Source organism: Hippocampus zosterae, chromosome 11 (assembly GCF_025434085.1).
Source record: "Hippocampus zosterae strain Florida chromosome 11, ASM2543408v3, whole genome shotgun sequence".
In the NCBI taxonomy this organism is placed as follows: domain Eukaryota; kingdom Metazoa; phylum Chordata; class Actinopteri; order Syngnathiformes; family Syngnathidae; genus Hippocampus; species Hippocampus zosterae.
This window is the reverse complement of record NC_067461.1, coordinates 7,940,725-8,084,903: the sequence shown is the minus strand read 5'-3', so window position 1 is coordinate 8,084,903 and position 144,179 is coordinate 7,940,725. Positions and strand designations below refer to the sequence as shown.

The window sequence follows — 144,179 nt, the reverse complement described above, 5'->3', positions numbered from 1 at the left end:
TGTTTCTTAGCCTTCGAGGTATCTCACATGAGCAGACGCAGGCTGGTGCTGTCAACACTTTTGAATAAGTAGCAAGCCAGGCTGGCATCACTTTGCTCTCCTTGACAACGAATTACAGCTTCGGCCCTGTTTTATGCCAGCGCCAAACAAAATCTCCCTCCAATAATTCCTGACTACGAGGGCTCACTCTGACAGATTTGATCAAATTATAGATGTGTGCGCCGTCGTTATGCATGCACTGTTCACCTCGCGCCGCCGACTGATTGTTGCTACATTATGCATTCACACACAGCAGTGCTGTTGCGCTGTGGGGACCTGTCAGGAACATCAGTCAGTCATTAGAACAGCTCCTAAATGATCACAATGTTGCGCCTTGCTTAATATTGTAGAAGTTTTGTCGCTTCACTTCTGATTCTGGAGAAAGCTCTGTGGGAGTGTCATCCGGCAAAAATCAACGGGCATATGTTTAGTTCCACGGAAGACATGTTTCCAAGATGTGAACATCGTATTGTCATCATATTTATTCTCCAGACGTTTTAGCAACATTATACATTTTCATAGAAAGGAGGATAGAGTGGTAGTCTGACTTACTCATGTTTATTTTTATTTTTTTATGAATTGTTGTTTTGTCACTTCTGTCAGTGTTCCATTTCAAGTAGGAAAAACAAAGGCAAGCCATAGCCACCATTAGCCCTTTATTACAAACAGTCAAAAACACAAATTTAAAATGACAACACTCACAAAGAGCTACAATCAACAAAAACCGCACCAAGAAGCTCACAAATAAAAGCAGATGTTCCTAAAGCTAGACCCACTTAAAGGCGCATACAGAGCTCACATGCACAGTTGACTTCTGGCTTGAACAATCAACCTACCATGTATGAATTTGGACTGTGGGAGGAAACCGGAGTACCCGGAGAAAAGCAACGCAGGTACGAGGAGAACATGAAAACAAAAGGCCAGACAGGTGTTTCATTTGTGTAAGACGCGCTTGCATACATACAATCAACGGAAAGTACGCCTGGTCACCCTCTGCAAAAGTCAACGTTGACATTCACACCTGCCACCCTCGAGGCCACAGCACAGCAGAGCACTTCGGCCCAAGTGTCACTTTTCCGAGGGAGAATAATAGAGGCGTCTCGTCCGCCCTTTCCAGGGTGATTATTCATACTTTTACTGACTCGTTCGTTAGCTGTCTAGCCGTGGGGAGTTTCAGCTAAACACTCTTAACTTGCTGCCTCTGCACAACTTGCACCACATAGTTTGTTGGCCACCATCTGCGACTGGTAAAGAAGAAGCAATGTCAAGTTTAGCATCACAAAAAAGCGTGAAAGGGCTTTACAGGCCAACATTTCGGAAATTCTAAAAATAAATAAAGGAATTCATTTAAAAAAAAAGTCTTTTGGCGTTAAATCGGAATTGGAAATTGAGCCCATATGTGGCTAACTCTTACAGCAGACTACACAAACTGGGCAGCACAAAATGTTTCATTATTAATTTATTATTTTATTGTTTGTTGTATGAATTATTTTTGGTCCACGTACAGTACTTTCCATGCAGTGGTTGCTGTTTAGAAATAAATACAGCCGATTTGAGTTTTTGAAAGCTGCCCATGGTATTACCTGTACCAGAAGTATATTATGGTTGCTTGATGATAAGCTAATGAAACATACTGTACGTCAGACTTAAAAGCACAGCTACACCAGAGCGCACAACTTAAAATAAATTTCTCTGTATATTTTCTTTCAGATTCTAGCTCGCTAACATGCTTTAGATTTTAGTAATAACAGCCCTCTCGACTGTCTGCCTTTTGTGTTTGACATTTTTATGAAGCGCCGCTGTGCCTCAGTGCTGGCTTTCATGTCGAGATTGTTGTCAGCGTATTGTTGTTATCATTGTATATATGATCCCTAGTAGCAACGGAAAGAGTAGAAGAGGAAGGCGGAGGGGAAAAAAGTAGCCATGGTGGACTCATATTGTATGAGATGTGATGAGAAAAGAACAAGACAAAGCTATTTCCAGTTTATCCCAACCTGTCATGCCCTCGCTGACAGAAAGCAGCACATTAAGAGGCCAGTACTGGATGAAAAAAAATACAAATTCAGTACTATGAGAAATAAGAATAATCTTCACTAGACCGCAAATCATGTATATCTGGTCATTTTAATTAAAAACAAAAATGAATTATGATGTACTGTATCGTTACTGTTACCACTCCAGTCCTATAGGGGGCAGTAGTGTATAACATGGTTCCTGCAGCACAAAAAAAGCTTCTTTTTAATGCAACTGGATCAGCAGAATCTGTCCAACTTGCCTCCACTGCAAGTGGACTGTAACATCTAACGTGATCATTTATTCTTTTTTGTTTTTCATGTATCTAAGGTGACAAAAATATCAGACCTCTCAGTGTGATGTATTGTGAGACTGCAACTGAATTCAACTGCAAAAGTACACGTATTGTTGAACGACATTATGAATAAAATCAAAGGGGTGGTACGTAGGCCATGGGAGAAGTCATTCAGCTGGACTAATAATCCCCGTTACACGATTAACCTGCTGAGTGACACAATAAGCATTAAGTGGCACTCTGACTTCGGTTTCCATAAAGCCTTAATTGTACCACTGCCGTTGGCTGACTTTTCAGGAACCATTAGGGCAACACCACTGATTGGCAATTATGTAACTGCGTGTGTTTTTCCACTTGGGACTGAGTGGAACAGTGAAATCGCTCCGCCTTTCTCAAATGATAGGTAAGGTTTCTTAATGGGTGGTGCCTGAAAGTATATGTGACGTCATGATGAAAAGGTCCACTGATGCCGCCTTAAATAATGACAATACAGCTAAAATCGCTCGCTATTGTAGTTGTGTTGATTTTGTACCATCCAACATGGGTGCCGAGGAGCACGTTGGAGGAGGTCTGCAGCGAGAAAAAGCAGAAGTCATTTAACCCAGATACAGTTAACTGCTGAAGGTTCATTTTGAAAAGGTAGTGAGTCTCTCTCTCTCTCTCTCTCTCTCTCTCTCTCTCTCTCTCTCTCCCGCTCTCTCCCGCTCTCTCCCGCCACACCGTCGTGACGGTTACAGAGGGAAGTAATTAACAGATATACAGAGGGAATTGGACTATATTAGATCCAGGCTGAGTGGTCCTCTGGGAACGTTTGTTCTCGTTCTTTCACTGCTTTCTTATCGGCTTTCCTGCGACTGATTTCTCAGTTTCCTTCTCACTTCTGCCGCCTCTATTTGGCCGTCACCCCCCCCCCCCCCTCCCACCACCGCCTCCAGCCACGATGATGACTTCATTCTTTATTAGCTAGTCTTGACTCCGTCTGGAAGGATGGTTTCTATTCTCAGTGTGATGCTCCTCTTTGGCCGATTGCTGACCATTCCCACGTTCTTAACTGGTGATCCTTGACTGGAATATTCAATATGGCAACTATGTGCCAAGAAGGCGGCCAGCTCAGGGACCAACTGGTCTCCCCTGGCGCTTCCCATCATCCTCCCTGCAATCCGGCCCACATTTATTATCCGTCCACAGTCAGCCACGCAAGGCCAACGTCTGAGTATTAGCCTTCGAGTCCAGCCCTGCCAGATATGAAAGGCTGCAGACAGGATTTGACTGGCTTTTGCTGCCGTGCGATATTATAAACTTTAGAAGCAGAGCGGTGACATTATTCCTAGTGATTTATATTTTGTAGTTTTGATACAATATGCTGAGTTGTTGAATTTGATTATTATTATTTACGGTAGGCACTGCAGTATTTTACAGTAAATAAATACAATCATTTGAAGTCACATTTATTAAAACTGTCGGGATGATCTGACGGTGTCAGGGAAATGATCTGTTGAAATTTAAAAAAAAAAATCTGGCTACAAAGAGCGTCTCTAATTCGATTTTCAAGAAAACAGTCACATTGAGACAAAATGTATAGTATGAGATGACGCGCAGCAATGGTTCTCAAATGGTGGTACGCATACCCCTGGAGGTAAATGAAGGCACTTCAGGCGGTATGTAAGATTTTTGAATCTATTTAAAATGCCCCCCCCCCAAAAAAAAGAGCATGATCATAGCAGTTGCCTCCCCGCCACCAAGAATGACAAAGATCCACAGCGAAGCACAAGCCCAAGGGTCTCATAAAATGTCTCTCAACTAAAAAAAAAAAAAAAAAATTAAAAAAAAAAATGCTTTGTTCGGTGCAATAATGCAGTTATCAGTGTTGACAGTTGCTAATATTATCAGTCCTCTTTTTGATAATGAAATATATATCTTAAGATGACAAATATATATATTTTTTTAATTCATTTGAGCATTTTCTGCTTTTGTCTAAAATTAAGTTAATGACGTCTTTTTGAGAACAGATCGAGAGTATACTATGAACCCAAAGGAGGAAGGACACTCGATTTTTTGGCACAATATTTAATACAAATTTTATATATATATATATATATATATATATATATATATATATATATATATATATATATATATATATATATATATATTTATATATATATATATATATTTATATTTATTTATATAATAGCTTTTTTTCACCAAATAGTTCTAGAGATCCCACTAAAAACTGAGTTTAATAAATCAGAGACTGATGGCACAGCAGAGTGCTGTGCCATCAGTTGACTCTTTTGTTTTCGTCTCGAAAAATACTTAGCGCTGGCTGATTAGAGGGTCCTTGGCTGAATTAAAAAAAGTGTTGAGAACCACTGATTTAAAGTATTCTTTTGTCTAGTGTGGTCTGATGCATAATAAATCATGAAGAACGGTAAGACATGAAAACAGTTTGTATGAACAATGTGCTATTAGATTAATTTGCATAGTATGGCATGTCGTGTCGTATGGCATGCTGGATGTAAAGTTTGAGCTGATGAATAGGAAGACATTTTTTCTTTTGTTTTTTACTCCACTGCAACACTCCGTATTGTGACTGTTCTATAGGCTGACGACTGACAAATATAAAAGCAAAACATATGAAAAAATGTAGCTGTGGACATTATTAAGGGAGATAACCATGTCTGGATAAAGCTGGAAGTCCAGTGCGATGCTACACAGGAAATAATATAACAAACTCAGGCCACTGAGACGTCGACTGAACATGACACCACGGTTAAAGGGGATTGGTTTACCCCAGACATCAAAATTTTACGATGGCTCCTCAAGGGACACTCAAACTCACAATGCTTTTCGATGCGAGGATTGCGACCACTTCAAAGAAAGTGTGTATCTGCTATTTGATCAAAACAAATTGTATTCTATAGCCGAGTACAAAAAGAAGCTCGTCTTCTTCCCTGCTGCAGTTATTAATTTTTTATCGTTCCTTTTTTTTTATTTATCCTCATACAAAAAACAAACAAAACAATATTCCAGCTAACTCACTGAGTTATGAAATCTGTACAAACTCACAGCCAGCCAGCCTCCTACGTTCTCAAGATTGATTTCCTTTATTGTTTTGACGAAATACGCCACATTTGCTTTAGCTTTGTGATTACAATGTTCTTTTATTGAGTTTGAATCATCGACCCTGCTCGACTGTTTGATTTCATCTTGTTTCAATAAAAGATACACCTTGCTCGCAAGAACCAGGTGGTAGTAAATGGTAAATATTACGCCCAGTGTAAAAAAGAGAGAAGAAAAATGCGACAGCAAAGGTCAGAAAAGGAGAACTATGCATGAATGAGTGTCGAAAACGGTTCTTTTCAAGTGCCATCTTGTGAGGAAAAAAAAAAAGACGACGTGGTACTTGACAGAGCAGTGACAGAGGATGTTTCACCCTTTTGCCTCTGGTTTCTGAAATCCCATCTACACCAAAAAGATATTTAAACTTTGACTGCCCTTTTCATGGCTTCTATTTCGTCAAATGATCACGGACGATTGCAAGCTCGTTCCTCTGATGTGGCAACTTCAGAACTATTTGCTGCGCATTTATGTCGCCATTACAGTACTGTACTGCCACACGATACTAAAAGCACTTTGCAATTGTAATTATAGCCACGAGCATGAATGAACAGGCTCTAGTCCCCACGTTTTCATGGCGGATTCTCCAAACCAACGCTTTAAGTGGGCCGCAACGCAGCGCTACAGAGTATCAGCACTTCTCAATATTAGCCTCGAGCGTACCAGGACTTTTTAAGGCATAGCGGGACTTCACATAAGCCCACAGTACCCTCTATTGTTCTATTTTTCTCTTTCACTTTGTGATACTCATACAACTCCTTCGGTAATTCGGGTGAATGATGGCGGATGGTTTTTCTGCCTCCGATCAACGTTTATAATGTCACGAGCGCCATCATTTAGACATCTAAAGGAATGCGCAAAGATACTCACATGCCAAAACGCAAAGGATGATTTCAAAATAAAAGCTGAGGTAATGGTACATTGTCTGCACTGCAATAACCATCTTTTGAGGTGGGCAACGTGCTGGTATGACCGCTAAATTGACTTTGGCATTTTGGCTTGCCTTATCACAGTTTTTTTTTTGGTTTTGTTTTGGGGTTTTTTTGTCATTAAATAGTTGCCTCCAAAATCAACACAGCACCATCATAAAATAATTGTAATCGCTGATTTAGGAAGCTAAGAAACCACAACTGGACCGTCATTGTATGTCCCAGCACAAATTTCTATAATTATTTGTTTTTTTCTTTTTTTTTTATTCATCATACATATATTTTTTTGATGAATTAACCTAATGATCTAATGTTACCCACTGCCTAATTTACCGGGCAGGAGTACCGTCATTTCACTGAACTTTGAGGCAATGCTCCGTGCATTTTAGGTTTTTCTCAAATTTTCATGTTGCAATGTAAATCCAGACAAAACCTAACAATAATATAAGGCTCATGACTTTATAAAAACACCGTTCCTTTAAAACTTGTTAGGTCTGTGTTCACGATGACAATCGTAAAAAAATGTTATCAAGACGTGAAGCGTGTTCAGTAGCATACCATTTTGAAGCATCATGTTTAATTGCATGTTTACTATATAATGTTTTATAGTATAAGGTTTAGGAGCATAATATTTAGTGGCACAATGTTTAGTATCAAAATGTTTAGTTACATTATGTTTAACAGCATGACCTTTAGTAGCATAACGTTTAGTAGACAAGCTTTAGGCTCCAAAAAAGGTTGAGTAGAATAATGTCTACTAGCATAACAATCAGTGTGGTATCATTAAGTAACCCAACTCTTAATAGTATAATATAATACTACTCTTAGTTGTCTAAACTTTTAGTAGAGTAACATTTAGCAGCATGATATTTAGCAGCTCCAGGTTAAGTAGCACAAAGGTTAAGTAGAATGAGGTTTAGTAGCATAACATTGAGTAGCCTGATGTTTAACCATATAAGATTTAAATAGTAAGAGATTTAGTAGCGCAGCGTTTAGTAGCATGAGTTTTTGTAGCATAACAATTAGGAGCCTGATGTTTAGCCACATAACATTTAAGTAGCATAATGGTTAATACGCGTCTTAACATTTAGCAGTTAGAGATTTAGTAGCATAAGGTCTAGTAGCATGAGGTTTAGTAACACATCATTTCGTAGCACAACATTTAGCAGGAAACATGTGTAATCTTTTGTAGTCTTCCATAACGTTTTGCAGCATAATCTTTCGAGACCTAAAGATTACGGACATTACGTTTAATGGAATTAACGTTTAGGGGGTGTAATGTTAAGCAGTATAATGTTGACTAGCATGATATTTAGCAACATAATATTATTAACAGCATTTTTCCAGATTCAAATGACAACCAACCACATATTTATTAAGCATGCATGTATAAACAAGAGCGTAGACTATCCAGCCAGACATCTCTCAGCTCCCAAGTGGGCACTTTTGGATGGTGTTTCGGGACTGCTATGACAACATCTCAGATTTAGCTGGGTGAATCCGTCGAAACACGTTAATCTGTTATCGCAGTCCAATAAATCTTGTGATTAAACTTTACTACTTTGCTTTAACGTGAATTTCCTCCAGCCTGACACTGATAAAGGATTAGTTCATCTTATCTTAATTACTTAATTAATCAATCTGTGGCCGGACTACTAGCCACCCTCTTTCCCCCCACCGACGACTTAAATCTTAATGGTTCATCTTATCGGGACAAGTTTATGCTTCTAACTTTATAGATACAATTTTCAGGTGTTCCTGCTGGTATGACATGACCTACAGAATGATGGCAAGATGCACCCTTTCCGATTAATATATCGAAGTGTATTCTGCATAGTAAAATGTGATATGTCAACAAGTCAAGTCAAGTCAACAGTATTTATAGACTTTCAAACAGCCATCGCTGCATACAAAGTGATGTACATGGAGCAATTTAACATACACAATAAACAGAAAGACAAATCGGTAATAAAGGCGGTAGAAAGCACCAAACAGTAAAATCAAGAACAAATCTAAGTCATGCTGAGTCGAATGCCAAAGAATACAAGTGAGTTTTGAGGAGGGCTTTGAAGGTGGGCAGCGAGGAGGCTTGCCGAATGTTATGTTGTGTGTTAATTTGTCTAGTCTGACTTGACGTGCAGTGTGGGGACACTTGCAGTGTGGGGACACTTTGATTAGTAGCAAAGAGGTGAATGCTTCGAGGAGGCTCGGGATATCATGAAGTATCAAGTGCAACGTTATTGTCAAATGTGTTGTATGTTAAACATACAGCACAGATGAAATTTCCTCCCTCTTAAACAGTCACAGATTCTATTAGCTCTCAGTCTGGATCCATGCACACACACACACACACACGCGCGCACACACACATCAGTCATTCTCACTTTGTTGGCTTTCATATTTCACTCATCCAGCCTCATCATCAGGCGATAAAACAAACACCAGCGATATTAAATTACACCTGTGGCTTTGTCTGAAGCTGTGGAGGGGTGATAAAATGCACTAGCCGCCACCCGCAATGTGGCGCGTGTGTGTGTATATGCGTGGGTGGAAGCCGTTAGGTAATGAGCCGTGAGCACAGACAGAGACTAAGCGCAAAGGACAATTAAGCATCAGATTCATCCAGGACTTTTATTGTCGATAGGTGTGAGCTAACCGCTCAAGTTGGTCAGACTCCATGTCACCTCAGATGCGATGAACTGCTTTTCGGAATCAACACCTATTGACTAGTTCATAATGTTGTAGACAATATGCGCCAGGGTACTTCTGGATGACAGAAAGTGACTGACTATTGACGATAAACTATTGCAATTGCACACCCAGATAAGGTTTACCTAAAAGTTTTAGGGTTTTTTTTTTACCAATTGCCTTAAAAAAATAAAATAAAAATCAGTGGATGTCGTATATAGTTGTACAGAGAAGATAGCAACACTGCCTGCATGGTGGTGGCAGTGTGATGGTCTGTGGCTGCTTTGCTAACTCAGGACCAGGACAACATGCTGTGATTGATGCGACAATGAATCCTGCTGTCTACCAGAAAACGTCCGATCCGAAACACACCAGCAAGTTCACTTCTGGATAGCCAAAAAATAATAATAATAATAAAATAACGATTTTGGAGCAGCCAAGTCAAAGAGCATTCACACTTGGAACCAATTGAGATGCGATGGTTTGAACTTAAACGGGCAGTTCATGCTAGAAAACCCTCCAATATGGCAGAGTTGAAGCAATTCTGCAAAGAAGAGTGGGTGAAAATTCCTCCACAGCAATGCGAAAGACTCATCACGAATTATCGCAAACGCTTGATTTCAGTTATTGCTGCCTAGGGTGGCACAACCTCCTTAGGTGTTAGGTTCAGGGGGCAATTACTTTTTCACATCAGGACAGGCAGGTTTGGATTTGTGTGTGTGTGTGCGTGTGTGTGTGCGCGCGATAAATTAAATCTGCATTTGGAAACTGCATTTTGTATTTCCTTGGGTTGTCTCTGTGGGATATTAAAATGGGTCTGTTGGACCAAAAATGTGTGACAAAATCTACAAAGAACAGAAATCAGAAAGGGGGCAAAATCGTTTCCCTGGCACTGTATATGAATGCCCCTGGCTATCGGGCCGTTGTTAATTTTAATGCAAGACCTTCCATTGACTGCAGTTAACCATAATCCCACCGATCAGTGTTGCTAAATGATATCGCCCTAATTCATCTTAATTCTCGTTCTCAGACTCAAAAACAATTAGAAGCATTTTATTTGATCCAATTACACGTATTGTTGTGTCTTCTATCAGAAGATGATAAAACAAAAGCTCGGGAGATTTGGAATGAGAATCACCTATCTCGTATCGGGATCAGGGATTAAAAGATTAAAACCAACATTTCTGATCTAATCAGAAGGTGTCGTATAAATGGAGCACAGCGGGTCAACTTCTTTATTCTGCCAAGCTCAAGCCGAGTTTTATTTTTTTTCTTTTGCCCTTTTGGATTCACGGCATGTTCGAATCCAAACCAAACATTTAGACAATTTAATTATTGCAGTGGGGCCATTTCGTGCGTCATAGAAATAAATGTAATCAGTCAAAATAATACACAGAGTCACAAAATTCCATTGCACCATCAAATAAGTAATGTGGATGCTCCTCTCACCAATTCACGATGATAACCGCCAACGAAGCACAGTAGAAATAAACAGAACGACTTGAAAGAAGCCTTAGTCAGCAAGACTTGAAAAGTCAACCTCGAGATGAAGCTTTTTTAGAGACCTTTGGCATAATTCTCTCTCTCTCTCTCTCTTACGCTCTGTCTCCACAAGTAATGACATGTTGACACTGAAGACTAATTGGCTACGCTAACATATCGGTGATGCTTGGCTGCTTTGCGTTGGTTTGGATGGATATGCAGTCAGCGGTGAAAACCAACAGAATGCCCAATTGTGGCTTTGAAGGGGAAATGAGACATGTAATTCAATCCATAATGGCCTTTTTTGTATAAATATACAAAATCGCTGCTTTTAGGTCTTTTCCGCCCTTCTAGCCTGTCATTGTCTCGGAGAGTGGAGGAGAAAATACACCAAAGTGCCCCCTCCCAAAAAAAAAAAAGAAAAGTTGGACTAAAAGCCTCAGTGACATCTTACTGAATGAAAACACACACGCACATACGCATGCACGCACAGATATATATATATATATATATATATATATATATATATATAGTGTTACTACTTTATTACACTTTGTCGGTTATTTTGTTTCATAGCAGTTTAAGTATTTTGTTGATTGTTTAGTTAAGTGTTTGTGTTAAATAGTAGTTTGACTGTTGTTTTTTTAAATTGATCGAGGTTATTAGTTATTTTCCAGCAGCAGCACGTTCTGTGTGTGTGTGTGTGTGTGTGTGTGTGTGTGTGTGTGTGTGTGTGTGTGTGTGTGTGTGTGTGTGTGTGTGTGTGCCTATGAGGTCCATCCATCACGCTAAGAGGCCATTTCCATGGATGTAGCCCGGCCGTGGCACCGCATCTAACCCTAATCACCCTCCGTCTCTGTCCGTCTGCCACTGTCGGCTGGCCTCCATCGCCAATAATGGCAGAAGTCTGGTCCGGGCACTCATCTTTTCCTCAACTTGATGAGCCAAACAATCATTAAGATAAGTGCGTTGCAGTCATATTAATATCTATTGCGATTTAAAGGGCTTTCAATGGGAAAAGTACAACTTCAACTCAACCTCAAATAGTCATTTTGCTCAGTGACTGGGTGATATGGGCTACATTTGCATTTACGCGCTAAGTGACTGGTTTTTATCATGTGAAAATGGCATGTCAGTTATTCATGATGAAGTCCAACTGCCGTACAACAGAAATAAGCACCACACTTTGAAATTATCCAAAGACAAAAAAAGGTGTCCAAGTCACACCTCAAGTAGACAAATGCTCAAATGCACTGCATTCATCACATTGCTACTATCACTCCTCTTGCCACTTACTCAGAAGCAACAATTCACACAACACAAACTAAGATAACGACTAGGAATAATTACAAGAGTAACACTTTGCTTTGTAGAAATAATCAGAACATTTAGAAATAATCCGAGTATTCTAGAATACAGAGAAGCAAATGCATAATGTCGATCGTATGATTAATGTGATTGCTCCTCTCGCCAGTTATTAATGATGATAAACACCCCCTTCTCATAATAGTAATAAACAAAATTACAGGAATTAACCCATGGAGTAAAAACAAATCCATATTATGTGCGGGCATATCCAAAAGTGGCGGCCCGGTAGTCCAGTAGTTGTTAGCACGTCGGCTTCACAGTGCAGAGGTACCGGGTTCGATTCCAGCTCCGGCCTCCCTGTGTGGAGTTTGCATGTTCTCCCCGGGCCTGCGTGGGTTTTCTCCGGGTCCTCCGGTTTCCTCCCACATTCCAAAAATATGCATGGCAGGCTGATTGAACACTCTAAATTGTCCCTAGGTGTGAGTGTGAGCGTGAATGGTTGGTCGTCTATGTGTGCCCTGCGATTGGCTGGCAACCGATTCAGGGTGTCCCCCGCCTACCGCCCGGAGACGGCTGGGATGGGCTCCAGCACCCCCCCGCGACCCTGGTGAGGATCAAGCGGTACGGAAGATGAATGAATGAATGAATGAATGAATGAATATCCAAAAGTGCAATGTACTCAATATTCAATATTCATCATTTGATTAATGTGAACAAATGGATATTAAACAAAATCATAACACACAGTCAAAAAAATGCAAGTGCAATCTAATGTAATCTAATGTATTCATGCGATTCATGTTAACTGCCACCTTGCACGTTAGCAACCAACACCGTGGCTGGTAAAAGAAAGCACAAATTCAAGAAGTCTTCAACATAAACGACTCGCGATCCGAAAGGAAGCACGACTGTTTAATTTGAGTGATTTTAGAGGCTCATAACAATGGTGATTTGCGAAGGCGAGCGTTGACCCCCTCGTGGCCCGGTACAGAAACGCAAGTGCGCCGCTGTCTTAATTCCGCCAAAGAGCATTAAAGTAGTATTTATATGTAGTGCTACATGTCTTGATACTTTTGAACCCGCTGGCATCACATCAATAAAACTTATTTAACTTGCTTGTCTTGTGGAATTTGGTAGAGAAAAAAATATCCTCCCACTACCGCCCCCCCCCCCCCCCCCCACACACACACAGACAAACTCCTCCTCTACAGATATGCTGCGTTCAAGGTCCACCTCCGCTCTCCGAGGCGTCCGAGATGGATATGACACGGCATGTTTGGAGGGTGGCGGTACAGTGGTGGGGTCAAGGCTTGCCGGCCTGTGTCTGCAGATAACAGAGACATCGCTTTCATTCTAGAATGCCAGCTACTCAATTTGATTTGATGTGGCATGCAGATTTTTTTTTTTTTTTTAAATTCCCGGTCTCATATTGTTTTGCCTCAGACCCACAGCATACGGCGGCAAGAAATGTTTATGTGCTTGTTAGCGGTTGAACGGTACATACTGTATTTTTTACTAGATTTTTTTTTTTTTTTTACGGATGGAGCATATTGAGTGTGAGAGTGTAAAAGAGAAAGCGCTTTTGGTGGTAGGTCAAACTTTTTGGGTCACGACCCAAATCAAATTCAGTCCTGCGGCCTATTTTTCACTTTTGGATTTTTTTGAAAAGGTCTATTGGTCGGCACCTATCTTTTAATTAACTGCATGGAAATATATATACTGTATATATATATATACAATTTTTTTTCTTTCTGACATGAGAAGTATGGGGCAGCACTGTGATTGACTGGTTAGCACGCCCACCTCACAGTGCAGAAGTGCAGGGTTCGATTACAGCTCTGGTCTTCCTGTGTGGGCTTTGCATGTTCTCCCCTTGACTGTGTTCATTTTCTCCGGGTACTCCGGTTTCCTCCTACATTCCAAAAACATGCATAGACAGCGAATGGAACATACAAAATTGTCCTCAGGTATGATTATGATGAGCACGAATGGGTTTTCATCTCAGCGATTGCCTGGCGATCAGTTCAAGGTGTCCCCTCCTACTACCCGAAGACAGCACCAGCACGCCCTGCAACCCTCGTGAGGATAAACGAGTTAGAAAATGAATGGATGGATGAGAAGTTCGTCCCAAAAATATCTAATGAGCTCTCTCTGATGGTAACGCCGCAGCATGTCAGCGATATTAAATGATTCAGTGACCCTTAATGTTCCACACGTGTCTTGACATTGCCTTTAAATGTTTCAAAGTCTCTCCCAACAGATCATCTTGAGAAAGAATTTCACCTATATCTTCCAAGATGAAAGAACTGATAATGAAGCCGATTTATTGCATTGCTTTCAAGAGAAAAAGGTCAAAAGTTGACGTTTACTTGGAATTTTTTTTTCCTTTTTGCAGATCTGCGAGATGTCGCACACATTTGTAACTGTCCCACCTAATTGGACTTTTACCATTGAGGCTATCTGGGGAGGGAAATTTAAGAGTGCCTAAACCTTTATGGAAAATTGATACTAAGGAATACTTCTTCTTCTTTCACACATGAAGAGACTAGATATTTTTTGATCAGTCAGGCGATACTTTTATCATCCACAAGGACAATTCACTTCAAGTCATTCATTCTAACTGTTGTGTTTGTTGAAGATGTTTTTTGGGTTGTCATTTTCTCGGGCTCAGGCTGGTTTGAAACCCAAATTGATGTTTCAAGTCTGGGTTCGTGTTTCAAGTTAGGATTTAAAGCCAAGTTTTACAATTGAAGGGCTGGTCTACGACCAGGTTTTAGGTTTCTAAGTATTAGGGTCATGGTTACAAGTTACGATGGCAAGGAAGGGTTTGTGCATATTTATTTTATATTTACCGGTAGTTGATACACTGGCAAATATATTTGTCATATCAAATGTTCATAATTGCACATTTACATATATATCTGGACCATATTTGTATAATTTGAAATATGTACATTTGATATATTAGGTGTATGAAACGTTAAATGTGAAAAATATGGCACATTCTGTGCATTGAAATTCAATATTATGTTAGTGTGGCACATTAGACAATGAAATATGAGAAGTTACAATATTAACTATGACATGAATTATAGAACATGAGCCATGGTGAAAATTAGGTAACTTGGAGGTGTATACAACGTAATTATAATGGAGGTACATACGTTAAGAATGACATGAACGTTAACTTTAAATCTAGATATATGAATGAAAAATAATGGTCCAACAACGGGGTATACCGTAGTTCTCAATATGAATAAATGTGCTCTGTAAATATGCTACATCTGAAGCATGGTTTCTGTAGCATTTGGCATCTATACGCGAGTCTTCTATGTGCATTGTTGTTTGTGTGGGTGATAAATCAGCACGTGTGAATAATTTACCAGCGTGATCGAGGCTCAGCGGAGAGAAAGTGATGAGAAATTTAAAGGTACCCTGGTGAGAATGGAAAGATGCCGGTTGTTTGTATCGCCGTCTCTATGCTAACACTTTCTCTCTCCACATGTCGAAAGGCTTTTCATGCTGCTGTTGTTGTTTTTCTTAAAGTGGCTGACTGACATTTAAAGTCCTGAAGCTCTTGTGTCAAGGCAAATTTAAGTTTCAAGTGCAACTTTTTCACTGCTTTAATTATATCTTAAATTGATGCCACATTTCTAAGCTCTCTTATTGGTTAGCTTGTTGGTTCACTCACAAATCACGGGGTGACTTGTCAACTTGTTTGTTAAATGTCTGGCTCAATTGTTAGCATCACTGCTTGATCACATGCTGGCTGCTTTGATTAACTCAAATGTTAGCTTACATGTTTGATCATGGATCAGATGGACTGTTACTGTGTACTATTTGTTTTATGTAAAAACGTGTTGAACCAATTTTTAGTTGTCCAAATTGCCTGCTCACTCAGACACTCAATGTCAATTCAAAGATTGGTTCGCTTGCCAGCTCCTGTGTTTAACAGGTTGAGTTCTCTTTGCTAACGCACATACTGGCTCATTTGTAAGCTACCCGACCGCACACATTCGCCACCAAGTAATCAAGCATAAACTTCAATAAGGACTTTACAAGGCAGATTTTGAACTCGCTTTCCCAGCCTCTCTGGTGTATTTATGTACGTGAGTGGTTCTGTGGGGGGGTCTTCACGGCCGAATTGCCGGGCGAGAAAGAACAGAAAATGAACACTGGGACATTTATTAACTGTCACACTAGGACATCCACTTTCACTTTTTCATCTTTTCTTCAGGGTCACTCAGGCCTTCGAGCCCTCCCTCGGGAATGATCATCATCCCCCCACCCTCCCTCGAACTCCCTCCTTTCACACACACACGCACGCACAAATCCTAAATGTGCTCTGGTTCTCATGGGAGTAAGGCAGATAGTGTGGGATTAAAGAATGTTTCAGGTCGGGTATGTGTCTAAATATACCCAAACTAAATTGCTTTTTTGCTTGTCACAACACAATTTGCAATGCATTACTGTGGATGCTGTACAACACGAACAGTGTCAAAAATATAAATGATGCACCGGGTATAAATTCAATGCAATGTGGATGCAGTGTTTGAAACAAGCCTCAATGTTTCAAGACAGGTTTTGGGTTGAAAAATAAGGTGTCAAGTTAAGGTTTTGAGGCTGGACTCAGGTCGAGTACCTACTTGTTTGGGTATTTAGCTAGGTAAGAGGCGCAAAATCTATGAAACGGCCGTCAATGTGATACACAATTTGTTTCTTCTGTCTGTGTGTTTATGTGTGTGTGTGTGGTACAAAAGAAGCAAAAGAGAGCAATGTGGAGTGAATGAGTGTGAAGATAAAGAGTAGCCGAAAAAAGAAGGAGGAATTAGCAGAACACAGCTAAGATGATAATTGCTACCATGACGTGTGTGCGTACGTGCGTGCCTAAGTACAGTACGTGTGCGAGTAACAGCAGAGATTAGCATGTCAAATCACATGCACACTGTGAGCAAAGACGAGAATAATCACATTCCATCAATGCTGTGCTGATTGCTGCCGGCTCCCTTAAAAGTGTGCCAAACACTGACAGCCGGCATCGTCTTCATCGAGCTCAGCTCGATAGTGTGTCGTAATACTGGTTGTGTATTTTTATTGGCTCAGACAACCGTTACACCAGCTGGAATAAAATATCCCAAATATTATTCTCACATCCTGAATTGGGAGGACTATTCGTGAAGCGACCTAAATACAAGCACTGTATTTTCCTCACTATAAGGCGCACCTAAAAACATTGAATGTTCTCAAAAGCCGACAGTGCGCCCAATAATCCGATGCGCCTTATACATGGAGTTACATTCTGTTTATATTCCCCATTGAGTTGTTCCCCTGTTCGTGTTCGTATGCCGTCTAGTGGTGATTGTAAGCATGAACAAATTGTAAGCCCAAAGGATTCTGCTCATCACTAATTGACATGCGCAGACGCCAACACACACTCAAACTGCCAACTACTTTGTGAGCTCTGCGCAGCCATTATGAAACGAAGATAATACCAAAAGCATAGTTAACGAGTGACTAAACGAAGGAAGAAGGAGACAAGCAAGACATCTAAGGATATTTAGCGCCGAAGATAGCAATGCTAATTGCTATTTTCATCAACCAGTTGCTGAATTTTGTGTTTTAAGAAGACAGTGATGTCTGTGGAACTGTGACGAACGAAGAGGATGTACCATCGTACAGTAAAGCTGCTTGTCTCCTCCTCCGTCTTTATGCTACATCATCACCTCTAAATATGGGCACAGTGGCCAGCGGCACGACCGTTTCACATTAAGCGAATGCAGTTTGAAAAGGGCTTTAAAGTCCAGCGATGTCAGCAAATGGGCAGTCCTCAGTAAATTGGCTGATTCGAAGACAGGATGCCAAAAACGTGTGATTAGTGACGAGTTGACTTCCAGCATTCAATGTCGATGCAGGGTTATAATGGCAACCTGTTGACTCGCCGACGAATCGGGTCAACCCCGATTTAAGATAAAAATGGTCGCGAATAGTAGATGTTTGCTTTTTAATCCCAAAATTTGCCGATTAGTACTTGAAAATACATTTGCTCTATTCTCTTAAACATTTATTAAGACTTAATCTTTTTTTTCCCTAATCTTATCCATTTATTTATTTAAACTGGAATCTGAATATATTTTCAAAAGACCTGTAATTCATGAGTGGATATTGACAATTATTACAAGGACACGCTTTGCCCCAGTCAAAATTGCTAATTGATTAAAAACAGCATGTAAAAGTAAAAAATATATGTATGCTATTTTTAAAACAATTGTGATGCTCTGATGTAAAACGGTACTCCACTTCTTTTCAGTTGAGAGCGAAACATTGGGATTTCCCAGTTGTGCCCATGTGTGTGTTGGCACTTTAATGTATGAGAAGCCGGGCATTATTAAAACATGGAGATTACACATCCTGAATGGGCCCCTCAACGAGCACCATTAAAAATGGATGCAGAGCAGAGCACAAGAGCGAGAGGAGGAGATGGCAGTTGGAGTGCGGGTGAGGGAGGTAAGGCCCCAAGATGTCAGAGGGAAGCGCGAGCAACACGTTCAAGCTTTCATTAGAAGAAGAAAAGAAGAGGAGGACAACCGAGGAGGAGGAGGAGGACAGTTTGTGCTCGTGACCTTCTTGTGCTTCGCTGTCAGACGATCACACTGGCATCACACGTTCTATTTAACACCGTGACACATCATTCCGTCCAGTCACATGTCAGGAACAGAGCTTCAAAATAGTGTTTCAGACAAGGGGTGAGATTTTGAAGCCAAGGTTGGGTTTTAACACAGGATTAGGGTTGAATAAAGTGTAGGTGCTGAGGAATTGCAAGCCATGGTTTGGGTTTTGAAAAAAAGTTGGTGTTTAAAAGTATGGCTTCAAGCAAGGGTTAGGGTCTTAAGTGAAGGGTTTCCAGCCTGCGTTAGGGTTTCAACAAATTCAAGTTTGAAGCTAGGTTTGGGTTTTAAAGTAGGGTTTCAGATTTAGATTTAAAAAAAAAACAGTCTCCAGCATGGAGGCCTAAAAAGTTCTAAAGTTGAGATTGGTCAAAGTAGGGTTTCAAAAAAAAAAGGGAGTACAATACAATACAATACATGCTGATTTATATAGCGCTTTCACAACAGCGGCAGCTGTAACAAAGCGCTTTACAAAACAGTTAACATAAGGTAAAATAATAAACACAACACATAACATAAAACACAGACTGTCGTGCAGTCCTAACCACTTTTCCGTCACACGCTTTGTTGTTTGAAGCGGTTTGAGATGAAAGAGGAGAGAATCAAAGTGTCCTTTAACCAGTGGATCAGAGACGTCATGCTCAAAATGTGCACACGTCGGCTACAAGCTAAGTTTCAAAGTCAACAAGAAGCTGTAGCATCCATTGACGAAAAAAGAGATTGGTTAACTTCTCCTGTCCCAATGAAATCCATTTCAATTCCAAGCGGCGACTCACGGTTCCAAATATGCATCGGCGCTCTTCGCCAACGCTCCTCTCTCCTCATCCTCAACTTCAGCGGCCATCCATCCAGCCGCACCAACGCCAACTGTCCAACAGCGCTGACATAGCCACTGAACAAATCGGGGTTGTGAAAAATGCTGCCCATTACTGGCGCAAAAAACACAAGCGCCCCAGGTCTGTCCAGCACCGACAGTCAATGGCGCCGACATTCCTCCCAATCAAAATCTGTGCTGGTACAGGCGTGCTGCCGAGAAGGCGCAACCACCAAGCACAGATACTGCTCCTTTGACGAATGTCGTGGCCAAAAAGCGCTGAAAACAGTCCATATCAGGTCCACACAATGAAACAACAAACAACATGTGACAAAACAAAAGACAAAAACAGCAAAAAAGAACAAAAAAGCAAGGCTCTTGAAGAGCACTTGCCGAAGGCTGCCTACTCGGGCATTCAAGTTTTAAACTTAGGTTCGTGGTTCAAACTGGGAATAGCGTTTTGAGTCAGAGTTTCAAATCAGGATTAATTTTTCACTGGCTGTTTCGAAAACAGAGTTTTGAATGCTAACCTTTGTTTTAGACAAGTTAGCCGTCATCTGAATGCATACCTGTATTTGTTGGAATTGAATTTGTGTGTGTGTGCGCGCGTGTGTGTGTGTGTGCATGTGTGTGTCGGATGAAGTTAATGTTTTGAATCCACTTTAAAGGACCTCGGCGGGGCATGACTAATACCTGGCACAGTACTGGACATGCTGGTCACACACGTAATTAAGTGCAACGTCTGTGTCCTGTTAAGAGTGGTAGCGATAAATCTGATGTAAAGATTCCCAGGAAGCTGCTGGTGTTTGATGATCTGTTCCGCCCTGATTTACCCATCCGCTCGGCGCGCTACAGAAGCCCTTTAAAGAAGACATGCTACGTAGTACCAAGGCTTAAAAAGTAGTTAGTTCACTGTCATATTATTGCAGTCAAAGCAATCGAAATGCTAGCGAATGGAGTACCATGCAAGCGTTCCACAGATGAGATGACTGTTCCCGATTGTTTCTTGGTCATTTGCCAAATACGCAACCATTTACTGTCAGGTTAGTACATTATCATATTCGAGCTGTCCTAATAGAGAAGCCTAATGAAGTCATGAAGCTCTCACAGCATCCGAGTCACATTTATGCCAAAGTGGCACAAAAAAAGAAAAACAAAAAAAAACAAAAAACTGATTTTCCATCCCTGCAAAATGGCCTATAAACTTTCAGAATATGATATCATTTGTTTTTTATGATATTGGAGATTGTACCGTTTGACACCGTAGCTCATTTCACCAAAGTGGAAATAGAAAGTACCAACAACTGCGCAGAAAAATGGTCACGCTAAAGCCCCATCCCCTCCCCGCCATCCCCTCTGGCTTGAGGTACCAAACGTAATGCAACACATTTACTGCACCCTACCTAAATCGCGTTTATTGTTAGAAAGTATCATATCATATACAATATTATATTGAATCAAGTCTGTCTGACATATCACATTCAAGCCATATTAAATGTTGAAATATTTACACCATATGTTGTGATTTAAAGTTTACACCCTATTTAAAATTCTAATGTAGCGTTGTTAGATATTTAACTTTTGCAAGGCACAATATTTGCATATTATTTACTGTAACATCATGAACAGGCACATGTTTATACTTGACAGACGGCACTCACTTTTTTTTTTTTTACATATTTTGACCAGATCATTGTTCTGAGTCACATTTTAAAATTAATGTATGATCATCTGCTGTAATTATTAATAAAAAAACATTTATAAGTGACTTCTGAGGGATGATCTCCATGTTTACATTATATGTACAGGTATATATATTAGAACATTATATTAACATGTTTAATTTTTTATACACTTTTAAGGATGTAATGTTTAATCCCCATCATATGTGTACATATATCACCCATGCAGAAATAATATCTCATATTTACAAACCATTATCTAAACATGAGTCAGGTACCAAAATTAGACAGGTCCGGCTTTACTAGTTTCACATCTCTTGCAATTATCAGTCCATGGTGCTGCAACACCGAGCGTTAATGTAACAAGCGGCCACTTACAGCAAAGCTACATGGTGCCTTTTTCAAGATATCAGCATTAGCGGTTTGGCCCGGATGCTTCCAGTGGAGTGCGCCTATTAAAATCTCAGCAGGCGTAATAGGTCCACTCGGCTCCGGTGATGGCATAATGGGCCGCACTAGAACAATCGTTTGTAGTGTTGTGTTGCTGTGCGTTCGCTCCCTGCAGAAGGTAACACCTGGATTTCAAAATGTGTAAAAGAGCAAAGTGGGCTAAGCTGTGTATTGCAGTAATTAAGCACTCAGCAGTTACGGAATGCGAGTGAATCTTGCATGGTGGTTCAAGTCAGACATTGATACAAAGCCTTTACAATAGAAACAAGATAAAACGTTGCCAGTTAAGTTTGGTTATCAATAATGTGGATTGGTTAATCCTGATTGGGCATGTTCCTACCTATATAAGTAGCATAACTACAAAGTGATTTGGTTTCACCAAAAACACTGTTTATACCATATCAATGCATACTTGTCCAACTTCCAGCGTGCTGACATTTCTCTCCCTCATAATGGACGTGACAAGCCGAGATTTACCCCGCCATCTTTATTTTCGACTCAAAAGCTGTTCTGATCTCAAATGCAGAGTGATGCAACACATTTTCATCAGTTCAGTCATTTAAAAACCTGAATTTCACAGACAAGCTCAATAAGTTCGTCGGTAGCAGGAAATGGTGGGATTTTAGTCGAATGTAAACATTCATGGCAGTGAATGAGTCAATACCAAAACAGTCAGAAAAGCTGAGGATCATTTTTACCCCAAAGGGAGGAGTTTTGTATCAAAAATTCTGATATTAATATTTCATATGGCAGCAATACCACCATGGGAGCAGTACTTTTTGGTCAATTTTCAAATTTTCAATGTGGGCAGGTATATTATACACACACACACACATATATACATATATATATATATATATATATATATATATATATATATATATATATATACATACATAGATACATACATACATATATATATATACTGTATATATACATATTCTGCTGCTGCACTGTTAAACTTCCTTGAAATCAAATATCACACACACACGCACACACACACACACACACACACACACACACACTGTATATATATAAAATATATACATACACACACACACAATATAACTCACATCAGAGTGCATTTCCATCTGGCATTGCCCACTTCAGAAAGTGAAAGCCTTCACATGAGCGAGAGGATGAGGAGGGAGAGGAGGCATTGGATAAGATGAAGTAACACATTGATGGAAAAGTGAATGTTCCTCTGGTCCTCTGGTAGACGTCTTCAGATTACACACCCGCTGAGTGTGTATCAGCCCCATGGCTCTTTTGCACACTGAATCTTGTATGTAGGGTATGTATACACTTGTGTATTTCCACTACAACACAGCCACCACTTGCACACGTCAAAACGTGCATCAAGTTGGCATCCATCAATGTCAGCAAAACACGGATGCTTCTTCCTGAACTTCTCCTCGGAGAGGGTCTGACTGACAGTGTAAAATCATCACGTGTAAACCAAAAGGACGACTAGATTTTCACCTAGAATCTAAAATATGCCCTCCCCTCCGGTGCCATTTAGTACATGGAAGCAGAGATTGAAATCCCACTAGAAACATCCCACCCAGTATGGGAATGTCAGATGTTGTTCTTAGTACTTGCTAGAGCTAACTAGCTAGATAGCCAGTTAGCTAGCGAGCAGCTAGATAGCCAATAGCTAGCTAGTTAGCTCGCTAGATAGCTACCTATGCAATATACAGGACCGTATTATAACTATTGAACAACATAAAGATGACAAAATTGTCAAAAAAGCGTATGGCCACAAAGAGAAGAAACGGGCAACAACAAAGAGAAAATGTATTTTGAGAAACTGTTGGCAATGATTGACTACATTTGGGAGGCAAAGACTAGACATGGTCTGCTTTCTGGCCACGAGTACATATGAAATTTAAAATAATTCAGCATTGTTGTGAAAAAGGTGTATATATTTTTTTTAAATATATTTTGTGTGTGTGAAAGCGGTTGACCATTTTTCATTGGCTGTTACATCTGCAGAATTGCAACACCAAGCATTGGAGTTTAAAATTGTGAATTGCAGTAGATGGACGTCACTCATGAAGACGAGTTGACGTATGACTCGGTGATCGGCAGGTTTTAAAGGGAAAATAACAGAAAAATAACTATAGCCACAGGCCAAGCTGTACTGTGCTTGTTTACACAAGAGCCATATGGCTACATTTCGAGGCAGTTACAATTCCCAGCCCTTAACTAATCTATTCCGTGCTGAGTGGATCATGTCATAAAATCTGACTGTAAATTTCAGTGGTCTCGCAATAAAGACACTGCAGGGTTGATAAAATAAAATAACAAACTAACTGACAAGAGCTGCATTTAGAGCAGATGCAGCAATATGTCAGCTCCACATAGCTGCATAACAAAAAGCTGAGAGGGAGAATAGCGCAACGATAAAACCAGGAAATAAGATCACTCGGGCCATCGAGATGTTGTCACCAGCAAGAAAACAGGATAAAAAGGGAGGTGTCTTTTCCAGATAACAGCCCCCACGTGTTGAATCACACGTTGCGCCAATGAAATGGCCACATAAAAAGGTTTGAAGAAGGGGGGAAAAAAAAAAACAATCGCCACTGGGCATTATGTTCTTCTTAATTGAAATGGTGAGTCATCAGAGCGATCACTCACGCGTCAGCGCATCACCAATAAGCAGAAGAACAAAAAAACAGCTGAAACATTTGCTTGCGGAATAAATGGTCCCTTTTTAAACGGCGTTTAATTACAATAGATCATTTATATTCAGTGGTGGTGTATGTATTATTCATACTCTTAATATCACCACAAAGGTGATTAATTTAATTAAAACTATTTGCAAATATGGAATTAGGCTGCGGGTGTCCCAAACATGCACATTGATTAAACTTTTTTTTCTTTCTTTTAAATTTGTACACTATGTATAATTACTTAAGATAATTAATTTTGATATTTTATGATTATGTTTTTTCCGTCCTACCACATTTTTGACTGTAGGTTAAATATTTGCTCATGTGATTTTCATTTATTCTTAGACAATTATGATGGTTATATCACATTGCAGTGATGCCTCTGTGTTTGCATGTCAAATGAATTTTTAGTGCTCTATAGTTATGACGCGTGTAATGACAACAACATTTCATTCCATTCCGAGTTCCATCCCTGAAGTGAATAATGCAACTTTGTCGAGACGCCTAGGCATAAAAACATCAGCTCCGCTTCATTTCAAGAGCACAAGAATGAACTGTAAAACAATAAATCTCAAATAAATAAGATCAGCAGGTACAGTGCACTCCGCTTAATAGAACACCGGTTAATAGAGTAATCCGCTTAATAGAGCAAAAGGCTCTGGAACGGATTTGCCTAATGCAATTTCCTATAAAGATACTCCGCTTAGTAGAACAGATCTCCGCTTAATAGAACAGGCCGTAAGCAATGAACATTGTAAACTAGTGGTTTTCGAAGTGTAGCTATCGCGATACTGTACCACTATCGCGAGAAAACGCGGTAGTTCTAGCCGTATACAGTAACAGGTAGCATGCGTCACTCCACACATAGACACACGCACGTCACAATGGCTTCAACTTCATTCAAGAGACGAGAGAGAGAGACGAAGTGTAGCTATCGCGATACTGTACCACTATCGCGAGAAAACGCGGTAGTTCTAGCCGTATACAGTTACAGGTAGCACGCGTCACTCCACACATAGACACACGCACGTCACAATGGCTTCAACTTCATTCAAGAGACGAGGGCTATCACCTGCGGATAAGAAGGACATACTCAGACGATACGATGCATTGCCGGATTCTCAGAAGGTATGCCCGCGGTTTCCAGGACTTCCCTCTTATCCAGCGCATTGAGAGGGAAGTCAACCGCAAAATTACGGACTCCTGTTTCCAGACAAAAGTAACGACATTTTTCTTGTGATTTGAGATGTTTGACTGAAGTTGATTAAAGTTGTTGTTTTGTTGTTTGATTAAAGATATGGACGTCCACAGTCGAAATATCTCTTTTAACTCGTCAGCAGGGGTTTTTCTGCGTGCATAACTTGGTTGTCGACGTGTCTGAAGGTGTACCTAATAAAGTGTCTCCGGTTAATAGAAACCCCGCTTAGTAGAACAGAAGCGCTTCGGCCCAATGGTGTTCTATTAAGCGGAGTGCACTGTATATATTTAGGTTGTATCATACACAAAAAAGATTTTTTTTTAAAGCCTCGCCATCGCCACTGCTCGGATTGGATTGCACAAATGGCTTAAAATGGCACACTCTGTGTCACAAATGCACTTGTGATGCATGAGAGTATGCTGGGAATCTAGAATCATGACTGCTTCGAGCTCTCCTTCTCATTCTATTTTCACTTTTCCTATCTGTTCCCCTTTTTTAACACACCTCATGGTCCCTTCGCTCATCTTCTTCCTTTTGGGGTGTGTGTGTGTGTGGAAGGGGAGTGGTTGTATTGTCAGGGTCAGGGATTTGGCATTAATTCAGTTGTGCCCCCTGGATAAAATAGACAGTTTTACCGAAATACCTAAAATTGAGTCAACACGTCTATTGTAACAAGATGCAGCCCTCCCAAAAATGCCTTTTTGGCTTGAAGTTGCTTATTTGGAGAAATTCCAGGCATCTCTGATGGAATCTCATCCAAATGAACCACAATCAGCAGGTATTTAAAATGATGGGCAACTATAAATTATAAGGCTTTCTTTATTTTTATTAAGATCATTTTTTTATTTTTATTTTTTGCTGAGCATGCTATTCAGGACTTTTCCTTGAAAAGAAGGGGGTGCTACTGCCTGTTCGTTGCTGCTCGCAGCTTTAATCAGTTTGTTTTCACGGCTCCAGTCGTCAAACTGGTTGGTGTAACAGGATTACCTCTCCTGCGTCAAATCCTCTTTTTCCTGGCGGCTGACTTCATCCTCTCACTTCTCCTCATTTTAGCACCTTCTCTATATTCTTTGGAGTAGTTCAATAGCAATGCCAGCTGTGAAAATGTCTCATGAAATACTGAAAACAGTGCAGCCTCTGTGTGTGAGTGTGAGTGCGTGTGGGCATGCTTGTTATTCTCCCTCACCCATACAAACAGGTGTGCAAATACATTCCAAGCTTATCGGACCATTTGCAAATACGCCGTCACTTATTGGTTGCGATTGATTTGCTTGGGCTTTCTGTACTCAAAATGGCTCCTAATTTAGCGCTTTTATGGCTGGCGGAGGCGGCGTTTTGCTCATTCTGCAGCCCTTCACCAAGGTTAAACTGCCACAAGCAAAGGCGTATGCGCTATTGGGTACACAATGAGGTGCACGTTGGTGTATTTGTCTGTGCGAGCTTTCCCAGCGTATTGCAGCTTTGAAACAGAGAGCAGAACTAATTCCAATTCAACTAAAGAAGGTTTCAAAGCTTTTTCTCATTTAAAGATCGAGAGTGAGTGAAGGTTTTACACGCCCTAAAGCCGCATAAACGCTATTAATAAAAATAAATAAAGAAAAATAAATGAAAAACATTCTAATGACCCCGTGGCACTAATGAGGCGGGTTTTACAGAAAGCTTATTTAAGCTATTTGGTTTGAAATGAACGAGCCGCTTGGACTACATAATGAAGGGGTGATGTTTTTTTTTTCTAGGTCTGTACCAAACAGCGAGTAAAAATAGCAAGAAAGAAAAGTACAGGCCTCTTCACATTGTCGGGCACAGTGCGCGAGGAGGGCGGGGCGCTAGTGCAAGCGTTCCCAGATTTGGATGTGGCTTTTGCTGCTGGTCGGTATGCTGTTGTGACGACTCTGAAATGACTCCGCCAAGCCCTCTCCGATTGGATGCGATTTCTGACGTCACTACGGCGGTGCTCTGGAACGGAAACTTTTTTTTCCAATTTGAAGGAGTGTTGCAGAGCGGCGTGCATCCATCTTGCCTGTCACGATTGTACCTTTTGAAGCACTAAACGGGTTCGTTGTTAGCATGTCAATAAATTCGGTGTGAAAATGTCTTAACAGAATGCAGTCCACAAGGTCTTCTGGCCAATGTGGCATCTGCTAGCATGCTATACACATCGTGGAGAGTGTTTTATTTTTTTTTTTTTAAGTGAGCCACATGCTGGTTCACGAAGTAACTACTTTTCTTATTCATGTAAATAAGAAAAAAAGCCGATTAGTGTCCTGAATATAAATTGAAAACCAACCAAAATGAAAGTTCGTCCTAAATCATGTTTAAAGTCATTCTTTCAATGACTTTTCAATGAGTCGATATTTCAGAAAATCTTGCAGGTCTTCTTACGACTATTGCAAGATCAGAAATGGAAATATACCGGAAAAAAATGTGACGTGCGTAAATGTGTCCTGGCTGCTCGGTGAAATCTGGCTAAGCCCAGAAAGTTGACGTATCCTGATGTTCAGAGACTCGCCTTCCAAGCACACGCCGAATGCTGCACCTTAGTTTTAACTTTTAATACATATATACAATAATAGTAAATTGTGTTAAAGTTATATGACTGGTCATTTAAAAATCATTTCAATCTACACCAATAACTTTGAGTAATTAGCCACAAGCCATTTCAGCTTCATCTGATCAGGTGAATGTACAATAACGATGGAACGGAACACCCCGAAAGTAAGTTGAGCAATTATCAAAGAGATTGCAGCAAATCACGCGAGACTTCAGAAAATCTCGCGAGTCGTCTAACAATTACTGCGAAACCAGAAATTTAATCAAAACAAACGCCACGCGTCTTTGCTCGGTCCGCTAAGTGCAGCGTGGCTCATTTGACAATAACGGTAATAAAATGTTAATGTGCTGTGACTCAACTCCCAAGTAAACACTTTAAGCTTCACAACATATTGATATCTGCCAACGGCTCCACCATTTTCTCCCTCAGAGTTCTTTTCCATTCATACATGACATCAAGCAGAGGCAGTGTCTGATAGAAGCGATTCATCTTTCAAACAAAGTTGCCGCCTTCATAAAAACAAGCTTCTCTGCCAGCTAAACCAGGATGAAAAATGCTTCTTATTCCCCGGAAGGGGGTTCCGGTTTGATGTGACCCGCGTCGAGTCAACGTCAGCTCCCGGCGAGCAATTTTGTGCGGGGCGCGTGCCTGCGTGTCCATCTATCAGTTGGACTGTCACGCCAAATCTTTCATCTCTGAAAGGGGGATGCAACACGAAGCAACCTACGAACCGACCTGTCCCTCCAGCTCTAGCGCATTTACTGTATGATGTTTGACAAATAGTCTAAAGGAGGAAGCGGGCTCCATGGAACTGTCCTCATGCGGAACGTAGCTTCGGCGAGAGTGGTGCACCTGTTAAAATCAAAATGCTTACAAACTCTAAAGTCAAACAAGTACACGACTCAAAAGTCAAACACACACACACACACACACACACACACAAAAACACCGCTCTAAAGTGCAGATTCGCCATTCGAAATTCAAACAAATGCCCCATTTTAATGTCAAATAGGCACACCTTCCTCTTCGGCCAAACAGGTACTTGACTATTCTTTCTCATCGTGTCTTGTTACATTTGAGCTTTTTGCACGTTGCCGGATGCATTATTGACATGGTGCTGTCAGAGATACTCAGGTGGATGAGCGGAAGACGATATGGACCTAATGGCGCAACCGTGCGATGATTAAAAAACCGACAACAACAAGCCAAAGTGGAACAAGATAAAGGCATCGTGACCATATTTGGAGGGGCGGGGTGGGTATTAGGGAGAGTGGTGGTACACACATGCACACACTCACACTCTAACAAACACACACTGCAACAAGTGTGAATCCACTGAGAAGGAAACTGACGTCTCTGCGTCAGCTTGCAAAAAGCTTCCCCTCGCCTCTGTTGCACGTATGCACATGAATACACACACACACACACACACAGGTCCACCGTCAGTTAGTGCATCCATCCATGCTATCATTTATTCATCGCACCAAAAAATAATTGGACACCCCTATAGAGCGCATCTACTCACCCATCCATCAATTCACTTACACATCCATCCATCCATCATCCACTGGTCTGTTCATCTGAAATAGCATCAAGACTCCACTTATCTCTCGCTCTTTGCTCACCTTACATACCACCACCCACACTCTGTTCCAGCAGTTTCATTGAACTCGTCATTCCCAAAAGCCTGCCCCTACTTTTGTGTTGACCTTCTTTTCAATTTTCCAACCCAAGCGACGAGAGCACACCCCATTAAATAATACAGTAAAACTAATGGCATTCATCCCAATATTTTCTTTGAAAATACTCACCATGGCATTATCGCTGGATCGGTTTTTAAGGCTGGATTTGGTTCGCCATGTGCTATGATATGATGTGATGCCACATGTAACTATATCACACTGGAAAGTCGTTTACCTGTGTTTATGTATTTGCTTTCATTTTGCTTGGTTTGACTTTTTTTTTTCCCTGCAAATGAGAATCTGTTCTTTTTCGCTTTCCTTGGATAAACAAATAATTGATTTTTGATCATCTTTTCAGCGAAGACATTCGCCATGAATTTTGAACGGCAAAAAAAAAAAAATGACTGCGGCCTGAGACCGGAGTGACAAAACGCTTCCATTTCGAGGTTAAGCCTGTTAGTGTGTTGAGCGGCAGAATGAGACAGAGAAGAAAGAGTGAGAGGAGAAGAAAGAGTGAGATTGAGCAAGAATAGGAAGGCCGCGGGAGGTGAGCAAGCGTGTTGATGTAGTCGAGAGGAGACGGGATATTAAATACAAATTATTCATGCGCCTTCGCCAAATCCGCCCTCTCATGAGAGACGATGGGGTGTTTGTACCACGAAGATGACGAGGCTCGGACGCAAGAGGAGATTGCGAGGAGAGAGCTGCCGCTAAACATTATTCAGCATTCATTAGCCGGTGTTGTATTCAGTCAAGGAAACAACTGGATCAATCCCATCAAAGACTCTTCCAATTAAAGTCTTCATTTTTTGTGAAAAAAAAAAACGATCCTTGTTTGTGAAATACGTGAATTTGGCCAACCCTTTGATGATTAAAAAAATTATAATAAAAAAAAAAAATCCTACCCAATGTAACTGTAAAGTATTTAACTTCTCTTTCACACAGAACCCAGCTAAGCCTGAATGTGTTTTTTTTCCTTCTTATCAACATCAATTTAAACTCTCTTATTCACCTCTTTCGCCCAGTGTCTGCTATATTTAGGGCCGCAACAGCAGTTCACACATTTATCGGCTTCCCTCTTTCATACAGAACTCAACAAAGCCTTAAATCCGCTGGGTCAGAAAATGACACACTTTGGTATTGCAAAAAAATAAAAAAAAATGATTATTTTGTATAAAGCAACCGAGTTTTTTTCTCATTGTCAAATTTAAGGTAGACTTTCATTTGCCTCTTCTAAACAGTTTCGGCGAAAACTCAGATACGTAAAACTCGAGCCCACGTTTATCAGCCTGTCTCTTTCACACAAAACCCAGCAAAGTCTGATTTTCTGTAATATAGAATTCTGGTGTGACGCATTAATGAGTTTGTGAGATTTTTTTTCACCTTGTAATAGATAAAAGATTTTTTATATTCCCCCTTTTCAAGATTTAACAAAAGAGCAAGCATTTATCGCAATGTATCTTTCACACAAATCACAAAAAACGTCTGCTATTACTTGGCGTAAAGGCTGATGTTACTTATAAACTAGTCATCAAAATTTCTCTCTTATAACCGTGCTATTTGCCTCGTTAACACAGACTATCCACTATATTCCCAAATGTAAAAAAAAAAAAAAAAAAAAACTTTTTCACACAGATCCCAACAAAGCCTTATTGTCAGTGCCTGTGGAGGGTGGGGGTCGGGGGGGGGGCGGGATCTACTTGTGTTGAACCTTCATGGTTTTGCTGTTATTTTGAAAATGCAGACAGGAAGTACAAGCCCTACAACTCAGAATAAATTAAACTGGCAGCGGCAACTAATCAGACACAGGGCATGTCAAGTGCATGGTGTTGGTGTGTCTTTGTCTCTTTGTGTTACTCGACATCGTTGTGTTCACCATGTAGCCGTGAGATCTACCATGTGTGTGTCTCATTAATGAAGACAGAGCAAACGTCTCCAGCGCACTTGAGGAAAACACAAGCATATACACACACACACACACAAACACGCACACACGTTGCATAGAAGAAAGAAATGTTCCGTCCTGCTTTAGAGTCGGATGAATAATTCACCACAAACTAATGTTGTCTCGGCCTCATCGCACATATTTCACCACGGCGTGCTACATGTCTTTGCTCTTATTTATATCTTGTTTTCTTTTGTTGTTATTGTTGTTTCATGGCATGGTGGGCTTTCATTTCCCGGTGAAATGCGACAATACTCGATCGACTTGATCATCTCTACGCGCACACAATCATGCGTGCGTGTAGCTTGTTAGGATATCAAAGAAGAAGGCATCCTACCAGGATATACATGACAAAGCCCTTCTTTTATGCTGTTTTTTAAAGGGGAAAAGTGACTTTTTAATAGCTTCGGTTCACATTGATAAATAAATGGGTTGTATTCGTTAGCAAATAGCCACATGCCAGTAACACATGCTAGGCTAACGTTGCTAAGCTAATTTTGACGTCAGTGCACGACGCTGTACTTATCAATGACTAATTAGCATATAGCACATTAGCAAGCAAGTTAGCAAACCACTTGGGTGGTGTACAACTAACTGGAACATTTGAAACTACACCAGTTTATCATATTGGCATTTGCGTGTCAAGCTAATGACAAGATATGAGCTAAATTAACATGTACCTAAGATTAGATTAGAAGATTAGAAAAATTGCACGTGTTAGCATACGACAATGTACATTTTTAGTCATACTGAATCCCACGAGCGGCTTTCCTGCAGTTTGTCTGTTCATGTTTCTAATTTCTCCGCTTGGCTGACAGTTTCTTGGGATTTTCTTGAATTGCAAAAAGCTGAGAATTGTTTTACATTTTGTTTGTAATCTAGTTTTCATCCATCTATTTCCCACTGTTCTTATTTTCATTTGGGTGACCTGGAGCCTATGGGAACTGATTAACTTTGCGAAAAACGATGCATACCCTGGCCGGGTCGCCAGCCAATTACGAGGTACAGTACATACAAGTTGAAAAAGTCCCACTTCCCACCTTCTTCGAATGCAACATGAGTGCCAGCAAATCATAGGACTTCATCTATTTGATACATTTTCTTCTGCTGGCATAAATGTTCCCATGTTCTACTTTGATTGGATATTTTCAGGCCCAAGCACGAACTGCAAATGTAGGACAGAACATACAGAAAGAAAATACTAAACAAATGTGCGCTGATAAAGATCTAAGTAATAAAATCAGTCACGCTCAGAAGCTGAGGCCGAAATGTGTTTTTCGATGATTTCAAGGAAATTACACATGCATATGTATTCGTCTCTAATGACTGTGCTTGCACGCAATCAGTGTCAGAGAGCGGCTCAACACTCACGTTGCAAACCACATTTATTTTCTCCTCCTATGTCCGTTTCTTTTCGATACACAGTGAGAATGATGCTCATCAATGTGCCAAGATCATATTCTGTCCAGGTGAGAATATAAAAATAGAAAATAAAAGGGCAGCTGTCATGCTCAAGGCCCCAAATTGGAGATCGGCGTGAGTGGTGGATGTGGATTGCTTCACCTGCATCTGTTGTGTCTTTATCTGTGGCTGAAAGGTCGAACGCTGCCATCCTGCAGCTGACTGGCTCAAGTGTAATCAAGCATGAACGACTTTTTCTGACATGTGCGTACACACATATGCGCACGTGTACGTACGTATACACACACACACACACACACACCTAACCAATCTATTTCCTGGCGCTGACACTTTGTCATTTATGACAAAGACATCGCCTTTCCTTCAGCGACCTGCAAGGGTGCTTATTTGTGTGGCCTACCTAAGACAAAGTAAAAAGATGTTCAACAGAAGGGAAATAAAAGTGATGATGGTTACATTATATGTAACGAATGAAAAAAAAAAAACAGAGGTTGGACTATCACACGAGGGATCCTTTAGGGAAAATTAGCTGCGCAAAGCATAACAGCCTTAGTTATAAACACAAAATGTTTATAATAGTTTTAGATTTTTCAATTTAGTGACTTCATTTTGACTTTAGTTTTACTATTATTATTATTGTAGATTGTTTGAATTAGTCTTGAGAGCAAATAGGTTAGTTTTCATTAGTTGGTATTTTTCAAAATGTTTCATTTTAATTGAGTTTGAGGTTTGAGTATTAGTTTTGGCCTTTATGTATATTTATATTTATTGATTATATTTAGTTGTAGTTCGGTTTACAAGCGCAAATTTCCTTCATTTTTATTCCATTTAATTAACGAGAATCCTATTTCAATTTCACATTTAGTTCGCTTTTGTGAACCATAATGACGTTGCGTCAAACCTAAATGGCCGACATTACATTACATTGTCAGGCTTGAGCCTAATTCCATTTGAAATAGACATGTTCAACAGAGAAACTGGTGCCTGGATTTTTCTTCTCACACATTTTCATCATGAATGTTCGAAACGATCAGCCATGCTCCATCCGAATTGGATAGCGTAGGCACAAAAAAAAAAAAACATTCCACAAAAATTCCAAGGGTGCCACACACAATCTGAGTCTAATGTGACAATGGTTAAACACGGCTGAAATTTTTCGGTCAGTTTCGTCACCACTCCCACAAAAAGATGAAGAACAAAAATGAGAGAGAAGCAAAGCAATTCCAAGGTGAACTCTGCACTGCAAGCTCAGGCGTTGAAAATCATAATAATAACCAGGGATGCTCATGTAGGACAAGTAATAAAGTTGAAGTCTGCCCACACAGGATTATTGCAACCCCAAAAAAGCTGACTCGACAAATGCGCTGCAGAATTTCTTTAATCCTGTAAAAAACCTGCAGTCAACACCATTGGATATAAAATGTATATATATGTTTTTTTCTTTAATTTTCAAGTGAGCAGAAAAACACGAGAGCCATTTTTTTTTATATAGAATAGCGTATGTACTGTACACACCATAACTTTGCCCCTAACTTGAGATTTCAACCTTGACTGCGATTCAGACATGCCAACCACATGTTACGTGTTGGGAAGGAGAAGCACATTTGCACATTTGGGCTTTAAAAGTTCCAAAAGTTTGTGGAAACAGAGTTCTCAACTGTCAACGAATGACACCCTCGGCTATTTTGAAGACAGAGAAACACGGGCAGCTAAGATGGAGAGGAAATGGAAGTCGGAACAGGGGAGGATGGGAGCTAAAGTGAGATTTAGGAGAGGAGGGAAGGGTGATTAGTGGTCAGCTGATGCATGGAGAGAGGCGCTGAGGTGAAGATGGAGTTGGGGGCAGGTGAGGTAAAAGAGGGGAGGGGGGGAGGTTGACTAGGGGTGGGGCTCACCATGGGGAGAGAGAGAGAGACAGTCCATCACAGAGAAAGTCTAAGCGAGAGAGGAGAAAGGACAAAGTTTAAGCAGGATTGATCACCCTGTGTCTGTCTCCGGAATAAGTCTTGGGATGTACATCATTACGGAGGAGGACGCTCCCACAGCTGAGCTGTATTAGAGGAGGGGGTTCACTTTCTTCTTGTTACTTTCAGAGGAGCTCATGCCAACCCGGTTGTTTTATTGGCCCGCTAAACCTAAAGCCTTCCCTTTGGAAGGAGGGAGTCAGCTGTGTTTCTGGTTTGAAGAGAAGAAGGGTTACCTCTGCCAAGTGCAAATTCAAGTGTGCAGATGGAAAGTGCAACATTTTTACTTCCATACATTCAAGTTTAAAAAAATAATAAAATTGTCGAATTGAAAGCGGTCTTCGAGGACCCCTACTCAGACCTAACCAATAAAACAAAGTCTTAAGCATCTCCTGCAACCGTTTAAATTGGGTTGATAATGCTAAACCCAAACCTCTCACCTTCATCTGGAATAGTTTTATTCTTTTAGGTGACAAAACAAATGCCTTTGCACTCATACAATGCATTCTGTGATTCTGTTAATTATCACCTCATCTGTTAAGTGTGAGAAAACGAAAGCACACTTTTTTTCCCATCGATGTCTTTTGTGATAATCAGAACTCTACTTTTGTTGGGTTGCTAGCACTAACCCAGGGGTGGGCAAACTTTTTGGCTCGGGGGCCGCATTGACTTAAAATTTGACAGAAGGGCCAGGTCAGCACGAGCTATGGTACATAAAAAAAAAAATTTTTTAACTGCATTTGTTGACAGTCCATATCAAACATCAACAGAACAAAAGCATGAAAGTACTGTATTAATATACTTTTTTAAATGACAACAGTGTTGTTGATGACCTATTTTAGCCTGTGCATTGCTGCAGATGGGTTGTGATCAGACCAGTATAAGTAGAGTGATACAGAGGTCGAAAAGACCCGCCCCCCCCCCCACTGTGTTCTGCAACTTCAAGTCAATGCGCCACCTGGCGGTGAAATGCCTATGATTACAAGTCCAATTGAAATGAATGCAATCATTCACATCGAACCTTAACTGTGGACCAACCTTTGGCGGGCCGGATTAAAAAGACCAGCGGGCCGGATTCGGCCCGTGGGCCGTAGTTTGCCCACCTCTGCACTAACCTCAACCCCTCAGCCTGAAATGAACTAGTTTTGATTGTATTGTTTACTATCACAACAACCCTCATTTCTCACACTTAACCTCGAATACCCATCCCCGTCCACGATCAGCTTTTTAGTGGGTTGCTAACTTAACAATAAGTCCTTAGTCTTACCCCTAACAACACAAAGGCTAACCGTGTCCTGGAACACATTTTACTGAGTGACTATCCCTCACCTATTCCTTACACTATAATGGATACATTTTATTGGGTTGCTAACCCCAACTCAAACTTTAACGCCAACCCGTGAAGCATGTCCCGATTTGGTTTTGAGTAGGTGCTCATCCTTCTAATGTTACATAGGCCTCATGCAATTTAGAAGCATTAAAATCCAGGACGGTACATTTGTTAAATCCAGTTCAGTTAGATTTAACTTTTGAAGACAGTATAACGGTATTTAGAACTACTTGTTTTGTAACATTTATTTAGGAACATTTTCAAAAGATTTTTTTTTTCCTTTTGTAGCCTGTAACCTGATAACATGATAAGCTGTCCACTGTCGTAACCGCTGTCCCTGAAAGGGTTTTAAGCACAATATCCAATGAGCAATGGCTTGCAATACTGAATGTACTCTTTAAGAATAAAGCTTCTGTTGACAGGCTGTCATGATGGTGCTACTTGGGCAGCCAAGTATATTTTTAAGGGGTTACTCAGTGCCAAAGGTTTGTCAAGCCCCGCTTTCTGCTATTCAATAAATAAATAGCATTATATGGCACATCCATTCAACTTCCCAAGGTAGGACATCAAGTTCTCGTCATGTATGGATTAGTTATTTTTCGTGGAAGAAAAAATAAAAAGCATACTCAAGTGAGACCTTGCAGGAAGAAGAAAACATGGGCTGAATAGCAAGCTCGCTTGGAGGAGGGCCAGGGAATTAGAGCGTGGAGGCCATTGTCAATGGCTTGACTATGTTAAGTGTGTGCGTGTACATCCGACTCCATTATCATTACGGTGATTCATACCACATGTCGGCGGAGATGGACGAGAGGGGAAGAGGATTGCAGGGAGGAAGAGGAGGAAGAGGATGTGGCCGCCGCAGCGAGTGATTGTAATGACGGCAGTGAGGTCGTCGGCGCAGTGATTGGCGGGCCGGCGCAATCAAGCACCACTCGCGCCACAAATACTTTGGAGAAAGTGGGCCAAGTCAAGCACTTGAATGGTCGCCGCTCGTTCTTCTTGCCGTTTGCGCACAGAAGTGCACCCGAGTGAAAGAAGCAATATGAATTGGTTGCATACAATCTGTATGCTTTGTAATTATTTATTGATTGGTTGATTTGATGTCTACCTTGCCGATTGTATCCTTTACATTATGATGTGTGGCCGTTGAATATCTCAATTGGTCATTTGGCAAAATTTCAGATTTGACTGCTAATTTATTGAGAAATGACTACTGGTTAGGTAAGTTTTGGGGGTTTTGGTTTTGCCTTTTGGTATAATTACCAATAAAAGTATTTTTTGTATCTTATTTTTAGCCTGTATTTTTATTTTAATATGAAGAAAAATAATCTGCGAGATGATCATTTTAATGGTATTAAAAAAAAAAAAGAAGTTGAGAGACGATGAGGAAAACTGCTAATCAAAAAATTAGACGGGACCCCAGCAAGAACCCCCCGTTTGAAATCACAGCACAGGCTTGAAGTTGCAAGTCATTCAAACCCGATCCCTCATCCTGAGACAATAATCAATTTAGAGTAAAGGCATTGAACCCTTGTTTAGCTTTGACTAAATGCTAAGAGTGAAGATGACCGCATAGGTGTGGCAATGTCAGTTTTTGTGCCGCAAGCACTCTTTGGACTTTAGGATTAATCGGTTACGCAGAGAAGGTTCTGGACCTAACGTGGCCCTGCTTTGTATTCCGAAGTGATTCACTTGCTACTGATGCGCTAAAACAAGAAGCTTTGATTTGATATCAAACGAGCTGAAGACTGACAGAAGAGCGAGCGAAAAGGTGAGCGCTCTTCATTTCAACTTCATGTCAAACGAAGACATGAAGGTGGGCTTGGATGTGCCAAGAAAACCAGATGCGACAAAGTACAATACTTTGCTTAAGTATTCATTTTCGCACAACTTTTCACTTTTACTCCCTACATTTGGATATAGACGTCTGTACATTTTACATCAAACTTGGCTGTTACATACACAGATGATAATTTCCAAAAATGGTGAAATAGAGAGGTAAAGTCAAAGAAAAACAACAAAAAAAACATCATACGATTTCTGTTATGATGGGCTAAATTTTGATTTTAGTTGTGTTAATTAGCATTTTAGTTGATTTAGTTTTTTGAGAACATGAAGCTATGGGAACACATTATCCCCAACCACTGGAGTTTGGCCTGTTTTACTGCCATTTCTCTTTCCTCCCCCCCCTTCCTTACCTGCTCAATATAATGCGACCATCTACTTAAATACAATACTATGTGTCTCAAAAAAAGAAGCAGCGTGTATTGTTTGGATAACCAACTGCGTAAAGCCACAATCTTCTCATAGTCTGCGCTGGATTTAGTGGTGCAGTCGGCCATCATCATTCATCTGAAGAGGCCGACTTTAATACTCTTTACACCACAGTTCCTGTTTCCGCTCCCAATTGATTTGGAGCCATCCACACGACGTGATCCAATAGAGGGATTTGCTGATGATGTAATATGTGCGGAGAATGAAACAGTGCCCGGACGCGCGGGGCATATTCCATTATTCACGTCTTATTTCATCATTTCACATCAGAGCAAGTATCAGGAGCCGTATGTTTGCGCTGCATTTGCATCAATTGTCATGTGGGTGCAAGTTATTCTCAATGGTTTTATAAATGGTTTTGACTTGCCTTGAGATTGACTGGAAAATATTCATAACTCAGGTTAGGTCCAACCAAAAGCTGTGGACTTTACAGATTAAACATTTGGTCAAATATTTTTAAAAGATGAAAGCCACATAGGGACAAATGTGAGGCCTTGGATAGTTTTGACAAAAGTTTTAACATTTCAATTAGCCATGGGACTCCCCGATTGGAAGGATGGCTGGATAGATCAATAAAGGCTGTGGATGGATAAACAGATTGATAGACACTGACCGACCGAGATAGCGAGCTAGCTATCTCAAAAGATAGATAGCTAGATAGATAGATAGCTAGATAGCTAGATAGCTGGATAGCTAGATAGCTAGATATCTAAGAGAAAATCTATCTATCTATCTATCTATGAGAAAATCGAAGACAAAAGGCAAGCAGAACACGAGAATATTATGGTTTTCAAAATTCGACATCAAAGTCAGTTGAACACAATAAACACGCGTTGATACACGTCAGCATGTTAATGTCAGTGACCCCCGAATCATTGACATTGTAAGCCATTGTAACATATTGTCATGATAAAATTAATTTTTCATACAGATTGTTTTAGGCAATCTCTTCAAAAGTTCAGCAGAAATTGTATCACAATATCCATTTGTCATGTTTCAGAGGGTAGCATTGGGACTGTTTATCGTGTTCCAATGAATCAGATAGATTGAATCATGTGGGGGGGGCGGGTTTTCATTGAGCATGAAAGCGTTTAAGATTACTTTTTCGTTGTTGTTGAGCAGCAAATCAAAACATAATGCTGTCAAGTGCTTCACCCCAGTGTGAGTGACCTTCACTAGTCATTATGTTGAATCAACACCAGCTTGCTTCTACATGCCGCATACTAAATAACATGGTAGGGGGAGAAAAAAAAATGAAAGAAACCACAGGATTACATTGTTATTGAAAGGATCATTCGTCTATGTTGGATATTTTTGTGGTCACAAAGTGTCTTCTGATAAGAGCCAACAACACAACAGTGGACAGATAAAAAGCAGCTGTTTGCTTTGTCCACATTCTTACTGCCACTATTCGACAGATTGTTTTGATTTACATAAACAATGTTTATGGATGATAATGATCAGAAACTTGATAAAACACTTGATTTATTTTTGACTATTATCTGTCCAGGAGACAAAACAGGCATGTGGAGTCGCAGAAAATGTATGAATGTTATGTTCCAACCCCCAAGTCATGAGCCCCAACCCAAAGGTTCAACACCAGTTCCACTGATTGACCCAAAATTGAGTGGACATGTCTCTCATAAAGGGACAAGCAAAAAAAGTCTCAAGGACCCAGGACTGCTATTGAACAGGACGTCGGACAGTTTGGATTAAAGCAGATACGTATCGGCGCTATTGTTAGTCATCACTGCATCATAAAAAAAAAAATCACTTTCAATCTTATACATTCCACTTTCCGCATCACTTCAAAGACTAAATCAAAATGTCAGGTCTAGTCAATATAAGGAGCATGCAAGTTCTCGAGACGTGTTCAAAATTGACTTGAAGTGGACAGAAAGTGTCTGCTTGAGCTTTGACTCCAATTCATTGGCACTGATAGCAGCAGTAAGAACGTAACATTGCAGCATTAAAAGCCATTACGACCGCCGTCATTGGGCCGTCTATGAGGTGGATAACGACACAATTTAACCACACACACACACACGCACACACACAAACACTGTTCTCTTCGACAAGCAAACTTGGAAGAGTGCATGTCGACTTGGTTTTGCCCCGCCGCTCGTTCCCAGCAACCACCGCGTCTTAGCGTGTCATATTTGCAAGCGGCCGCGATGCGAGCCGACAGCCACGTCGCTTGCAAACTCACCTGCTGCTGCTGGCGGCCAATGAACATGACAGAGTGTGTGTGTGTGTGTGTGTGTTTGTGTTTGTGTTTGTGTTTAAGCCCCAGGGTTTGCAAGCGACCAGAAACACGAACTGCATGGGAAAAGAGGAAATGACTGCTACTGATTGGAGGATGAGGAATCAGCATCCTTGTTCTGAATGTGTCAAAAGGCCATTTTTAACTTTTGGGATTTATTCAAGTTTGTCAGACTAACACGGCTGCTTGGAAAAAATAGCAGTCTCTCTGACCTTTTTTGTGGGTCTTCTCATGAAAGACAAAGAAAAAAATTAAAGGCTAAAACCAGACATTTAGCACAGTCCACAATGTGTCTTCAATTTCATGTTGTTAAGTGACACTGGCTTCATCCACTCACCCCCTTGCCCCCTCACCCAAAACATCCTGTTTTTATGAAAAGTGAACTAATTTGCCTCCATGCTCCACCAAAACTTGGTGACGGAAATTTACAATCATAGCAATGTTTCCAACAGTCTAGTATTCATAATGGGACAAGTTAGTCTTTGAAGGACTCTTGGAAATTGCAAAAATGACTCTAAATTGGCCTCTTGAAAGTAAAACGTCAGACTGACTGTGTCTTTTCAGGCATGGCTTTCTATTCATAAAGAGTAACTTCTGATGACCTACTTGTCCTTCTTAACCTCGATTTGAGGGAATAAAGGAAGCAAATCAACACACCGAGACAGAAGTTCAAGTGACTCCATCTCAATGGCCCTCGAACGGCCACTCCAAACCATTTCTGGCAGACTTCTGTGTCCTTTCAGGCGTGGCTTTCTGAGACCTTTTTGTGGATTAAGTCAGAATAGACCAAAGTTCCTGTTGCTAAGTGAAACTATTTTGCTTCAGGCACTGAATGCGCAAATCAAAATAATGTTTTATGGAATCAGCCTGGTTGCTTATAAAAACCTCAAAAAGACTGGGAGGTAGCAATCAATCAGCAAGACCATTGTACAAGGTACAAAAGAAATAAAAAGATGCACAAATAGCATATCTATCTATCTATCCATTCATCCATTCATCCATCCATCCATCCATGGATGGATTTGAAGGACCCAGTAAAGAACAACATGACCTGTTCAAACCAAAATGCATGACTTCCATTTTTTGGCAGGCATGGCTTTTGAAACCTTTTAGTGGGACTACGCATGATAGAGCTGCCTACCATGTTTCATGTTGCAAAGTTAAATTGGCTTCATGAGGAAGGTGAATTTGTTTTTGAAGGACCCGGTAATGGCCAACATGGCCTGTTCAAAAATGATGACCTGACTTCCTTCATTGTTGTTTTCTAAAGACATGGCCTTTTAACACTTTTTTTGTAGGTCTAGTCATGATAGAGCTGCCTACCAACAAACAACAAAGCGTGTGACGGAAAAGTGGTTAGGACTGCACGACTGTCCGTGTTTTATGTTATGTGTTGTGTTTATTATTTTACTTTATGTTAACTGTTTTGTAAAGCACTTTGTTACAGCTGCCGCTCTTGTGAAAGCGCTATATAAATCAGCATGTATTGTCTTGTACCAAGTTTCATGTTGGAAAATTAAACTGGCTTGGGGGGCTGCATTTTACGAAGGATTGGTCATGGCAAACTGAACATGTTCAAACCAGATGCCTGTCTATTTTTCCAGGCATGGCTTTTGAGACTTTTTTGTGGAGCAAAAAGTTTCCTGTTGCTGAGTTAAGCAAATCTTGATCTCCAGTTATCAAACTTTGCCACAATGCTCCAACCCTCCAGAAAGCCGAAAACTCAACACTTTTCTCAGTTTAGCATTGCCCATCCGGCTAGCATTTGTGGTTTAAATTTGGTAGCTGCCACACAATATCTTTTGGGCAAGTCCCTCTTTGAATATACAGTTAGAGGAATCCTTCCTGGTTTGTGAAGAGGGGTTTTGGAGCGGTGGAGAAATTCCATTCTATTCACTGCTGGATTTACGCACATCAGTGAGTTGAGAGGAAACGAGGAAGAGGAGGAGGAAGGAAGGTTTTCAAATGTCAAGTCCTGGGAGATTAACAAGCCAGCAAGGGAGGCCCGAGTTTCGATTCCATACCGCTTCTCAACTTCTCCCTCGGTCCGCCGTCAAGATGCCGGCGTCCCTTGCCGTCCTCACAACACAACCACCACAACCGCCCCCCCCCCACCCCCCACCCTACAACACACACACACACATTCTTGTCACATCGTTTGCACTCACTCGCCTCTTCATTTCTCTCTCGGTGCACATATTTTCTTCATGCACGCTCTCTATAGGGACTCACGCAAAGAGGACCAAGGATTGAATACGTTAACTCCAATGGCACACTCACTTGGAAGTGCGGACCTCTGCCAAGGCCAAAACAATCTGTTGTGAATGGAACGAGGGTTCCTTGGGTTAATACCATATAGCAAAACGGTTTCTTCAAACCAAAATGAATGACTTCCTGTTCAATATCGAGCATGAGTCCTTCAGATTTTTTGTGCGTTTTTTCTTAAAATGGGATGAAACTAGTGTCCCTGGCTAATATTTTTCTGCTACTGGCGATATTGAGTGACTGACTCCAACATGACCCTACAAAGTCCAGCAGATGAGCGAGTCTCTGTGAAGCTGCGCAAATGTGGCGATGACAGAGTTCATTGGTCTGTTTCAAGCTCACTTTTGACTTTTCTTTTTCTAATATAATGCACACTGGTAAATCTAAAATCCATTTTAGTTGACACAGGGCAAATTTGACCCAGTATGGCACTTGTACGAAACAATGACATATCATTAAATGCTGATGTGGTGTCACTTGTGGAAAAGTCATCAAATTTCATCTGCAAAGAATAATATTTGGGCTATTTTTATTGCTGTCAAATGTCCAAGTTGGAGACGGAGAAAAGAGAAGCTGCATTCCCATCCACACGGATGCAGCAACAGTTGTGCTGAGCCAGTGAAAATACACATTTTACACTAACAATATCGGGATAAAAAATTGTTTGGTAGTTAGGAAATAGAGTCTGCATGCACGAGTTATGCCGGGGAGAGAATTCCGAGAAGCACTGACCCCGATTCTGCTCTAGATTCGATCACTACAAATCCAACGTCTTCCTGGCAGGGTAAATTGATTCCATGGAATGAAGGTGCGTGTGTATGTGTGTGTGTACATGCATTCTATGGTCTTCAAGTGACGGTGCCCTGGTTAAAAAAGCCTCCTAACGACTGGTGTTGATTCTATGAAGGGCTCACTTTGCAATGGTGTGGCCTCGGGGGTGGACGGGAGCCAGGCTGCTGATGTCAATTTTAAAGGCTTGAGATGTAACATTTGTTCAAATAACGCTCACAATGTGGGGTTTATTATTACAGTATTGTTGTTGTCGGAATCAACGTAGTTTCTGACGATAAAGCACAGCACGAAGGCTAGTTACAGTACATTTGTCAAGTGATGTGGGTTGGGATCAGCCGGGTATGTGGGGGTTGGTTCAACATTATTGTGCCTGACATAACCGAAGTAAAAAGTAAAACATAAACACATGACTCTTATTCTCCCAGTGCAGTGCTTTATGTCCCATGGTGTGTGTTGATTTTTGTAGCTTTTCATAAATCATTTTGGCTATCAAGAGAGTAACACATTAAAAAAAATAATAATTCAAATAAATCGTACATTTAAAAACAAACAAGCACACAAACATTAAAACATCAAGACACATACTCACATACACACACACACTAATGAAATACACACACATACATGTACAAGAATAGACAGCAACATGCAAACACACCCACGATTAACAAAAACACGTGCATATACTGTATATTTACAGAATGAACATAAATGCGAACAGACATAAGAAAGCACAGACACGAGAACTCGGCTACAAACACACGGGGGAACATATCCACAAAACTCAGATATAGAAGAAATATACACAAACAAACACACACATGGGCCGCATATCGAAAAGTACAGTGCTCATTGTCAACAGTACCGAAAGACTATCCGATCGATAAAACCACAGAGACATCCCCATCATGACCCAAGAAAAAGAAGACAAACGCTGACATGTGACTGGTGTGGTTCTCACATACTTTGGGGGCAGGCTTGAAGGAAAAAAAACTGAAGCTGTTCACATTGGATTTTTCCAAATGACAGCGGTGTAGGATTCCTGACATTTTACCTTTAACGGTGAAGTCAGTCTGACATTTTCTCACAGTGGATAGTCGCGGCGAGCGGGATGAATGCTAATCATGGCGTTCATTCCGGAACGCTGCGAAACTCTTGGAGAAAACCAATAGTGCCGGCCAAGATCCATTTTAATGGATCAAGAAAAATGTACATTAAAAAAAACGAAAAAGAATCTAAATGACAGATACTCTGTGTGTCCAGTTAGTTTGTCCGTGTGTGTTTGTTAAAGCAGCATAAAAACATACATATACTATATAACAAATATTGAATATTTGTTCGCATCTTTTGAAGAAGTTGGGGGATTTGTAAAAAAAAAATAATAAGAAGAAATAATCAATTAATCAAGGAGCCTCCTGCAAATGTAGCAGTGAAGGAAAAACTGTGCAGGGCTTAAAAACATGCCACAGAAAAATGTTGCCGTCTTGGACCCTGGAGGCTGGAACGGATTAATGGCCTTTCCATTCATTTCAACAGGAAGAGTTGATTTGAGATAAGAGTACCAGTAAATTGATTTAGGGAGCACAGTCACAAAACGGATTCAATTCCTCAGCTGGAGAGCGTTTGCCTTCATCTATTTGGGGTTTTCATTTCATCTGTACATAAGCTGCGGTGGCGTCATTTTTCAAGGCATTCCACAGTGGGTGGTTCGTGTTGGTCTTATTGTGTGCTACAAAATATGACAAGTCGTTCACTCACAACGCAAGCTAATTGTCCCCGGAGCCCACCGCGCCAACGCTCATTGAGTGCTAATTGCCGCCCGCAGGGAATGCGTTACGCCTACCAAAAGGAAAAATTAAAAAAAGAAAGCGACCCGGATCTAATACACACATTTAGCATTAAAAGCATAATTGCTCATTTGCTGTTTTTCTGTTCGGGGAATTGTACATGTATGGACTGTTATTGATGAGGTTGGTCATTATATTGGACTTTTAAATTGTCAGTTAACCGACGGGAGACTTGACCTAAATGCACAATGTAAATATGTGTCCTTAATTCACACTCAAAGACAAATTGAACGTTCAGATGATGCAATGAAATTAGCATTCCTTATCAAGACAAACGTTACGATTGGAGGGTCGGGGAGTGGGATGTTTCCTGCCATATTTTTTTTTTTGAATGATGTTTCTTCCTTGAAATTTAATCTTGTAATCCTAACCGTCATCGTAATTGTGGATGTGCCACATGAATAATGATAAAATTATACAAATAAATTAAACGTGTGAGAAGCTATGAACAAGCCATGCCCATAAACAAGATCCCCCTCCCACAAAGTTTTACTATTTTCATTTATTGTGATTTTACACAAGTGCCCTCCCTCAGATGTTAATTGCCGTGAAAGTCAAATGCATATCAACACACATTCGTGCATTGACCTGTGTGAATTAGCCATTTTCCAAATAATGGTTGCTACATCCAATAAACGGGTAAAATACATGCAGAGGGTGCCTCTCCTGTTTTTTTTTTTTTTTAAATCACCCCAGTGACTGAATGAACTCATGTCTGTTCAATGATCCATATTTAAGATGTTATGGCCATTTTCCATGTGTTTCACATTTGCTGCATGCTCCCTGCGATTGTTTTCATGACGTAGTTGTGGTTTTGGCTGAAGGTCCTATTCAATAAACAGCCGGAAGTGCTTCTGTGGGTGTGGCTCTCCCGGTTTTTCACTTGAGTGACTAAGTGAACTAGCGTCTGGTCCATGCTCGTCGCAAGTGTATGCATTTTATCCTTTTTTCATTCATATATCATGTTCAATAAACAGATGAAAGTGTAACAAAAAAAACAAAAACAAAAAAACGACCCTGCAGCGGCTCAAAAATTTAATATTATAAGCCCTTCAATGTCAAGCTATCACCATTTTTATATTTACAATATTTGTAGCTTAAAGGGGAATATTTTAGCTGGGGAATTGAAATGGAAAATCTCTGAACCGTTTGAGTGTTACAAATCATAACTACCAATTGAACTTTGGATCTTCTCACCGAGCCAACAGACAAAAACAACAAAAAGAAACGTTAAATAAACACAGCAGCAGAGGCCAGACGGGCAGCGTTCGCTAGCGGGAGAGTCTGCGTTTCCTCCGTCACATCTCCTTATCGCCGCTTTACTCAGACATGTGCACTCAGTCAGCAGTCGATGATAAGATAACGATGGGAGATGGACGAGCAGAGCAGCTCCGCTGAGAAGAGTTATGCTGAGTAAATAAAGAGTGTGTGGGCTTTAGTCTGCACCTGATGGGAGGGGAGCGGGGGAAGATGTGTGTGTGTGGGGAGGGGGGGGGGGGCTTTCCAGTTAAACAAAACACACTAACTATCAATATCAAGATGATGTGGAGGAATATGTTGAGGCGGCACATTACACGCGTTGCTACATAAAAAAAAAAAAAAACAACGCGAATGTAAATGCTTCAATGTTTGCTTCCGAGGTGATTGAGTGTTTACATGAGCTTATAAGAAATGATTACATCTTTAATTACACGTGCTTGTTTTCAAAGGGGATGGGAAATCTCAACGTAAACAAAAGCATTTTTCCCCACAAGCCTCCATCGGCGAAGGAAAACACAACTCGGAGGAAGCCCACCGAGTGCTCCGGGGGGTGCGACAGTTGACAATTGCGCTAAATTTGGATTGGGCGCCGGGTGACCAGCTCTTTGAAGCATGCAGCTCACGGCCTGGACCGCTTTCGAGCTTGTTGTCATGGTAGCACTCAGAAATACGTACGTGCGCTGACAGGTACGGATTTGTAAAAAAAAAGTCAATATTTGGACAAAGCATCAGATTCTGTTCTCATGGGTTCATTGTTGTGAGTGAGTGTTTCAGTGAGTAAGTGAGTGAGTGAGAGAACATTGGTGTGACTGGAAAGTATTTTGTCAAATTAACTTTTTGGGCAATTCACGGATTTTTCTTGAAACCAGAACTACCTTAAAATGTTGATTCTGTTCAGCGATAGCGATATGCTAGGTTACGGTTTTCTATCCATCCATCCATTTTCGGAGCAGCTTTACCCTCACAAGTGTCGCAGTTGGTGCTGAAGCCTATCCCAGCTGTCTTTGGGGGACACCCTGAACCGATTGCCAGCCAATCGCAGGGCACACAGTGACAAACAACCATCTTTGCTCACGCTTACACCTAGGGACAATTTCGAGTGTCCAATCAGTCTGCCATGTATGTTTTTGGAATGTGGGAGGAAACCAGAGTACCCGGAGAAAACCCGCGCAGGTCTGGGGAGAACAATCAAGGTCCATACAGCAAGGCCAGAGGCGGGATCGAACCCACGACCTCTGCACTGTGAGGTCCGCACGCTAACCAATGGTTCACCGGGCCGCCATTACAAGTTTCCCTTGAAATAAAACAGTTGCTAATTCATGAAGTGCAAAAAGACGGCTTAACTGCTGCGTTTTTTTTTCTGAAAAATCAAAAGACCCACATTAGCATTGGACACAAGCTGCACATTCGCATAAATTTAAAACTTGTTTTTCTTCATCGCAGCAGACATTACAAACAGCCCACATGGGTTCAAGCGTATGCAAAATACTGGGCAAGAATAAAAATAAGATCACATTTGACCACTTCAAAGCCCCGCCGAGCCACGGCACATCAGCGGGGATCGGCACCTTCGGCACCACTCGGCGGTTTGTCGTAAAATCATTTTTACACCTGCAGGTACAGGTGGGGAGGGGGAAAAAATTGTGTGTTGATGATTTCTCCTGCTGAGAAGCTTTGTTCACCTAATGGAACAATTGAGGAGAAAGTGAGGCGAGTAAAGTGAATAGCACAATCCACATTCAAGGCAAAGAAACACTTTTGGTGCCCCATTGACTGCAGATACTTAATTGGCCTCAGCCGGGGATTATTCAAGCACATCAGCTCCCTCGCATTTTTTTGTGCCGTTTTATGGCGGGAAATAAAAACAACAACAACAAAGAGAAAAACACCGAAAAGTTCGCCGCAAACAGAACGCTGCCAGCTGTGGGGCAAAGTGCGCAGTGCGGCGCGGTTGCCGCACTCTAATTGGAATGAATGGAAGCAAAAGGCAGAAGAGTGTTTCAGTAAGCGAGTGAGGAGGTGAGTTTTGAGCAACAAAAAAAAAAATCATCGTGAGCACACAAGTGAGTGAGTTGCAGAGCTGTGATGGAGCGAGTGAGTTAGTCAGTGTTGCGTGCGTGACTTAGTTCTGAGTGAGCAACTTCACCCACTCGGTCAACTAAGGTTGACTTGAAATGTCTCTCTCTAAGGCCAATCTTTTAAAAAGTAACAAACAAGCTTAGCTTTTTTCGTAAGCTTCCGTTATTCATTTTTTTTCACTTATTGTTTTTTTTTGGTAGACATTATGTTCTAGTTTTTTGTTAGTTTTTTTTTTTTAATCAGCCATTTTCTTCCCAGAAACCAATTTACGTTCATCCAAAGCATTCCATACAATGTGTTTAAAGGGCTCAACAGACGGCAAGGATTATTCCACAAAGCAAGCTATTATTTACAGCTCGGCAGCAGCATCCTGTCGGAGGTCTTACCTTCAAAATAAAAAAAGTACACCGAATAATAAAAGAGTTTCGTCACACGATCTTGTGCCACACGGTCGCACTCAAACAAGAACAAATATAGTTTGAAGGTGACGCCTAAGTAAGCCACCGTTGGACCAAATTAAAGTGCGGTGCAACTGTTGTTACACGGTTGTGCTTTTATTTTGAGGGTGTGATTTTTAACAAGATCTATGTCACGTTTCGCTGGAAAAACACAAACTCGAACTACTCAAACAAAGTCTTGGAGCCAAAGTAACAAAAGAAACATGTGACAGAAAACTAAAATGTGACAATATTATGCCGGTTGCTGTTGCTTTGAATATAAGCTTGCACTGTGGAATATGCCTTGCCATCGGCGGGCGACATGACGTTTGACTGACAGGAATTTGCTATATGGAAGGCGAGAAACACAAGAGAGTTCAAGAAAGATCTTGGAAAACGGTCCCTCCCTGCTGTGTACTCCATCAAGCTGCCAATAAATGTTAAATCTTCATTTAGCCTCCTCATTAGTGATTTCACAAATTTTTACGTAAAGTGATAGTAGTTCTATATAAAACATTTATTTGTATGTTCTTTTGGGTGTCTATAACGGATTAAATGGATTTACATTATTCCCTATGTGAAAAATGGCTTTGGATTTCATAGGACGGAGTTTTAATCCGTCTTTCTGAAATGGATTAAGCATTAAAAAAAAACAAGGTGGCAGTGTAATCAAGTACTAACTAAAGCAACTGGAGTCAAATATTTGTAGTTTGTGAGTCATTGTGGGCAAAAACTCCGGCGAAGAATTAAAAAGTGCCACCCCGTTGAAAATGTCTCACATTCTCCTCCTTGACACAAGCAGCCAATTAAGTAACACAACAGACAAACACATTTAAATTGACTTTAACACTTCTGCCTTGGCAGGAGTGTCCCATTGTAGTCGTGTTTGGTCCAAGCCAGCCTGAGTCCCCCTCGAGTGTTTATTAAAACCAGCAGGCTGGCCCAAATCGACCATGTCGTCTCTTACAAAAAAAATGTATATATATATAAAAAAAAAAAAATCCTCATCTCACCCCTCGGGTGGTGTCCGTCCCTCATTCAGCTCGGGTCCTCTACCAGAGGCCAGGAAGCTTGAGGGTTCTGCGCAGTATCCTTGCTGTTCCCAGCACTGCACATTTCTGGACTGAGATGTCCGATGTTGTTCCCGGGATCTGTTGCAACCACTCATCTAGTTTGGGGGTCACTGCCCCGAGTGCTCCGACCACCACAGGCACGACTGTCACCTTTACCTTCCAGGCTCTCTCCAGCTCCTCTCTGAGCCCTTGGTATTTCTCGAGTTTCTCATGTTCCTTCTTCCTGATGTTTCCATCACTTGGGACCGCTACATCCACTACAACGGCTTTCCTCTGCCCTTTATCTATGATCACGATATCTGGTTGGTTCGCCATTACCATCTTGTCAGTCTGGATCTGGAAGTCCCACAGGATCTTCGCTCTGTCATTCTCCACCACCTTCGGAGGTGTTTCCCATTTTGACCTTGGGGTTTCCAGTCCATACTCCGCACAGATGTTTCGGTAGACTATGCCAGCCACCTGGTTATGGCGTTCCATGTAGGCTTTCCCTGCCAGCATCTTACACCCTGCAGTTATGTGTTGGATCGTCTCAGGTGCCTCTTTGCACAACCTACACCTTGGGTCTTGTCTGGTGTGGTATATCTGGGCCTCGATGGCTCTGGTGCTCAAGGCCTGCTCCTGAGCAGCCAGGATGAGTGCCTCTGTGCTGTCCTTCAGGCCAGCCCTCTCTAGCCACTGATAGGACTTCTTGAGATCAGCCACTTCAGTTATGGTCCGGTGGTACATCCCGTGTATGGGCTTGTCCTCCCATGATGGTCCCTCTTCCAGCGCCTCATCTTCTGTTCCCCATTGTCTGAGACATTCTCTGAGTACGTCATCCGTTGGAGCCTTCTCCTTGATGTATTCATGGAGCTTGGATGTTTCATCCTGGACAGTGGCTCTCACACTCACTAGTCCCCGGCCTCCATCCTTTCGGCTTGCGTACAGTCTCAGGGTGCTGGATTTGGGATGGAACCCTCCATGCATGGTTAGGAGCTTTCGAGTCTTAACATCCGTGGTCTGAATCTCTTCCTTTGGCCACCTTATTATTCCTGCAGGGTATCTGATCACTGGCAGGGCATAGCTGTTTATTGCCCGGGTCTTATTCTTGCCATTGAGCTGGCTTCTTAGGACTTGCCTCACTCGCTGGAGGTATTTGGCCGTAGCCGCTTTCCTTGTTGCCAGTTCGAGGTTGCCATTGGCTTGTGGTATACCAAGGTACTTGTAGCTGTCCTCAATGTCTGCTATTGTTCCTTCAGGGAGTGAGACCCCTTCAGTGCGGACTACCTTTCCTCTCTTAGTCACCATCCGACTACATTTCTCAAGCCCGAATGACATCCCGATGTCGCTGCTGTATATATATATATATATATATATATATATATATATATATATATATATATATATATATATATATATATATATATATATATATATATATATATATCACCTTCCTCTTTTTGTATGAGGAGGGGGAGCAGGGCAGAAGTCTATTTTCTCTCTCTCGGCGTGTTTGTCTCCGAGGCTCCGTTTTTCCATTCTTCCATTCATACGCTGTTACTCTTTGTGCAAAGCTGATGCATGCAGACGAGGCCAGACTCTGATTAAATGAGTCCAGAGTGGCGGCGGTGGTGGAGGAGGAGGAGGAGGAGTAGGAGGGCCGGCCCATGTTTAGAGCATGCAGGGAGACTGATTAAAGCGTGAGGCGAGAGGCCATTGCTATGCAGCGCCGCTCCTCGCCGCTAACTTGCACACAAGGCCCGCTTCTATGCCCGTCTTTGCCCATTTTCGCTCATTCACTCGCTCTCTCTTTTTGATTACGCCGTGTTGTGTTCTTATTTATTCACCAACTTTACGTCGACCTTTTCGCTTCTCATTTGGGGCGAGGAGGCGCCTTATGAGGCCCATTAGCGCAGGCAAACCCAATCAGAGGATGTTTATATGGAACCTGAACGGAAATGCAAGCGTAATGTACGGCGCATCTGAATGTTTTGCTGCTATTGTCTCACAGCCGTATTGCGACATTTGTTCAATTCATGATAACAATGTGATTTAAAAAAATGTGCACACGTACAGAAATATTCACATCCATTGCCATGAAATTAACCTCAGCTGCATCCCGTTTCGACTTATCATCCTTGATAATGTTTCCACAGAATAATTACGATTCCATCGGTGCTAAATGCAATTGATTGGACATGATTTGGAAAAGCAGACACCCGACTATATAAAAGTCCCGCAGTTGACAGTGCATGACATCACATAACAAGCCTCAAGTCAAAGTGATTGCCCAGAATCGGATCGTTAAGAGCACATTGACCTCAATCATCCGTCAATGGAAGATCCACGTCCAAACCAATTGTCCATACCGCAATGCATCACCCTACTTACTCATAATATAACTGTTAGAACAACAATCGCTTCCCCTCACTTCCCTGTAATTCATTCGTGTCATCAAAAGAGTCCCGTTGATCGAAGTTGTAATTTGGCACGAGCATTCATTTAATTATCCTGATCGAGCTCGGGGAGGATAAAACATGTCACACTTGATAAAGTTCGATTGAGACGGCAGAAAATACCAAAAGGCGATTCACTGAACAATGAACAGTAACCTTGCTGAAATACAACACAAGCAAGACCCAAAAAAAGGACAACGGAGCGACTGCAAAATCTTCAAAACAGACGGGCAGCAGTGGTGTGGCAAGACTTGCCTGTATTTTTCCAGATCATCGCCAAAATAGAAAGATTTTTGGGAGATTGTTGACCACATTTTAGGTGGGTGATCCACTGGTGAGAGGAGACTTTGATTCTCTCCTCTTTCATCTCGAAACGCTTCAAACAACACGGCAAATGCAGAAATAGTCCTTTTGATTGTATGAGTGTCCATGGTTTATGCTATGTTTTCTGTTTTATTATTTTGGGTATTTGCTTGCGATTTGAAAAGCTGTTAAGTTGGTAGGTTGGCAGTTTTTGGTTCATGGGTGTTTTTCTGTTTTTTTTGTCCTTCATTTCGGTCCGTTGGTTTGGTGTGTTTGGCTCTTTGCTGGTTGGTTGCTAGCATTGTTTTTGTTTTTTGTTGGTTGGCCTTGTTTTATAGTGGTTTGGTTGGCTGTTTTTGCATGGTTACTTTTTTGCGGGGGTTTTTTTGTTTCTTTATCGTCCTTTTTTTGGTTGGATGTTGTTTTAAAAGCAAATATTGTGTGTGTGTGTGTGTGTGTGTGTGTGCGTGAGTGTGTGTTTATTTAAGGTTGTGGGTTGTTTATTCATGGGCTGGATCATGTTGTGCTGTTTTTTTCAGGTTAGTAGGTTGTTTTTCTAGCTTGTTGGCTGGTGCCTTTTGACTGGCTGGTTCCTTTTGACTGGTTTGATGGTTGTTTTGGTTTCTTGATTGATGTGATTTTGTGATGTGGTTTTTTTGGTTGTTGTTTTGGTTGGTGGGTCAGAATGTTGGTTGTTTGTTAAGTTGGTCAGTTGATTTTTGGCTGGTTCATTTGGTGCCGTTTTTGGCAGGCTCTTGTTTTGTTATTGGTGAGTTTTGGGGTTTTTTTTGGTGGGGGCGTTGGTTGGTTGTTATTTTTGCTGGTATGTTGTTCGTTGTTCGTTGCATGTTGTTTTGTTTAGTTTTTTTAGCATAGTGGGGGGGGGGTTGGGAGGTGGGGGGAGTTAGGGGGGGCTCTTGATTGCTTTTTCAATGATTGGTGGGTTGTTCATTGGCTGATCGGCTGATTCTTTTTTGGCTATAGTTAGATGCGATTGATTTTTTTTTTTTTCGATTGTTTGGTGCGAGCATTACCTTGGAGTCCAACAGTTATACTCATGCTCAAAATGACCAGAGGAGTGGAGTTTGAGTCATATAAAAAGTTGCATTATTATTTCACTACTTGCGACCATGTGGCGAGTTTCAGCGTTGTGTGTCTGATGGGCCAGACTGATGATTACACTTTTATTGTTGCATCTTAATGTTATGAAGGGCAAAGCCGTAAATGTTGTGTTACCTTCATAAGCCTTTATTAAATAAATCCTTCACAAAGGCTACGTGTGCGGGCTTGGGGTCAAAACCTGCCGAGATGGTGGAATATGTGTCTTGTCATTAGGGACAGACAAAAAAAAAAAGAAACAAAAGAAAAAAGAAACCTCCCATCCCTCTAAGACGCTCCCGGCCGCCCCAGTATACCCCCCCCCCCCCCGGCTCAGTTCCCGTGCCGACAGCTAAAATTCAATTATGGCCAACTGTGCGATAATCCCAGCATGCTGATTGGTCACCGCTGCCCTCTATTAAACCAACACAGCAGGGAGGAGGACGGGGAGTTACATGGAAAGAGTAAGACTGGGAGAAGGCGGACAAAGGGAGGAGTAAATTAAAACATATAGCCCGCTTGTGTGATCCCTCAAAGCCCCTGCGATCCTTCAGGCTCAAGTGAAAACAAACAAGCTGGCCCTTAAAAGTCCGCTCCGTAATCCCCCATGTAATCACCGGGGCGGCCTCCAGCAGCACGCACACACACACACACACACACACACACACACACACACACACACACACACACACACACACACACGGAAGCCAAAAGACACATACGTGCACACGTGTGTTTTCCATTCAACGACATTAGCCAAATTCCAACATCAGAGCGCTAGAGTTGTAGCGGAAAATTGGGCAAAGATTGTCTCCATCTGTACTGTTTACAAAATGTACAAAGATGACAAATTCTTCAAACGGGAACAAATGCGGAGGGTTAACAACAAGCAAGAATGAAAGCTGGAGTGATATTATCTCAAATGCGAGTGACAATAACTAATACTACCTCCACTGCTTGTTTTTCTTGGACTGTTGATCTCGACTATATAGAGCCCAAAAAGTGGCAGATTCAAAACGCAACGCTTTCGGAACTTCCACTCACCGGTTTTAACTACACAACAAAAATGTTTCACCTTGCTTCTCACCATTCTTACACCTAGTACATATGTATACTGTATGTTCTCTACATCATATGCTTAAATATTTTAAAAATATATTCAAAGCATGCAGGAAGTTAGTTCAACATATCCAATCCTCTTTTACAACTCTACTTTTCATTCCATTAATATAAATTATTTTCCATGTGTTTTTGTGGTTGCAAATTGTTTCAAGACATGGTGAAGTGTGTCTGTGGGCATGTCCACTGAATGCGTTAAAACTAAGAAAGGCTCAAATGTCATCTGTCAATCAATTACAACAACTCTGAAGGAGGAAAAAAAATGAATGCTGTCTCATCTGGGATCTGTGTTAAACCTACACATAGTTACTCGTTTGAAAATAATATTCACTTAAAGCCTCTGGTGACTGAAATATATTTCATTGTGTCGTCGCAGTGCTTTCCATGCCGCAATGAAGCACTCTAAAGTCTCAACGGGAAGTCTCAAAAGCGCCTTATGGTGACAATGACTCATTCATGGTTCAAATTTAGTGGCGATTGGGATGATTCCATCGAAGGAGCAGTTCAAGTCCAAACTCTGAAAATGACCCAAATTCTTGAAAAAGAAGCTCTTTCAAACCAAGGGGAGCAATAGTTCTTCTTTTATTTGTTTTGTGTTTTGTTTTTTGTTTTTTATTTCTGCATCCTGCATGCTGGATTTCATGCCAATAACACACTGGTGCCGGTAGCGAATAATGTATAATTCTCTTGGGGGCACGTTGACATGTTGCACTGACACAAACGTGGCAAGTGACTTATGTGAAGGGATACGTGCGCTTTTGCAGGCTAATTAGCCAACAAATGGTGTTGCTGGAGAAGAGGCAAGATGTTTCTGATCAATTTACAGCGAGATTGTAAAATATGTCCAGCAACAGCGAGACGTTGACGAGCCAAACTGTCAGTGCAGACAAAAAATATTTATATTCCCCCCCACCCCCCACAATGGCGAGATCTAAATGTACATAAATATTATATTATCAGCAGGTCACACACGTCATAGTTAGCACCTCGCCTCAAGTTTAATTCGTGAACATGCTCATAACTCAAAACATGTATCATAAACCGTCTTCCCCAATTGAAATCGATCCATTCGAGCTACATTAAAAAAAAACCCAACAACAGAATGTATGCAATCTCTTTTTCCATGGCAAAAAATAGTATCCTACAGGATTATGCTTTAGAAAAGAATTCAGAAATTATACCAACAAATAAAATTAAAAAGTATGCTTGATTTCACGCTTCAATTTGACAGTTTAAGACAAATGTAGAAGAAAGAGTTCCATAACAAAGCAACTCAATAAGCTGCAGTAACATTAGCCAGCTTTGTCAGAGAATAAATACATGCCAGTGAGTATAGCTGCATTGTCAGTCTATGTGCGTTGCTGCACCATTTGTTTTCCGGTAGGCAGCGCATACAAGGGTTATATTGACAGAAAAATTGGTGTGTGTGTGTGTGTGAGAGAGAGAGACGCAGGATGCAAGCAATTTTGGTTTAAAATGACCACTTGCTATGCATTTGTGACAATGTAATACATTAGACAACAACATTGAGTTAAAAACAATTTCATGTATGGGGTATGTTTGGCTGTAGCAAAAATCAACACTCTAAGCAGCAAGTTAGTGTGACAAGACTAAAGTGAAGCGGTTCGGAGTTTGCTTGCAATCTCACACCCTTGCAAAAACTGGCTGCCGTTGGTGAAAAGTCCCCGTGATTAAATTTGACAACATGCCCTTTATTTTAATCTAATTATGTAATCCGGCCTCCGAACTAATAAAGTCCCGCTGAATGTCATTGTGGCGATGTATCCTCCCGCATTTAGTATCACTGTCTCGATGATGATTACAACACAAGTATTGCTGCTCGATATGTAAAAAGTCAAAGTCTTAAAAAAAATTACATTGTTCAAGTTTTAGCACACAAGTCAGCTGCAGATTAAATAGAGCAGAACTAAAAAAAAAAGCAACATTCTGCATGTTAAATATGGTTGATTTTTTTTTTCAATTTAATGGGAAGTCATTAAACTTTACTGCCATGCTCCGCCCACATGCAGTGACACACACAAAACGTTTTTGCAAATCAGCATCATCCATCTGTGTTGTACATGTGGGACAAATTTGATAACCATCAGACAAAATTTTTGAACTTAGAATTTAGTCTTTGAACAACATCGGGAAATGAACAACCTCATTCTAAAATATCCGATCCTAACCAAAATAGTACTTTGCCTGGATATTGTGGCAGCACGCCTTCTTGCAACCTTTTGTGCATTTACACCAGATGCTCAAATGTCTTGTTTCGAAGTGAAAGTGGTTTTGGGGGCTCTATCCATTATCTGAACCACTTATCATCACGGGGGTCACAGGCGCCACTGGAGCCTATCCCAGCTGTCATCGGGCAGTATAGGTGGGGGAGACCCTTTGAACTGGTTGCCAGCCAATCGCAGGACACACAAACAACCATTCACACAAGTTCCAAAACCTGCCTTTTTTGTGGGGTTGGGGGGGGGGGGATGATGAAAACAGAGTACCCGGAGAAAAGCCACACAGGCACGGGGGTAACATACAGACTCCACAGCCGGGAATCGAACCCTGGAACTCTGCACTGCCAGGCAGACTTACTGTTTACTTTTGAACCCAATGTCAAATTGAAGTATTTGTCATACGAGAAATAGTCCAAGAAGGGCAACCAAAGAGTGTCATGTGCACCCCCCCCCCCACCCCCTTCACCCCTTTGTAACTCTCTTCATTGCCTGGAGACATTTGAAATTGCCAGCCTATCGCCTTCCTTGGACAGTAGGGTCTCCTGCTGAGGCCCCGCCCACTCTGCCACGATTGGCTCACTGCTCGGGACCAATGGAAGCAGAACAGCAACTGGTGCACCCCCCCCCCCCCCACCCTGCGACCCTGCACCCACCTATCTTGGATGGAAGAACCAAAAGTTGAAAAATGCATAGGAATTAATCTAGTTGAATATAATCTAACATATTAAACACGATGACATTTGTAGGCTTTATGTTGGAGGATCCTTGCGTGAAATGCATATGCACTGAGAGAATGAGAGCGCTACTGTGGTGACTGCGCAACCGCCCCCCTCTCTCTCTCTCTCTCTCTATCCCTCCTCTCTCTTTCCCCCCCTCACATCTCGTCCGAGGCTCACGGAGGGAGGACGGACGGACTCAGAGCGGCTCCACACATCGCAAGCGGAGGAGGAGAGAGCAAGAAGGATGCTCCAGTCGCTGTGACATCTCCCCAACTCTCTCACTGAGACCATCAGAAAGTCCCCCCCACCCACCCCCACCCCTTGTCTTCCTTATCAATCATTCTGTGGATAAAGACTAAACAAATCCGTTGAGGGGGGGGATTGCTCCGAACTGGACTGGAACACCAAGCTGCGGATGGTTTATTTCTTGGCTGTGAAGGATTTTTTTTTTCTTCTCCTTGCTTGGGACACGCGCGGACTCAAGGAGGTAAGAGAAGCGCTTGATTTCTCTCCTCACCCCCCCAAACATGAGAGGCTCTTCTCGAGCATGAGTGTGAAATGCTCCCCCGGTGCCCGTTTGGGTGCTCGCTTTGGCGCAAAACGGAAGAAATTGCGCACGCACGGTACGATTTGACGCACGCCGTGACGCATCCGGAGAGACGCGTATTGTAACGCTATGCGCGTGGATTGCATTCTTTGTATTCTTCGGCGTTGTTCGAACATTTGCGGTACAGTGTGGCACCCGGCGTGCGTTTGCGCGCGACTGCGACGCGCAACTTTTATTTTTCCTCGGCTGTGGTTCTACAGACCTATCATCACTGCTTGGCTCGGATCAGTCCCTCCTACCCGATTTGGAATATTGGATGAATTGTTGGAATGATGAAGAAAAATGGAAAATGAGATCATTTGACGGGGCAGCACTTCTCTGCCAATCAATACTCCTGCTCCTGTGGTTTGGTTTTGCATCGACATTTAAAAAGTAAAGGCGGTGTGTAATTACTGTACTTGTCGTATAATGTACTTGCATTTTTTTCTTTTTCATTCTTGTGGCTTTGCCACTCCTCGTCTCGTGATGTGCGTCGGCCTTGATTGTTTATTGCTGCTCGCCAGCAGCTGTTTTTCTCGTGGCTATTAAAGTTTCAAAGCACTCGCCATAGATTTCATCACTCCAGCGGCCACTTTTAAAGATTTCCTTTTTTTATGGGGTTTTAGTCGGATAATTAATTCTCCTGACATCCAAAGCAGCATCGTAGCTGAGAGGAGCATGCAGGACGGAAGCTCGGGGTGGTCTCCCAGCCTATTTCTTTTTTTTTTTGGAAATCTTTCTGCAACTATTGCAGAATCCTCTTGTTGCATGAAAGTCAAAGAAACCCGCACAAGTACGATGTTTCCGGAAAACGTTTGTTACAGTTCGCCCATGTGAACATCCAAAGAGTTAAGAGTTGGTTCCATGAATGCAGTACAATGACTCAGTGTCAATCTAATGGCCGGCTATTGATTTCAAACGTAACAGTAATGTATTCGGTATTCCAGTCATTAGACAGCTCCTCAATGCGCTTCGAGGCTCTTGGCAAGGAACTCTTTGGAATCTTTGAAAGATTCCCCGACATGTTTGGAACCAGTTGAAAGAGCCCTAGTGAAGCTCTTGAGGTTACCGCGGAGGGCTTGGGGAGGGGGGGTAATAATTTACAACACTGTAATCGCGGTATTTATATTTCATCAAGCGCCAGCTGCTTAGGAGTAGAAGAAAGAGGATGAATGGAAAAAAGGAAGTGTCGTTCCGCGATTAGCAACAGAGGGAGCTGTCGGGCTTCACTGCGGAGGCGACGGAGGCGGTGAATGCCCTTCGCTCTTTTTTTCTTTTTTGTCTTCACCCCCCCACCACCCCCCTCACCCCACCATTGTGACCCCTCCACCCTACCTTTCCTCATCTTTCCCCAAGGGCCGCTCTCGGTAGATGGAGAGCTAGTTGCTCTCTCCCCTGGGACAGCCGATTCAATCTCACACAAGTCTAGTCTGTCTGGATAAGTATGTCGGCCTCTGAGTGGCTTCTGTTACCTCCCAGACTGACTGGGGATGGGGGGTGGGAGTGGGCGGCAGGCGGCGCGGGTGGGTTACACTGCTACCATTTTGTCTCTGTGATGTTTTGTTTTGATTCACTCGCAGCGTTTTCTGGCGTTAACTCGCCTCTTGTTTCCGCAACAGTATCCGTACTCTGACACACTTGTTGTACTTTTGGGTGGTCGACTTTCTGCCACGTAAGAAAAGCAACAATCGCACCACAGACAAGATCGGAGAGTGGAAAGAAGAGAAATTATTGATTGTCAATGGGTGGTAAAGATACAAAAGGAATCAGAGATACGTGGCATTGGATGAACAGACCTAACAAAGTTTTTTTGTTTTTTGGATTTTTTTTTTTGCGCCAGTCAATCACAGCTCCACCTTGTGGAGTGAATATAAAGTTCTTTCAGGAATGAAACAGCCTCTACTGAAGAGCACGTTTTTTTTGTTTGTTTTAATGCAGAGTTAACGACTGATAACTTAGTCGATTGTTCCGTAAAGTCATAAAGACGATCAGTTGCTGCTTTGCGTTTGTAACTTGAATGTAAATTTCTTGCGAGAATACGGCGACATATTGCTTTATACATGACCAAAGTGTCACTTCTTTGGAACACCGCCTGACCCAGCAGGACTGTTGTTGGATGCACAACAGTAGCAGCAATTTTCCGTTAGGTTCTGCAAAGTCAATCGGAGGTCATTTGAGTGACACGAACTTTGCGTCAACAAATAAGATGGCTCCGTCATCTCTCACCAAAGCGAGTGACCGCCATGCTTTCACATCTCTCCATCTTGGGTTGACTTTAATCTTTCACTCGGACATCCCATGTTGACGTGTAATAATGTCCCACGTTGTTGCCGATGATGGGATTATAACCGTAATCTGCCGTCCTGGGCGGATTGAATGTCAAGCGTCTGTAATTAGTGTGTCTTCTGACCTCAAATCCTTTTCGCTGCCCCTCCTCTGCTAGAGGTGCACAACAGTGACTTCATTGTCTCCTCGCACTGAAATGTCCATTCGGGGGTTTGCTACTCACAAAGAAGCCAATATAAATGCTAACAGAAACACGTCCTGTGTTGTCACAATGTTTAGACATCAATTTTGCTTGAGCTCAAATGACGGAAGAAAACAGTAAGAAAAGTGCCTAGCGACACTATTGCTAACAATTTGTGTTAGTCCACCAACATGAAAGATCCCTGGCATACTGGATATAAAGAAGTACAAGTAAGAAGAACACGGCACCCCAAGTGTAACTGGCCCGCCAGTTTTTTTTTTCCTGAGTCAGCGAGGACATGACATTCTCACAGATTCAAGTAAATGTAAACATCTCATTTCGATTTAAAGGTCAGATGGTTCCATCGGGTTGCTTTAAGAGCAGTTCAATGAGGATGAAAATGGCTTTCGATTGGCTGGTCCAGTGAGCCGCGGTGGAGATATCAATGTTGTTTTGTTTTGTTTTGTTTTTTAAAAGCAATACTGAGTGTTGCTTGAAGGGCATTTGGGACTGCGGAAGAGGCCAGCACATTGAGGCTTGGATGGGGTAGTTCAGGGGTGTCCAAACTTTTTTGTTTGACGGCCGCATACAGAAAAAAAGAAGAGTGAAAGGGCCACTTTAAACTTTTTGAAACATTTTGAAAGCAATTATATGAATGAATATCGTTTGTATCGTTTATCAGATTTCTGTAAACGGTGTTCAGGCAAATAGTTGAGTTTTTGGGGTGGCCAACAGCCCTCTCTCTTGAAGCATAGATTCAGCTCTGCTCTAAACAGCAGCTGAATCCCATCTCCACATTCAGAACCCCCCCCCCCAAAAAAAAGAAAAAAATGTAGTCAGGCGACCATTTTTCAGTTACTTGATGATCACGAATGTGGTGTCTTCATAAATCAGCCATAGAGCATAAAGTGGACGAAACTATTTTTGCCTCTAAAATCGAATTATCTTTATTCACTAAAGGGTTTGGAAAATAATTCCACAGTACACTCTCCCTTCATACTCTGCCCACCTTCACCTTTTTTGACTAAGCTTGCGGGCCATGTTAAATGTAATATTTAGTTGTTCTTTGGGGCGGCCCGGTAGTCCAGTGGTTAGCACGTCGGCTTCACAGTGCAGAGGTTCCGGGTTCGATTCCAGCTCCGGCCTCCCTGTGTGGAGTTTGCATGTTCTCCCCGGGCCTGCGTGGGTTTTCTCCGGGTGCTCCGGTTTCCTCCCACATTCCAAAAACATGCGTGGCAGGCTGATTGAACACTCTAAATTGTCCCTAGGTGTGAGTGTGAGTGCGAATGGTTGTTTGTTTCTGTGTGCCCTGCGATTGGCTGGCAACCGATTCAGGGTGTCCCCCGCCTACTGCCCTGCTCCAGCACCCCCCGCGACCCTAGTGAGGATCAAACGGTACGGAAGATGAATGAATGAATGAATGAATGAATAGCTGTTCTTTTGGGTCCTGTTGGGACCGCTGAAAATGCATGGCGGGCCACAATTGGTCCCCAGGCTGTAGGTTGGACACCTTCGGGCTACTCCATTATTATTACACAACACGCGAAAGAAGGTGAACTACACTCACGGTGGCAATCCAGATAATGTTTTAAAGTGAAGAAAAAAATGTGTGGCTTCAGCGAAAGAATGTTTGAAGTCTGCATTCAAGTGCAGTAGCAACGAGGCCGAAAATGAAATTCAATGGGGCTGGTCCACCACCATGACAGAAAACAACGATGTCCCGGTGATCTCTAATCACCACTTGTGACAATAAATGCCATTTTAAAATCTAATCTTAATTAGTGTTGCTTGATTGAATAATTCCACACCACTCGAAAACAGGTGAAAAGTGTTACCAAGGCAACAATAGAGATCTAATTTCACGAGCCTGCGTGGGTGTGACATCATCATTTGATATGAGGGAAATTGTTCCATCATCTGTTTTAATTGCTCGAATGCCTTAGATGGGCATGTTGCGCTCACAAAAGCGACCAGGGCAAAAATTCTGCAATGAACTTGGTCCTCTACAAGGACGAGAAATGATATTATATTGCGTCAGTGTCTGTGAACTCTTCTTCTCTGATGGGTGACCCGCTCGCGGGAACAAAAACGACCACAAAAAAATATATATATTTAAGTTGGTGTGCGCTTTTTGGAGTAGAGTGGTGACTTGAAGTTGAATAAATTCTGTGACCAAAGACAGTTTTGTTAACCTTTTCAGGAACAGCGATTACTACAGTGGGCAGCTTATCATGTTATCAGGTTACACGGTGCATGAAATTTGATTCCGGGCAGCAATTGTACAAACACGGATTGCAGTCTCCACAGTTTTCTGCTGTTGTCACACTTCAGACGCCTCTTAATACCCAACACATACAATTGTTGAGAGTAACATGGAAAGGCGGGTATGAAAACAAGCAGTGGCACCGCATGCTGCGACACCAAGACCGAAGACAGACATTATTATTAGTGGTAGGGGATAAATTGTACAAACCACGGAATTCTCTGCTGCTGTCACTCAGACTTAGTACATAGCAATCTCTTGAAAAAATAAAATAAAAAGCAATTTTGCTAGTTGACAATGAGCCACGTGCTCAAGCCCAAGTTTCAGTCCTTGCAAGTCAGGAGATGATTTGTGAAGATTTTCACACTTGCACTAAGCGGGAACCACTCGGGACATGATTGGAAACACAATTGTTGACAATTACTTGGCATTTAGTGTACAAGAACATTCTGCTTCACCTTCCAGAGAGAAAAAAAAAAACGCAAAGAGCAAATGGCAGATTATAGCAGACAACGTTTGCGACTAACGTGGGTGTACAATTTACCCCAAAATTGAACGGCCAAGCATCCAATATTTAGACATTTAATCGGAACAGAGCATACAAGTCACTAACCCTGGATAATGAGTCACATGCTGCTTCACCAAGTCGAAAGACATTACGACCTGACCCCTTGTGCCCCATTTCCATTACAGCGCGTTTGTTGTTTGAGGCTCATTGGCCGGCGCGCACGGGATCAATGCTAATTCGGGATTAACGAGCAACGTCGTCGATTCAGCTATTTACGATCGGAGCGTGGCGTCGAAGGCCTCATCGAGTGGATTAGAATGAGAATTGATTACCCCCGATAGCGAAAGCTATTGATCATAGCATGAATATATGCATATGTGTGTGTGTGTGTGTGATGCGAAACCAATAAGCTAGCATGTTTGCATTCGCGCATGTAATCCGAAGTAATTTGTTTTCCGTCGGTTGTCCGGCGAGGTCGCATAATTGCAGTCACATGTAAGGGTGGAACAAAAAGAGTTCCTGTTTTTTCCAGACTGCGTTAAAAATAGACGCTTTTTTTTTCTCCTGATTTTAAAACAATTACCAGATGTCTTCAGAACATGTCTGGGACATTCTTCAATCACGATCAAAGATCCATTTGTCGCAGTGTGCTTGGAATTGGAAGGTTTGGAAAAGGCAATTCCGTCTGGTGCAATTACAAATTCACGCTTTTGCTTCCGTGACGATTTGAGAGGGAATAGGGACATTACGACCAAGCAAGGGCTACTCAGTGTTGCCAACTTGGGTATATTTTCCAACTAATCTCGCTACTATCAAAATAAATAAATAAAATAAAAATCAATTAGCAACTATTCAAGTGTTAAGTGTGTTGCATGTTCGTCTATAGACTGCTAATGAATGGCGCTTTTGCGAAGCACCCAAAAATAATGGGGTTGTATTTTCACACAAGGAGGCAGCACTTCATCACCTAGTCATCCAATTACGATTTGTCAATTCATGTAGCAGGCACTGAAAATCTGAGAATGCTTTCAGAGCGGCGGACTATCACACCCCCTTGTCCAGACTGTAAATGAATGATGATTGGTCAAAACCACCATTGGCTAATTGAATAATGTCAACCATACGAAATGGGTGGACAACCACTCCAGACACACAACTGTTAAAAATATATGAATAGAACTTTTTCATTTTCACTCCGCCTTTCTACCTAAATGAAGCTTATCATTTACATTTCAGGCAGGCCGGCAAAAAAAAAAAATGCCCCTCCTCCTTTTCTTCTTTTTCCGATGTGGGTCAGAGAGAATTCCGCGGCTAGCTTGAATATTAATTAATAATTCACAGCTGAAAGGATCCTCTCTCCTTTGCGTCGGAGTTAAGCGAGATGACGGCGGGAAAAGACGGGAAAAGAAAGACTTTGTGGTGCGCCGGGTCAAGGAGAGATTTAATGAGTCGTTTGTGTCTCATTATTCAGGATAATAATTAAGACAATGCGCGTGTGCGTGCCTGCGTGTGTGCGTGCGTGCGTGTCATTCACATCTGTCTTCGACTCATTCTCTTGAAGACGTCTGCTAATTTATCAGCGGGATGATGTCATGATTACAAAAAAATAAATAAATAAAAATCACTATTTGGGATTTATTGCCAATCCATAAACTAATGGTTTTTGTGTTCATACACACTCATATATACACGTACATTCACATATACGCCCTATTAGCATAACTAATGTGGTTATGTTAATTACAGCTGCTTCGTTGTGCTGATGTAACACTCCCCTCTGCACCCCTTCACACGTATGTGTCCGTGCTGGTTAGGTCCTCCAGGTGCGATGTGTATATGTTCGAGTGTGTGTGTGTGTGTGACCTTTCCGCGGGCACAGTGTGTAGTTGGTAGCGCACACATGCTGAAACACGCTCACACAGTCACGCTTTGACACTGTGAACCTGACCAAGATGTTTTACGATAACCTTCACTGAAAAGCACATTGATGCACATTGCTTGGAGTCCCCCGACCCCCAAATGTGATTTCAAGGCGGGACCGTAGCATTTTTTTTTAATCGTAGTTAGTGCGGCGTGCAAAGTCCAAGAATGACACAAATCAACATAACGTGAAAAAGCTCAACAAGACCACTGCGGTGGATGATAAGTCACTGAAAAATACAGTGCAGTACTATTTGCCTTTGATTTTCTCACACAAACCCCCACCCCCAAAAGAAAAATGATGCATTTTTACCAATAACATACACAAAACACATTTTGCCTTTTGATTGGTGGGCGAACCCTTGAGCGATTCTGTCGCTATGAAGTACAACAGAAAGGGACAAAACAAAACTGATCTCATTTGGATTCATACAAAGATTTTTATCTGCGTCCTGTAATGTTTAGCCCCCCCCAGCCCCCCACCCCCAAAACGAGACACAACTTTCACACACAATAGCTCGTTTTGTTTTCGACAAGACAGGGCATTACTGCATGCTTGACCTCTCCACCATAATAAGCTTTCTCTACTTCATCCCATTAAGTCGACTCCGTCCTCTGTCAACTCCCACAATGCATCTTTCCTCACCGTTCTTTTTTTCCAGTCCACTTCCTCCTCTGACACTTATAATGTCATCATCATATGATCGTATGGGACTGCTTCTACTTAATTTCACTTTTTTCGGTGGCTTAGTTTGTTTGTCCGCTCCCAGCGGTTTTGTTTTGTTTTTAATAATACGTACAGTGTATATATAATCTACGTCTTTTAGGTTATCACTGACTGCTCTGACCTTGAAATTAAAATGAACGCCCCCCCCCACGGGCACGACTACAACATTTAGGAGGATTTGTTTTCTTGTGTTTGCCTGAACTATCATGGCTGGTATCGGCAGCCCCCTCGAGTACCCGATAGGCGACGCATACTTCCATTGTATTTATTCAAAATCAAATAATTCTAAAGCCTTTTATTTTGAAGGGTCATATTTTAGGTTGTCTACTTTTAAAGTGCCTTGACATCATATTTTGTGGTGCAATTATCCAGTTTGAACTTTTAATATTTATTATTAATGATGTACACTTTCTGCGGTAGCATTCGTTTGCTGGCAGTTTCTCTTCAACTCTGACCTGGCTGACAGTTTTGGCTTTCACTTCAGCCTTCATCACTTGCAAAATCGCAACGTCATTTATTATACATGACACCTTGACATTTCAGTACAGATTTTAGCAAAGATCATGCAAGTTGAGATGCATGATTTTATTTCGCGGCCCACATATAATTATGTGGCGGGCCGGATTGGGCTCCCGGGCCTTGAGTTTGACACCAGTGCTTTAAATGGGCAATAGAAATTATCGTGTGTGCCAAGTCTTTGAAATTTATTCGGTAATAATCTTCGAGTGTAGCTCGTGTTTTGTTTGGGTTTCCGAAATCATCCAGACGGTTTATTCACAGCGCAGCCGATAATCCGGACACACACGCTCACATCTTCCTTGAGAGCGACGCGAGTGGTGCGTCAACAGGTTTTTGATGAAAAGGCCGCCATGAAAGAGACGTGTATCGCTTTGACAACCGGGCGGCGAGGAAATCTCATTTGCGAGGATTGCTATCTCGTGTTTCTCCTTCCGACGCACGGGGGGGGGGGGGGGGGGGGCTCGGATCAAAGCCACCGGTTTGTTTGATGAGTGTCAACGAGGAGGAGGACGAAGATGAGGAAAAGGTTGAGGTCTGTTTGTTGACGGGAGCTTAAATTTGAAGGTGAAAGGAGTTTGGGTGAAGAAGACCCCACTCGGCGCTCAAACCATCACGGAAATTGTTTCACGCGATTTCGGACCATTTGATGACGATGTTCGGTTGAAACGATTTCCTGTGTGAAAATCAGCTATTTGATCAACTACATGACAAATGGCCCCTGTTTTGATGTGCAAACCTCACGAGGACTATTGCACGCTAACAATACTCAGTGCATTAACACTTAACACCATCCAGTGATTAGTATGAACAACAGTTTAAATTGCGACTCCAAACTTTTAACCTTTCTCCCAGGTCCCGTGCAATGGTCAAAGTCAGCCGAAAGCTCAAAAACAGTCAAACTAAAAATCAAGTTTCACACTGAGTTAAAAGCAAACAGTATCTTGGCTTGGTCGTCATGGAGAATAACGTGAGTATTTGCTTGTAGGGACCGTTTATCGACATTTCTCACCGGATTTGAAAACGATTCACCAGCTTCCGTCACCTCGATGTCAAGTTTGGCTTGTGTACTAATGCGTAACCCTGCTGAAAATCAATCAAAACAACACCTCTCGCCCCTTGGTGGGGGTTGTGCAAAAACATTCACGGTCCACAAACGATCCTGAAAAGCAAAGCCGAGCCAAGATCTTTCTTTTGGGTCTCCAGCCTCCCGTACGACGCCAAAATAGATTTTTTTTTTTTTTGTAGGTGGGGGTGGCCACAATTGAAACATTTCAGTATCAATCAAAGACCCCTGCCCCCCACCCCCACCAAACAAAAGGCACACAAGGAAGCTTGAGGAGGTGGCGCCGAGACAAGCGTTAATTGTTAATTGGCTTTTGGCAGAAAAGGAATGAGCTTCATGGAGACTGAAGATGGGCGTGTGAGATGGCGGCTGAGAGGAGCGACAACAAGGGCTTCTCTGTCAAACGGGGGGGAGGACTCGTATCTTTCAATTTTTACATCTTTAAACTGTCACATAATTCTCTTTTTTGCAAGAATTTACTTGACTTGTTGTCCCAAATTGTTTAAATTGAAATTCAATGTGTAGATGTTTTTTGTTTTATTTTATTAGTTATTAATCATTGGTGAATTAATTTTAAAAAAAGTATTTCTATGATACATCTATAAAAATATACATATTTTAAAAACATTTTTCACAGATTTTAACAGACAATTGGCTAATTAATATTAAAACCACAACTACACACGTATTAAAAAAAGAGAATGAGTAATTATTTTAGGAACAAGATCAATTATTTTATATCTACAATTTAATGATTTTTTTTGCATTCATTTTAATTAATAATTTAAATAAAATAAAATAAATACATCATACAAGACAAAAATACATTACTTTGTTCTGCATATTTAACAATTTCGACATTGTAGTACAATTTAGTGTTTTTAGTTGATTCAATAATTGACAAATTGATTAAATACTAAAAAAAATTATAAAACAGACCTTACCCTTCAAATGAATTATTTTACATATTTAACAGTGAATGGTACACTTTAATAAAAACTTAGCGATTTCACACACACACTACAACTGTTTACTATTTTTATTTTTTAACTTATTGTTCAATGACTCAGCCCATCTGCCTACCTTCAAAATCCAAAAAAGTTCAGGATAAGGACAGCGAGCTGCCTGTGTGCGTCGTGCGCTGTCCCTGCCGAGTGTTAACGTGTACATCGGGTCTTGCCAGCGAGGGGCTCATTTAAGCGGGCTAATTAGGGTCATCACACATGCAAGGCGACACCGCTAATCAATTGGAACCCCAACACGCCATCATGCTGTTGATTCCCGACAATCCATGCATGATCAATTAGAAAAAGCGCAAACAGGCTCACATGCTCTTCAGTTATCCCGTGTCGAGACCCGGCGTGTACTCGAGCGGCCGACGTAATTACTGTTGATCAATAGCGTGTGGAAATTCAAGGCTGTTGGCTTTTACATGCGTTTAGGATTTAGGGTTTAAAGTTCCGGTTTCTAATGTCAGTTGGCGTTTCAAACAAAGGGTGAGGATTTCAATTGAGGGATTTGAATCAGTTTCTTTTTACATTTTCAAGCCGTGATTAGGGTCTTGAGAGTTTGAAACAGGGGTGATAGTTTTCCTTATTTTTCTCTTTTTTACATCCCATCTTAACCCTTTAAAGTAAAAAATGATGACAGACTCCCTGAGGCTGTTTTGATGTCAATGTTGTACATTAGTCACGACAGTGGATGGAATCCACGCTCACTGTAGTGACCGCCGCGCAGTTTTTACATCAAACCATCTGCACACATAGAGGAAAACAACAGTGGCCACAATGCACGTAAGGATTAAGGACCCTTAGAAGTTTGCATCAAATATTGATGAGCTTTTATTAGCCATCCCAATATCTTTACTTGCTTGCTCCACAATGCAAATTCTGCTGTGCAATCAAGCCATTAAGCGTAATGAATAAAAAATGCTTCCTTAAAGAGCTAATGCCAGGGAGGCACCTCAATCACAGAGTCGGTCCGCCGGGGTCGGGGTGGGCTAATGCCAGCGTAAACGCGCTGTCACCCGCTGGATGAATGGGATGTCGTGGGTGTCAGGCTGACGTGTGGGGGTGGGGTGGAGGGGGGCCTTTAAAGGCTTATCGGCCTTTTCGGAGACCTTCTGTTCTGGTCCTTGCCTCCTCAATAGAGCAAAGCTAATCAGGGAGGGGGACGGGGCGGGGGTCGCCTCTGCTCTCGGATGAGTTTCAGACCCAATGGGGAAGCGGTGACTCACTGTCTCGCTCAAGGACACTTGAGGTGAAGATAGTGGAGCCAAACTACTGAAATTCATTAAGGGACAAAAGTGAGTCGGCCAGGGCTGCAACAAACCTTCATGAAGCACAATTTGCTTCACCTCAAACACATTTGCTACGTTGGATTCAATCACCTGGATGCAATGGAGATACGAAGCGCGAATTGGATGGCTCAAATCACACCTTACATCACATGGCAATCACTAAATCTAACATCCGATGATAGTGACTTTGCTGAGTTTGATCGGACCAAGCGGAGAAGGCTCAAATTTGTCCGTATAATCGTAATGTGTGGACCCTGCTTTAAGACCCCCCCCCCCCACACACACAAGCTAGTCCTCAGGATAATCACTTCGATACATCCAGCAACCAGGACTTTGTCGACTTTGATCAGGAGTATCACAAAGTGTGTGGCTGTCTTTAGAACCTGCACATGCAACATTGCCAACTACTGGCCAAACATGCGTATTACAATATTTTCTTTTATTTTCTTTTTTTAATACAGTGGATTTAACAGATGGATATGGGGAAGGGATCGTCTTTTTTCATGACCCAAAACCACTTAATAGGGTAAAAAAATTGTTTTTTACTTTTTTTTCTCATAGCGTGAAAATGTCCAGTGCAGTTCAAAATTCTTGCAGAAAAATATATATAAAAACTTGAAACTCATTGTAAGTTTTAAATTTGATCTAAAGTTACCTAGTGGCGAGAGGAGAATGGCCTACATCTGGTCGCATTCATGAGCAATGACGTTAGCACTTCCTTTTTCACTTTTGTTATGATTAGATGCTATGGATAAGGGCTTCAAAAAATGAACTTGACCAAAAATAAATGCTCGAGAGGAGTATCCACGAGAAGAGCCTGACTAAAAAATAGATATGAATGGTGAGATATGACACGCTCCTTGTAAATGTGATGCTCAGATAATGTCCGTGCTTTCTATTATTATTAATGGGAACATCTCCACTACTCACATAACTGTTTTAGCCTGCTCTCGTCTACTGTAAGTCTGGTTCTCTAACGACAACAGCAGCGGAAGCAGTAAACGGGACAAGCCTCTGTTTGTTGATGGCACCACAGCGCCGTTTACCGGCCTTGTGGCAAATTGTGGACAACTGCGGCCAATTCCGGACTTAACCGACTTGAATTAACTACATTAGCGGGGGACGTTTTGAATGGACTTGACACTATTTTCTGTCTGTTGATGGAATTCGTTGGTTCTGGGACTGTTCAATTAATTCTCCACTGCAGATGTGTTTGACCCGGATCATTTTGACAAAGACTACATCAATATCGTAATAGGCACAAATCCACAATTGCTGCAGAGGTCATTCTAAACTGCTGCAGGTTCCCCCCTCTTTTGACTGTTCAAATGTGAAGGCTCAGGGCTACCCGCAAACAGCGGATCCTTGTGTTTCCCGAGAGGCGCTCACTTGATCTCCCACAGAATTAATACTTTCTCCGCATGGGTGCGTCCATCAGAAAGCAGCATGTTATCCCAAAAGACAAAAAAAGGGGGAGGCGAAGGGGAAGATTGTGTCTGCATTTTAGATGTATTTAACCTCTCTCACTCACTCGCCACCTCACTATCTCCATCACTGGTGAGCAGCCCCCTGGCAGGCTCCCGGGGGTCATGGTGTCAACTGCGGAATAAAGGGACAGCTGTATCCAGATGAGGCACAGCACAACAGGCTCCCTGGAGAGGGGGTTGAGATTAAGCCAATTAGGAGCTGTCAATCACTGTGACGTATCACAGGCGGCTGGATCGATACGTGGATATTTGGTGTGGGGCGTGTGGGTGACGATGAGGACAATGGACAAGGCGTGAGTGGTGGGAAGGGAATGATCAGATCGTTGCAGAAATGATGAAAACTGTGGTTATAATTCAGCAATCGCGTCAACTCTTCTTGTACAAGCTTTTCTATGGCAGCCCATGAAGGAAACATCATTACTGGACCGGAATACATTTTAGCTTCTCAAATCTAAGATGATTTGTACCAGATTGTTTCCTGGCTTGCTGGCCTTGGCGTACGGGGAGCAAAAAGTGAGAAACGAGTGGGTTGAAGTTGAGTTTACCAGCTTTTGAGGCGTGAATTTGCAGTCGTGTGATGTTGAGCGCCCGAGACACACGACGCTTCGCTTTGACAGCGGTCACACATCTAATTATCTGAATGTGTGAAGCGGCGAGAACTGTGCGAACGCGCGAATAAACGTCTTCTGCTGCGTTCCAACACACTTGTGTGTGTTGTTAGCTTTAGCATTCTTAGCGCACATTTGTTGACAGTCGGCAACAGTGTGAAAGTATGCTACCAAAACTTCGAGGTCTCTAAATCTCTCTATCTAGAGGTCTCTCAATTCAAATTGTTCTGAAATTCAGAATCATCTTTCTTGGATAAGTATGGCAATAATGCAGGAGAAATCTGTCACTAGTAGTTCAAGCCACTCCAGATCTATGACAAACAAGCCACTCGAACAAAACACATTTAGGACATGAACACTGAGGTACATAGTGGGGGAGGTTCTCCTGGACTTGGTGATGGATCGTCAACCTTTCTAGACTGACCCCAGAGTCATTTGCAGAAAAACGGGTTTTGCAGCTGTCTTACGTAGCTTCTCTTGGCAATGTTAAAACTCGTATCTCACAGTGTGGTGAATGCTCGGAGAACGCTTGCTCGGGGAACGCCCAATTTTCATCGGGGTTCAAGAAATTCTTTAACAATTGGAACCAGTTTTTTTGAGGCGTCAAGAAAAACGGACTTGAAATTGGCGATGTTCGCGAGCGCTGACTCAGCATTCGTTTTTCAGTAAGATCCCATCTGAATATTCTTTGTCAGGTGGTATCTGGCCTGCTTGCGCAGGGTTCTTTTCCCATTGAATGTTGAAATGTGGGATACAAAGAAGACTAAAGTATCACGGAGGATGATGACAGACATAATTATCTAGATTTGCCTACTGCATGGGTAGAAGGATTTTAATGACTTCTGTCTTAAAGGGACAGGTCAATAAATTTGAAAAAAAACAACTGTACTGTTACGCCTCGGTTTTGCAATGAGAAAGTTTTTTATTTACTTTTCTGTTTGCATTGTGGTCAGCAATGCCCTCTTGATTCGTTTTGACAGTTGGCAACTATTTGAAAGCAAGCCTTAAAGGAATTCAGTGGCTACCTATTGTTTTTTTAAGATGAAATTCAAATTGTGTAGCGCGGCCGAGAGAAAACAGTAACGTGTCACTCGGTTGAAACTGCAACAGCAGAGTGAAAGCAAACCTCGGGGCACTTGTACAGGACGTTTCAGCTCTTAATTTGTTTGGACAGTCGGCAACAGTTTGAAAGTGCGCTGCCGACGGATATCGCACTTAAGGAGCTATTTTTCCCCAAATGATATGGCGACATTTTGAGGCAGGAGCAGAAAGAAGAGTGTAAAATATTACTCGGGGAATATGACGACTCATTACACTATCTGAATGCTTTGCTGCAGCATTGATTTGTGGATGCCATCATCTTGATTTGTTATGACAGCCGGCGACCGTTTGAAAACAAGCCAGCGACACCGGTAAGAGTTAAGTGGGTATTTTCTTTAGATTAGGTGAAAATTTTGGTGAGAAATGCTGATTCTGGAGCATAAAGAAGCCTCTTTGGGGGAGACAGGAAGAAGAGAGAAGAAGAAAACAACCCGGGAGAGATGATGAATAATGTCGAAATAATACTAATACTAATAAAGCAATCCGCCTGCGTGAGCCGAGAGGTATTAAAATGAAAAGGTTTGCAAATCACCTCCTCTCTCCGTACTCTCTGTGACTGTTTTTGCATTCTCGTATTTGTTGCTTTACCGCTCGGAGAGTTTCAAATGAGTTTGTCTCGACTAAGGACGTCAGGGGAAGGGGGGGGTGTAGAGGGGGGATCCTAGCAGAGGAATGAAAGGAGCGCCGGGTGGAGAATGACAACGAGGCTGCGGAGAGGATGTGAGATTTTAATGATGGTGAATGAAGGCGACACTTCCACCGCATTAGCGGCATCATTGAGAACAAGCGCCATCCTTACGGCGCAAACGCAGTGAATGGAGGGGGAGAGAAAGGTCGTGTACAAACATTACCACAAATTAACGGCGGAATGAAAAGGAAAGCGACTCGAGTGGAAGGAGGTGCGGGGGTTGGGGGGGGGGGGGGATAAAGAGGAGAAAGGGATGAATATGGAAGAATAGAGGAATGGAAGAAGGATTTTTTGACGTATGAGCATGAATGACGGAGGAAATGGGACAGAAAAATGAGACGAGGGAGTAAAACGAGGAGGGGAGGAACATCTGGTATGAGTCTCAAAAAGTTCCATACAATTTCAATGTGTGTCTGTGTGTGTGTGTGTGTGTGTGTATGTGTGTGGTATTTAGGGGGGATGGTGGGTTGTTAGTCTAAAGCAATGATGCACAAAGACACACCAACCGGGCCTGCCACATTCACTTATGTTCAGCTGGGCGCATTCAGGGCAAAAAAAAAGGGAACTAAAGGTTTGGGAAAGTGGAGCTAAAAATGTATGTTGGAAAATAAATGAACTTCCAAAATGTGACTGAGGTCTTATATTGAACACGTTGTTTCGAAAATGAGGAATGCGTGGTTGTCATGGCTGCAATGTATACCAAAGTGGGGGGGCCTCTTGATTTTGACACCTTCTGTAGTTCCTCAATCACACACGATCAAAACTGATCCAGGTTAAACCAATCAATCCCATTTTCCAAACCCGACTCTTTGTGAAACGGCTTCCAGTTAGGTTGAGCACAAAAATGCTTCCTCCTTTTTGATTTGTTTAAAAAGTCAGCAACACTTTGAAAACATGGCACCGTCATCGACAGGACTTAATCTTGGTGACTAGTTAATAAATTCCTAATCGATTCCAGTCACAATTATACATTGTCATCGGCCACAAAAATCGGTACGACCATCAAGATCCATCAAAACACGATTTTGACAAAGATAACGAGTAATGTGTGGTTGTAGTGGCTACAGTGAGAATGGCACCCCCTCCAATTGCTTGACACTTCATACAGTGCATGAAAGTAATATAACCCAAAGTTAATCAAGGGATTGCCCTCCCTCCACCCCCCCCCCCACCCCCACCGCCCAAACGCACCATCATCTCTGTGTAAGGAAACAGACATTAAAAAAAAGGAAGACAGCTCCAAAAGTCTCCTTTTTGTATTCTCGGCTTCCACAAAAATTCTCCATTGACATACAATTTTGTTTACTAAAAAAAAAAAAAAAAGAACAAGGAAGCCATGATTGTAATTGCCACAACGGTGCATGTGCAGTATGTACACGGGAAAGGTTTGACATTGTAAAAATGTTTTTTAAAAAACTAATTATTTTGGTGCTGAGTAAAATGTTCTTTGATTAGACGTCTGGAACTTCTGACAAACCACCTGCACTCCTTCCTCTTTGTGACGGAGGGTTCCGCTTGCTTCTTTGACGGGCTTAACAAGTGTATTTTTCCGCCCCTTTTAACTCTTATGCTGCCACTGAATTATTCATTGGATTGCACACACACACACACACACACACACACACACACACACACACAGCGCAAGGTCGGCTATTGACGGCGTCGCAAAGCCATACATTTGTAAATGAGGCTAATCCTCCTTGTGTGCGTGAAGGTTTAGATGTGTCGAGTTTAACCACAAGGAGCATTTTGTCGGACGGGAATTTCCGCGTTGTGTGTTTTAGCCGTTGAGTGTGGCACCACAATGACCCTTGCATCCTTCAAATCACGGAACGATGTGTGTGTATATGACTGGGAGGATCTCGCTTCTTATGTGACCTATTTGTACCAGAACAATAACAGATCGAGGCCCAGAGGCACAAATTTAAACAAGGTCAAACAAGTCAAATTTTTCACCGGGCCAATGAAAACTAACCAACACGACAATAATCTGACGGACAAATACGATGATAGTCAACCGGTGTCACATGTCGTGAGCATATTTTCGAACGAGCTGTCTCAAAAGTTGTGTAATATACATGAATATTCTCAAGCATGCAACAGCAGTGTGTTCAAGGCCAGGTTTAAGTGCTTCAAAAGGAATGAAATTGCTTTTGAAATGCCAAGCAGTGAAACTCTTAGCAGGAAGAAACCTTGGACACGGTTCGATAAATGGGTGTGCAATGTTGTGCACACTGAGAATGATATGTGGGTTGGGGATGATAGGGAAGGTAGAGTAGGTAGGTAAGGAAAGATGGCCGGTAGTGTAGGTTGAAGGGGTGGTGGGTAGAGAAATTAGGCAGTAAAATAGCTGTAGCTCTGGAGAGCGGGTATGGTCGTCTTTGAAGGAGAAGGAAGGAGAGGTAGGTGAGGCAGATGTGTATGTCACGAGGGTTGGTTGGCTGGTCGGTCGGTCTGTCAGTAGGTTTGGGATGTCATTTGGTAGGATGGAAGAGTTGAGAAGGTACGCGAGAAAGGTCTTTTGGTGAGGTAGGGTCACGCAGTTAGGTCATTTGGAAGTTCAGTTGGGCAACTATAGTACCTACCTCGGTACAAATGTGGTTATGGAAGGTCTTGAGTTAGGCAAGGGAGGGTGGTATTTAGGTGTTAGGTCGGCAAGCAAGGTCTGGAGCTATTGTATGGGAGAGTCGATTTTTAAGGTCAGGATGGCAGATGGGCAGTCGGTAGGTAAGCAAGTAGTGTAGTCAGGTCGATGCGATGCTACAATATTTTCTCAGCAAGTGGGGGATAGAAATGAAGGTTCATATAAGTCGCAAAAAAGCAAGAAGCATTTTTATTTCCACATCAGAACGTTTCTAAATCATTTGAGGAGAAGCTGAAGACCAAAGAATCCAAATAGGAAAGAAAATTGGAGAGGGTGGGGGGGGCAGTGGGAGACTAGTGAGAAACTAGTGGAGGATAACGCTTTGTTCTTCATTGTGCTATTGACCTGTGTGCACGTGTGTGTGTGTTATGTGTGCGCGTGTGTGTGATGCAGGTTTAGCAGCTGTGAAAAGTTCTGCTGAGACAAAGCCCGTCTGACAGCAGTCACACAAACACACACACACACACACACACACACACACACACACACACACACACACACACATGGAGCCTCCTGCTGCCATTTGAGCAGATGTTTGCTTTGGCCTTGACTGGATTTCACATTGACGACTTTTCCATAAGAAGGGTCCCTCCCCAACCCCGGTCGCTTCAGCTCGCACAAGCGCTGCGGTTTTGGCAGACATATCAAACTGATCCTGATTGGCCAGACATGCAAACCTAAGCAAAGTCTGATTTTTCTACCCCCACCCTCCCCACCCCACCCTCCACGGCACTGATGCTCATATTTCACATCTCCTCTTTTTTTACTCGCCAAACCTTTTTGAACCCATTTGTTCGCGATTAAATCAGAGGCAAGAAGTATGTCAGACGTAACTGAATGAAATACAGTAACATGAATACACATCCTGGACAGCAGCAGAGTTCAAAGTGGGGTGGACGTCTGCCTCAGAGGTTTGGCTTGAAACACGGAGATCAAGAAATAGCGTACGGAATGGTAGAACAATGCACAAACTGATCCCTAAGCACAATCATTGATAGACACTTGGAAATATTTCACTCATTAAAAGGTGCAAAGGAGTCAAACAGATGGGGGAGGTAGGAAAGGAAGACAATGTAGTTAGGAAAGGAAATGAAAGTAGGTAGGGAGGTAGAAGGGTAGGGAGCTTGATCAATCGGTTGGTCGGCATAGAAGTAAAAATAGGTCGATAAGGATCCTAAGATAGGGAGGTAGCTAAGGACGTTCAGGTAAGTTGGTAGCTAGGTCAGTCAGTTGGGAGACAAAGAGGAAAGTTAAAATGGGTCGGTATGGGTATGAAGATATTGGGAGGTAGCTAAGGAAGTGGAGGAAGGCAGGTCGATAAGCGTTAAAGTAAGAACGCAATGGTCGGGTAACGTCAGGTATGGTAAGAAATGGGGCAGGGGAGGGGTGGTGGTTGACTGGTTCGCGCGTCAGGGTTCGTTTCCAGCTCAGGCCTTCCTGTGTGGAGTTTGCATGTTCTTCCCATGCCTGCGTGGGTTTTCTCCGGGTACTCCGGTTTCCTCCCACATTCCAAAAACATGCATGGCAGGCTGATCGAACACTCTAAATTGTCCCGAGGTGTGAGTGTGAGAGCAGATGTTTTGTTCGTCTGTGTGTCTTGCAACTGGCTGGCAACCGGTTCAGGGTGTCCCACGCCTACTTCCCGAAGACAGCAGGGATAGGCTCCGGCACACCCCGCGACCCTTTTAAAGATAAAGCGGATCAGAAAATGGATGGATGGATGGATGGTGAGAATTGGTAGCTAGACAGGTGGGGTTAGTCGGTAGGGTAAGGCAGCGGTAGCTCAAGTTGAGTAAGGACGGCAGCTATTGAAGGTAAGGTAGGATTGAATTTGTATGCAAGGACAAGCTCCGAGTTGCAGCTCAGCTCATCGAAAGGGGAAAAAAAAAAATCTTTAACTTCCTCTGTATCTGTGACGGATGAAGTTACATTCTGCATCCTTCTCCCCTCGCTGCCATTCCGTCAGGTTTGGTTTTCTGCATTCTCTCTCCGGGCCTCAACACTCATATTGACATTCATCTCGCAAGCCAAGGGAGCTTGTCTGCTTTATTGAATGTAAAGTCACCGTTTGCATCGAAGAAGCCCGGCGTTCACCAACAGTTTTTTTTTTTTAATTTCATACCTTGGCCATCCATGCAAAGAGCGCACCTGTGCTTGAAAAGACCCTTTCCGGGCAAGAACAATCGACAAAACTGATGCAGGTTCTGAGTCGACAAGCGGGATATATAGCGAGCCATTGTTAAGAAGGAAGTGAAGATGCTGCATGTAGGCAAGGTAGTTTGATCGGGAAAGAGGTTAAACGTAGGTCCAGTTTGTTGTCTGGTCAAGAAAGTTAACGTTTGCAAGGAAATTTGTCTGTTTGGTCTGTCAGGTTGGTCAATAAGGATATTAAGATGGGCAGCTAAGGAAGATTAGATAAGGCCAGTTGGTGCCGTGAGGAAAGGTTAGTAGGTCCGAGGTTAGTTAGGTTGAAAGTGAAGTTGTCATCTGTTGTATAAGCAGAAACAGATGAGGAACGAGATAATTGCGCACACTGCCATCTAGTGGAAAAGCATTTCATTGTTCTGCCTGTCACTATATTCCCTGATTTGTAGGAACTAATGATTACTTTTCAGACCATTGTTACAGAGTAACCTGGCACATGATAAGCTGTCCGCTGTCGTAACTGCTGTCCCCGAAAGGGTTCATGACACAATGGTTGGGAATCCAACATCCAATAGGGTAACATTTTGGCCCTAAAATGTCCTCCAGAAAGGCACAAACATCCCCCTCAATAAAACATTTGGACATCACTGGTGGTGCCACACAAAGATAGAAAGACAAGAGCGCGCAGACAAAATGCTCGGAAACTGTCCCGATGTGACAAAACGTGACATCACCTTCGCTTCCATCTGTCCACAAAAGTGCGGGTGGTCTCGTCCTGCCCGCTGTAATAAAAACTTTTTTACCGTCATGTTAAACTGGAGGGACGAACGCCGTAAACTGACGGTCGTCAGGGGGCCAAGGGAGACTCATTTGCATCACAGTGCATGCACGGGCAGTAAAAAAAAAGACACTTGCTTTAACTGCGTGTGTGTCGACGACAGCGCGCGCTTTCACACACGCTGACAACGATCGGTTAGACAATGCAGCAGAGTGTGATGGAAATGCGAGTTACTGTCGCTCTTTTTCAGTCTCTTTCCTGTTGGTTGTTGCGGTAACCACGAACGTCTGACCTTTGGCGAACGACGCCCTTGGGAACGTACGCCTGGTGTGAACGAGTGTCGTGACACTCGCTGATGTACAACAACAACATTTAATCAATACAACTGTTACACGACTGTGGATTTTAAGTGGAAAATCAGGCCGAATTCTTTGAAAGTCTTTAAAGCTCATGGAAGCACATCGGGTTACTTGAGAGGGTGAAGGACCAACTATCCATCCATTTTCTGATCCGCTTTATCCTCACAAGGGTCGCGGGTATCAGCCGTCATCGGGCAGTGTGCGGGGGACACCCAGAACCGGTTGTCAGCCAATCGCAGGGCACAGAGACGAACCACCATCCGCGCTCACACTCACACTCACACCTAGGGACAATTTAGAGTGTTCAATCAGCCTGCCATGCATGTTTTTGAAATGTGGGCGGAAACCGGAGTACCCAGAGAAAAGCCACGCAGGCCCGGAGAGAACATGCAAACTCCACACAGGGAGGCCGGAGCTGGAATTGAACCCGGTAGTTTATATAACGTGAATATTATCAGTAAACAATGATTGTGCGCTGTTTACTGATGCTCTACACAACAGTACTTTGCTCACAACACAAACATCTTCACAGAAATTGTGCCGGGATCACTTTGGTGAGACAACATGACTTATCTTGCGGATTACTTTTGACAGCCACAAACGCGAGCGTGAATATGCAGCGGTTCACTGAATGCCCTAAATTTCAAAATCTGTACTTATTTTACTTTCACTTCAGTAAATCGTTTCAATCAGTCTTGTACCCGAGTCTTATTCAAGGCAAGTCCTTCCACTTTAGTCCAAAACGTGAGTAGAAATGCCACCTCTGTCCAAAGTACATAAAGGATGCGCTGTGAAACATTTCCTCAAACCCTCGCCGTTTAACACTAATGTCAATTAGCCGGCCTTGTTGACTGTGCACCTTTAAAAAAAAAAAAAGAATCCCGGTGAGCGTTGAGATTGCTTTGACCCCCACGCTCTCGTCTCTAATCAGCCCTTTGCTGCCATTGATCGCAAAGACCAGGTCCTCGCATCACCAAAGACCCGGAAAGCCCTTTTGTTTGTCTTATTTACGACTAAGCGAGTGAGCACGTGGGGCCGAGGGAGACATTATTGGTTGCTTGCGAAACAATCAAATGTGTCACTTTTCATCCAACCCTAAATCCTTTTTTTAAATAATGATAACCTGTCACCCGATAAGATGTCCACTGTCGTAGCCTCTGTCCCCAAAAGGGTTAGTATGAGTTAAATTCCTTTGATAAAAATTACAATAGCAGAGCGTCTCGCCACTAATTCTGACTTGGGAAAAAAAGGCATTTTCACTTCTTTATTATTATTTACTGTTCAATTCACAATGGGTGCAGATTATTTTGATTACCGTTCCCCCCACCCCTCCTTCCCTAATTGATTCTTTTCACTCGCCTCCTGCTCGGGCTCTCCTTTCTCCCGGACGGTTTTTCTCTTGGTATTCTGCCGCCTCTCGCCTTCAGCTCCCAGCCTCTTATCTAAATCTCCATTCCGAGTCAGTCCGATAATGCGGGTCGCTTGCCAATGACAGACCTTAAATGCTTCCAGGGAGCTAAAGGGAGAGGTGCAGTCGTGACGGTTGACTGGTGGACGGGCGGACGGGCGGACGGATGGCTGGACGGACGGCTGCGTGGTAAAAAAAAAAGCTTGCAGACATAATAAGCAGCTTGATATGAAAGTGAGCGTACATCTGTTGTTTTGCTATTTCAAGAGCCACGGGCTGCGAGAGATCAGCGGCAAATGCTCGCCAGATGCCCAAGTGTTGGAATAAAGCCACGTGTGCCCCCGCCCCCTTTTACTTTTGGAAAAATGTTCTCTTGTAACTCGCACAAAATTGATCAGAAAAGGATGAAAATGAGCTTTGTGGACTACCTGTAAGAAAGATAATTCATGAAAAAAAATTCTGGGCAAATTGTTCTGCAATTGCAATTTTTTGTCATATTCAATATCAGAGGTCAAATTCAAGACAAAGGGTGCAGTGGCGTCATCACTTTTGGCAAGGAATATTATTTTTTTTAACTAAAAAAAATGTCAGATTTTCTAATAATTTGCAGCAAATTTCCTTCATTGTGAAATTCTCAAGGGTGGCAGGATTTGATTAAAAAAAATGTGTTCTGATCCAGTTACTTGTCATTCGTTAAAAGTAACAAATATGCTGATTCAAAAAAAAAAAAAAAAAGAAACATCAATAACACATAGATATGTTTTTGTCTGGTTACTATCTTCAATGCGGCCGAGGGCTCAATTCAACAACCGACCTCTTAGCATATTAAAAATACAATACTGCAAAATGCGACAATGTCTTCAGAATGAAACACTGTGACATTAGCTAACTTTCCATCTGATGGTGGCGCCGTGCAAAATGCTGACTGACTCAAAGTGGCCAGGGAGAGGGGGCGGGTCCGGGGCCTGGGGAGGGCAAAGCGTGTTGTGTTCAAGGACACTCCGGCGAAAGGTTGTTGACACCGACCGGTGACTTTTGATATGATTGCATCCGTGTACGCATGGGAGTCGGTTCTTAGGGACGAAGTCCTGCTTTGGGTTAAAGTCACACTTGAATCGGGAAGATTTGCATGAGAAGTCTGGCAATTCACTTTTGGCTCAGGTCAGGTTGCGAGTTATCGACCAAAAGTCTCAGGAGTCAAAGTGTGTAGTGTGGCTCGCACGTTGTCAAGGCGATCGATATCGACTGGACTTTCTCGCTTTGTCTCAGCAGCATCCGATTCACACTTCATGATTAAAATCATGAAAAAGAGTCATTAGGTTGGACACGCTTTTTTTCAGGGATGGTCTCACTCTTGCCTCCCATCTTGGCAGGAGGGGCGGTACAAATATCGATATCTCATCATCACACATGGCACATGTATTAATATGTTTAATGGAAACGGAGCAGTCTGACCGTGCAAATATCCGTATGTCTGTCCAGTTGATGTTTTGTTGGGTCGTTCCCCCCGGCCCCCTCAGTCTCAATCATCCCTCCCGTCAAGACCATTAAATACCAATTTAAAACTGAAATCTGTTATCACCTGAGCAGGATTTTCTCAAGCTGCAATTTTCACATGATCCGTCTTGTGATATCGTGAGCAATTTAGAGCCACATTGTGACAATTGCGAGTGACTTATTTTTCTGTGCTTTGCTTCCCAGCCTTAACTCATTCACTCCCAAAGACGTTTTTAAACGTCTTTTCAGACTTGGTCCAGAATTGGCTGGTACTGAATGAGTTAATGGACTCTCAATAAAACGTCTCCAGCCAACTACGGTACCAGGCCGGTCCTCCCACCGCGCTGACAAAAATACGTCTGCACAACACCGTTGACTCTTTTTCTCTGCCGAGTGTTCCGAATTGATCAACACCCCGGGTGTCTCTGTGAGCCCACATGTTTTATTTTTAGTCGTCTCTCTTTCCACCCTCGCATCTCCCAGTGTGCCTCCATCCATCAATCCATCCATGTCACTGTGCGAGTGCTACCACATCCACACTCTGAATGTACCTTAAAAGCCTGATTGGATTTCTTTGTCCTCATGTAGGTAATACAATGTGCGGTCTGTGTGTGTGTGTGTGTGTGTCTGTGTGTAATGTGATGCAGGCTTTTAATTCAAGCAAGGAGATGGAGTCAGCAGGTGGAGGTCACGACCCCTGCTGGAGGACACACTTGTAACCTGACAGGAAATTGATTTGCAGGTAAAGTAGAAGAACACACCAGGCGGGAAAGCTGCTGAACTGTGTGATTGCTGCATTGGCGTGCGTGTGTGTGTGTGTACGTGTTTGTGTGTTGAATCAGGAAGAGAGCAAAATGGAAAGTGGTAAAGAGGAAATAAAAGAGCATCCACCTGAGAAAATCATTAATAAAGTAAATGGTTCAGGTGGTTGTCACCATTCTCTCATTTGAAAAAAAAAATAAAAATGATTCCGCGCGAAATCTCATAATGCAACTTCAAAACGTCACTCGAGTCACGATGGCTTGAATGAACGAAGAACCTCCAAAAGTCAAAATGTCATTCGTTCAGTCGCCTGTGAACCGAACAACCAAAGCCACATATCAAGATCCACAGTTTCAATTTGACATTTTTTTTTAGCAGCCATTGTTTTTTTTTTCCCTCTAGGCAGACTCTTTCCAACCAACTCTGTATTGGACGGCGTTAGTGTACCTAATGAAATATCCGCTAACTTCAGTTCGACTTAAAGAGCGGACAGACTCGCGCCCTGACGAGATTGCTTTTGCGCTGATGGTCGAGGCGGCGCCGCCCTCCTGCCAGATCGATGCGGTCGGAATGAAGTGGTGGCCGTAATCAATTAGCTTTATCGCCGCCAGAAGCGGAGGAGGGGAAAAAAACACATCAAGAACCTCAGGCTGTGTTCAGAATCCACTATTTAGTGAGTCACCATTTTGTAATGCTGCTGGAAAGTGTAACGACTCGAGTGCGCTTAGCGTACCCAACAATGGATGTCTCTTAGTGACCGAGTAATGTTCACTAAAAATATCAAATATATCCCATGATGCATTGCGCTAATCGGGAAAAATGATTGATTTTAATATCAATGGTATAGGAATCTTAGATGAACGCCCGTGGCATTTTATTAATCGAATTGGCTGATTAATCGGTTAGTGGAACTTTATTTTTGCAAATTTCCCCCCAAATATCCATGTCTGAGATTTGGGACTAAACTCTTCCATGTATTGCGACGATCTGTGAGTACTTGACAAAGGCTTTAAAAAAAAACAACAATAATAATTGAAAAAAGGTGCCACAAGATGGCAGTAAAGCACAAGTTGTTTTTATGAGACAGCGGGGTTGAAGTCGGGAATGAGTGAATGATTCTGAGCACGCTCGCTAAGTTAATCGCTATTCACTCTCGAGGACTTTTTAGTGAAGTATATATCACACCGTGTAAAAATCGTGCTATAGTGCTCACTGAGTCAACGCAGCCTCACACTTTCACGGAATGCTTAGTTAGACGCAAAGTAAAAATGCCAAATAACACTCGTGTCAGCTTCGTAAATGGTTTACGTTGCCATTTTGGGCCAAATTCCCCACCACTAACATCACCGTATCGGCCTCGATTTGTTTTTCTGAACACATAAAAACATACGATCACATCGAAATGCACACCACACACACACACACACACACAATCCCTCAAGCATCAGCCATGGAATTGAAAAATCTCTTCAGAGAAATAATGGAGCTGCGGCCACCCCGCAGCATTAATGTGATAGTTTGTGTGCCTTTGTGTGTGTGTGTGTGTGCGTGTTTGTGCGTGTGTGTGTGTGTGTGTGTGTGTGTGTGTGTGTGTGTGTGTGCGTGAGATTTTGTCATCATCCTCAAGGTGGGAAATGGAACTGTGTGCTCCCAGATTGAACATGCTGGTTCCAAACTACCAGAGCCGTGATTGGCTGCTTAAACGTATTCTCTCTTCCCCTGTTGTGCCTTAAGATAAGAGTTTCACTCATTCCATGAGCACACTCTTAACTCAAAAAACATGTCAATTCACCTATTTCCAATGAACTAAATAGAAATGCCAATTATTCATGCCAGCCCCCCCCCCCATAAAAAAGCAACACCCTTTTTTTTGCAATATGCTTCCTAAAACAAAACAATTGCACTCCATCACACTTTATAAAAACGTTGAATAATGACATCATTCAATAGAATGAAAGAATTAAAAACCCTGGGTACATTTTTCAATTCAATAATGCTGTGGCTTCTCGTGTGTGTGTGTGTGTGTGTGTGTGTGTGTGTGTGTGTGTGTGTGTGTGTGTGTGTGAGTGTGTGTGTGCATCTTGGCCAGCTGGAGGCAGTATAACAGAAATTGAGATCGAGACACACACAAGGAAGAGTTTCATGATTGATTCAGTAAGCTGCAGTGACAATCTTTTCGGGTGGGGGCGGGGGGGCAAAGGATAAAGTATATAGGCCTGTGAGTAGTGTTACATCGTAGTATCATATTTATTGTTTATACGTCCAAATATCTCTTGCTTGAAAAGGTTTATTTACATCAGGACAATGATGCTATTTCTTAGCTGTAGTGTTTTGCAAAGCAATGTCGCCGTTTTAAATTAAAAAAACATATAATTCGATGTCTTTTATCATAATTCGCTTGTTTCCCAACTCTCTAATCATGATATCAAATTACATTTTTAATCAACCTTGTCGTGAACTGTATCGTCTACTACTGCATATAAATCTCCCTATATAGTTATGAGAGAGTGGCGAATGAGTGACCGGTTCCGAACACGGGCAAAGTTTGCGCATTGGTCATGGCGGCGAGTTGCTAAAGAGCTTAGCGGCTGGTGAAGTAAAGAGGATTGTCGTGGGGGCTGCTTTGTATGCCGAGATATTATTATGCGCATAGATGAGCACATGAATGAGGCCTGTTGGATGGCGGGGTAGCGATTTTCCATGACTTTGGGATGGGTTCCAATGCAAAGAGAGACAGATAAATGGATAGATAGGTAAAGGGGTTATAGTGCCAACTGTTTCTTTGGCATGCAAAGACCGCCTGCTCGTGTGTTTCTATGCAGTTGGAAAAAATGAGTTGAGAGAAGGATTTGAAATAGGATGAGTGTTTTTGGCTATGGTTTCAAATTAGGTTTATGCTTTTAAAGTATGGTCTCAAGTTGGGGTTAGGGTTTCCGATTATGGTGAGGGTTTTGGGTCAAGGTTGTGGTTTTAAAGTAGAGTTTTAAAAGAGTGTTATGGTTTGAAGTTGAGTTTTAGCGTTTCAAGCTAGGCTTAGATGAGGGTTGGGCTTCAAATTAGGGTTTGGAGCTAATGTTTGGGTTACAATTTAGGGAGGGTTTGTGTCAAATAGGGGAAGGATTTTAAAGTACATCTTAAACCAGGATTAGGGTTTCCATCAAGAGTTTAAGATTCAAATCGGGTTTCAGGTTTTAAGTTGGGTGGTAGGGTTCCAAAGCACGGTTTCTGGACAGATTTAGACGAGTCAAAGCAATTCATTAAGAAAGAGCATTTCATACACAAGGTAACTACAATGTGCTTCACATTTAAAATGATGAAACAAGAGCATGAAAGACATTTCAAAACAACCTAAAGTCAGGATTAGGGTTTGAAATTCCATGTTTCAAATTAGGATTATGTTTCAGGTTAGGTAGTTGAAGTATTGAAAGTCAGGGTTAGTCTTTCAAATGTTTCAATGGTTATTATTTGGGGTTCTGTGCCAAGGTTTGGCTTTTCACTGCAGGGTTATGGTATAAAAGTCAGTTTTCCAGAAAGGGCTTAGATGTTAAGTGTTAGGGTTCCAACATAGTAAAATATGGTTTCAAGACAGTGTTGGCCGTTTCAAATTAGGATTTTAAATCAGGGTCACGCTGCTGTCAGATCAAACGCGAGTTATATCATGGATGTAGTTTGCTCGGACCGATGGGAATGCCCGCTGGACGGTGCGTTTGACGCGACAAATGTGTTTATTCAAACGATTCGCTGAGGTTTGCTTGATTTAAACTTTTTCCAGGCTGGATTAATACAGCTGTGCATTTGGTAGGATTTGATACACTCCAAGAAGGCTCCTTTCAAATCAGGCATTTAGAGGTTTGTTTTGTTCCAGCTACCTCTAGCCAGACGGCAAAAAAAAAAATACATTTTTTTTAACCACATGCTGCTATTTTAAAATCGTAGAACTGCAACACTTCACATCGGGAAGTAGTAAAAGAAATATATAAAAATTGAGGTTCTTCTGTCTGGAGAGAGCGTAGGAGCGCGTCTGAGCATGAATAATAGGCACTAAACAGCACACTGAGTCAGGTGAGGATGAGAGGGAAAAGTAGGAGGAAGAGGAGGAGGATGAAGAGGAGGAAGGATGCACAACTAATAGTCACTAAACACCACAGTGAGTCGGGTGAGGATGAGAGGAAGAGGAGGAGGGGAAGAAGTGGGACGCAGATGAAGGATGTACACTTAGCAGGTGATGCTAAAAATAAAGCAACTTGATGACGGACGATGTGTTTGTTTTCATCTTTATTTAAGGCTTTAAGTCTTATGGCTCTCTCGTGCAAATACGTTAAGGGCGCAAAAGCGGGTAGAAACTGGTAAATTTATAGACAAGCACAGACCAGCATAGCAGCGAGTGGGAGCCTTGCGCCGCTCTGGGAGTGGACACAGCCGACTTTGATGCCTGCTCGTTTTCAGTTCCTGTTGCTTTTAAACATCAATGTTTATTGGGGTATCAGATTCATATTGGTGTGCGATTCGTGTTAGCATATTTGATTCATTTTACTTGTCCGATTCATATTAGCTTATGTTGTTAGGCAAGGCAACTTCATATACGTTGCACATTGCGTGCGTGTACAAGACAACTCAATTAACGGTATCTTTTGCAATATATGCTAGCGGATGCGACTCTAGGGCAGTTTCGCAATGCTACATTATAAAGGTACCAAAAGTACTAGAAGTAATTTTTCCTCCCTAAGTATGCGATTCCACAGTTGCTCCGCATCACAACACTGTAGTGGTGTTGCTGCAATTCTTTAATTGTTTCCAGGATCCGTCTTTACAAATGTTAGCGTATGTGATTCTTGAGTAGTTCAGCAAAAGATAGACTTTAGTTAATCCTTATTGTGGCTTTTAGAATCCGTATTTATTTACGTTAGCTTGTGTAAGAAATCCTAGCGTCTGTGATTCCGAAGAAGCATAATAAGTCCAACAAACAAGAAAATCATCAAGTAATGCCATGGGGTTTTTTTCAGTAATGTATTTCTAATATGCACAGATGATGTCGACAACGATCATACACGCGCACGCTCGCATACACTCACACACATCAAACACACGCGATCCGACAGCTTGAAAGCTTCGCCATGAGTGTCATGGCTGTCATTAGCTAAAAGGCCCGAGGCTGGAGTGCGACCAGAATAATTATTCTGATTATAGTCCCCCAACTGAGCTATATCCAAACAAATTATGCTCCCGCGGATTAAAATCTGCTGTTTCTAAATGGAGACCCTGGAATTGATGACATCATCAACCTCTGCTTTGACCACGGGAAATTCGTCCCCATTCGTTTGACTTTTTCTCCCCCCCTCTCCTGCATTTGCTTCCACCATCCTTCCAGAAACTGTCTGTGACACTTGGTCTTGGAAAGACTTAAATGAGTTCTACAGATCCTGAGATCCTTTTCTATGGACTTTTCAAGTCATAATTCCAGAAAATGTCTGCTCCTAATATGTTGCCCATAGCAATTAATCCACTCCTTTTTTGGTCTGATTTAGTAATTCCCAATTTCAGATGTCTATCACTATTATACTGTTTGTATAGAATCAAATATTTTGGTTATATTCCTGCTACGTTTGGCCAATTTAAAAAAAACATTTAGAATTTTTTTGTTTTTTTGCTGGATGGATTCAGACATTTTTTGTAAAATGGGATTCAATCTCGACTCACCACTTTAATTATTATTTTTTTTTTTGCATGTTTGTTTAAATCTGCGGGCTGTAGAAAGACTGGACTACTAGCGGTGCCTTGACAAATGACACTCATGTTGTCACAAGTCATCTTTCGTCACTGAAGTGAAGGCAAATGAAATGAATCTGTTCCTCGCTCTCCCAAAACCCCCAATTTATTTGCAACATGTTTGTTTTCCTGATTAAGAATGCACCCAAAGGTATTTTATTTAAAGACACAAAACCTGCAAACATAGAAAAAGCAAGCCCAAAACATAACTGTACCTAATGATTCATCCTTTCTTGTTCTTCCTCCACGGGGGTTTCTGGCAATTAGAAAACCAGCCTCCTGGTGCATTAGCGCCACCAACTGATATCGTCCTTCGACCGCAAGGGAACCAAAGTGAAAAAGGATCGTGATATCGATTTATTTTAAATTGAGTGCATTTGATCTGCTGAATAGTCCAAACGCTACTTTTATTGATAAATGATCGGTCCTATTGTTCTCCAATTATTTCCAAACATACCAATTTTCAACCCCTTGTTGCTTTCACTGTCTGATTTGAGCACTGGCCTGACCTCACTCACCACTCGAGGAAGAAAATTGATTTGGTGGAACAGAATCAATACAAAATATGTTCATGTTCTGAGGGCTGCGGCTGTGCATATGCCATCAAACACCAGCGTGACGCTAGTCGACACCCCACTGGAAAAAAGAAAGAAATCGATAGGCTATAATTCATGAATCTCACACTATTATAGTATTGACACGGTGTTCTCGGCGTCTTTCGCAACGGAATCGATTGCGGTCACTTTATCATCCCAACCATTCCGAAGCGTCGCCACTTTATTTGTACTTGTATCACGTAAAGTAGTAGCCCCCTTTTCAAGGAAGGCAACTGATTGTATGACAATAGCTGGCGATTCCATAAATACAGTCGTGTTTTGAGTAACAAGTGCTCCGACACATTTTTCAAGTTGCAAGTTATCGCTTCCAGGGCAAAATATGAGGTTTGAGCCAGCTTGAGAGAGGCTTAAAAAGAGAAGTGCAAAAGTCACTGATGCACTTTATTTATTGATTGCAATAAGCAGCCAAATGCAAAAGAAAAACTAGGGCCTGACCGATATGGATTTTTTTTAAAGCCATTGCGGATTACCATATTTAGCAAAATAAAATTCCAATAAGATATTAATTGGCCAATTAATGAAGAAAAATGTTGAATTAATGAAATAACTTTTCTTTTTTTTTTGCTTCTTTCATGCCTACAAAAAATAGATATGAATTACAGACTTGGCATTTTCAATGCATTTGTTGTATTTAATTCCTATTTACTATTTATACATTTCATCATAATTATGGTCAGCATTCTCTTATCCAGACATAGGAAAGTCCGTTCGGCCGCCTCTATTTGGATCTTATTTTTTCAGTCGCAACCCACAGTTGGTGACCGTAACATCCCTGACATTCGCTCATAACATCATTTGCTGTAAGCGAAGGGTGAAATTTGTTTAGAACTAGAAATCGGATGTGAAAATATTTTGGGGGCAAATATCACCCAGTAAGACTGAATGTTAAAAAAAAGGCTTCTCTAGAAATAAAATTGAATATCTGAAATGACATTTTCATTGTTGAGTCTGCCAAGCGGCGCACGAAGCGTCTCGAATTCAGTCACGGGCGCACTTGAATTAAATATACTTGCGTTACGTTTCAGCATCCGCACTCATGCGCGAATAGACGGCGTGCGCTTGTTTTGACACACGATACACGCCAGCCCACAGCGACACCGACAACAATTTAAAAGTCTATAACCGGTTCTCCGCTGGTGCACTGTCAGCCTGCTATTGCTGCCGCTACTTTGCTCATTCAGTTTTGTTGGGTTTTTTTCCCCACTGCAAATTACTACCAGCAGAGGTTTGACAGCCCGTTGTTATTTTTAGACGTACGCGCGCAGTCTCCCGCTAATGTTTTTATTTATGGCGACAAGTGAACAAGACGAAGACGTATTGTACTCTTTCAAGGCAAAAGGTTAAATCTCTTCTTCTTCTCTCTACAGGCTGATCGCCGAGTAGCGAGGACTTTCATTGGATGCGACGCCAGTAATGAGCTAAAGGTGGGTGCTGCCAGTTTTGGCCGTTCCACTGTTTGTGTGAGCGAGTGCGGCTTGATTCAAAAGGCCTGTGAATTGACGTTGACGCGGCTCGCCTGCTTAGCATTCCGCTAAACGTGCTTCCTCCCCTCACACGAAGGGAGAGTCAAAGCGACGGCTGAAAGGAGGCTATTTCCCCCCACCCCCTAGCTTTTTTTTTTTTTAAGCCAAAGCATGCAGTGTGAATTTGCTCTAGTAGTCATTTGGAGGGATTTCCAAAAAAAACTCACCATATAATGGAGATGTGTTCATCCTCGGTACATTTTCTTCTTTTTTTTTTTTTTAATTCAGTCATTGAAGTCTGTTTCACTTGACAACATGGAATTTAGCGTGTATCCTTGTTTGGCCCCATAAAAAAGTCTCATGTGAATCGCTTTAATTTTGGTTATTGGGTGTGAGAGGATAACAGCAGAAAGTATGGATGACTTGAAAAAAAAATACTTGTTTTCCTTTCAGGCCCCCTTACACGATGACCTTTAAAGGCTGTTCGAATTTTGTAGCAATCGGGGCAACACTTCGAGAGCAAGTTCAGATTGTAAACATCCAAAATGTCTGCTTTCAACCAAAATAGCAGACTTCCGGTGTCTTTTCCGGCATAGACGTATGAGACTCATTTATAGTGTTTTAGACTGATAAGACACATGAATGATCTTTCGGAGTTGAATTTTCTTAACACTCTTTTTGCAACATCTACCTTCCTGTCACGCTTTATCAGAAAAATAAATGTTTGGCTGGCCTACAGCAACGTCTTCAAGAGCACTTGTGGGAAAACGTTTCATATGATCTCATGTTCAAAAACAACAAACAAAAAAGAATAAAAATAAGGCATTTGCCCTCTGGCCACGCCTTCTCAAAGACACGCATATCGCACCCAGCATAAACCCTTGAAGCATCTACCCCTTCCTCCCAATGGCCTGCAAGAGTTGAATAGATTAAAAAGGTAGATCCAATCGATCCCGAGAGCGCTTATCAGCGGCTGGCAGGCTGACGAGCCGATTTCAGAGCAAAATGTTCTAAGTCTTCAAAATTCAGGCATAGGGAAAAAAAAAAGAAAGAAAAGACGAAGGACGTTCACAACTGTTCAAAACTTTGGCTCATGACTCCAAAATGTCAAAAGGATCATTTTGACATTTCTTTAAATGGACAGTTCTTATATTGGAGCCGTAATGGTGCACCTCATCAATTGATTGATGAGTTGATACTCAAATCTGAACGCGTTGCCGTTCGTTCCCTGCGCCACGTCTATATATTTTGAAAAAGTGACAGTGATGGGTGTCTGGCAGTTGTGATAAGCAGCAGGTATTAGCCAGCGAGGGTGGAGATTCACACAAAAACAGCAGCAGGCCGAGTTTTAATGCCCTTTACTCCTATTGATTAGCCTGCGGGGCTGACTGATGGGCAGCGAGATACAGGAGAGCACACATCAATAAAAAGCCGCGGCTAGCTTTTTAAAGGCGCGCCGACACACAAAAGGAGAATAAATTACGCTTTGGTCCGCTCGGCTGCAAAAGTTGTTTGTTGCCTAAAACCCCAGAAAAGCGATCTCAACATTGCGGGGATCCAAACACTTTAAAAATGTGACTTAACTTTCAAAAAATTTAAAAAAAATCTCATTTTGAGAGGTAAAGCTGCATTTGTGGAAGGTTACTTTTTTTTTTATTTAAACCTTGACAGTCAAACCAATTAATACCTATTTGAGAAAACACACATATGCAATAAATATGCATCGGAATAAAATGGAAAAATGGATTGGAAGTCAGAATTGCACAAAAGTGGCCTAATTGTGCACAAACGGAGGCAAATAATAAATCCGCTTTAATCCGCTCAATTTTAGTTTTATCACACTCAAATTACTGAGATTAAAGGAGTCAGATAGTCTAATTCAGTTGATTAAGGTGTTTTTGGTCACATGATGCGGCTGACTGATTTAAAATATGCATTCATTGTGCCGGCCAGAGCAGCTAAAGATGATTTTGGATGTCTTGATCACGCGACATGTTCACAATACTCGGTTTTGAGTGATTGATCATGTTTTTTTTTTCTTTTTTTTATTGTGCATGTAGTTTGCAGTGTGTAAAGTATCCAGAGAGAGAGTAGGATGAAAGCATGTAAGGTGAGGATAATAAGAGTATTACAAAGAGCGAATGGAGTGAAATTGCTTTTCCGGAACTCGGGAGGACGCGAGGTACAGCGAGTGATCCTGCGATACGAGATGAAATGTTCGTAGCACAAAAAGTCACATGGCGCGCACACACGATCATGTTCTGACCCCGGAATTGGCGCTTCGGTTGCTTCTTTAAAAGACATTCCGCAGGAAATGGTTTGGTTGTATGGGAATGAAGCAAGATGGTGGTATGATTTTATGGGATTGGATTAGATAGCCTTCCGGTGTACCCGATAAATTGAGCGTGGATTTTGAATAGGAAATCAAGAGTTTTTTTCCGACATGCATCCATGACAAAATGGAAAGAGATTTTATAAATACACACATGTACCTATGCTATACAAATTACAGATTTTTTTTTAATATTCAAATTGAAATATTTGGTAAATTATTTGCACATACTGCATTGGCTTTTAAGGGAGGGTGAAAAAATATTAACTACACAACAGAAATTAAAGTACACATGACGAAGTTGTATATTACATTATTTCTATCCATTCTCTTGACAGTTCCACACATTTACAGCATAGTTGTGCTCCTTTCGGCCATCAGGCAATGTCGTCACACATTTTCACCCAATGCTGCGTTACTCCTATGCGTTCTTACTTTTTTCCCCCCACTTTTGTTGTTTTTCATCAAATCACACATCAATTCCCTAGAAGCTGCATAAGGACTCCTTTTGCGGGTGGAGGGAGTGGAAGGGGGAGAACGCGTATGGAGGCGGGGAATATTGAGATAGAAGAATACACGCACAGACAACAAATGTAAGCCCCTGAGGATTAAGTCACTGAGGGAAAGAATGGAGCCGGAGGGGGGTGGGGGTGGGGGCAAGAGGGGTGGGGATTTCCACGCAGCATTGCCGTTTCCTCTTTGAGATCTCACTCATGTTTCAAATGTAATATCTTTATTCTGCAGTTCACCGAGGCGCACGATTGGTCGAGCCGGATGACAAATCCTCCATTCTCTCTCTCACTTCCCTCTTTCCTTCGTTCCATCCCCGCCTGCCTTCAACATGGGGCACTAATGAGACAGATTGATGCAATAGCTGTCACTTCAGCCCCTGTATTGAAACAAATCAGACAGCAATTTGGACAGATTTAAATTACATGTCTTTAATGCGGATAAGAGCAAAGTTAACGCCCCCTTGTGGCCTGGAAGACCACTGAACTGGGACATGTTCGGAATTTAATTTCCCTTTGCTATCTCTTCATGCGCCGAGTCAGCGGTTCTTCTGCTGAGTCATCACGGGCACTGAGACACAAACACGCAGAAGTAGAAATATTTGATTTTCCTCATGTCTAGCCTCTTTTTGGTCATCATTTGGTTTCTCTCTGCGGCCGATTGTCCCGCAAAAGAATCCCAAGCATTTTATTTTTTTCCTCAGGCTCAAATCGTTTCCAGACGTTCTCCCTATGGGCAAAACACACACACACGTACACACACACACACAGACATGCGCACACACAAACATGCGCACACACTGCCTCGGTTTTTACATGCACACACTGCCTCGGTTTTGCACTGAATCTTTATCACGCAAGCACACACACACACACACACACACACACACACACACACACACACACACACACACACACACACACACAAACACACACACACGCAGAGAAATGTCCTAAAGGGACACAGGGAGCTAAACTTGTTTCTTCTTAACACACTTGTGTGAGTGCGGTTTGTCTGAACTGTTTGGTCTGCTTGCTTCTCCAATGTGAATTAAAGGAAGCCAAGGGAGCAGCAGTAACCTCGTCCGCGACCTCCTCGTAACTACAAATATTTTTTACGAAAATGTGAAAGCCTTCAGCGTTTAGTTTTTTTTGTTGTTGGTTTTTTGGAGGCAAGGAGCAGACTTAGGTGCAGTGGCTCGACACAGTAAATTCTTTTTTTTTTCTTCTTCCTTTTAAACCATAATATAAAAATAAACTAACCCTGTCTTCGAACCTTAATTCTAAACCCCAATTGGACACCTCAAACCTAATTTCACATCATTAATCAAGAAAAAATATTCGAGCGGGTGGGAAAAAAAAATCTGCTGCGTGTGAATATTAATATTCACTTTGCGGCATGTACTGCAATGTAGTGCAGCAGTCAATTATTGTGTCATTTCAACTGTGAGTCAGTAATTGCCATTCCAGACACTACTGAGCTGTGACAGAAAAGGGGAACGAAAGAACAAAAGTAGGATGAATGGAGAAATATGCTGCGGAGGTGAAGGAATGAGGAGTATTAATTAAGATGCCAGTTAATTGAGGGTGCCCTCCGAGTTTCTATTTGAGTCAATAACGACCGCGGCTGTGACATTAGCGCCGACGAACGCCCTCTTTTTTTCCTCACTTTCTAAATTGAACATCGGAGATTAGCGCACGGTAATTAAAAGGGCTAAATGGTGGAGAAAGTCGTTAAAGTGCGCCGAAAGCGTCGGTCAACGGTCTAATCGGAGGCAGCTTTGTTTCGCCTCCGGCTTCGACGCATCTCATTTGGGCGGCCGTTGAAGACTTTTGGATTCCACAAAGAGGACAAATCGGGTGGAGAAAAAGCTCGGGAAACATATTAAAATTTTTGTCATGGGGTAATTGGAAGAGAACTTTCATTGTTTCAAATGACATCAAAATAATTGAAAACATGAGGCCTCTCTCGCTCTCTCTCCTCCTCGTATAGTTGAGTCACGATCATAATGCGCCCTAAAAACAAAAACAAACAAACATGCTTTTCAAATGACTCCAATTAATTGTTCTCAGGCGGCGAAATAATGTACCACAAACTGCACGTCACTGCGGCACATTAAGCGAGAAAAAACTAGCACCAAAACAGTTTCCCAAACAAAACAGAAAATGAAAACGAAAATATGTTTTGACCAAAGTAAGATGAAGTCAGATGAGTCATTTTTCACTGAGGATAAAGAATACTTGCTGGGAGCACTGCTATATTTACCTCTGTCTGTCGATGCTAGATTTGTTAGCCTGTCAATGGCGTTTTGATTGTGGTTTAGCAGTAAGCTAACATCAAGAAAGTTATCTAAGATTACCTTTTTCAAGAAACAGTGCGCAATATCCTGAGTATATGATACCACAAAAATACAATTTGAGTTTAACCCATCCGTGACGATTTTATCTTGAAACACTTGTATCTCAAAACAAATAAAAAATAATTCCGTTTGTCACCCTGTATCAATTGAATGGCCTTTGTGCTGCTCGTTCCGGTGCCACCTGGGTGCAGTAGAAAACGGACAGACGGATATATCGCTATTCGAGACACCTCGATTCGTCTCTCAGCTCGTCACGAAAGCGCAAATATTTGCCATTCCACACAGAAGACAAAGAATCTATGATCATCATCCCTCTTATTCTGAGCTCATGAAACGCACATGATAAAACAAAGACATGGACGGAGAAAATGAGAAGGTGTGACGGCATCGTCACCAGTCATGGACGACGGTGCAAACGAAGAGCATGAGTAAATGAAATCCAAGGAGGAAAAAGATAAGCGATGGCAAGCATGAGAGTGGCTCAACGATGCGTGTGGAGTGTGCATCACAACTGGCCAATCCAAGTGGACTGTTGTGTTACCACATGACATTTGCATGAATCACGCAAATGTAGTATTACAGTAGTGATGTGTGAGCATGCGTGCCTTAGAGGCTTGTGGGTGCTAATCAGCACTCCAGTTGCACTAATGGCTCAATACTAATCAGCTACACACACACACACGCAGATATAGATATATATATATACGTACAGTACACAAGCTTACTGTCAAATACAATCGCACGTTTATAGACACACACACATGCTAGAAGTAACATCAACTGTGTACACACACACACACACACGCACACACACGCACACACACGGGCCTACAGTCTGTAACTCACACACTTTTCTTTGAGTCACAAGCAGACACTCTCAGACAGACACACAAACACGCACACAAAAACACACACAAAAACACACACACACACACACAAAATATCTTTGTGGATCAGTGCCGCCACTGTGTCATTAATACTAATTTGCATGAATGCTGAGAAAGCTTAGAAGCCTTTTCTAATCGCAGCCCACCCAGCCACCCATCCACCCACACGCGCACACACACACACACACACACACACACACACACACACACACACACACTATTGGTCGCCCAATTGAAAAGCAATTAAGCATCAGGTTGTGCACTAAAACGAACACCAAATTTCAAGCTTTTACCAGACTTCCACGCAAATGAGTCACCGTGGACAAACTTCAAAAACTCTCGTTCGTGTGTATGTGTGTGTGTGTGCGTGCGTGCGTAAAGAAAAGGCAAAACACGCAGAGATTACAAGAACGGGGAAAATGATCAGAATACGCTATACAAAATGAAATAACCGTGAAAGACCTTGTGGAGAAAAAGCACAGAAAATGTGAATAGTGGAATGAGATAAATTGACAATACAGTATACAAAAATTTGACTATGACAACAATTGGGGATTTAGAAAAAAATAGAACATGACTAAATGAGACCGTGGGACATGACCAAATGAGAAATAAAATGATTTAGATGATGGGAACATGACAAAATGATAAGACGAGGAGTATAAGATGAGGTGAAGACGAGTATAACAGAATGTGGGGAAAGTATACTACAATAAAAGGAGCGGATGGGCACAGCTTTTTGCATCGCTGGCCTCATAGACCAGCTCAGGAGATTTGTTTTGGAGAGTAATCTCCCCCCCACAAAGGTAACAGAAAATCTCATTATAAACCTCACAAGACCTTTTTTTTTGTTTTTTGTTTGTATTTTATCCCTGGGATAAACACAGTAGGAAACAGAGCTCACATCTGGAGTTGGAGTTCTAGTTTGTACATGGATCAGGAAATGGCGACGAGAAAGATTTGCATTTTTGTGGTCTTCTGAAGAAAACATGGCGAGAGATTTGATGCACCGCACCTCTGTGGTAAAAAAAAATCTTAACGAGGGGGTAATGCTTGTTATTCACCTAATTTGAATGCATTGCTATGAAAGCAGATGGTCACCTGCGGGCCACGGGCTTGGAATCCCTTCACTAGACCCCAGGATTTAATTATGCCACCCAGGAGCCAAATATAATACAAAGAATATTACAGTGGCGCCTTGAAATAAAAGTGACTTGAATTAAAAGTTTTTTTAAGATAAAAGCCATCGTTATGACGGGGGGGGGGGGTTGGCCTCGACTTTGAGACATGCATGCACGTTGTATGGTGGCAGCGAAGGCATTTCAACTTTCTTCACTACAAGCTGCACTTTGGCAGAGTGAACGATATTACTTTAAAAAAGAGAGGCTTCAGGTTGTTTCTTTCTCACTCCCTAAAAATTAAAAACTAAACATAAAACAAAAACAATTACACATTGTGTGCATAAACCAAGCACTGGCCTTGCTTCAGACATAGTTGTTTAGCTTAATGCTAACAAATAAAGCATAGCTGCTTAGACTGGCTAAGAAAACTAGCATACTCCTCAAACTCATTAAACAATGGATATTTGAACACAAATGGTGCTTCAATACATGTAGACAGATAATACAACAATACATTCAGAGTCATATAGTCTTGATCCTCTTCTAAGAATGACTGTTACCGCTACTTATAGAGCTGAAGGTCATCTCTATGTGTCGTGTATCAATGTCTGTACTATTATAAAGTACAATAAAATCCAGTGCTATTCTTGTTATTGGAAAACAAAACATGAACATTTGTGTCATTTATTTTGGATTAAATCCAAATTTTAAGAGACAAAAGCTCATTCTAAACCAAATTTAAATGGATGTTTATTAAACGAGGTTGCCCGTGACACGCACATTTGGGGCACACCACACTTTTGACAATCCCTGCACTTGACCCTGAAATGTAATCGTGCCACTTAAACAGTGGCTTGTGAATTTCCAGCTTTGTTCGGAAACATCTGGCATCAGTTAGCGAGGTCGCAACCCCGCCGCTAGACCCTCTTGAACCCCCACTCAAAATTCCCCAAGCAGCATGCGGTCTAATGTTAGCCAATGAATCACAAATGTTTCGGCCAACTCGTGACTCCTTCCACCCGAGGGACACATGCATACGCATATATAAATATACACAGACAGACACACACACTATCTATTGTTCTAATGCGACTCTTGAGTCATGTGTTCAGACACAGGAAGTAGGCGGGTTAAAAAAAAAAAGGGCTTACTCACCCGAGGGAGTCGTTATCTCATTTGCTGCACAGCTAGCTCTCTTGCACCTCTGGCCAAGTCTGAGGAGGAAATAAATATATCAAAATGGTAAATTAAACCCCCACTCCTACACAAAATTTCAGAAGTGTCTCAAAGTTTTGTTTTTATGGCAAGTCATGATATTTTGCCGTCATGCTCGGAACCACATACTATGGCAACTGATAATATTATTCGCAATTTAGAGTTTTCCACCCATCCAGTAGAAATGCTTCAAATTTGGTATGATGTGGACAAGTTCACCAGCGAAGGACTTTTAGAATGTGACTCCAAAATGGCAGCTACAAACCAAAATGGCAGGTTTCCTATGCTTTTTCGGAAATGGCTTCTCGAGACTTTTTTTGTGGGTTTGCTTATGACAGAAGCCTCGTAAATTTCCTCAATTTTTGACAGGTAAAGATTGGCTTCCAGAGCGCCTTGGAAATGGACAAAGTGGCAGACTTTCTTAGCCTTTTATTTTATGTCTTCTCATGATAAACATGTCTACTAAATTTTGAAATTGCTTTGATAGGACGAGATTGTCTTTTAAATGGATAAAATGGCAAACGTCCTTAGTCTTTTCCAAAATGGCTTCTTGAGACTTTCTTCTCATGATGTCTACCAAATGTGGATGTTCAAACGGATGGATTTTAGCCAAATGATCAAATTTCGCTGCCATGCTCTTCCCATGTATTGCAATTTAGTGTCATGCATCCATCTAGTTTGAGTGGGTCAAATTTGAATGGGTGGAAAATAATATCTAAGACAATTGTGAACACTAGAACTGAACACATTTATCTAAAACTGAACCAAGAACGGCTCACTTTCTGTATCTTTTCAGATATGACTTCCTAAGATTTTTTGGTGGGTCGATTCATGATAGATTCTCCGACCGAATTTCGTGTTGCTAGATGAAACTAGATTCTGGGGATGAATTTTCCTCTATCAATTTTTGTCAAGTCATCAAACTTTGCTCCCAAGCTGTGTCCACGATGGCAAAAATTCAAATATTTCCTAATTTTGTGTTGCTCATCGGTTCAAATTTGGTTCTAATCATCGAAAAAATATATATATATATCTTGGCCAAAAATGACATTAAAAAATATACAAATAATCTGACTAAAATGTCCACTTCAAATGAAGCAAAATGGTTTCCTGCTTGGATTCTTGAGACTTTTCTTTTTTCACGTCTACCCATAATAGCCATGTGCCAAATTTCACATTGCAAGGTTCCAACAGCTTGTTCCAAAATCTGTGACAAGATGCTCCTGTCATGTTTTCTTCCTCAGAGAAGACAAATTAAATCAATAGCGGCGTTATCAAGTTTCATATTTGGGGAGTTGTCACTCATGTCGTCACCGATCCCTGCTTCATAAAATATCCTGTTCCTCTGTCAGAGTGGCACATTGTTTCAGAATAACAGATGAGGTTGGTCAAGCGAAATGAGACACTGCTCCAGTGTTTTTCCATAAACTGGACTTGTTGAATTAGGCTGACACTTAATAAACTCTGACACGCTGGTGACACTTTGACAGCCTGTTCCGATTCTGTGCCGTCATTAAAATATGTTGGGAAGTCTTGGGATTCGATGCATAACAAAACCGCAGCCACTATTGCAGCTTCTATTCTATGCGCCTGATAATGTGGTGCGCCCTATATATGAAAACCTTTTTAAAATCGGCCATTCATTGAAGGTGCGCCTTTTCCGCCGAAGCGCCTTATAGTGCGGAAAATATTTAATTTAATGGAGAGTTTTGTTTAGTTAGTCAGTTATTTTGGGGGGGAATAAAGTTTTTTTGAAAATTTAAATGAAACGTTATTCTACTAATTTCATAACCCTCCCCCACTTTTTTTAAATTCCCAAAAGGTTCACTTTCTACTCCTTTACTCTTTCAGTGTTTGCATTTTTCTTGTAGGATTCCAACTTTAATATCAGTGATATCATCCTTTTGGGGGGGGGGGGGTCTTTCAGCACAGCATGAATACTTTAGACTTCAAACATTTTCAGTGGCTTGCATGTGAACATATGTATAAAAATCTATCAGTTAAACTTGCATATTATTTAGTAAGTGAATCCAAATGGATTGGCCTTTCTATTCGGTGCACACAAAAGCTTGAAAATTGGTATTAAATTTAGTTTGTTAAGTTTTTGCCACTTTTCATCTTACTTTCAAGGTTATTCCGCCCAAAAACACACTTTTCCAACAAGTCCCATCAATCAAGTGTCAGGTGTAATTAGCCACTGGATGAGACCGGGTGCGATTAATTGTCAGTGCTTCTTGCTTGGCTGGTCATGTGACCAAGCGGGGGCCAGTGAAATGACCCCAAATTCCCAATGGAGAGAAAGTTTCTCAGGGAGAGTTATTGAACATCAAGGGCACATATGGACGCCAAAGTTGCCTTAAAACTATTCAAAATGGATTTACAGAAGTATAACAAACTTGTACAACCTTGAAGTGAACATTTTGCTGGATTTTGTCACAGTCTGCATTGACAGGCTGACTGTCAGGCAGTCAGCTACACCCGCTCCTGATTTAAGGCTTTGATGACGAAACAGCGTGTCATCCATGAAAGACACGATAACACTATCCCGAGAATCGCTACTTCCTTCCGCCACCATGTTAGAGCCATATCACATTTTCCTTGGGTTACAGCACATTACATGACTTGTCTTTGGTCCAAAACAAATCACTCCATTTTCAAAGTGTCACTCTCTCTAATGAGAAGTCATCTGCTCTGTACCCTCACTTTGAAGTGGAATCTGTCAGCATTGATGTCAAAGTCATCAAGCAATTTTCAATTGTCCCTGTGCTTGGGTGTGGCCCGTTTGTGTCTTACACAGCCCTCACCTCTTGTCAGAACTTCTGCTTTTTAAATTACCTGATAAAAACACTGGCGTACACGGCGTGGCCAGTGATGCAATCCATCATCAAGTTTCATCTTTAACTTCATCTTATTCCATTTCCGTGGCTTCGAATGTGGTTTAAAAACTGAACATAAGTTTCATGATGGCTGCTCCTGTTGGCTCCATAATCACTTCCTTGTTGTCACCTGACCAGCAGCCAATCATACATCTGACTCGAATTGGTGTAGCGCCCTCTATTGTCTCCAGATAGAATTACAGGTTATTCAAGAGAATGGCTCCTCACACTTTTGAAAAATGGCAACCATGGCTAAAATGTGCATGCCAAAGCGACAGCTAGTGCTGTAGCACTGAACTGTGAAGCACTGTTAGTTGTAGTTGCATTTTAATTTGAACATAACATATTGCAAGTATAAAATTGGATTTACCTACCCTCCCCAAAAAATCTGAATCTCAATGAGTATAAAGGGAATTTTTCATATGACTTTTTCTTGTTAAATTTCTACTTATGGCATAGTATGCAAGGACATTGTCCAAAATCATATTTTGTAATTAAATGCTTTTATCATGTAAAAAATAATGTTTCTCTCTAAATTTAACAGTTGACAGTTTTTGAAGTTGTTATAAATGTTCTTGGAGGGCATGGGGTTATGTTTGTTGTTTGTCGAATGCTCCTTTTTCCCTCATTAGTATTCCATTAAAGTAATCAAATATTATAGATATTACTGTATATATTTTTCACCCTAAGGTAGTTATTTTTCAGAAAATCTATGGAGCATGTAATATTTTTTCTCAAATTTCAACAGTTTGTAAAACCAAAATGAGAAATCTTTACCTTGAACCATGAATGCCCCCCCCCAAAAAAAACAATTCTCCAGATTTTTTTTTTCTTTTCAGTTTGGCTTTTCACTCCTCCCTACATAAGATGCTACTTTCTTTTTGACTTTTATTTAAAATAAAAAGAACTGTCAATGGGGTACAAGGGGCGGTGGGGGGCTGCTGGATTTGCTCTTCGTAGCACTGACATTCACTTTCTCCATCCCGTAATATTGTTTCTTGCACGGCGATTGATGGTCTTTTTAAATAAGAGAACATGTCAACAGAGACATCGTGTTTCCCACAAGAGTGGACTCATCTCTGTCCAACTACGAAAAACTAAGCGGCTAAATTTACAGATGGCCTTGACTGGATAATTAAAGGCGAGTTGCTTAACAAGACTGCTGAACGTCAGGCGGAAAACTTCCTTTTTTCTGAGCATCATCAATAATATCAACATTTTGTTTGCTTCCAGGCTTGGAGGATATTGGAGAAGTCAAAGAAGATTGGCGATACGTGAAATCACACTCCGAGCATTCCCCTTGCCAAACAGGAAGTCATCTCAGTGGGGGCTGAGCTCCACTGAGAGGAACCAAAGAGAGAAAGAGAAAGAAAGAGAGAGCGAGAGGAGGTCGGCTTTGACGATGATGATGATGCTGAGGGTGTTGCTGGTTTTAGCGGGACTCTGCGCCCTTTGTAGTCTGGCAACGGCGAGCCGGAGAGGACAAGACTCCCCGGGTCACCGCTCCCACAGACACAGACATGCAGGTGGGATTTGTCAGATTAGGCCTCCTCACCCTTTCATGCACCTCGTAACCTGATAACATGATCAACTGTCCACTGTAGTATCCGCCGTATCTCAAAGGGTTCATAATTCGATCGGTGACTTGAGCTCGGCCGTTGTGTCGCTGTCAACTTTCGAGATGCCAAGAAAACATTGGATGAAGCTTAAATAGCTAAATGTCGCAATTAAAATAATACATTTGCCGCTTCAATAGGAGTACTTTTCCTTTTTTTGGTCATTAAAACACGAGAGGCGACATTAGGTTATGAAGACCACCTCCCACACATACCTTCTCACTCTGATATCCAAGTGGGATTTCTACTAGCGTGCTTTCCCGCATCCCACACACACACACACACACACACACACACACACACACACACACACACACACACGCACCTTGGCGCTAATCCCAATTGGGAAGAAAAAAAAAACTCAGAAAATAAAACCTTGGATGCTGTTGTGATTACATGGGAGACTCAATGAAATGTTTGTGTGCGTACGCAGGTCACACGTCAATGCACAGACACCGGCCCCGGGTGGGCAAGGAGGGTCAGGTGCTGCATAGGTCCAAAAGAGGTTGGGTCTGGAATCAGTTCTTTGTCATTGAGGAGTACACCGGACCAGATCCAGTTCTGGTAGGAAGGGTGAGTTGAGCCGCCGATAACAAGGTGTGATGGGTGGGGGATGCAAAATCCATTCTCATCATTGATTTCAATTTTTTATGGCTGAGCTAAAAGCCGGGGATTTATGTTGTGGTGATTTACAAGGCAATCATTTCCTCTTCTGGGTATTTGATTTTCCTCGGATGTTTGCATTTTACCATAGACAGGTAGAGGGATTTTAGTACTTCGTGTTGAGTATTGCATTTATTCATTTTCAATCCACAACGGAGGTACAGTCAGAATCTTTTCTTTTGTAAATTGGACGGTACCAGTTGCACGAAAGAGAAGAAAAATATTGTGGTTGGAAAAAAACTAAAACTTTGGTGTAAGGTGGTCCAAGTGCAAACATCTGTCTGAAACACGTGCAACAAAAATAATCGTCATTTTAATTGTTATTGTTCTTATAATGATTCTTAAAATAATGCCTTTCATTCTATATTTACATTTTTCCAAATGACTTCCTTTGATTGTTTTGTGATTCCCTTGAGGGGTTAAGCTGGCCTTAACCGAGAGCCTCTTTTCCTCGTCAAGATGGAGTCGTGAGTGATTGGTGGCACCGCGCCTCAACAACAGCAACAACAACAACAACAGAATAAATCAAAACGGCAACGAGTGAGATGACATGTGGCGAGCGTCATATTTCACACCCGGGCGCATGGAAAAGACGAACAAGAGTTTAATTGAATCGAGGATATTTATCACTTCTTGGATGACAGCCATTTAAATCTCTCGCTTATTAGCAATACAGAAAGAAAAAAAAAAGTTGTCCATCATCCAGAAAAGGGCTTGGCTCCAATAAAAAAATGTAAATGTGTATTTAAAAAAAATACATATTTCTCTATTTCATGTCAGTTTATTTCAGCCATAAAATAATCGCTGCTCCTTTTCTCATTCCTGATGTTGAATGTAATTATTTTAAATTCATTCATTGTGTCATCTCCTAACTTGAAGCGTGACATTTTTTTTTGGTCGCTTTCCGCCTCCACGCAGCTCCACTCCGACGTGGACTCGGGCAACGGCAACATCAAGTACATCCTGTCGGGCGAGGGCGCGGGAACCATCTTCGTCATCGACGACAAGACGGGCAACATCCACGCCACCAAGACGCTGGACCGCGAGGAGCAGGCTCAGTACACGCTGACGGCGCAGGCGGTTGCCCGAGACACCAACAAACCTCTGGAGCCGCCCTCCGAGTTCATCGTCAAGGTGCAGGACATCAACGACAATCCGCCGGAGTTCCTGCACGGGCCGTACTACGCCAGGGTGCCTGAGATGTCCAACGTTGGTGAGTAACAGGCCGACACAGCCGGAATTGTTCACCATTGTGCTTGCGGTAGGGCCGCTGTATTTTGAATCGCTGGACTTTTCAATAAACAAGATGGCATCCGATTTCAGCGCAAAACGAAACTTGAGCTAGCTGCTTACCACGATGCTCCTTATCGCTCGTTTTTTGTTGCACTTTTTTCTCTTAACGTGACTTACTCTCGTCAGTCGACTTTGGACTCCTGCTGAAGGGTGAGAATTCGGCGGTTGGATGATTGACGATAAAAATCGTCAAATATTGAGTTCATCTAATCGTGGCAGCCCAACTCGTGATCGGAATAAATTGTGGTTCCGACTGTCAAGGATTGTAGTTGGCCGAACCTGCGAAGGATCGTATGTTTGCAGTTGTAACTGTCTTGTGATCGTAACTGTTAACTAAATGAAGGCAGTAGTCTACCATTAATTGATCATCAAATTAATCGATCGACATGTTAAAAATTGAGTACCCGGTAATCGCTTAGAACCAATGTGGAACTTACGATTGTCCAAATCCTCTGAACCATTGTTTGACAATTGCCCAACTCCTCGAACTTTACCTTCTCAACGGGAAAGATTCTCCGATTTCTGGAGTCCTCCATGAAAGCACACTGATTATTTTTGTCTTTAATCAAAGTAAGACATTCGTAAAATCTCCAGTGACCGAATCAGTTTAAGAATTCTTGGTGAATACTCCATTAATCCCTTTGGTGGTATTGCTTAATTGTTGCTGTTTTTTTTAAATAAAAAAAACTAATCCAAAATACATAGTCAGATAATTGGTTCATACAGAGTAATCGGGGGAAAAAAGATGCACTTTCAGAGAATTTTTTTTCCCCGATATTCGATTGTGACCACTCTTATGAATGTAAAAGACCTTGTGTATTCCATTCGTTTTGGGTACTTTTGGGTAATTTTATTGACTTTTTACTGCACTGTGATTTTATCAATAGAAGGTACTACAGTATTTCGTCATGGGAAACATGACAATGAAACCTTTCATGCAGCCTGAAATCTGATAACATGATAAGCTGTCCGCTGTAGTAACCGCTGTCCCTGAAAGGGTTATGTCTGTAGTTTTGTTTTAGGCTTTATCCCATCCTTTCAAATGAAAGCAAAGACTTCCCTCAGTCATGTCAAATGAGTCCAAAAGTCATTGTCCGAAAGTGAGCAAATGACTGGCGCGTGTTAATGAAGTCCTTGCCGCAGCTCATCATGGTCGTTCTTCAGAATGATCGATTGTCACGGAAAGCTGAGCACAGGAAACGTCGGCTACACGACCGCACCATTAGCCCGTACATTAAAAGGAATCTAACTCCCGACAAGCTCTTGCGGCTCTCCTGACTAAGAGCTTCTGATACTGATAGACTCCCTGGCTCCGATTGGTTGTGGTCGCGGAGACTCTTAACGCCGTTGAAATTGTGGGCGACCATTCCAAAGAAAGACGCTCGGAGAGGACATTTGAGCGATTGCATTTCAAGATCGTCCGACCATGTGAAACTTGAACGCTCGAGATCAGGCATGAGCAGGAGGTGAGGGCATTTTAAAGACAAGGTTGCTGTTTAACCCTTTCGTGCAACCTGTAACCTGAAAACATGATACGCTGTCCACTGTAGTCACCGCTGTCCCCGAAAGGGTTAAAAGTAGGGTTTCAAGACTGTTAGGTTTGCAATAGGGTTTAAAACAAGTCCTCAGGTTTAAAGCAACTCTTTCATGCCAGGTTTTCTAATTAAGGTTTCAGTTGGGGGTTCATACGAGAGTGAGGATTTTAAACTTGGGTTCAAAACCAGATTTAGAATCTCAGGTGAAGGGTTCAAGGTAGTGTTTCAAGTCTGAGTAATGGTTTCACACAACGGTTACGGATTTAAAGTCACATTTCAAGTATGGGTTTCAAAACGAGGTTTGGGTTTTAAATTTGTGTTTCAAAAATAGGGTTTCAAGCCAAGGTTAGAGTTTGTAATTGGGATTTGAAAATATTGTCAAGATTTAAATATGGATTAGGGTTTTAAATGAGGATTTGAAAGTAGATTTTTTTTTTTTTGCCAGGGTTAGGTTTCTAAATTCGTGTGTGGAGTCAGGATTATGGCGTTAATTCAGGGTGTTAGTGTTGGGAATCAAGCTAGTATTTGGGCTTTCAATTCCTGTTTCAAAAGAAGGTTTTAAGACAGGGTTTCCTTTCAAACCAAGCTTCCAGCTTTACATTAGAGTTTCAAAGGGGTGAGGTGTGAGAATTTCAAAGTAAAGTTTTAAACAGAGGTAGTTTTAATGTAGCGGTTCAATTTGCGGTTTACTTTCAAACTAGGATTAAGGTTTTAAATATCAGGCCTACAGCCGTGGTTATGGTTTCAAATTTCGGCTTCAAATCAGGGTTTGGGCTTTAATTCAGGGGTTCAGAGTCGTGTTTCAAGCCAGTTGAATAGTTTCAAGCCATGGAAAGGCTTTCAAACTCAATTTAGGGCTTCACACGAGGGCTTCAAGTCTGGGTTAAGGTTTCAAATTAGGATTTCAAAGTAAGGTTTCAAGTCCCCGTTGTCATGTCCTCTCTGCTTGGAATCCAAATGCTTTGATTTCTTGGTGACGACTGAACGCCGCAGACGGGCCGCGTAGCAGTGATGCGCTAACGGCAGCATGCAGACTGACAAATGCGGCCGAGCGGTCTCCTTGATGCGCGTCAATGGACGTGCTCGCCATGCAAACATGCCCAAGCGCTGCTTTTTTATTTATTTATTTTGGGGGGTGAATGAAGTCCACCGTGTTTGTGTTTGGCAGGCACGTCGGTGATGCAGGTAACGGCTACCGATGCAGATGATCCCACGTATGGAAATAGCGCCCGATTGGTGTACAGCATCCTGCAGGGACAGCCGTACTTCTCCGTGGAGCCTCAGACAGGTGACCAACAAGCTTTTACATACCGGTACTCTACATACACACTCACAGGCAGACACGCAACCGACCACAATATTCGGTACACGATCTGCCCATTTGTCTCCTGTCCCTACTTCACTTCCCACTGGGGCTGGTTTTGATGAATCCCCTTCTAAAAGTAGGAGCCTTGGAATTCAGCCAAATTGGTTGCTGCAAACAAAAGCGACAGACTTTTTGTTCTTTTTCTGGTCATCGGTCCTTTGAGATTTTTATTTATTTTTAGGTGAGTCCTGTAATGATAGGCCTGTCCACCCAATTTCCTGTTGATTAGCTAAACTGGTGTTACCGCCCCCTCCCCACCCCCGGTCGGTTTTCTAACAAAAGTACGAGCCCTGTAAGTGAGCCAAAATGGTTGCTTCAAACCAAAACTGAAGACTTTTTGTTCTTTTTGGGGCATTGGTCCTTGAATTGTTTTGATGCATCCTGTAATGACAGCCGTGCCCAGCCAGTTTCATGATAATCAGCGATATTGATGTCAGGGGCCAGAGGCTAGTCCCCCCCGCCAACCCCCAACCTCCACCAATGTAACAAATGTACAAGACTTGGCATTCAGTCAAAATGATTGCCTCAAACTAAAATGGCGTACTTTTTGTTCACTTTTTGGCATTGGCCCTTGACCATTTTTGGTGCTTCCTGTTATGATCGACATGTCCACCAATTGCATATCTGGTGTCAGATGCGTTTTTCTAACTTTCAATGACCACTTCTAAGCTTTCATTGTCCTGAATCCTCCAAATGATTAAAAACTAACAAAAAACTTGGGCGCCATGCTCAAACCACATGAGATCGTGTAAACCTTGACAATTAGTGTCACCATCTCTCGGGGACAGGCTTTCAATTAGAAACCACTTGGTCGAATTCCCTTAGAGGGATTTCACCAATGTCCAAACCCCCAGAATTCACCCAAAATGGCTGCTCAACACCAACATGCTCAATTTCTAGTTCAGTTCTGAGTACGGGACCTTTATGCCTGATTTGCTCAATGTCTACAGGGTCGTCGTTTTAATCGGGAACAGCACCGTATCCCACTGCTGCCCTGTAAAAACCAAACGTATGCCTTCACAAAAACAGATAAATAAATAAGATGACCATGATATAAAAAGTCAGCGGTGTGTGGACTCAAAAGCAGTAAAAAAAAAAAAGACCCACATGTTCATTTTGGCGGTTACTGAGTCCTGGCCTGACATTTGGACAGCACGAGGTGATAACGGAAGGATGTGTGGAGGAGGGGGGGGGTCCACACAGAATAGAGATGAACTGCTTCTTTCACACACAGGAACGTCGAGTCAGTGCGAGTGGGGGGAGGGCGGACGGTTGGCGGGGTTTTGATGGTGGATTTGAAGCAGAGTAAATCTGAGCTAATCAGAGCGGTGTCGGCCATTTGACTGGCGCGCATCCAAAGCTCACATTTCTAATTGGTTTGGAGATTATCAGCTTTGCGTGCTGTCTCTCTCTCACTCACACACACACACACACACACACACATACACACAAAATCGCCCGCACTTAGCCGGCCCATCGTGACCATAAACTTCAAAACACACCACCAGCTTATCGGCATTTGAAATGTAGAAAAATAATAAGTCCGTTTATTTAGCTTGATTGATTCCGAAGTCAAAAGAATGATTTCTGGGGGGCACATCACACATTGCAACCGGATGAGTCGGCTGCGGCCCGCTTGCCGAGGTAACATGCAAAGACTCAAACATGCAATCACTTCCTCACCGTAGGAACGTGCCATCAACCGGATTGGCAGTCGGCGCAAACCTCCGTAGAATAATCCAGATTCTTCGCCTGCATACTGCAGACTCATCATCCTCGAACTTTATTCGCCGTCCTGTGAAAGAAGCAACGAATAATACGGAATTAATAGGGCTTTGCTTTTCACGACGAATCATCAAACTTGGGCACCACGCTGCGCTTTGGCAATTTAGCGTGGTCCATTTGTCGAGTCCGCCGGGTGTCAAATAGGTAGCGATCGGATGAACTGCCTCGGAAAAGTTATTTGAGTTTAGCTCATACGACTCAAATTTGTCAACTCATCCCGGTAACATATCATGGTGGAACCACAAAAACTTTGCCGTTAAGGATTGTCCATCTGTCTCGTTCACTGATTGCAAATTTGGCGGCAACTATATTAATTCTCGAGCAGAGGTCTGTTCAAATACGACAGAAGCTGAGATACTAAAAGGTTTGTCTTTTATTTTGCTGCCATGCTCTGCCCACACGCTATGAAGAAAACTTATTAGGTTGGCAATTTAGCACAGACCAGCTGTTTAGTACCTGGTTTGAATTGGGATTTTTAAAAAAATCCCAGAGAGAAGTCTGTGTGGATAATCACAGGAGCAGAGTTAATAGAGCTTCCTTTTTTTATGGTGAATAATCAAATTTGTCAGCCATGTTCCGCCCACAAACCACCATGAAAAGTCAAAACGATTGGCGATTTAGTGTGGTCCATCTGTCCACTACACCTGGTTCAAATTTGGTAGCGATGGGATCATTTCCCCGAGTCTGCCTCGGTTCGGCGCGCTCTATTCAAACCAAACTTTGCTGCCACGCTCCGCCCACGCTCCAGAGGGAAGAAACTAGTCGCTTGGCAATTCATCGCTTGGCAACACGATCCATCCCGTCTCAACTCCTGATTCAAATTTGATCACAATTGTTTTTAGAGAAGTCTGTTCAGGTTTCATGGGAGCAGATATGTTTAAAGCTTTTTTTTTTTTTGGTTGGTTTTTTTGGTTTGTTTTTTAATGGTGAGTCATCAAAATTTATCACCGGGTTTCAGCAACATACCAAGATGACAACTCAAAAACTTGGCAAGTAACAATAGTCCATCTGTCCGCTACACTTTGGAATTTTCTCTACGACGAAACGGTTTGAACAAGTGCTATTTGAACCAAAATACTCGACTTCCTGTTTTGTTGTTGTTGTTGTTGTTATTTTGTATTGTTTTTTTTAAGCAATACAGGTTCCTAAAAGGAGAAGTGAGAGGGAGAAAAAAAGCTTTCCAAGATGTGTATTATTGGAAAGAAAATGTTTTACTCGACTTCCCCTTTTAATTTTTGGGTGCGATTTTTTCATAAGACGGGTGTCAAACAAATCTTTGTTGCGGGCCACTTTGTAGTTCCGTCTTCCCTTGGAGGGCCATTATGAAACCACAAAAACGTTTAATCATCTTATCGCATTATTACTTGTAGACACACTCAAAAAAAAATAATGGATTACTAGTTTAGTAATCAGTCAACTGTAATAGTTTGTTCAATTATTGTTCAAATGAGTGTAAACTGAGTAAGAATATCATTGCAAAATCTCAATGTTATTTATGACACATGACAATTTGACATTTCGAAACAGAGTTCAGCAGGGATTGTAAAAATTGACACACATAATTTGCTTTCACGGGCCACATAAAATGATGTGGCCGGCCGGATTTGGCCCCCGGGCCTTGAGTTTAGCACTCGTGTCATAAAACATGACAACCAATTCCCGTGGCGCTAGGTGAAATTGACCATTATGACATCATCACCATTATGATTGTGAAAGTGGACATTCAAAGGCATCGTGTACCATCACACCTGCAGGAATCATCCGCACGGCGCTGCCCAACATGGACCGCGAGGCCCGGCAGGAGTACGACGTGGTGATCCAGGCCAAGGACATGGGCGGCCACATGGGCGGCCTGTCGGGGACAACCGAGGTCAAAATCACACTCACCGACGTCAACGACAATCCACCCAAGTTCCCGCAGAGTGAGTGCATGGTCAATATTCTACACAGAACAGCCCATAATGGCATTGTGAAAAAAAAGTTAGCATTATTTAGTTTTGTTTTTAAGCACCAAGAAATCACATGTTCATACTGCAAGTATTCTGAGTCTTTGCCACGAAGCCCAAAATTTAGCTCAGGTATTTCATGCTTTTACGAATCATCTTTGAGAGGTTCCTTAAGCTTAATCGGAGTCCACCTCTGGTAAACTGAGTTGATTGGACATGATTTGGAAAGGCAAACAACTGTCTTGATAAGGTTCCATGGATGCCAGTTCATGTCAGAGCATCAAGCAAACATGAAGTGAAAGGAATTGTTTGTTGACTTCTGAAACAGGATTGTCTTCTTGAAACACAAAGCTGGGGAAAATTAGGTGCCGATTTGTTGGTGTAACAGGGGTTGCGGCACCGCTGATTTGAATAAATTAAAATAATTATTTCTTAACCCTTTCAGAGACATCGGTTACGACAGTGGCGGCTTATCATGGTATCAGGTTACAGGGTGCATGAAAGGGTTAATATGGGATTCCCGCCCACCCCCATGGAATAAATTCCACTTCAGTTTTCTCCTTTTTTTGGTACTATATTATTTCAGAAAAAATGAATTTATTATAAGCTAAATACTGCCAATAATTATGGGGGTATAGTGTTTATCTGTTGAAATCTTTCTTTGAGTCCCTTCAAGGATCCATCGTGAATACGCATAGAACCAAATTCGCTTCCATCGGCGATAAAGTGCAACACGGAGAGCAGTCGTTAAAAGGCGCAACAACAGTTAGTTCATGCTTAGATCACAACTCTGAGCATCTGTAAAGGACGAGCAGAAGGAGCACCTGCGAGGAGAATGTTCCAGATGGCGCCAATGAGGATGCTGATTACATATTTAGCACTTTGAGAGAGGCAGTGGCACTAAAAGATTTAAGCCCCCCCCCCTCCCCACATTCAAAACAAAGACATTTTGGTGTCCTTTTTAAATTATAATAATTATTATTGTTAGTGTTAAAAATATCACCCGCTTTGCAGTTTCTCAAAGACTTCCTGTCACTGTCATCCTCCCCTTTTCAGCTAGCATCATGGAACAAGTATTGCTATGTGACTCCGATACAATTCAGTTATACTGGAGGGATTAAAAAAAAAATCTTTTTTAGACTTGATCTGTCACGTCGCTGTTGGCACCTATCAATTACTCGACAGACTCCTTTTGTAAGATTACCGAGCTGCCACCGGAGCAGCCTCGCTCGCCTCCCAGGAAAATGAAACGAAACGAGCTGCAATCCAGTCATACAAAAGACATCCTGACTTGAAAAGATGACTTCTGTGCCCGGGAAATTGTCGAGAAGTTAGCACCTCATCGTGCTAACAATATCACTCGGTGAAACGTATGTGAGCGTTGATCTTACGTATGAATAGAAGGCTATTGACGCAAAGGGGGAAGAAATGGATGTTTTGTCAGTGGGAGAGGTAAACGTGAGAGAAATAGGGCAAAGGAGGGAGGAGAGGGACGGGCACACGCCAAGATGGGGAAGTGGAATGAGGGCGGCAGAGAGGCAATAAGCATTGGCCCCGCGGTAGAGGTTGGAGCTGCAGCTCATTTGCCTGAGACAAAAAGCATCCATCTCGTCACCTGCCCATTGATTCAACGCTACCTTGTTGCTATCTATCCTACTTCCACTATCACGATACCATTCTATCCAAAAACCCGACTCTTTCCCAATCCAACGTCCCAAATTAACTCTTTCATGCACCCCGTCACCTGCTAACATGATGAGCTGTCCACTGTAGTAACCGCTGTTGTTGAAAGGGTTCAGCAAACTATTTCTGCCAACCCATCGATCAAGCTACTCGTCTATCAAAAAAAGTCCTTGGGATTTTCTTAATTCGAATATGGACATTGGTTGCACATAATCTATGCAATATTCTTGTGCATTCCTCAAAAATAAACACATAATGGGTTTAATCATGTGAAGCTGAAAATGAAGTACAACTGTCTCGCTACACATCAACCAGTCTAGTTATCGTTGACTATTGAACTACTTTTCTACATCTACTGTCAATCATCTCACACATATCCATCTACCATGTACCTATTAACTAATCTACCCAGCTGTAGATCAACCCATCTATCAAACTCCCCATTTATCCAACTACCCATCCAACACATTTCTATGCAACTATCTTCCACCTCGTCATCCCCCTATCAACCATCTCTATGCATCTCCAGGCTTTCCCACCTCATTTTCTACCAATCCAACATATGCTAACTGTTAAACTAGCAACTCAGCTGATCAGATCTCCACCTATCTGTCCTCCACCAACGGCCCCTGAGGTTTTACAAGTCTGAATCCAACAAAAAACTGCCACGCAGGCAATTTTTTTTCCCCCTTTTTCTAAAAAGACTGCAAGTGGAACGGGGTGGCCATTTATCCCGTGCTTACTCCATGCTCCTTGCACATGTTTTCATTTTTTCCCGTTTGGCTGAGTATCTCATTCAATAAACTGTAGTCCCATCGGCCTCTTGTGTCACCCCGCAGGCGTGTATTCCATGTCCGTGTCGGAGGACAAAGTAGAGGGCGAGGAGGTGGGCCGTCTCAAGGCCAAGGACCCCGACATGGGTGACAACGGGCTGGTTAACTACCGGCTGACGGATGGAGACGGGCTGGGGATGTTTGTGCTCAGCACCGACTCTGAGACCAGAGAGGCCATCATCAAGCTAAAAAAGGTAAGGATGAAAAATTCATTTAAAAAAAACAAAAAAAGGTTTTCTACTGCTGCCTGTTTAGACAGCAAACTCCTGTAGTTGGTATCCCATACTGGTTGCTTACAAGTAGTGAAAGCAACAAGCCTAATATTTAAAAGAGAATGTTAAAAAAAAAAAGCAATATATTCAATGTAAAAAATACAGCGCTGGATGGGTGGCTCGACGGGTAGATCAATGATCCAATGAAGGTGTTGACAGAATATAAGGAAAATAAAATTGTAAGAGCTTCGGAGGTCACAATCTTCTCAACACATGGACATGAGGTCTGTAACTCTACTTCCTGTCCAGATAGAACACAAAGCCAGCCAGCCAGCCAGCTCACTATTATTCATTCTGTGGGAAAATCTCTCTCTTGCCTGACTCGATCGATACAAATCTTCTTTAGTCTCGATGAAGCGGCTCAGCAGCACTCCGAGACTTTGGTGGGTTCAGCTTTTTTTTTTCTTCCCCACTGCTTTCAGGAAATGAGAGCACAAATTAAAAAAAAGAAAAATAAAATAAAAAATAAAAACCTTTGGAGTGGCCCACGGCGATGTGGTTAACCTCAAGTTCAAGCGTCATCCAAAAGCAGTGCAGAGTGCGGTGGAGGCGGGCAGCTGTGCGACCAATCTAAATGAGACTGGAGCTCAAGTCTTGACCACATCCAATGCAGAGAAAACACATGAGTGGTGACTTGTTGGCCCTTGGAAGAAAAAAAAAAAGATTAAGGTACTGGACATTCTCGTGTGGTCACAACGGGGAGGAGTCCCACTTTTCAGCCTTTTGTCCTGCTTTGAGCTCAGATTTTCCACTTCAAAATAGGGAACTAGGAAGAAAAACCAGCAAATTAAACGCATCAGTCAGAATGGGGCATGCTAAAAAAAAAAAACAACAACTTGACGCATTTGACCAAGAGAAGACTGAGAGCAAGACAACAGAACGAGGCGTCTCCTGTATTTGCTTCTCTTAGGAGATGAGTTTTATTCCAGAGAAGACTGTGTATATCAGGTATGATGCTTCAAATCGCAAAACTGCTAACACTGAGGAAATTTACGAGTGAGACTGTGAAATGCCGTTACAGTGACGTTCAGAACTAAGCACAAAAAAAGTGTCTCCTTCTTATCCTTTATTTACCCAAGTCATTAAATTCTTTGAGACTGAAACCGCATAAATGCTGCATTAAAACATCAGTCAGAATAAGACATATGCTTAAAAAAAGTGTTATCCAAGAGGAGACTAATGTTGAGAAATGGAGAGAGAACAACAAAAATCAAGGCCCAACAACAGTCTGCTACATACATTTTGACACGTTATTCAGGAGAATACGGGCCTGCTGTGACATAATGGAGACTTTGAGGTCCAATATTTTGGGAAGCAAAGTTTGGTGTGTTGCAACCACTTTATCAAAAAATAAAAAATAAATAAACAATAACCAATCTCTGATCCGATCAGATGATGGACCTATCTATTTAAAAAACTTGTTTCTTTATTATGCAGTTGACCACTGTCATTCGCGCGGGATTGGGACTGGCTGGGCTAGAGATTTTGGGTCAGAATTTGTGTACAATTGACTGTCATTGAAATACAATGGGGAAACAATAGTAACCATTAATCCTAAAAATTCTCTATTCTCTATTTTTGTTGGATTATTAACAACAGCAACACAGAACGTCCCTGAAGTAATGAAATTCTGTTTGCTGTGGTTTTATTTTGCAGCTCTGATTTGTGAAGTGATTGAATGAAAAGCAAATCATAAATTCCTTTATTAGTTATTTTTACAACCGATCACGAATTTTGATTGAAATTAGCCAAAAGATTGCCTCATGTTATGTGTGGGGGCCATCAGAAGAAAATAGTTTGAAACATGGAAACTGGAAGAATAAGATCCATTTAGCCACATTATGTGTGTGTCTGTGTGTGTGTGTGTGTGTGTGTGTCTGTCTGTGTGTGTTGAATGACAACAGAGAACAATCACCCCAAAAATCCTCATTCCGACTCCCTGCTACTCTTGTAATAACAGCATCAGAGCCCAAGGCTGATTTGTAGTGTGTGTGTGTGTGTTTATGCATGTTTATACATGTGTGCGTGTGTGTGTGTGTGGGTGAGCGAGGCTCACGTCATGAGACCCACTTGGACTCGATCTGATTACAGAGTCCTGATTCTGATGTGCCGCATCGTGATTATTGAGTACTGATGCCTCTCGGGGGAAATCATCACCTGTTGGCCACTAGAGGCGCGCACACACACACATACGCACACACACACACACACCTGAGCTCTTTGAAATCAGCGTCGGGAGAAGCCTTCACTTATCTTCATTCTCCCTCTCACACATTAACGCACACCGGCATGAGCTTTAATCAACTATTCTCTTTCAACTGTGTCCTGACGAAAGCACTTTGTGGAATATTAAGAAGCCGTGTGTATGTGTGTGTGTGTGTCACTGTGAATATTGTCATGAATGAAAGTGAGCGAGCAATCCAGAGAGTGTGACCAAAGCGATGGAGAATGAAAGAAGTGGAACAAGTCGGTGACGTGAGTTTCCTGCTGACGCGTTTTAAGTTCTGTCAGGCATTGTGACGTTTAAAAGGTGTGTGTGGGAGGGGAGGGTGGTTGGGAGGGTGGTTTGAATTACCGTCACACACCTTACCCAAAGACTGTTTGACAGTGTTTGTGGTAACACGGCTATCTAGAAGATTTTTTTCGCTCTGATTTGTGCGTGCAAACTTGAGATGCGAGCGTTGCATGCTAGCTTGACTCAACTTACTTCACATCAAGCAACATTTTGGCAGACATACAGCAATTGTGTCAACAACTCTTCATAAAAATAGGCTTGAAGCTGTTTCTTGATATTCCCAGAGGAAATTTGTTGCCCGACTAAACAAAACAAACCAATCACATAGCTTAGCCTTTTAGTCCACTAGCTTACTGCTAACACATCACGGGAAACGCCACAGAAAGGCTATGGACTAGCATCTATGTGTTCTTATTCTATAAGAAGCAGATTTTTGATCACACACGGTGGCACAACACATCTAGAGAGATAATATAACAGAAATTACAGGAATGTATTCTTCATCCCGTGTGGAGAATTATGAATATTACTGCTGGGAAATTGTTTTATCTCTGTCTCTCATTAAATCCGTATGCCTGGTTTGGATAATGGATGGAGGGATGGATTTTACTGCCCCCAGGTGACCAAGGTGCGCACACCAGAAAGAGCAGCCTAATGACCATTGAATTAAAGAAAAATTATGACAGAAATAGTTTTTTCAAAAACGTTTGTTTCTGGGACTAAGCTGGAACGGATTCATGGGATTTCCATTCATTTCAATGGCGAAAGACGATTTGAAAATCAAGTGTTTTAAGTTTTGTTATATTTAGCATTTCCAAATTCCATACTGTATTCCCTTCCTTGACACCAATTACAGTTTTTTTTTATCAACTGGCGAGGAATTACATGGAAAATAAAAGTGGAGGACTACTGTATCACTCTGGATTTTTTTTCAACATTTTTAGAGAGAATAACCGTGTCTAAAACGTTTAAAATCTCCGTGTTGTTAACCTTTTACGAGTCAACAAGTTCACTTGAGTTTGACGCATCTGCGTCGGGGACGACAGGCAGCTCGTCGAGACGGAACAGATGTTTTGCGCCACTCCGTATTGCCACTAATTAAATCTGTGATCACTTAACTGCTGTCATCACGCCGCTCGTAAAAATACCCAGTTAATGCACCGAGCCACATTTGGCTACAGGAGCTCGACGAGCCGCGTCTGACGATTAGCTGAAAGGTGAGCTGGTCGACGACTTTAAACACGATGGCTGTGCTCAGAATCTATCCAGTATCCTGTCCTCACTAAATGTGTCTTGAAAAGTAGTGATCGCTAAAAAATATTTAAATAAAAATACGTGTAAAAGTCAAAACATCCCAACACATTCTGAGTCATAGCAGGGGCGTGGCTGAGTGATGACATCAAAAAGCTCATCTGCTTGTGAAGAATCGAGCATTTGAGTTTTGCCCTGCAGCAGCTTCGTGCGAGCGTTTTCATTTTCTATTTCCGTTCATCCCGGCAAGTGTGGCTCTCCTTGCCCACATGCAAGGGCATTACAGTGCCTTCATTGATGACATAATTTTTCTATTCGCTTCATTCAAGCCGTGGCCTAGCCGAAGAGCATTCATACCTAAAATTTTCACTTGGAATCAAACAAGAGTAGCACGGTGTTAAAAAAAATAGAACTCACCATTATGACACATTTTAAATAGGAGACAATGAGACCCCAAGTGTTACCGTCCGGTTTACTGCTTAGACTTCATCGCAGAAAATCCCGCTTGACATAGATAGGATGTTAAAAATCGTGACAGGGTGTTCAAGGCTTTTTTCCCGGCATCCAGATTGAATGATTAGGGAAAAGGGAATGAGTAAATGATTCGGAACGCACGCAACGCACTGTGTCTTGCCGAGCATTTTAATCCATGCTAACACCTGCTAAATCTTTTCTGTGTGCGTGTGGAGCTCATATGTGTATAGTTCGTCTGGCTGAGCTCTCGCCGGACTTCTAGCTCCGCCTCCTCCCGTTGGGGTTCCATTAAACGATGCTGCGGACTGCCGATGAGGAGATCAAGCTCCCACCCGGGACTCTTGCCACGTTAGCGCTCCCGCAGCTGCTGGAAAAACAGTGTCGGGGGAGGAGAAAGCGTGTTATTATCTAGCTTTCTCGGGAGAAGGATTGATGCGGCGAAGAGTGCGTTATTTACGGTCATTACGGAGACAACAGAGATGTGGATAAGCCCGAAACTGGTACGCTTGGCAGAGCGCAAGAGCATATTATGGTTTTTGTACAATGGCTGACAAGGCATAACTTGAAACTTTCCTTGGAGGAGGTTTCAACCGGTGGTTCTCAAACTTGGAGTTTGCAAAGCCGTAGCTTTAAGCAGTAGATTATTCTTGTAGTATTACATATCGACATATAAAGACCTGCACACCAATAAAACAAACCTGATAACCAACCTTAGCACCGGGCGAGTTAAGCACTTTAATTTGATCGTGACATATCGTCCCATAAAACTGCCAAAGGTTTGAAGTTCTTTAGAAAAAAATGCATACTTTTTGGGGGTAGAGTATAGTCCCATTTTCAAAGTGTAATGGCTTTAGTTTCATCACATTACATCGTTTTCTCTAAAAAGTTGTTAAAAAAAGGTCATGTCTACCATTCTCTCGAAATTGGGTAGTTTGTTAATTTCTACTCTTCCCAAGCACAGTTCACTATCGCGTGATTGGCGATTGCGTGTCAGTGGTTTCCCACTAACATAGAGAAATTGAATCACAGCTCTGCTCCAATATCAGCCAATTGAATCTGTGGCTGACGGCAGGCATTTTAACACTGGACTCGAACGCTGCTTTAGGACCTAATCAACAGCGCTCTCGAAATAATGGGGGGCGGGGGGGATTATTCGAACACATCTTTTGGGGTTCCCTAGTTTTACTTGTCAATCACCGCAGGACTGCAGCTGCTACCAGCCGCATCCATGCAGCAACAGCTCCCCCTAGCAGCAGATGAGAACACCGCACCGGGCAGTCCAACTGGTGCTTGGTTATGATGTGAAATCATTGTGGCAATGTGAAGTGAGGATGTCTTTTTTATGTGTGTGTGTATGTGTGTCTTCTTCAGCGTGTGGATTTTGAGACCAAGAGGTCGTACACGCTTAAGGTGGAGGGCTACAACGTGCACGTCGACCCCCAGTACCTGGCCTGGGGGCCGTACAAGGACGAAGCTACGATAAAGGTAAGGCTGCGGGAGGATGTTCGAGATCACAGATGTCAAACGCTGGCCCTTAAGGGCCGCGATCTGACACATTTTAGATGTCTTCCTCTTCCAACACACCTGATTCAAATGATCAAGCTCATCAGAAAGCTTTGCAGGAGCCTGATAACGATCCTGATCATTTGTAGTCAGATTTGTTGAGGGGGGGCATCTAAACCAGATTGAACAGGGGCTCTTGAGGACTGGACTTGGTCAGCCCAACTGTAATGGGCATATTAGATAGAAAAGTATCGAATATGATGGTGCCACTTTCTAATGTGGTCCCACACAGAAAATTTAGTCGGGCCTATAAAGATTGTGACATGGACACGTTATCTTTCTGGCTCAAAGCGCTACCGCAATGGATTTGAAAGTAAACAAAGATGAGCTTTATTCACTTTTTAACACGTGGTTGCAAATCCTTGTCTGTTTGCAGATTTCAGTGGAGGATGCAGACGAGCCACCCGTATTTGTGGCACCCTCGTATACGTTTGAAGTGGAGGAAAACGCCCCCGCCGGTACTCAGGTGGGACGAGTCCATGCCAAGGACACGGACATCGACAACAACCCAGTCAGGTATGACAACATCGAGATGTCATTGCTATTTGAATTGAGGCCGGATGGGACTTCAAGTTTGTGAACACATGTTTACAGGTACATGATTCCACGGTACACGGACGTGGAGCAGTTCTTCAGTGTCAACTCTGAGGATGGCATGATCACCACCACCAGACCGCTGGATCGAGAGACTCAGGCTTGGCACAACATCTCTGTGTCGGCCACTGAGATAGGTGAGGCGCTCCTTCTGCGCTCCCTGAGTGTGGAGCACAGAAAAGAAAACAGAGCGGGGGAGGGAACTCGACTTTTGGGAATGTGTTTGATCTGACACTTCCCTGGGATGGGTAACGATGTGATCAGACTGTGAAATTTTAGTCGACGGGTGCAGTTAGAAATGGACATTTGCGCCACTGTGGAAGTGAGTGTTTTTATAAGGAACTGCAAGAGGAACTCCACTTGGGGATGACGCCAAATTGGCCACTGTAAAGTGGGCCATTGGGAGACCGCTTTCCACCCTCGACCGTGCATCTGTGCGTGACAATGCAATAACTTCAAATAAAAATGGCCAAAGCAAAAAACTAATAATAATCCTAGTTGACCTGCGGGGCCTCTTGCGTTTCGGCCCAACAACACCCCCTCCTGCCAACCCCCGCAAAAAACCCAGCGACTCACGAGCGGCCCCACCCTGGCATTCTGCGGCCAGCAGCTCTGGCTCTCCAAGTGCCGTGCGGTTTCCCCGCGGCGCTGTCGACGCCAGACGGCCAGATGGAAACGGGCTCGCGGCCCGCAGAGTCAGGCTACACTAACCACTAACGGGGCTCTGGGAAGCTAAGTAGAAGCTTGCTAATGACGGGGTGCTGGAAAAAATCAAATAAGAGGGTCCAGTCGCAAGAGAAACTGAGCTGCAGTTTCCGTTCCTAAAAAAACAAATGTGCTTAAAAACTACCGATGGGAGGCTTGATGGGAGCCGATTCCTATTTATGTCATGCGCAGTATGGTGGGGCAAAAGGAGGTATACGTGTTTTTTTTAAAGGAAGGAAGGAAGGAAGATGAAAAAAACTATATGAAAGGTAGTGAAGAAGAAAAGCGGGAAGGATGGCAAGAAAAAAATGTAGGGCGGCTGGAAGGAAGGAACCATGAAAGAAAAGAAAGGAGGGCCTAAGAGTCACAAGGAAGGAAGGAAGTCAAGTCAACAGTATTTATAGAGCACTTTCAAACAGCCATCGCTGCATACAAAGTGCTGTACATGGAGCGATTTAACATATACAATAAACAGTAAGACGAATCAGTAATAAGTAATAAGTAATAAGGCGGTAGAAAGCACCAAGCAGTAAAACCAATAGCAAATCTAAGTCATCCTGAGTCAAACGCCAAAGAATACAAGTGAGTTTTGAGGAGGGCTTTAAAGATGGGCAGCGAGGAGGCTTGCCGAATGTTCAGTGGGAGGTCATTCCAGAGAGATGGACCAGCAACAGAAAAGGCTCGATCCCCTCTGAGCCTCAGTTTAGTTCTTGGTACGTCTAGCAAAGACTGGTCCACAGACCTGAGGCGCCGGGCAGGATTTAACAACGGCACCAATTTGCCGATCGAGTTTGAAATCACTGTCCAGTTTAAGTCCCAAGTTTGAGACCGTTGATTTCAGATAAGGAGATAGGGGGCCCAAGTCTACAGGATGGAATGTACAAGGTCCACTGGGGCCAAACAATATCACCTCTGTCTTCTTTTCGTTGAACTTCAAGAAATTTTGTGCCATCCAGGTTTTGATTTCTTCCAGACAGGATAGGAGTGGCCTTAATGAGAAGGTGTCTTTCTTGCTCAGTGGGACATAGATCTGGCAGTCATCTGCATAGCAGTGGAAAGGAATACCATGTTTCCTTAAGATGGAACCCAATGGGAGCAGATACAGCGAGAACAGCAGAGGCCCCAGAATTGAGCCCTGTGGAACACCACATGACAGGGGAGCAGTGCGTGATTCAGAGCAGCCAAGGCTGACACAAAAGGTCCTGTCAGCTAGATAGGACCTAAACCAATCAAGAGCACTCCCGCCAATGCCCACCAAGTGCTGCAAACGAGTCAGCAGAATACTGTGATCCACTGTATCAAATGCTGCAGTTAAGTCCAATAAAACCAGACACACGTGGTCTCCAGAGTCATTTGCCAGGAGGATGTCATTAGAAACGCGTAACAGAGCTGACTCCGTGCTATGCATCGTCTTGAAACCTGACTGGAAGACCTCCAAGATGTTACGTTCATCCAAGAAAAGTTTCAACTGCATGTGCACCACTTTTTCCAGAATTTAATTTCCAGAATTTCCAGAATAAAAGGAAGGAGACAAGAATGTATGAAAGTAAGGAATGATGTCACAAGGATATATACTACAAAGGGAAGGAGGAAAGCAGGAATAATGAAGGATGGAAGGGAGGAAGGAATGCATGAATGTAGAAAAGGAAGGAAGAAAAATTGGGAGCGAGGATAGATGGAAGAAGGGAGGCAGGAGGGAAGGATGGAGCAGGGAAGAGAGGAAATAATGAATTGAGGAAGGAAGCAAGGAGGGGAAAAGGAAGGATGAAAACAGATGGGAGCCAAGTTGTTTGAAAGGAAAGAAGGAAGAGCGGACTACTGGATTGAAGTTAACTCATTCACTCCCAAAGACGTTTCAGACTTGGTCCAGAATCGGCCAGTACTGAATGAGTTAAGTGGGAAAAGATGAAATAACGCAAAGCGGAAGAAGAAAGGAAGTAGTTTGTCGCCCTATCACATCCCTTTTTTGTGGTGGTTGTGAAGGATTACGCAAGCTCTGCGAATGTTTGTGTGAGACGCGTGGGAGGCAGCACTCATGGAAGCCTTGTAAATGTGGGATTCCGGAAAGAAACCCTCCGGCTTGATTGACAGGCAGCGTGGCCGGACGGGATGTACTCCTGCGTTAGCTTGCAAGCTGACATTGTGTATGTGCGTCTGCGTAGGAGGCCACCACCAGGACACCAAAGTGCGCGTGAACATCAAAGTGAAAGACAGGAACGACAACGCTCCAGAGTTTGCCACCAACAATGAAGTCCTCATGTGTGAAAGTGTTGCACCGGGAAAGGTAAGGGATGGAGATTATTATGAAAATTTTTTAAATGGAAACTTTGGAACGCAAATTGTCATTTGTAAGCCTGAAAGGGTTAAAAAAAAATGTGTGTGTGTGTGTGTGTGGTCTTCCCAGATTATAGAAACGGTCAGCGCAGTGGACAAAGATGAAATGGCACATCGTCAACACTTCACCTTCAGCCTGGCGCCAGAGGTGGCCCACAACCACAACTTCTCCCTCAAAGACAACAGAGGTGAGCCTGCTTTCTTGCATTAATGGCCTCCTTCACTCCGCACACACACACACACACACACACACACACGGCCAACGTTCCTAAGGGGGGGCCGCATTAATCGCATTGTGGTCTCGCTCCATCTGTCCGTACGTCTTCGGAGGGGGCGGCGTGATTGAATTAAGCTACGAGAGAAGGTTCAAGTAGCAGCCACAGCGTGGAAGTCGTGGTCACAGAGATGGAATCCAGCATGTAAAATAGATAATGAAATAGAAGCAAAGGCACGAGACAGACGTGTCGTCGGTTTCGCGCTTAGCAACAGATGACGCTTCCATCTGAGCAAATGACTCGTTGCTCTTTTGGATTCAAGGCTGCTCATTGAGTGTCTTTTTCAAGTGTCTCCATTACTTTGTTTCCCAAAAGGAGTATTTTGGCCTTTGCTATTTGGGATTTGAATCCTCAATGGAAAACTCTTATTGGAAACATGTATCCTGATTTGAAATCCTAATTGGAAACCCGTATGGTTTTGTGATCATTTAACCTTGAATTCTGAAATGTTTTTTGAGCCTCACCCTGGCTTAAGAACTTGAAACCCTAAACTAGAGTTGAATCTTAACCCTTTCCTGCACCCTGTAACCTGATAACATATCTTATGTCTACTGTAGTAACCGCTGTCCCTAAATGGGTTCAATTTAAACTCTAATACTGTTTGAAATTCCGAGTTGGCATCCAAAACCCTTGCTTGCAACTGAAACCCTGATTTGAAACCCTAATTTGAATCAAAAGAACATGCTACAAACCCCAATTTGAAACTCCAACCCTGGCTCGAAACACTCATGTCAATCTCAAACCCAAATTTAAACGTGAAAGCCTATTCCTAGTTTGAAACGCTGATTTAAAACCTTCATTCTGGCTTTGAATCAAAACTGGCCACTTATACCCTCGCTAAAAACGTGAACCAGGCTTTCAAGCCTATTTTGAAACCTTAACTTGACTATCACTGTCTTGACTATCCCCGTACCTATCCAAAATCCAAATTTGAAATACTAAAGCAGTCTTGAGACCTTCATTTCGAAACCACAACGCTGGTTCGAAAACTTTACCTTTGTTAGAGTCCAGATTAAGAACCCTAATTTGAAACCCTAAATCAGCTTTAAACCCCTACTTTCAAGCCCTTGCCCTGGCTTCAAACCCATATTAGAAAGCACAACCCTTGTTTGAAACCTTCAACCTGCCCAAAACCCAAATATGACACTCGGGAAAGCCCCCGCCCTGTATTTGCACACAATTCCCAAATTGAGATGTTTGAATGTGCGTTGAGCATCCGGCATTTGTCTTCCCTCCCCACAGACAGCACGGCCAGCATTTACGTGCTACGTCAGGGTTTCAGCCGCCTGACGCAGGACGTCTACTTCCTGCCGGTGGAGATCAACGACAACGGCGTTCCGGCCATGAGCAGCACCAGCACGCTCACCGTGCGTGTTTGCTCCTGCGACAGCAAGGACACCATCTTGTCCTGCAACGTGGAGCCCTACGTGCTGCCCGCCGGCCTCAGCACGGGCGCGCTCATTGCCATCCTGGCCTGCATCGTCATCCTGCTGGGTAAGGCGGAAAATATCGGGTGAAGTTTTGACACTTCTTTAATCCTTTTATGCACCCTGTAACCTGATAATACGATAAGCCGTCTACTGTAAACGCTGTTCCTGAGAGGGTTAAAATCAATTGCCTTGAGTTCACTCAACTTTGTTTTTTTTTTTGTTTTTTAAACAGTTTGCTTAAACAGTGTACATGATTTAGAGTTGAAGTTCTATCAATTCGTACTATCTACAAGGCAGTGAAGGTTTCAGTGACAGTGACTAGATGAGGTCAGAAGTGGTCAGGGAGCTTTTACTTGGAGGCCGAAGGCAAACCGTTACACAAATAGTGAGTCGGCACCTTGAAGAATATAAATCACGGCATCAATTGGTTGACTTCGATTTGACTATCATCACCCAGTGTCGACTACAACAATCTAAAAGTCTTTCAGTCACTAGTGGGAACAGGTTAGGGTTAGAGCTTAACCTTAGCGTAGGTTTAATAAAATGAACAGGGTAGACGTCAGGGTTAGTTCCTAGACTTTGGACCGCAATTAAATGTGCACATATGACCAAACCGTATCGGCCCCAATATAAGACGGCCCTGATTATAAGACGACCCCCACTTTTTTAGTATTATTTCAAATGCAAAAAACACCGTCTTATATTCGGGCCAATACGGTAAATTGTATCCAAAATTGAACTATCAGAGATTTGGTTACTGCGAGTGGCTGGGAACCGGTTCAGGGTCTCCCCCGCCAACTGCCCGAAGACAGCTGGGATAGGCTCCAGCATGCCCCCGCGACCCTCGTGAAGATAATGCGGATCAGAAAATGGTTGGATGGATTTGGTCCCAAGTTTGTTGAACGACAAGTTTGATTGTGTGCCCCCCCCCCCCACCACGCAGTCATCGTGGTGTTATTTGTGGCACTGCGGCGTCAAAAGAAAGAGCCTCTGATCGTCTTTGAGGAGGAGGACATCCGAGAGAACATCATCACCTACGACGACGAGGGCGGTGGCGAGGAGGACACGGAGGCCTTCGACATCGCCACGCTTCAGGTAAGCCGGTCTTCAAAGTCTCATTTGAATCCGTAAAACTGCCAATCAGCCGAACTCTTGCTCGGAAACCCTGACATTGCGTCCCTTTTCAGAATCCAGACGGCGCCAACGGCTTCCACCCGAGGAAGGACATGAAACCGGAGCTCCAGTTTCCTCAGCGTCCCGGCGGCCACCCGGCAGCCAACAGCGTGGACGTGGACGACTTCATCAAGACGCGCGTGGCCGAGGCTGATAGTGACCCCACCGCACCGCCCTACGACTCCATCCAGATCTACGGCTACGAGGGCCGCGGCTCACTGGCCGGTTCGCTCAGCTCTCTAGAATCGGTGACAACCGAGTCCGACCTGGATTATGACTATCTGCACAGCTGGGGTCCGCGCTTCAAGAAGCTGGCCGATTTGTACGGCACCAAAGACTGCTCCATTCACGACGATGATGACGACGATGACTGTGAACGTTGGGACCCCAACCCTCCTTCCCTCAAAATAATAACACATTTCCGATGATTCCACAAAGATTTTGTCTCCAACGCCTTTCCAACTTTCTCCCATTTCCTCCCAAGTAACAGATGCCGAGAGCTCCCGACGTCACTTCTCACGGATCGGAGGAGAATCGGACGGGAAAAATGTATCGCGTCACCCGTGTGTTTGGACTTTAATTAGTGCAAAAAAAATGAAAAAAAGAAGAAAAATGTCTAGCTGAAATTAGAGGTTGTGTACACTTTTGTGGACTGGATTCACAAACATCTTTGAAGTTTTACTCTACTGACGGGGTCCTACAGACCACTGTCCCAGCTGGACCGCCGGTCCCGCCGTTTGTTGTTGCTGTGCGATATTGCTAAGGACTCTGGGTTGTTGATACTGTCTTGGCAGTACGGTGGCCTTAAAATAAATCAACAACAACTCCGGAGGCCAACACACACAATACGAGTTCAACGACGTAAGACGCTTTCAGTAGCTACAAACACCAGGACTGGGGCTCTGAGGTGAAAAAAAAACAAAAAACAAGATGGATCAGATTGGACGTCAAAACTGTGGATGCCGATTTTTTTTTTTTTTGATCCTTTGCTCCCGTTTCCTATCAATCACTTCCGTCTAGGGTTGCAAAGAGATTACATATTTCCAGTGAATTTTGGGTCAATTTCCATGGGAAGATAACTGAGGAATTTTGAAAAAATATTCCAAACTGGAACCTTTCCACAGCAGTGGAAAGGTTAACTAGTAATATGAAGTCATTTAATGAAGCAGTACCATATTCATGCATACATTTTTTAAAAATGTTTAAAAGTTTTGCCATCCATACAAAATGCATTAGCTCTCCTTGCTCACCCACAAGGGCATGACATTCCCTTAACTCATTCACTGCCCGTCATTTTCAAACAAGAGTGATGCATATTGTCAGCTATTTAGAGCATTTCACTGACTTTTTTTTCAAACCTACACAATAAGTGGAATATTGTCTCGCACCAGATAAAATATATATATATATATATATACACACAGTATTTTTTTTTTTCCATTCATTCGGAATCAAAGCTTTGTGTGAAAAGAAACAACTGCTTGGGCCCTAATACATCTATTTTTTTGCATTTATATAACACAAAAACATGAATGAGAGGGTGTTGGGTGTCAAAATAATGTTTTAAATGATACACACATGTACATCTAAAAATGGCATTGGCTTTTGACACTGTGTTCTTCATTCACTCCATGAATCGCATAATCATTTCTCACTTTCGACAACCTATCGTGACACTTTTGTTTGTACCATACATATACTGTACATACGCTGTTAAAGTGTAAGGTACTTAAATTTGGCCCACTTCAATCGTGTTGGCACTTCTCTCCCTCATTGACAAGCCAAGATTCACCTCCTTATCGTTTCTTCTCCTCAAAAGTGATTCTAAGCTCGAATCCAAAGTGATGAAACAGCGCCATCGACTGGCAGCTGTTTCTCGACACCCTTTTCCTTGCCGAGCAGCTCAAAAATATCCTTGATAAATATATTTACCAGTAGCGGTAAACATTTAGATTCCGTTTGACGAATATAAACATGGCAGAGAATGAGGTAAGAGTTAACCTTTTCATTTTGTAAATTCCTGGGTTAGTCATTTCATGACAAAATTCCCGTTCATCTCCATGGAAAGTTTCCAACTGTGAAAATGCCCACAATTTTGCAACCCTACTTCCACCACTGATGATGAAGATCAATCATAAATGAGTAAAAACCTGTGAGATCTTCAATATCGCCTTAACAGACACTCGCAGTGCATTCTATCGATCCGTTGTTGTGCTTTTGTTCATTTGTCAAGTAAACAGCGCAAGCTAGCTAGCCTCCATGTTTGCAGAGAATGTGCAAAACGAGTGGTGGGTTACACTCGTTAAAAAACAAAACAGGATGTGACGTGTTTTCGGAAAGGCCGGGCGACATCTGTTGCATCAACATGTGTTGCAATCATTTCCGAAAAACATTTGCCCACTCCCTACCAACACCACCCCCCCACCCATGCCATCCCCAGAAGCCAGGACATCATTTTTTAAGTGGTTATACTTCTTTTTTTATTATAATGTTATTATTATTATAATTATTATCAGTTTTTTATCAGTATTATCATTATTATTATTATTTTGACTGTTGTATGATTTGGCAACGCATTTTTAGCTCTTTATCCGATTTTACGCCAAAGGGTTAAGCCTTGGTTTGTTTTGCCTTTTTTGCCTTTTTGTTTTTTGGGCTTTTTTTCCCCGTCATTTGGCGTTTCATCGTGGTTCCTCCGCACTCGAGAGGAATACGGCGAAGCGACCTGTTAGTCGCTCCAGAGAAAACGCCTGGTTTTTATTCTTCTGTCAAGTTTTATGGTACCAATTTGTACAATTTTAAAAGTTCTTCTTTTTTAGTATACATGCAGAATATTCCAGTATTACGACAAAAAATCATGTTACAATTAAAAAAAAAAGAAAAAAAACAAAATGAGTCAGCATCACACTTATATTTTCTGAACATTGTACTGTTGATTTACTATGTGCTTCAATCTACGAAGCGAAAAAACAAACAAACTTTGAAATAAATGCTCTTTCTACGAAATGAGAATGACAAGTGTTTTTGCCCTTGAAACAAATACATCACACAAGGATGTTGGGCTTGTGAACCGGGGGAAATTACAAAACTATGTTACATGACTGGTGGATCGGAGGCCTGCCCATTTACCGTTTGTAGAGTGAACCAATTAAAAAAAGATCACCCGACGTAGCAGCTCGAAGGAAGCCTCTTCTATTATCGTTAATATGATTACACTTTGTGTGTCGGATGCAGGGTGGGAGTGATCCCAGGCCCACTGAAGCCTGATTACTTTTTAAATCAAGACGTGGCACTTGAGTAAACAGGTATGTGTGTGTGTGTGTGTGTGGATGTCCTTGGATGGTCCGACAGAGACTTAATTAAGCATCTGCGGTCTATGGTGTGTCAGCGTGCGGTTGTTTGGTAGGCCGCTCATTTTCGTTTGTGTTTCAACTTTCCCCGACGTCCTTGAACACAACACGCAGAAAACTGATGTCCAAAATGATGCCATTGAGCTTATCAGTCTAATGTCAGATAATTTAAAATATACCAAACTCAGCCAACCACACTTTATCAATCCATTCCTCCTTCCATCGGACATCCATCGTTCAATGGAGCACCACCCTCATCCATCCGCCTGTCCAGCATCCAGACATTTTCATCCATCAATCCATTCATCATCCATCCTTCCATAAATTCATGACAACCACACCATCATGTTATCCATCCACCCATTCATCCATCATCCATCCTTGCATCCATGAATTGCATCCCCCTACCCCATTCATCCACCTAACCATCAACCATCCATCCGACCATCTACTCATTCCTCATTTGTCACTGAATACATCTCACAAATTTTATCCATGATCCATCCATTTGTCACCAATGTCATCCATCCATCGAGCCATTTATCATCCATCTATCACTGCATCACCAACCTTACTCATCCACCTGTCCGTCATCCAGTCATTTGAATATCAATAATCCCACCCTTCAGTTTTACACCTTGGTGGCAAAGTATGACTTTTTGTGGCCAACTACTCCCTTCTGAAATACAAATATGACATTTTTGTAAACCAAAAAACCTGTTCCAACGACGCATCGAAAATCAAACCAATCGTCTTAAAAGCAAACTATTACCTCTAAAATCTAAAGCATAATATGGCTTTTTGTCAATTCTAATTTTGGCATCTTGTATTTCTCAGCCAAATACCAAAGAGCATTTATTTGACAATATTCAGCCTTTTTGAGGAAACTGACAAGATGTTTGTCTTTAGTGTGTTAAATTCCTATTTGCAGTGCGTAAACAGTTACGCGCGGTGGAACACAAAATAAAAACCTGACAAACTGCTTCGGGGTGCACAAGGACACACCGCAAGCGTGTGAAGAAGCAAAACAGTGAGCGCGTCCGACACCCATCGTAAACCATGGCGAGGTTAGCAAGAGGCCATTTTTACACCAGACAGATGACACAAAATGCAATGTGTGTGTGCGCATGCGTGTGTGTGTATGTGTGTGTGTGTGTACAAGTGTGTTCGCATATTGTAGAGAGTAGGGCAGTGGCGCCCTGCATGCAAGTGAAGGTTATGTAAAAGCAATCAGAGGCCCGTTTAATCTTTCAGAAAGAAAGAGTGCTCATTTGCATAATCATCATCTCCCTTTCAGCAGCAGTGCAAGCGACTGAAGTCGAAGCAAGTACGTGTGTATGTGTGTGTGTGTGCGGAATCCTCCTCATCCTCCCCTTCCCCTCATTCGTCCTCGGAATCATCACCCGGCCACGTTGAAAATGCAAGGGTAAAGTCCTGGGAGGAAGCTCCTCAAGTATGGAGATGACACTGCGGCTAACGGTGTCTCAGTTTGCAAGCATGTTCCGCGCAAGACGACAAGCAGTGACAGCCAAATCTGTGTCGAGACTTTGAAGAACGAAAGAAGAAGAGGCCATAACAAATGTGTTTAACCAGGATGCAATTAAATGCCGGGCCTCCTCTGAGGTTGGCCGCTGTGCCTTCGATGAAAGAGGCAAGAAGACGACCACAAAAGAACACAGCACAGTGTCTGAAGAAAAATCCATGTGGAACAAATTTCAATGGCAAAATATTGCAATTGCATGGTCGACTTGAATTTTTCCTGGACAAATATGTCATTTTTGTGACAAGATATAGTGTTTTGGGAGCAAAAAAATAAATAAAAGGCCACGATCATCGTAATCTTTTTGTATCCAAATATAATGGATCCACACATCAATTTTTTTTTTTGGTGTGGCAAAAATGGATTGCTGAAGGCAAAACAGGCTTTTTGTGTAGAAATTCAAAAGGGAATTCAAGCGAAAAATGGACAATACGATAATATGTTCTATACATCCCCATCAGTCAAAACACAGCTAATTGCTGATTTTATTTGTTTCTTTATTTATTTCATCCATCTCAGGGGGCAGCCATTTTGTCGCATGCTGTCCACTCAAAATGACATCACAGTTGCTCATGGCTCAGTCCCCGGTTCGATTCGAGCTCCGGCCTCCCTGTGTGGAGTTTTGCATGTTCTGCATGTTCCCTGGGCCTGCGTGGCTTTTCTCCGAGTACTCCGGTTTCCTCCCACATTCCAAAAACATGCATGGCAGGCTGATTGAACACTCTAAATTGTCCCTTGGTGTGAGTGTGAGCGCTGATGGTGGTTCGTGTCTGTGTACCCTGCGATTGGCTGGCAACCGTTCAGCGTGTCCCCCGCCTACTGCCCGAAGACAGCTGGGATAGGCTCCGGCACCCCCTGCGACCCTTGTGAGGATAAAGCGGATCAGAAAATGTATGAATGAAAGGACTGTATATGGCATTTTGTGTCTTACAGGCAACATAGAGCACTTTTGTGCCAAACTGCAACAATCTGTGCTTCTGCTTAAGTCAGTGCAAAACAAGCTCATCGTTGCAAAACGTGGAGCCGCGCTTTTGAAAAGCATATCGTTTCCAATGTGTGGCAATGCGACACGTCGGATTCAGAGGGGAAGGCGGGCATGATCTGGATCCCCCCCCCCAACCCCACTTCCATTTAGCATAAACTCAACCCATTCACACTTAATGCATTTTTAATGAACTGATCTTTCATTGCGAATTTACAGCTAATTTTCCCTAATATCAATCCTCGTTGGCACGGCGATGCGTGTATGTTTTTGCCTTTGTTTGTGCACGCCTGTGTGTGTGCGCGCGTCAGTTGTTTCACAGATGGCTCGGACACGCCGTGTGGTCGTCAGTGCGCAGAAAAGAACCACACTCCGATTCGCGGCCGAGCTAGTGATGATGCAAATGGAGACGTCGTCATTCCACGACGTTGATGTAAGCTTCAAGCCAAAGAAAAAGTGTGACGTGGTAACCCTGGATGTGCGGCTGAGGCCTGGCGGAAGGTTGTGGCAAGTACGACGCGGCCGGTTAACTAGCATGTGGATTTCTCTGAGGGGCTTGAAACCTTAACAAAAGTCTGAAATCATAACAAGCTTGAAATACAATCTTTGAAACCCTACCCTTAGTTTTAAGCGCTACCCGAAAACCCTAATGCTTGTTTAAAACCTTTCTTTGAAACGTTAATCCTAATTTAAAACACAAACTCCAGTTAAAAACACTACCTTGAAACCCGAATGCAAATATAAAAGCTTATTTTGAAACCCTCATCCTAGTCTATGTCCACATTTTGAAAGCCTAACCCTAGTTTCAACCCCCACTTAGAAACCCTAACTCTAGTTACAAACCCTCTTGTGAAATCCAAAGCTCAGTTTAAAACCCTACTTTCAAACCCTAACCCTTGTTAAAAACCCGCTTAAAACACCTTAACCCAAGTTTAAACCCTACTTTGAAACCCTAGCGCCAGTTTAAAACCCTACTTTAAACCCAAACCTACTCTGAAAAGTTACAATGAAACCCTGGCCCTCGGTTAAAACTCGAATTTCAAACCCTAACCCTATTTAGAAAGCATACTTTACACCTTAACCCTACTCTAAAATCCCAATTTGAAACACCGACCCTAGATTGAATCCCGACTTAAAACCCTAACCCTAGTTTAAAAACCCTATTTTGAAACCCAAACCTTACTTTAAAACCCTACCTTGAAACCTTAACCATCGTTTAAAACCCTCTTTTGACACTCTAACACTGCTTTAAAACTCATCCTTAGTTTAAAATCCCAACCCTACCCTGAAACCCTTACCTGACTTTGAAACCATACTTTAAACCTCAACTCTACTCTGAAACCCAACTTTAAAACCCTAACTCCAGTGTAAACCCCCGTGTAAAAACCTAACACTACTTGAAACTTCCACTTTGAAATCGTAACCCTAGCATCAAACCATCATTTAAAACCCTATCCAAGACTTGAAACCCCCATTTTGAAAGTGATTTTCCTCCCAGTTGGTGGCGACAAAGACACTTTGCTCCCGTTTTCACCTGACGTAAATCAACACAATTCCCACTCAAGGAGCAAATGCTGACTGTCATTGATGCATTGTTCCCTCTCGTCTTCATTTAGAAAGACGACGGACTCGAGAGCTTCGAGTCTCCGGCTTTGGTTTTGATGTGGCGGGTTGCAGCCACATGCTTAATTGAAGCTGGAGGCGCCCGCTCAGCTAAGTCAAAACGTCGCAAATTGATTTGTCAGGAGTGCACGTGAACACCCGCTCGGAATAACACCGGATCCATTTTAAAACTAAGTTCACCTCAAGGTAGAACACATTTGGGAGAAGGCAGAAATTCTCAGACTGGAAAGAAACTTAAATATCAAGGTTATCGAATAATCACAATGTTTCCTTTAACTCAACATTGCAAACTGTGAGATGTGTAACTTGGTTTTCATTCTTACGGATTCACTGACAACATCATTTTTCTATTTGTGACCTGAACCCATCAGACATTTTACATACCGGTCATAAAGCAAAAAAAAAAAAAAAATTTACACCGAAAAGACATGATATTGATTTGGCCGTTTTTGATCGATCTATTTTACACATCTAACTCATAAAACTGATTTTTGTTATTGGGTGCTGGGATGAGCGTTCAGTTTCAACACACACATGCAAGCGCACACGCGCACGCACACACAGATTTATTTGAATAATAAAATGTAGGCAGCCCGGTAGTCCAGTGGTTAGCACGTCGGCTTCACAGTGCGGAGGTACCAGGTTCGATTCCGGCTCTGGCCTCCCTGTGTGGAGCTTGCATGTTCTCCCCGGGCCTGTGTGGGTTTTCTCCGGGTGCTCCGGTTTCCTCCCAAATTCCAAAAACATGCGTGGCAGGCTGATTGAACACTCTAAATTGTCCCTAGGTATGAGTGTGAGCGTGGATGGTTGTTCGTCTCTGTGTGCCCTGTGATTGGCTGGCAACCGATTCAGGGTGTCCCCCGCCTACTGCCCGGAGACGGCTGGGATAGGCTCCAGCACCCCCCGCGACCCGAATGAGGATCAAGCGGTTCGGAAGATGAATGAATGAATAATAAAATGTATGAAGAATGTTGCCTTCAGGGCCCTTTAATCCACATGGAATGTATGTCAACAAACTGCAGCATCTTGATCTGAGAAGGCTTTTGGATTTCCAAAGCAGCAATAATTCCACAAAAAAGCAAACGCAAATTTGGTCCAAAAGTGAGCAAGACATCAAATCTTTTGCGGCTTTCGAGCCAGCTTTGCATTTCAAGGTAGGGTTTCAAATGGGGATTTCAAGCCCAGGTTAAGGGTTCAAATTCAGATTCATGTTTAAATGTAGGGAATTCAAGACAGGGTTCCTGTTTTTAACTCGGGTTAAGGTTTCACATTTTGGGGTTTCACGCCTTGATTAGCTTTCAGCCTGGGTTAGAATTTCAAGGTAGGGTTTGAGGGGTTGGGTTACAAACTTGGATTTAAAAGTAGGGTTCCATGCCTTGGTTAGGATTTGAAATTGTGTTAAATTGGGTTTCAAAGACTGGGTTGAGTTTCCTAAGAATTGGGGTTTTGAACAGGGATTTCTAGTTCTAGTTGGAAACCAGGATGAGGCTTTCAAAGAAGGGTGAGTGTTTCAAATTTGGGTTTTAAACTAGGGCTTCAAGCCTTGGTTAGGAGTTTGACATTTGGCATTCTAGCCCGGGTTAGGCTTTCAAAGTAGGATATCATGCCTGGGTTACACTATGCTGCCTAGAAAATATGCAAATGAGTATTTTGTGTGGCAATTATCATCCTAGTGTCCACAATTTTGAAAAAAATAACGTCACATGATGCTGCTCTTTGAGAAGCGGCCAGCAAAAATAACAAAGTTGCACGAGCCACCAGAGACATAGCCTACATAGAAATGTCGCATGTGCACACATACGGCTGCATATAAACAGGGGAAGCAGCGAGGATGCAGGAAATGCTCGACAAGATTCTTCCCAAAGCTGGAGGGCCAAACACAAGCTCGCCGTGTCTCGTGACGCCTTCCCAACCAGCACCTAACCTTATTACAGTGCGCTTTAATTATTTTTTTTTTTTGGGGGGGGGGGTTGTTTTCCTCCCCTGCTGTTTGCCACTCGCGCCTCTTCCGCCTCATGTTCCTGTGCCTGCTGCTAATTAGATGAAGACATATCGCGGCACCGTGACAGAATTCTCCACAGAGCCGAAGCAATATGAATAATTGAAACGCAATTAGCCTCTCGCTATTACGCCGCTGACCGGGCGCCGCGGCCAGCTTACGGCCGCTCTGTCAAGTGCCATATGGGCCGCTGCGGGTGCACGGCGATGATGAATGTAAGACAAGCTTTTGGAATTCAAGCGACAGTAAAATGTTCAACAATTGAAATAAATCAACCTTAAACCCCTACCTTGAAATTCTAACTCAGCCTTGAAACCCTAACCCCAACTTAAAACCATAACAAAGGTTTATAACCAGAGTTTGAAACCCTAACCCATTCTTGACATTATAACCCTTGTCTGAAATTGTAACCCAGACTTGAAATCCTGATTTGAAACCCTCATTAGAAAATGCCAACCTTGTCTTGAATCCCTACTTTTAAACCGTTATTCTACTTCGAAACCCTAACATGCTTGAAGCCCTACTTTAAAACCACTTTCACCCGGCCTGACTCTAATCTGAAGCATAACACAGAACTGAAACCCTAATTTGAAGCCCTACCACAGGATTCAAAATCAAACCCTTGTCTTGAAAGTCTCCTTTGAGACCCCAAATCAGAGTTTGAAAGAATCACATCTGCTCAAACCCCAAACCCTTGTTTAATGTCACATGATTTTGGTATGCTAAGATGCCGCAAAGTGTTTAGCGAATCGTTTTTACACACCGACAACCTTTATTCCTCATTTTTTATTTTCATGTTTTAATTATGACTGTATGTCAAGGAAGGGTAACTAGCGGCCCGTGGGCTATATGTGGCCTGCGCCCACACTCTGAGTGGCCCCTGATTCCCCAAAAATGAATACATTATAGATTAAAAAAAACAACAACAACAACAACAGTTTTGGGTGCCTACAAATCAAATATATTGAATGTATATCTGTTATTATTCCGACGAAACCGCGCTAACACTTGCAATTTTGTCAGTGGCTACAAGTCCATCCATCAGCCCTTGTGACCATCTTCCTCCTCCCACCCTCGACTCCTCTTCTCCTCCACCCTCTCCTGCTCTTCTCCTCTTCCTCCCCTGACAACACTATGAATAACAATTAGAGGATATACAAGTCACAGAGAAACCATTTAAAAGTTTGAAATCACTTCTGTGTGTCACGGAGGAGGAAGAGAAAGAGGAGGAGGCCTGTTGCCAAGGATACGGGCTGGAAAGGGAGGGAGGAAGGGAGTAGGATGAATATTTGTGTTTGTGTGTGTGTGTGCGCACTTGTTATAACGCGATTAGTGAGTAGAATACCAAAGTATGCTAACTGTTAAATGTTCTTGTGCACTTGGACAGTGCAAAAGAAAAATAGCCCGAAAGCATTCAAAAGTTAATTCAGATTGGCGCCAGTAAGACACAAAGACATACACACGGTATACACAACGTGAATAATACACATGCATTATCCTAACATTCGATACACAAATAGAACAGTATAAATCTCACCCTGACTTGAAAACATAATTTGAATACTACCCCTATTTTTGAAACTCCAACCCAGGCTTGAAAAAGCATTTCAAGCCCAAGATTTGGACAGAAAGTTTGAAACCCTAATATTGGATGGAAACCCTACCTTGAAATTAACCCAAACTTGAAACCCTAATTTCAAACCTTAATCTATCTTGGAAATGATAGCTTGAATCACAAACCTTTTTTTTTCTTATCCAGATTTTAAACTCTAATTTAAAACCCTAACAATGGCATGAAACAGAAATTTAAATCTTTACCTATTTTGAAACCTTACCCCAGGCTTCTAAAAGACAATTTTAGACCCAACCCTGGTATGAACTGTAAATTTCAAATCCTAACTTAACTTAAACCCTGGCCGGAGTTGAAAACTTGCTTGAAATGGTTCGATTAATGCCTAACCCAAGTTTGAAGCCCTAACTTGATAACATAACCCTGATAGGAAACCCTAGTTAAAAACCCTAATCCAGCCTCAAATGATTAAAACCCCCAACCCTTTTTTAAAAGTCTAAAGTCAGGATTGAACCCATCATTTCAAACCTTAAACCTGTGTTATAGATTTGAAACCCTACTTTGAAACATTCAATCCTAGTTTCAAACCCTATTTGAAATCTTGACCCTAATTTGACACCCCAACTCTGGCAATAGAAAAGGTGACCTACTGGCTCTTCTTTTTTCTTTTGTCCTATCTTGGTCTGTCCCTCATGATGTGTGATTTTCAATGTGATAAAGCATTACAATGACGAAATCATTTCAAATCAATCCATGTGCAAAAGTTGCAAGTTCACTCCCCTTTAATCGCACCCCAACGGCGAGCTGTGAGCGGTCGCCGCTGATGAATGAAGCGAGCAGTCAGGTGATGCTAATTGATGTCTCTTCCTATGCTCGCTTCCTCTCGCCTCCAAAGTTCAATTACGCTCATCCCGGGCCATTCGTCAGCCGAACGAAGCCGGTCGCCGGGCCAAATTCAACGTGCCAATTTCAATTAGACCGATGGGAGGGGCAACAAAGGCGACAGAGACATCTGCCGTGTGGCCCAGATTGCTTTAAGAGAAGCCAAGAAATAAGTGCAATGTGCTTTGATATACAGTATATATTTTTTCCAGGTCATTGAGAGGGAAAAAAAGGTCCCTGCCAATTTCACCTTAAAACCACAACCCAGGTTTGAAACCTTAATTTAGATACCAAATATAGGTGTGACACTCTAATTTGAAATCTTAAACCAGGCTAGAAAGCCAAATGTGAAGCTCATAACCAAGGCTTGAAAAATCTAGTTCGAAACCCTAACTCTTGTTTGAAAGTCTCATCCTGCAACCATAACTAGAAATACCAGTTTAAAACCCCAACTCTTTGTTTGGAACCTCTACCCAGTCTATGAAACCCTACTTTGAATCCCTTACTTAAGGTTAAGACCTTACTTTCACTAAATCTATTTTGAAACCCTAAAACGAGTCTTGAAACCCGAATTTAAAACCATAACCAGTCTTGAATCCCTACTTTCTAATGCTAATCCAAACTTGAAATTCAAATTTGAAAGTCTAATATAAGCTTGAAACTTTAATTTGAAACCCTATCCGAGTTTCAAATATCCATCCAGGTGTGAAACTGTACCTAGACACCCTAATTTAAAACCCCAACACTTAATTCGACCCAGGCTTTAAACCGTACTTTCAAATCCTAATTCATCTTTGAATCTTTATTTGCTAGTCCTAATTTGAAACTCTGAAAATCATAACCCCCAAATTCAAAAGGCTAATTTGAAACCCAGTCTTGAAACCCTACTTGGAAATGGTAATGCTTGTTTGTTTTTTTAAATGGCAATTGGGACTAGCGACAAAAAAAATCCTACGACGACAAACAAAAAAAATCCCAAACCACATTTGGAACGGTACTTATTTCCTCCACAAGTTGAGACTGTTAGTGTTGATTTCTAGTGATTTATCCAAGGTTAATAGTTTCACATTTTCCCAACGTGAATCAGGCATCTAAAATGCTCACCAGTATTTTCCAAAACATAACTTTGGCCTGACAGCCACTTTTTATTTAGTATGTGAAGAGAATCTCTCTCTCTCTCTCTCTCTCTCTCTCTCTCTCTCTCTCTCTCTCTCTCTCTCTCTCTCTGTCTCTCTCACGCACACACACACACACAGAAAGGAATGTAATCAGAAAAGGTATTTGCTTTGTGTAATGGGGGCAGAGCAGAGTCAGACTCCATTCTCTCTCCTTCTCTACATTCTTCGATTTTCTTTAACCCATTTTATTTTTCTAACTTTCCCACTTTCTTTCTTTCTTTCGCTTCTTCGCGGAAGTCGACATAAACACGAGCTCGTGCTAAGCAACATAAGGATACGCAATCGATTTCTTGAAAATGTAAGTTTAATAAAAACGCCTGATTAAAATGAGGCTTTATTCCTACAGTATTTAGATTTTTAATCCTAATTTTTGTAGATTAAGTGAATTAGCATTGTTGTTCGCCATGTCTTGAAGGGGATGCAATATCGAATGGATGTGATAACAGCATGGGGTGCAATTCGTCAAGGGACCTAACTAATGTGCTACCTCAACAGGTTGCAGTAGAAATCAAAACCAGGAAATAAACGTGAAGTTTCTTTTCAGGCCATTTTAAATTGTGATACATTTTGAAAATCTGTTTCGATGGTAAATATTTCTAACATCAATTAATGTTAAGTGAATGGACCCTTGTGAGGATCAGCGGTAGGGAGAAATGAATGGATGGATGGATGCAAACTGAATGGAGTGATTTGTCTAGCAACTTGTTTGTTGCCTAAACGGGCTGCAATAAAAATCAATGAATCAAATCCCAAAATGTGTACACTGTAAATCTGTACACCGAGTAGACTTAGCCTGTTTTGATGTTGTTATTTTAAAACGTGACATCCTATTTTTGCACTTCGCCCGAGTGCCACACACGGTATTTAACACAGCTATTTGGCTTGTAATCGATACGATAATCCAAATATCTCCGCCGTGTAATGAATTCTTCTTCTCATTCGTCCAGATGCTTACAGACGTGAAACCGTTTGAAACCTGGGTGAACGTCTACCACGTTTCGGGATGCCGGAGATGAAAGTGCACGCAACACCTGCAGCTTGCGGGGTCACCGGGGAATACATGAAAGTAGGCCACAGTCTTCGTTATTTATTTATTTTTTTATTTATTCTTTTGCTTTTCTTTTTAAAGGCTAAATAAACTGTGGAGAAAAAAAAGATTCTATGAAGGTTCTAATTCTAGGCAGAGAAAACAATTAGTGTCATTTGATTAACGTGCTACCTTCGTGTTTAAACCTCCAGGCCCCCGGGCCGCGGGAGACAGTGCTAATTAAAACGTATATCCTTCTTGGCGGCCTAATTAAAACATATAGCGGCCTTCAGTTGTCAGGAATAGCTAATTTAATCCTACATTGCTCTCTGCAGTGTTCATTTGTGTTTAATGAGAACGTATTAGCTACTGACATCCGGGTGGGATAATTAAAAAAAAAAAAAAGTTATTAAAATAAATAAATAAATAAATAGCCCAAAAAAAGCAAGCACTGTAGCTTTGTACTTCAGCCTCTTCTGAATACAGCAGCTTTCTTTTTTTAAACTTTTTTCAATTGGTCATTAAACCAATCAATAGATTGTCAAAAAGAACGAGGGCTATAAAGTCTTGGAAACTTGGAAATTGGTAGCACCGTCGGCCGTCACCATGGCAGCCACAAATCGGCACTGAGTTGGGGTCAATGCTAACATGAAGACAAGGTGCAAGAACTGGAATAAGAATCAACCTGAACATACTGCGTCACATGAGATTAGACAATAAGGTGAAGCAGCATGTGGCTTATTAGCAAATGCCAAACAATGAAAAAACTTTAAATTCTTGAAATGAAGGAATATTCATTAAGTTGTTTTCAAACTTGGCAGGCCCACGGGTCAGAAAAGAGCTGATCAGCTGGTTTGACTTTGGTAGCAGTCGGCTTTGAAGTGAAGGAAATTGACCTCAAACAAGACTAGTAACAAGGTCAAACATGACATGACATCGAACCACTTTCAAGTAAATATCGAATTAAATATCTCAATGAGAGCTCGACCTATCCTTAAAAATCTTGCCTATATCCACTCAAAAAACCTTGGTTTTGTTGGGGTTGTTTTTGCTTGAAATGTCTTATCACAAGATGAAGACTATCAATTGGAAAGATTCTAGAAAAATGGCTGACATCTGGTGGCGGCATCCTCGAAACGATATAAATGAATAAGTGACACTTGTGCGTAATGTAAATGTGTTTGATAGCGCAGCGGAGGAGATAGTAAGAAGAAAAATGTTGAATTATTCAGTGAATTCCAACAGTCAACCTCTCCGATGCTAATTCCGCCCCACACAACCATCGCCCATT

General features: G+C 42.2%; 1 protein-coding gene and 1 long non-coding RNA gene across 3 annotated transcripts; both read left to right on the top strand.

Moving 5' to 3' along the window:
• The first annotated feature begins 58,600 nt into the window (after nt 1-58,600).
• cdh11 (cadherin 11, type 2, OB-cadherin (osteoblast)) lies at nt 58,601-129,402 on the top strand. 2 transcript variants are annotated; one of them, XM_052080001.1, is made up of 17 exons: nt 58,601-58,943; nt 84,171-84,265; nt 92,036-92,092; nt 104,665-104,957; nt 105,481-105,620; nt 106,629-106,923; nt 109,707-109,826; nt 113,444-113,611; nt 116,158-116,345; nt 122,035-122,148; nt 122,603-122,742; nt 122,821-122,957; nt 125,688-125,809; nt 125,930-126,047; nt 127,377-127,628; nt 128,508-128,659; nt 128,752-129,402. In XM_052080001.1, exons 4-17 carry the CDS (start codon nt 104,834-104,836, stop codon nt 129,163-129,165), a joined length of 2,484 nt encoding a protein of 827 aa, XP_051935961.1. In that variant the 5' UTR covers nt 58,601-58,943; nt 84,171-84,265; nt 92,036-92,092; nt 104,665-104,833; the 3' UTR covers nt 129,166-129,402. The 2 variants fall into 2 exon arrangements, with proteins under 2 accessions (XP_051935961.1, XP_051935962.1); XM_052080002.1 differs by lacking the exon at nt 84,171-84,265.
• Nucleotides 129,403-130,176: 774 nt separating this feature from the next.
• LOC127610210 (uncharacterized) lies at nt 130,177-131,743 on the top strand. The gene is made up of 2 exons (XR_007964767.1): nt 130,177-130,350; nt 130,524-131,743. It is a non-coding gene; the product is annotated as an uncharacterized LOC127610210 (long non-coding RNA).
• The last annotated feature ends 12,436 nt before the right edge of the window (nt 131,744-144,179 follow it).

Coding starts and splice junctions, on each gene's coding strand:
- cdh11 (XM_052080002.1), top strand. CDS start 104,834: ATGATGATGATGCTGAGGGTGTTGCTGGTTTTAGCGGGACTCTGCGCC. Junction 109,827..113,443: donor CTCCGTGGAGCCTCAGACAG/GTGACCAACAAG, acceptor TCACACCTGCAG/GAATCATCCGCACGGCGCTG. Junction 116,346..122,034: donor CCATCATCAAGCTAAAAAAG/GTAAGGATGAAA, acceptor TGTCTTCTTCAG/CGTGTGGATTTTGAGACCAA.